Source organism: Gopherus evgoodei, chromosome 2 (genome assembly GCF_007399415.2).
Source record: "Gopherus evgoodei ecotype Sinaloan lineage chromosome 2, rGopEvg1_v1.p, whole genome shotgun sequence".
Taxonomy (NCBI): Eukaryota; Metazoa; Chordata; order Testudines; family Testudinidae; genus Gopherus; species Gopherus evgoodei.
In genome coordinates, this window is record NC_044323.1 from 82113649 (window position 1) to 82257194 (window position 143546).

The 143546-nt window shown below is 46.8% G+C and overlaps 2 protein-coding genes across 4 annotated transcripts; both read left to right on the top strand.

The window, feature by feature from the left end:
* Positions 1-3981: 3981 nt before the first annotated feature.
* Positions 3982-53334, top strand: ZDHHC3 (zinc finger DHHC-type containing 3). 3 transcript variants are annotated; one of them, XM_030551175.1, is made up of 8 exons: positions 3982-4278; positions 12325-12434; positions 20230-20671; positions 22263-22387; positions 28327-28423; positions 30657-30738; positions 34982-35112; positions 52398-53334. In XM_030551175.1, exons 3-8 carry the CDS (start codon positions 20366-20368, stop codon positions 52635-52637), a joined length of 981 nt encoding a protein of 326 aa, XP_030407035.1. In that variant the 5' UTR covers positions 3982-4278; positions 12325-12434; positions 20230-20365; the 3' UTR covers positions 52638-53334. The 3 variants fall into 3 exon arrangements, with proteins under 3 accessions (XP_030407035.1, XP_030407034.1, XP_030407036.1); XM_030551174.1 differs by lacking the exon at positions 12325-12434; XM_030551176.1 differs by lacking the exons at positions 12325-12434; positions 52398-53334 and adding an exon at positions 38330-39976 and having other exon boundaries at positions 3984-4278.
* A 16303-nt stretch (positions 53335-69637) lies between these two features.
* Positions 69638-84756, top strand: TMEM42 (transmembrane protein 42). Its single transcript, XM_030551177.1, has 3 exons — positions 69638-69804; positions 80916-81062; positions 82976-84756. Exons 1-3 carry the CDS (start codon positions 69646-69648, stop codon positions 83117-83119), a joined length of 450 nt encoding a protein of 149 aa, XP_030407037.1. The 5' UTR covers positions 69638-69645; the 3' UTR covers positions 83120-84756.
* Positions 84757-143546: the final 58790 nt, after the last annotated feature.

Consider the following 143546-nt stretch of genomic DNA (forward strand, 5'->3'; position numbering starts at 1 on the left):
ATCCATTTCTATAACAAACACCTAACCTATGTCTGAGTTATTGAAGTCCTCAAATTGTGGTTTGAAGACCTCAAGCTGCAGAGAATCCTCCAGCAAGTGACCCGTGCCCCGTGCTGCAGAGGAAGGCGAAAAACTTCCAGGGCCTCTGCCAGTCTGCCCTGGTGGAAAATTCCTTCCTGACCCCAAATATGGTGATCAGTTAAACCCTGAGCATGTGGGCAAGACTCACCAGCCAGCACCCAGGAAAGAATTCTTTGTAGTAACTCAGGCCTGGTCTACACTATGCATTTCAACCAAATTCAGCGTTAAACCGATTTAACCCTGCACCCGTCCACACAACAAGGCCCTTTATATCAATATAAAGGGCTCTTTAAACTGGTTTTTGTACTACTCTCCGATGAGAGGAGTAGCGCTGAAATCGGTATTGCCATGTCGGATTAGGGTTAGTGTGGCCGCAAATCGATGGTATTGGCCTCCGGGCAGTATCCCACAGTGCACCATTGTGACCGCTGTGGAAAGCAATCTGAACCCGGATGCACTGGCCAGGTAGACAGGAAAAGCCCTGCAAGCTTTTGAATTTCATTTCCTGTTTGCCCAGCGTGGAGCTCTGATCAGCACGGGTGGCCATTCAGTCCCAAATCCAAAAAGAGCTCCAATGTGGACTGTACGGGAGATACTGGATCTGACCGCTGTATGGGGAGACAAATCTGTTCTATCAGAGCTCGGTTACAGAAGACGAAATGAGAAAGCATTTGAAAAAATCTCCAGGCTATGATAGACAGAGGCCACAGCACAGTGCTGTGTAACAAGCGTAACGGAAAGCCAAAGAATCAAATGAACGCTCATGGAGGGAGGGAGGGGGTACTGAGGACTCCAGCTATCCCACAGCCCCCACAGTCTCCGAAAAGCATTTGCATTCTTGGCTGAACTCCCAATGCCTGTAGGGTCAAACATATTGTCTGGGGTGTCTCAGGGTATATCTCATCAATTTACCCCTCCTCCCTCCCGTGAAAGAAAAGGGAAAAAAATAGTTTCATTTGACTTTTTTCAATGTCACTGTATGTCTACTGCATGCTGCTGGTAGATGCGGTGCTGTGGCACTGAACAGCAGCCTCCTCTCCTCTCCCTGGTGGCAGACGGTACAGTACAAAATGACTGATAGCCGCCGTCATCATCCTGTGAGTGCTCCTGGCTGGCCTCAGGTGAGGTCGGCCGGGGGCACCTGAGTAAAAATAGGAATGACTCCCGGTCATTCCCGGCAGATGGTACAGAATGGCTGGTAACCATCTTCATCATAGCAACTGGGGGTTGAGCTCCATCAGCCCCCCCTCTTTCATGTCTAAAGAAAAGATTCTGTACTGCCTGGACTGTCATAGCAGCAGGATGCTGGGCTCCTCTTCCCCGCCCCCCGCCGTTTAATGTCCTGCCTGGACTATCATAGCAGCTGGAGGCTGCCTCCCCCTCATTTTATCTCACTAAAAAGTCAGTGTTTCTTATTCCTGCATTCTTTATTACTTCATCACACAAATGAGGGGACACTGCAATGGTAGCCCAGGAGGGTTGGGGGAGGAGGGAAGCAACAGGTGGGATTGTTGCAGGGGCACCCCCTAGAATGGCATGCAGCATCATTTCTGTGGGATCTGACACGGAGCGGCTGTGCTCTCTGTTACACTGGTTCTCTAGTACACTTGCCCCATATTCTAGGCAGGACTGATTCTATTTTTAGATAAAACATAAAGGAGGGATTGACTCGGGGAGTCATTCCCATTTTTGTCTTTGCGCCCCCGGCTGACCTCAGCAAAGGCCAGCCAGGAGCACCCATGACAGCAGCGGACGGTACAAAACGACTCATAACCATCATCTCATTGCTAATTTACAATGGCACGGCAGACGGTACAGAACAACTGATAACTGTCATCTCATCACCAATTTACAATGGCATGGCAGACGGTACAATAGGGATGGTAACTATCTCTGCTACCTTGCAAAGGCAAATGAATGCTGCTGTATAGCATTGCAGTACCGCCTCTTGTCAGCAGCATCCAGTACACATACGGTGACCGACAAAAGGCAAAATGGGCTCTATGGTTGCCATGCTATGGCGTCTGCCAGGGCAATCCAGGGGAAAAGGGCATGAAATGATTGTCTGCCATTGCTTTCATGGAGGAAGGAATGAGTGATGACTTTTACCCAGAATCACCCGCGACACTGTTTTTGCACTATCATGCATTGGGATCTCAACCTAGAATTCCAATGGGCGTGGGAGACTGCAGGAACTATGGGATAGCTACCCACAGTGCAACGCTCCAGAAATCGATGCTAGCCTCGGTACATGGACGCACACCGCCGAATTATTGTGCTTTGTGTGGCTGCATGCACTCGACTTTATACAATCTGTTTTACAAAACCGGTTTATGTAAAATCAGAATAATCCTGTAGTGTAGACGTACCCTCAGATCCCATCCCATCTAACATCCCATCAATGTTAACTGGCAAAGCACAGAGTGGTGGACTGAGTTCTGTGGTATGGCTTTCCTTGTTTTTTCCCCATGGTTACCCAGTGTCATGCTGCAAATTGCAAATCTTCAACAGATAGTGCGCATAAAAACTATGTTAAATTGCAAAGTCAGGCTGTCAAAAGTTAGAAAATGTCAGAGCTAAGGTTACCTGTGCAACTAGGGTTGCCAGCCCTCCAGGATTGTCCTAAAGTCTCTAGGAATTAAAGATTAATCTTTAATTAAAGATTATGTCATGTGATGAAATCTCCAGGAATACAACCAAAATTGGCAACCCTATGTGCAACGTTAATTTGTCCTCGCTTGTGTGTCTGCATTATGACAGTTTAATTACAGAAGATACCATTTTTCCCAACGGATGGACAGTCCTCAATGAGTGTTCTAGTATTTCGTTTTTTCCTTATAATTCAGTGTGTGGCCCCATGCCTTAGTTAATGCAGGCCAGTCAATTTTATGTCCCTGCTCCAAAACAAGGGGGTACCTAGCTGAGGTTCTCAAATAAGCTTGCCAGAATTTTTTAAAATTCTGCCCCAAACAGTTGAAGTTTGACAAAGTTACAAGCAACTGAAAACAGGGTCAAATAGTAGAAAGTGTCTGGCAGCCTTAATAATGGGGCGTGCTACCTACCCAAACGATAAGGAGTGAGTCAGTGGAAGTGATTATATTTCCAACTATATTCTGTCATGTTTTATACTAGAGCACTTTGGACACTCACAAGCCACTTGGTCTGGCTTAAGCTACAAAAACAAAAGTGCTGAGCACCTGCAACTCCCGTTGCATACTCATATATATATGTAGTGACTAGTGTGTCCCTGTTTACACACTCATCTCCAGTATGCGAATACACAAGGCAAATGTAGCACAAATCTTTATATGCATGTTATGAAAAATGTGTGTGAAACACATAGACCTGGCGAGGTAATATTTTTTATTGGACCAACTTCTGTTGGTGAGAGAAGCTTTTGAGCTTATATACACACATGCTATTCTATTTGTTATTGTTTTCCAGAATCACTGAAAGGCCCAAATCAGGGATCAGAGCCCCATTATGATCGGCACCAAAGAAACGCCATAGGCCCTCTCCAAACATCTTGCAGTTTAAATAAAACAGAAGAAGGTGGAAGAGATTGTAACATATAAGCAGAACAATCCAGGTATTGGGTGGGAAATGTCAGGTTATATATATATACCATAAATGTAATGTGTGCACATATAGACGCGTATGCATCCTGCACCAGTAAGCTCAGTGGCGGCAACAGCAGCAAGCCCTGTGTGTGTAGTGTGGATACAGCAGGTGCTTAGCGAGTGAACAGAAACAGTTGTACGAAGCCAATGCATTGCAGTTCATCGCGTGCCCGGGCTTCGCTCAACAGGGGTACCGTAGTACGTGCTTCGCTCAGTCAGTGTGGGAGGGACCAGGTCCGGAGGAGGAGATGACGCTATGTGGAGGAAGAGAAAGGAGAGGGCGTGACACTTCTCCGCGCTGCTCACTTCCTGGTCTCTCCCCCTCCCAGTAGGACTAGGGGGTAGCACGGGTAGCCACTGACGCCTCCTGCCGCAGTAGCAGCCCCGGGGCGTCGCGCGCTTGGCGTCCCTGGCTCGCGAGGCGAATGGAACGTTGCGTTGGGCGACGGAACGTTGACCCGGGTGGCTGCGAGGTTCTGCACTCGCTGAGCGGGGGTGGCGGCGGCGGCGGCAGCGGGCGGGCTGGACCAGCAGCAGCTGCGGGGACCGGCGGCGGCGGCGGCGGCTCTTTATGCGGGTAGGTTGAGCCCCGCGGCTCGCGGTGGGTAGCGGGGCAGCTGGCGGACCTGCAGCGGCCGCACACGCCTAGCCAGGGGCTGGCAGCAGCCGCACTCCCCTCTGCAGGGAGATGCGGGCGGGCGACAGGCGGGTCAGGAAACTCGAGGTGGAGCTTGGTATTGTCTCGTGCAAGGGTGAGCAGTGTGTTCCTGCAAGGTGAAGCCGGTGTCCCCAAGGGCAGGTGTGGCTCGCGCCGTGCAACGCCTGAGCTCCAGTGGGATCCTTGTCCGCTTGGCTTGGGAGATGTAGCTGGAAGGGGGTGGGGTTGAAGAAGTGAGCCAATGCACGGGCTGTTGGGGAGAGAGAAATCTTGGGGAGCATGTGGCTAATGAAAATGCAAAACAAACAAACAAGGTGTACCCCCCCAAGTGCTCCATAACCATCTGGAGTCCCTTTCCAACCGTAATGATAGTCTTTTTGGCGTATATTCAGAGCATATAAAGAACTCCTCCAGGCGGCCAGGAGCCCATTTCCACACTCTTTGGGGTCCTAAAACGTCTACTGAAGTCCTTGGAAATGTGCGGAAGTTGGGGTGTGTTCAGACAGCACAGATCAGGCCCCAGCATATCATTTACTAGAGCTGTTTCTGCCAAGGGAACATACATCAGGCATTTGGGTTCTGCACCAGTCAAATATTTTCACATTGGCACTGTTTACAAGGTAAATCCCATGCAGCAGCCTTGGAAGATGTGTCTTTTTAAATAGACTTTTAACTATTTTTAAAAAAGTTTATTTTACTACATTTAGGCCTTCAGCATCCCAGCACTGTTTGTATTACTGAACAATGCTGTTCACAACAATATATAAACACATCCTTTAATGAGGTGCCATGGGATTTAAATTCTGCAGCCTCCACAGTTGGACAGTGTCCTGGCAACCTAGGATTGAATTAAAATAAAGAAGTTTGAGTGCTGGTGAGATCTTTAACAAGTATTTGAACAGTTAAACATGTGCACTCATCTGAAAAGCATTTTGTACATCATTTGATGCTTAATTGGAGCTTATAACAGCATATTACTGTATAAAAGCTATGATTTCCAGTTTTATGTATAAGCCGTTCTAAAACTGTGATGCTATAAGACAGTGGCTCTCTACCTTTTCAGACTACTGTACCCCTTTTAGGGTGACCAGATGTCCCGATTTTATAGGGACCATCCCAATTTTTGGATTTTTTTCTTATATAGGCTCCTATTACCCTCCACCCCCATCCCGATTTTTCACATTTGTTGTCTGGTCACCCTAACTCCTTTCAGGAATCTGATTTGTCTTGCGTACCCCAAGTTTCACCTCACTTAAAAACGACTTGCTTACAAAATCAGACATAAAAATACAGAAGTGTCATAGCAGGCTATTGCTGAAAAATTGCTTACTTTCTCATGTTTACAATATAATCATAAAATAAATCAATTGGAATATAAATATTGTACTTACATTTCAGTGAAACATATATAGAGTAGTATAAACGAGCCATTGCATGAAATTTTAGTTTCTACTCACTTCACCAATGCTTTTTATGTAGTCTGTTGTAAAACTAGGTAAATATTTAGGTGAGTTGATGTACCCTTTGGAAGACCTCTGCATACCCCTAGGAATATATGTACCCCTAGTTGAGAGCCACTGCTATAAGGGGTCTGATAAATTAAAAAGGATAACAGATTTTTTGAATTAATGAAAAGTAATTCCTATGGATTTATTTGTAATACTTTTAAATATTTCTAGTGCTCTTTCAACATTATTATAGAATAATTTTTCCATAAATATATAAATTCAGTATTGTTCACTAGAACTCTTCAGCGTTTGAGATAACCTAGGAATAGAAATCACAAATACTCATCTTTCACCTGCGATCACTTTGAATCTGTTCCCAGAGTGCAGATCAGAATTCTGTTAGATTTTTCTTGACTCCCAGTCCAAATAAGGGCAAGTATCTTTTCAGACACACAAATGAGACTACTGTGCTGGACATTCAAGGTGATGAAGATGCAAATAAGCCAGGGAGAGAGAGGCTCTCACTCAAATTATGATGGCATATTGTTCTATTATGAGGGTACCATAGAAAGTGTGTTGATATTTTACAGCAAATGACTGCCGTCTATAATGGGTGGGCAAACTTTTTGGCCCGAGGGCCACATCAACTGTATGGAGGACCGGGTAGGGAAGGCTGTGCTTCCCCAAACAGCCTGGCCCCCGCCCCCTGACTGCCCCCCTCAGAACCTCAAAGCCATCCAACCCCCCTTGCTCCTTGTCCCCTGACTGCCCTCTCCCAGGACCCCCGCCCCATATCCAACCCCCCTATCCCCTGACTGCCCTGACCCCTATCCACACTCCCACCCCCTGACAGCAGCCCCGGGACTCCCACTACCTATCCAGCTGCCCTCTGCTCCTTGTCCCCTGACCACCCTGTCCTGGGACCCTCTGCCCCAACTTCTCCCCGGGATCCCTCCCCCTTATCCAACCCCCACCCCCGGCTCCCTGTCCAATGACTGCCCACCCAACCCCTATCCACACCCCCACCCATGACAGTCCCCCCAGGATTCCCACTCCCAACCCTCTCTGTTCTCCATTCCCTGACCGCGCCCCCCCCCAGAACCTCCGCCCCGTCCAACTGCCCCCTTCTCCCTGACTGCACCCCAGCACCCCTGCTCCCTTACCAACCTTCCTTCCCCCTTACCAGCAGCAGGAGCTCACAGCCGTGACACTCGGCCAGAGCCTGCTACGCTCCCCACTCTGTCCAGTGGGAGCGGCAGACCAGAGTGCGGCCCGCGCAACAGCGAGGCTAACGGAGAGGAGAGGCAGCGAGAGAGGGGCCGTGGACTAGGCTCCCCGGCTCGACCCCTAAGCTCCCGGCAGGACAGTCTCGCGGGCTTGATGTGGCCCACGGGCTGTAGTTTGCCCACTTCTGGTCTACAACAAAACAATAGGATCTTGAGGCAGTTTCAGTGAAATTTATGTTTTTCAGTGTTTAATGAAAGTAACAAAAAAGGCTTATTTAAAATAAGGTAATGACTGTCCATGTAGAAACTTTTATGTAAAAGTGAAGCTACATGTTTGTTTCTGTCATTGCCTTTAAAAGTACATTAAAGAGCGAGTCATACAAACACTACTGCTGTTTGACTGTAGAATGTACTACCATGAGTAGTTCTTATTTCATCTTATTATGAGACTGATCATAATAAGAAGCATTGCTTTTGGACAAAACGTTCACAGAAATTTAGAGACAAGGACCCCAGAAGTTTGATGCAATTGCAGAGCTTTTTTGTCATAAAAGAAACTTGATTTTTCCAAATAAATCAAAGATTTTCAGCATATTAATTCTTGAAATATTTTGCATCATTTTTCATAATAAAGGTTCTGTTTCAATTTACTTTTTATTTAAATGCTGCTGTTATAAATGAACTACACATACCTATTTAAAAACTTGCTCAATAAGGTAAGTCCCTCACAGAGAAGTTTTCATGACAATATTTGTTTTATTAATCCTTCTGTAGGAATAGGATTTAAGAGGGCAAATGCTTTTCACCAGGCATAATAGTGCAGTGAATACAGAATTATTATGCTGCTCTCTCTTGGGTAGGAAGTTGTCAGTTTCTGACTACAAATCTTAATAGGGTTCTGTACGAGACATGTGGGAACTTGTCTTGTGATGACATTTTTGTTCCCTCGTTTGCATTTTTAATGACTAGTTTTTCTTATCTTAGGGCAGGTCTACACTTAAAACATTGGATTGGTGTAGCTGTTCCGCTGTAGCGCTTAAGTGAAGACACTCTTGTGCCGATCAGCATAGTTAATCCACCTCTCCTAGAGGCAATAGCTATGTCGATGGGAGAAGCTCTCCCGTTGACGTAGCGCTGCCTTCACAGGAGGTTAAAATCGGTATAACTACATGCTCATTGGATTATACGACATAGTTATACCGACATAGGTTTGTAGTGTACACTTGGCCTTAGCGTAACAAGAATCTTAGTATATAATATCTTTGAATGCTACTTTCCTGCCCTTAGTTGTGAAAGAAGTATAGTAATACTATATCACATCTTACATGAACATTTTTTCTCTACAAGCTGACCAGGTAAAGTAATCTAGATGTGACTAACAGGAGCTAGTGGATCCTCTTTGTTCTATACTCTAGATCCGACTAATCTCAAATTTAAGGTCATTTCAGAGACGATTAGAAAATGTAACTATCCTAATTGTAGTTGAATATACTCCAGGATGCATGAACTCAAGGAACAGAAGGTTGCTTGCAGTCTCATTGATATTGCAGTTCAGTAAGTTTTATCAGCGACCTCTTATATATCATCCACTAGGTCTGTGGTTTTCAACTAGGGGGTACGCAGAGGTCTTCCAGTGGATACTCAACTCATCTAGATATTTGCCTAGTTTTACAACTGCTACATAAAAATCACTAGCAAAGTCAGTACAAACTAAAATTTCATACAATGACTTGTTTATACTGTTCATATACTATACACTGAAATTTAAGTAAAATATTTATATTCCAGTTGGTTTATTGTATATGGTAAAAATGAGAATAAGCAATTTTTCAGTACTAGTATGCTGTGTCACTTTTGTATTTGTCTGATTTTTGTAAGTAAGTAGTTTTTAAGTGAGGTGAAAGTTGGGGCTACACAAGACAAATCGGACTCCTAAAAGGGGTACAGTTGTCTGGAAAGGTTGAGAACCACTGCAGTAGATAACTAGTCAAAATACTTGCTACCACAGGCTTTGGGATAGCCCAAGTCTCTGGAAAATCCTTAGCGTATAGCTATATCGAGGAGTACACTAGAGACACAAAATATTATGTTAATGTTCCATTCAGATGAATGGAGGAGTGTTGAATGGGGTGCTGTGGGGCACTTGTCAGTATTTTAATCAGTGACTGGGATGATGATGATATGCAGAGTATGATAGTCTTGCAGATAGTGCTAAACTGAGGGGATGAGGATTAAATGCAGTACAATCTTCAGAAATAAAACAAATAGGCTGAAATCAGTACACTGAGATTCTGTAAAAGTAAGATAAAGAACTGCACATAAAGAAGGGATATTCAAATGCACAAATACAGAATGAAGAAATATTGGGAAGGTAGTAGTAGAGTGCCAGAGAGAGGAAGATCAAGGTGTTATAATGAGTGATAAATCAAGAGAGCTAGCAATGTGACACTTTTGCAAAAAACCCCACCCCAGCTGTGATAGTCACGTTGCTAAAGCGTAATATAACATGCAGAGTAACTGCCCTCCTGTACTCCATATTGGTTAAACCTCAGTTGGAGTACTGTGTTCACGTTTGGGCACTATAAAGGATGATGTTCAGAGGATAGCAACAAAAATTATTAAGCTATACAGATATGTAAAAGAACATTAAAATGATCACAGGGATTAATTATTCTTGGGAGTTAGTTTCAGCAAACAGAAATACTAGGTTTAAACTGCAGTAAAGAAATTCTAGGTTAGAGATGGTGTTTTAAAATTAATTTGGGGGTTAATCTGTAGAATTTACCTTACAACTTCAAGGATAACAGATTTTTCTGTGCTTTCTAGTGGGAAAGTAGATTCTCACAGTCCAACTTGCAGTCCTGCTGCAAAATAATAATTGTCACAGCAGCTTCATTCTTTGAATATAAATGAAATACTGAAAGAGTATATCTAAAAGCTGTTTAGAGATTTATTTTTTTAAATGTGCATGATGTATCTATTTTAGGTACTTATATGGCTCCCATGACTTTAGTATATGAGTGTCTTTAATATATTTATCCTCACAACATCCCTGTGAGGTAATTTTTATTCCCATTTTAAAGATGGGGAAATTGAGACCTGGAGACACTAAGTGACTTTTTCAACATCACACAGGAAGTTTGTGGTAGACTGGGGAATTGAGCCCAGGTCTTCCAAGTCCCAGGTTAGAGCCCTAACTGCTGTATAATTTTCTCTCTGTTCCAGTCTTTTAACTCAGAGTGCCCTTTCTGCCTTAACACACCTTGTCTTGGACACTATTGGAAATTATAGTTGTAAATTCCAGCTTCTTATTTACGATCAACACTAAACATTTACTATTGTGGTTCTCTGGGAAACACGCTCTTTACAGCAATATGTTTCCCAAAATGGAGACTGAAAACCTTATTCATCACATAAGCAGGCTTTTTCATGATGACTGTACCTTTGGCGACTGTGGCGAAGTTGAGGGATATTGTGAATTACACTTGTGTGAGGTCTGGAATTTACTATTTTAAGTCCTGGGCTAGCATCAAAATAGCAAAGCTGGTCTAAAAGACCAGTAATATTTATCCTGTCCAACACTTGTAAAGCTTTATAGTTAATAGCTGAAAGCATGATGTCCCCATTCACTGTTTTGGTCATCAGCTCCTTTGTGTTTATATTTCCAGGATTTATACTTCTCTCTTTATGCAGCTTGAGTAGCTGACATTTCTTTAGCCGTTTCTAAGCGCACAGGATCTTAAGAAACAAGAAAACTTCTGCCCTCCTTGTTCCGGTGGCGGTTAAAATGTGGTGTGTATAGGATTCTGTTTTCTTAAATGCTTCTGCATGTTCTGAAACTGCCATAGATCTGTTCAGGTGCTTAATCTAATGCCTATTGACATCAATGAGCTTTGGATCAGACCCTTAGTCTTTTTTTATGTCCAGTCTCCTGCTACTAGATGTGGTTCACCCTGATCCAATGCATCCTTACATTAGACAGGTAGCCCAGCACTGACTTCATCTTTCTTTGTTAGCTTCTTCCTGAACAAAGCAAGATAGAAATGCCCTTAACAGATGGTGATGTGGTTAGTGCTTTAAACAATGCCAAATGCCATCCATTGATTGCTTCTGCAAAATAACTTCTAATGCAAGGTAAACTCATACAGAAATTATATAGATTTCAGACAAAAACTGTTACCATCTGCTCTGAGAAATAGTGTACCTCAAACAAAGCTCTTTGTTACTTAGGACAGAAAATATTAGTATCTCTTCATTTGAGAAACCATGGGCTTCATTCTCCTTTCACTTATACTGATGTAACTCCATTGACTAGTGACTGCTTATTTACACTGTGTAAATGAGAGAATCGGGCTTTGTGTCTCTTAAACAGCCATATCTCCTCATTGTCTATTAGATACATGCCTGTCTGCTGCTGTCAGAACAGAGTCTCCAGACCTGATTTTCAGCCTCACAGCTAAACCAGGCCTGCCTTTGAAGCTGGCTAATTTCTACCTCCCCCTACTCCTCAGGGAAAAGTTCTCTTTACATATTCATATCCTTGCTCAACTGCTTCCTTCAGAAATATTCAACTCCAATTAAACCTCCACCCAAAACCAGACGCTTCAAATCAAAGAAATAAAACTCTGGTCTCTGATGTATTGGCTAAGAAAAGTTGATTTTTCATAAAGCTGTGAGCTATAGCCCCATATAAAATACAAAAATAACCACATGAACACAGTTTTGTGAACCATGGGTATGACCCAATGATGTGATGTTGACTCCCAAGAGCTGTAGCTGTAAGAAGAATATCATGTGACTCATGATAAAGTCATGGGAGTTTGCAGCACGGTTGTTTGAACCTTGATAGGCACCTAAGCTGAATTAGTGTTCCTTAACATGGTTATAATGTTTTTCTGCCCAGAAAAACTGTTTTTCTGCTAGACTTTTTAAGAGAACCTCAAACTGTTGTCCTACCACCGACCGGTGCAGCTCCGCTAGTGCTAGCAATGATGGGAATGCTAGTGTAGCCAGAACAACTTTTTCCTATGTGTCATCTGATCTTTCTTCCAGCAAGTTGAAATCAAAGTATTAAAAATACCTATATCCAGTCTATACTATTGCTTCCATGTTGGTAGCACTAGAGAAGCACCTAGGGACTAGACCAAACGTGGCTGAACTGCTAAAAATTCTCAGAGTAAATAAACTAGGGCAATGAGTTCCCCTCCTCTTGATCAACTAGAGCGCTTTAGTCTTAACAGAAGCAACTAGAAAACATTAAAATTTTCTGTCTCTTTATAATTATCCCACAGATCCTTTGGTAGAATTGATCTGGGCAAATTGTGGCAGGCACATCTTAGATACGAAGAAGATTTATGTTGCATAAAACTGGTGCAGCAAGCTCACCCTTTCACAGTTACAGGTACACAAATAAACCTCCTTACCAATTTCTGTCACGGTAGATACCCTTATTTGAAAAGATTCATTTAGTTTTCATAGGTATAATCACTGAAGCTTTCAGTTGAAATGGTAAATTCAGATTCCTAAATAGTTATTGTTTGCAGTATATTTAAACACATATATTGTTGCTCTTTTATGACATTTTTATTGAGACTAAGTTATTTAAAGCCGTATACTTCCTGTCTAGAACACCCTTCTTAGCTGCTGGGGATGTGAGATAAATTTAATCACTTTGGTTACTGAAAAAGTATTACTTCAATACCACAGGTGCCAATTCTTTAAATAGTGTCAATGAGTTGATATAGCGTCTATGAAACACGCACAACCACAGTGTCTCTTAAATATTTTTAATTAAAAAAAAATGAAGTGAAAGGAAATGATACAATTATACCTGAGATCATGTTTATATTTTTAAGTATAACCTAGATTTGCAGATCTTTCAAGAAGTCAGATTCTTTTTGTGTCTCTCTTTGTGTGAGATACTCTGGGTTATGTTATACATGAGGTCAGATTAAGTGACATAAATTCCAAGGCAAGATGGTAACATTAGGATTCTCTAATTTCAGAAAGTGTATATGTACTTCAGAAAGCTAAATGTTAGCAGATTTCAAATAGTGGCAGTGGTAATATTATCTAGCAGTTAAGGCCCTGACCTTGCAGAACATAGTCACGTGCTTAATATTATTTCTGTGAGTAGTCCCACTGAAATCAATGGGTTTAATACTTTGTAGTAAAGTTAAGCGTGGACGTATTTTGCAGAATCAGAGTCTAAGGCCATGTCTACATCTAAAGTTTTGCAGCGCTGGTTGTTACAGCTGTATTAGTACAGCTGTATAGGGCCAGCGCTGCAGAGTAGCCACACTTACAGCAACCAGCGCTGCAAGTGGTGTTAGATGTGGCCACACTGCAGCGCTGTTGGGCGGCTTCAAGGGGGGTTCCGGGAACGTGAGAGCAAACCGGTAAAGGAGACCCGCTTCGCCGCGGTTTGCTCTCTCGTTCCCGGAGCCACCCAGCAAACCGCAGAGAAGGAGACCTGCTTGCTCTGGGCTCCGGGAACGAGAGAGCAAACCGGGAAAGGAGACCCGCTTCGCCGCGGTTTGCTCTCGCGTTCCCGGAGCCACCCAGCAAACCGCAGGGAAGGAGACCTGCTTGCTCTGGGCTCCAGGAACGAGAGAGCAAACCGGGAAAGGAGACCCGCTTCGCCGCGGTTTGCTCTCGCGTTCCCGGAGCCACCCAGCAAACCGCAGGGAAGGAGACCTGCTTGCTCTGGGCTCCGGGAACGAGAGAGCAAACCGGGAAAGGAGACCCGCTTCGCCGCGGTTTGCTCTCGCGTTCCCGGAGCCACCCAGCAAACCGCAGGGAAGGAGACCTGCTTGCTCGGGGCTCCGGGAACGAGAGAGCAAACCGGGAAAGGAGACCCGCTTCGCCGCGGTTTGCTCTCGCGTTCCCGGAGCCACCCAGCAAACCGCAGGGAAGGAGACCTGCTTCCTCTGGGCTCGGGGAACGAGAGAGCAAACCGGGAAAGGAGACCCGCTTCGCCGCGGTTTGCTCTCGCGTTCCCGGAGCCACCCAGCAAACCGCAGGGAAGGAGACCTGCTTGCTCGGGGCTCCGGGAACGAGAGAGCAAACCGGGACAGGAGACCCGCTTCGCCGCGGTTTGCTCTCGCGTTCCCGGAGCCACCCAGCAAACCGCAGGGAAGGAGACCTGCTTGCTCGGGGCTCCGGGAACGAGAGAGCAAACCGGGAACGGAGACCCGCTTCGCCGCGGTTTGCTCTCGCGTTCCCGGAGCCACCCAGCAAACCGCAGGGAAGGAGACCTGCTTCCTCTGGGCTCGGGGAACGAGAGAGCAAACCGGGAAAGGAGACCCGCTTCGCCGCGGTTTGCTCTCGCGTTCCCGGAGCCACCCAGCAAACCGCAGGGAAGCAGACCTGCTTGCTCTGGGCTCCGGGAACGAGAGAGCAAACCGGGAAAGGAGACCCGCTTCGCCGCGGTTTGCTCTCGCGTTCCCGGAGCCACCCAGCAAACCGCAGGGAAGGAGACCTGCTTGCTCGGGGCTCCGGGAACGAGAGAGCAAACCGGGAAAGGAGACCCGCTTCGCCGCGGTTTGCTCTCGCGTTCCCGGAGCCACCCAGCAAACCGCAGGGAAGGAGACCTGCTTCCTCTGGGCTCGGGGAACGAGAGAGCAAACCGGGAAAGGAGACCCGCTTCGCCGCGGTTTGCTCTCGCGTTCCCGGAGCCACCCAGCAAACCGCAGGGAAGCAGACCTGCTTGCTCTGAGCTCCGGGAACGAGAGAGCAAACCGGGAAAGGAGACCCGCTTCGCCGCGGTTTGCTCTCGCGTTCCCGGAGCCACCCAGCAAACCGCAGGGAAGCAGACCTGCTTGCTCGGGGCTCCGGGAACGAGAGAGCAAACCGGGAAAGGAGACCCGCTTCGCCGCGGTTTGCTCTCGCGTTCCCGGAGCCACCCAGCAAACCGCAGGGAAGGAGACCTGCTTCCTCTGGGCTCGGGGAACGAGAGAGCAAACCGGGAAAGGAGACCCGCTTCGCCGCGGTTTGCTCTCGCGTTCCCGGAGCCACCCAGCAAACCGCAGGGAAGGAGACCTGCTTGCTCGGGGTTCCGGGAACGAGAGAGCAAATTGGGGAAGGAGACCAGCTTGATTACCAGAGGCTTCCTCCTTCCACGGAGGTCAAGAAAAGCGCTGGTAAGTGTCTACATTGGATTACCAGCGCTGGATCACCAGCGCTGGATCCTCTACACCCGAGACAAAACGGGAGTACGGCCAGCGCTGCAAACAGGGAGTTGCAGCGCTGGTGGTGCCCTGCAGATGTGTACACCTTCAAAGTTGCAGCGCTGTAACTCCCTCACCAGCGCTGCAACTTTCTGATGTAGACAAGCCCTAAGGGAGTTCACGGCTATTCATAGGATCATACTAAGTCAATGAGTTCCTTTTCGGTTAAAATGCACATCCTGTGTTATGCAGATTGATAGTGGGATCCAGCATTGAGATTTCAGATCAGCAGATGGATTAATTTCTCAACTAGACAATAAATGAAGTTTCTCTGACAACATGATTTGTTAAGTCCTAAATATTTCTGTATTTCTGACTACTTTTTCTTTAACACCCATCTGCAGTATCTGAGATGCTGGACTGGTTTTAACAATTAAACTGAAAACTAGGCCCAGCATACATTCTGTCTCTAGAAACTCAGCAATTTGACTTTTGATGAACACACAGTCCCTCTCTCTTCTGTATCAGGATGGAAAAATGCACTTTTCCATTAATTTTTTTTTTTGCAGTACCTTCCAGATAGACAAGTATTTAGAAGTAGATGCAGAAAGTTAACCACTTGTACAGGACTATTAAATGCAAGGTAGAAGGAGCTGTTAAAATCTCTTTGCTGAAAGGTGGATTTTTATATTGAAGGATGGCAATGGCTCTTTAGGAACACTTATGGTTTGTGTACATATGTATTTTGGCATAATGTAAAAATTTTTTTACTTGTCTCTGGATTTAAAAACATACCTGGCATGTTAGACTTTGAAAAGCAGCTACTGTACACATGCTATAACTTTTTGAAAATATTAAGTCATTAAAGCAAATTGATTGCTCCCTTGCCAAGATTTTCTTATCTCAATTTTTAGCTAATATTTAAAAAAAAAAAAAAACCTTGAGTCAATAAAGCTATTCTCTTATTTTTTTTTAAACCACTGAGTTTAAAAATCTTAAAATTAGGGCTGTCAAGCGATTAAAAAAATTAATCGCAATTAATCACACTGTTCACCAGTAATAGAATACCATTTATTTAAATATTTTTGGATGTTTTCTACATTTTCAAATATATTGATTTCAATTACAATACAGAATATAAAGTGTACAGTGCTCGCTTTATTTTTTATTACAAGTATTTGTACTGTAAAAAAAAGAGATTTTTTTCAATTAACTTAATACAAGTACTGTAGTGCAGTCTCTTTATCATGAAAGTTGAACTTACAAATGTAGAATTATGTACAAAAAACTGCATTCAAAAATAAAACAGTGTAAAATTTTAGAGTCTGCAAGTGCACCCAGTCCTAATTCTTGCTCAGCCAATCGCTCAGACAAACAAGTTTGTTTACATATGCAGGAGATAATGTTGCTTGCTTCTTGTTTACAATGTCATCTGAAAGTGAGAACAGGTATTCTCATGGCACTGTTATTGCCATCACAAGATGTTTAAGTGCCAGATGTGCTAAAGATTCATATATCTCTTTGTGCTTCAACCACCATTCCAAGGGATGTGTGTCGAGGCTGATGACTGGTTTTGCTCGATAACAGTCCACAACAATGCGGACCAATACATGTTCATTTTCATTATCTGAGTCATATGCCACCAGCAGAAGGTTGATTTTCTTTTTTGGTGGTTCAGGTTCTGCAGTTTCCGCATCGGAGTGTTACTCTTTAAAGACTTTTGAAAGCATACTCCACACCTCATCCCTCTCAGATTTTGCAAGGCACTTCAGATTCTTAAGCCCTGGGTCCAGTGCTGTGGCTGTCTTTAGAAATCTCTCACTGGTACCTTCTTTGCGTTTTGTGAAATCTGCTGTGTGTGTGCTCTTTATATGAACGTGTGCTGGATCATCATCCGAGACTGCTGTAACATGAAATATATGGCAGAATGTGGGTAAAACAGAGTAGGGGACATACAATTCTCCCCCAAGGAGTTCAGTCACAAATTTAATTAACGCATTATTTTTTTAATGAGCGTCATCAGCATGGAAGCATGTCTTCTGGAGTGGTGGCTGATCCTTTGCATATCTAGCACATAAATACCTTACAAATCCAGCTGCAAAAATGCCTATTCTCACTTTCTGGTGACATTGTAAATAAGAAGAGGACAGCATTATCTCCTATAAATGTAAACAAACTTGTTTGTCTTAGCGATTGGCCAAACAAGAAGTAGGACTGGGTGGACTTGTAGGCTCTGAAATTTTACATTGTTTTGGTTTTGAGTACAGTTATGTAACAAAACAAAAAAAAATCCACATTTGTAAATTGCACTTTCACGACAAAGAGATTGCACTACAGTACTTGTATGAAGTGGATTAAAAAATACTATTTCTATTGTTTATAATTTTACAGTGCAAATATTTATAATAAAAAATAATATACACTGATTTCAATTACAACACAGAATACAATGTATATGAAAATGTAGAAAAGCATCTGAAATATTTAATAAATTTCAATTTGTATTCTTTTGTTTAACAGCGCAATTAAAATTGCGATTAATCGTGATCCATTTTTTTGAGTTAACTGCAATTAATCGATAACCCTACTTAAATATATATTTCCAGACTAAGATATTGACTTCTGATGGGAAACAGATCCTTTTTAAAAGGGAGATAATATCCTAGAAATAGTGGTTTATAATGGAAGCCAGATAAACGTGCTATAGTTCAGAATCTACCAGATATCTTAGTAGTTGTTTTGATATTGTTTTATCTGCACTAGAATACATGTTCTTGATGAAAAAAAAGGAATCCATTCCATTGAGGAATTTATTCCTACTCAAGGGTTTGTTAGTGACAGTCATCCTCACCAGATGGTCCATGTTGTCAATATGCACCAAACATAGCAATCATGTATACAACGGACCTAACTAAATTTTGGCAAAAGTGATCCATTTCAACCAAGTGAGAAAAATCATTTTCTTCTGAATGTTAGAAATCTCCCAGTGTAGCTTTCTGTAGGAAGATTTTTCCAGTTTGATATTGAAGAAGAAGGTATAAATACAGAAAAGAAAAGATTAGGAAATTGCAACCAATGATCTAGGGAAAAAATTGCCTACCACATAGGATGTATTTGTGTTGCTATGGCTGAATGTAGTTTGCTTGTTAATACCATGTGTTCAGTAACACATAATTTATAGGGCAACGTATATGATCATCAGACTTTTGGATGAGATGTGAAACTGGGGAGCTGGGTAATTAAAAATCCCATGGCATTTTTATGCAAGTGGTGTTAAAGCTGTTAACATTGGAACATAGATTTCAGTTTGAGTGAGAAAGTTCTACAGAATTAAATTCACCTGCTGTTTCAGTTGGATATGATCCTCACTTCCTATTTTATTATTATTAATCATGTTCATTATGATAGTGCGTAAAGACCAACTGCATTGGGCCCCATTGTGCTAGGTACTATACAAACATGGAGTACTGTAGTACACAGCCCCTGCCCTGAAGAGCTTACAATCTAAATAGACAAGACAGGCACCATGTGAAGGAAATGGGTGATAACATGAAAGCAGAGTGAACAATGTGATGGTAGCTAACATCTTTGGGAAACGTTTTGATTTTTTTTTTTTGGTGGATTTAGTTAGGAGGGGATAACATAAATGGAGAGGAAAAAGGGGAGAGGGGACATCAAGGGGGTGAAGTGGATAAGAGGGGCAGGTGGTAGAGTAAAGCTTAAGGTGAAGAGACAGTGAAGGAGAGGGCTGGAGCTAACAGCCAATCAGCACAGGGCAGAGAAAATCCAGTCAGAACTAAACAGAGTTCTCTAAGGGTATGTCTAAATCTACAATTTTGCAGCGCTGGTTGTTACAGCTGTATTAGTACAGCTGTATAGGGCCAGCGCTGCAGAGTGGCCACACTTACAGCAACCAGCGCTGCAAGTGGTGTTAGATGTGGCCACACTGCAGCGCTGTTGGGCGGCTTCAAGGGGGGTTCGGGGAACGCGAGAGCAAACCGGGGAAGGAGACCAGCTTCGCCGCGGTTTGCTCTCGCGTTCCCCGAACCCCCCTGCAAACCGCAGGGAAGGAGACCTGCTTGCTCGGGGATTCGGGGAACGCGAGAGCAAACGGCAAGGAAGGAGACCTGCTTGCACGGGGGTTCGGGGAACGCGAGAGCAAACCGCAGGGAAGGAGACCTGCTTGCTCGGGGGTTCGGGGAACGCGAGAGCAAACCGCAGGGAAGGAGACCTGCTTGCTCGGGGATTCGGGGAACGCGAGAGCAAACCGGGGAAGGAGACCTGCTTGATTACCAGAGGCTTCCTCAGGTATGCTGGGATACCTGCTTATTCCACGGAGGTCAAGAAAAGCGCTGGTAAGTGTCTACACTTGATTACCAGCGCTGGATCACCAGCGCTGGATCCTCTACACCCGAGACAAAACGGGAGTACGGCCAGTGCTGCAAACAGGGAGTTGCAGCGCTGGTGATGCCCTGCAGATGTGTACACCTCCTAAGTTGCAGCGCTGTAGCCCCCTCACCAACGCTGCAACTTTGTGATGTAGACAAGCCCTAAATGCCCAAACATTTGGCTGCTGCTCCAGCTGGAGTCTCTGACTGCTTTTTCTCTGCAGGTTTTCCCCAAGACCAGATGTGGAGGGAAGGAACCACCTGGGCAGTAGTTTCCTCAGAGTGTGGCAGAATCTCACACTTGTGCATCTGAGGGGATGCCAGGGGGAGGAGCGGCCCTGGCTGGGCCCATTTTATCCACTTCTCTCCTAGTGCTGCAGTCCCTGGTTTGGCTGCTTCCGCAGCTGCTTCTACCAGTTCCTACCTAACTGCTGTGTTGTGTGTTGTTAAATAGTTGAAGCGTTTCTCCCCAGCAGTGTATGCGTTTCAGTGGTGGGTTAAGGGATTCCTATGTATAATTTATAAGTCTTCTGATAAAGTTTGAAAAGCACTTGGGCTCCTGGGCAGGAAGTTCCATATAAACGTTAGATTATTTCTAAAACACAGTTTTATATTTATTGACTTTCTTTTTGTATTTCAGCTCCCTTTCTGCAGCCTGGAATCTTCTACATGCTTCTCATACCGTTATGTAGAAGGAGCTTTCTGAGTTTCATTTGTAAAGCAGAAGACGATTATTTTTGATTCTTCTTCACATGCAAGTATGGACATTATAATCTATGATGATTACTCCAATCCACCGCTTCAGAGATATTGAGAGGAGACCTGAATACCTCCAGCCAGACAAGTGTGTTCCACCTCCTAGCCAGAGTTCCTTGGGAACAATGTGGTTTATTCGAGACGGCTGTGGTATTGCATGTGCTGTTGTTACCTGGATGCTTGTCTTCTATGCAGACTTTGTAGTCCTTCTTGTTATGTTAGTTCCATCAAGAGACTATATTTATAGCGTGATCAATGGGATATTGTTCAACATTTTGGCTTTCCTGGCTTTGGCTTCACATTTTCGAGCTATGCTATCAGATCCGGTAAGTATACTGTTCTGTTTTTCTTGCCTGCCAGATATAGGGTAACTTGGGCCCTTGGTGAATAGCAAATTTAAATTAACGTGTCTGTGTCGTCATGATGAGTAAGCTTGGTGTTGTGGTATGCTAATATAGCATTCCGTTGTGCCAGATTGACTTGCCAAATGTAAAGGACCAAATCTCAGATTCTCTTGCGCCTGGTATGAACAGCTTCCTATTAGTGTGAAAAGGGGAAGAGAGAGACTACCACCCTTTTACTCACCAGTACTAGATATAATGTTTGTGGATTGTCATGACCTGACAAGCCAGAAAGCTAGAAAAACTTGTTTCTATTGTCTGTCTCATCAAATGTCACTACAGTGGACTAGGGTAGGAAAAAAATTGCGATGATTTCTGTAATAAAAAAGTTATGATTCTTTTTCACATTAATGATTTAGCTGAAATTATTGGATTATACCTACTAATTTGTTTGTCTGTTTTAACATTAAATCCCCCATATAACATCAGCCCATATCTCTGTGGCTTCAAAAATGTATCAGACCCTTCGTGACTGGAAGGCTAAACATTCTAAGGTTAGATTTGAAATACAAGATGGATAGTGCAATATCCAGAGACTTTGACCTGGTCAGAAACACAGTCCTACTCTCCTTTCTCCTCGCATCTCTGAACTGTTGGGAAGGGGATTTTTATCAGAGTGCTATCCCGAAATCTTCTTTGATGGCCTTTTCTTTCATATCGGTCTAGTAGATTAAATTTAAAATTCTTGTTCTTCTAGCTGTTGGAAAGGAGAGTACCTTTTGTCTGTTCTGCCTTCAGAGTCTAGTGGCTGGTGTTGGGAATGTTGAAAGGGTCTCTGCCACTCTGATCCCTCCCCCAAGCTACACTTTGTAGGTGAAACTCTCCACCATGAAAACTCGAATGCCTGTATTTATTTCTTAGCTTGCATCTTATTCAGGAACATCAGCAGGGAACTGACCTAGCAGTGAAATTGTTAATATTAAGGTTAGATATCTTTAATTTCTTGTCTTTTGAGAGTTAAGGTTCCTTCAGCAACAATAACTCAGCAATATTAAAGATGCATATTAAAGGGGAGACTTCAAAAACTGCGCCATCGTAGTGAATGCAAGAATGTTACCTAGTCTTATTTTTTTTCTGGGCCTTTTATTTTTTTTAAAGTGGTATTTGTGTACTTAACATTTCTCTAAAAGTTCTCATTTAAAAAACCCAAAACAAATTGGATGTTTATGAACACACACAAAATATGTTTGTCCACAACATTTAATGTAAGCAAAAACATTTCAGTTGTGTAACTTTTATGAGGACACATGCATATGTACAGTTTGCTGTGACACAAGGTCAGATGACATGTCCAAGTAAACAGATAAGGATTACACTCTGCTTATTATTTATGTACTATAGTGTGGCCTTACAATAGTGTCCTTTCTGTATCTTTCTCTTGTTCAATCAAATTGTGAAATATTATGGTTGGTGTTAGGGAAACTTGCATCTGTCTTCCCTTCCAAGAGCTTGAACTGAGTCTCTTGATGTTATTGGTGAACGCTGTGAGTACTGAAATCTTTGTTTTCATTTCCAGGGTGCTGTGCCCAAAGGTAATGCCACAAAAGAATTCATTGAGAGTTTACAGCTGAAGCCGGGACAGGTCGTTTATAAGTGTCCAAAATGCTGTAGCATCAAACCAGACAGAGCACATCATTGCAGGTACAGTCACTTGTGTGGTGTGATTTAATGATGTGATGCTGTGGTTCAGGATTAAAAGAGAGTACTTATGTGGTGGACCAGCGTACTGTTGTAGGATGGGATTACCAAGGGGGCTTAAAGGATTTATCCACCTAACTCCCATTTAACGCTAATATGAGTTGGGTGCCTAACTCTCTTAAGTTCCTCTGAAAAGCCCAGTGCTCAACGAAGACCATCCAGTGTAGCATGTCCCAGAATGCTCTGATATTGTGCCTTTTGACATTGACGCTTTCTGACTGTGAACACTTTGCTACCTGCCTTTGTCTGTGGCTTGCTTGGGGTCAGCTTCTTGACCCTACTGGCAATACAAGCACTCCCCTCCAGATCTTCTGTTCTCTTTGCAGGTTAGCAATAGGGACACACCAACCCCTGAGTCCTGCGAGAATCCCCTTTAGTGTCCAGCCCCTGTTTCATTGGACACTCACAGAATTACCAGGCTTGCTGTTCCCAGAAGAACAGTACACCACAGCTTACTAATTATTACTAATACGTAGAACACAACTCCACTTCACACACAGCCAGAGTCAGGGGTGGGCCACGAGGGCAACTGCCCAGAGTGCCACGGGGAGGATGAGGCAGTGCAGAGTTGTGTGCTGCCAGCTGGCAGTGGAGCACTGCAAACTCACAGAGGCAACGCATGGGGGGTGCCCAGATTTCTCCTGGCAGCGAAACGTGGGGCGAGGGTGTGAGCGGTGATGCACAGATACTACTCGTCCCCTCCCCCCAACGTTCCTCTGCACTACCTTAGGAGGCTATGATCAGGGGAGTGAGGAGCAACACCAAGACTCCCTGCATCCAGGTCACTTTTCCCACCTGGACTGTGCTGTGAGGCAAGCATCAGAAGCTGATACTCTCCCGCCCTCCCCTTACACAGCCCAAGTAAGTTGTTAGAGGAGTTAGGTAACTTCATGGAGGATAGGTCCATTGATGGCTATTAGCTAATATGGTCATGGATGCAACCCTGTGCTCTGGGTGTCCCTAAAACTCTGGTGGCCAGAAGCTGGGACTGATGGTGGGATGGGTCCCTCGATAAATTGACCTGTTCTGTTAATTTCTTCTGAAGCATCTGGCAACAGTCAGATTTTAAGATGTCGTGGGAGAAGAGGAAAGGTCCTCTCATGGATTGGTAACTGGTTAAAAGATGGGAAACAAAGGATAGGAATAAATGGTCAGTTCTCAGAATGGAGAAAGGTAAACAGTGGTGCCCCCCCCCCAGGGGTCTGTACTGGGACCAGTCCTATTCAAGATATTCATAAATAATCTGGATAAAGGGATAAACAGTGAGGTGGCAAAATTTGCAGATGATACAAAACTACTCAAGGTAGTTAAGTCCCAGACAGACTGCGAAGAGCTGCAAAGGGATTTCTCAAAACTGGGTGATTGGGCAACAAAATGGCAGATTAAATTCAGTGTTGTTAAATGCAAAGTAATGCACATTGGAAAACATAATCCCAACTATATATATAAAAGGATGGGGTCTAAATTAGCTGTTACCACTCAAGCAAGAGATCTTGGAGTCATTGTGGATAGTTCTCTGAAAACATCCACTCAATGTGCATCAGCAGTCAAAAAAGCGAACAGAATGTTGGGAATCATTAAGAAGGGAGAGATAAGAAGACAGAAAATATCATATTGCCTCTATATAAATCCATGTTACGCCCACATCTTGAAAACTGCATACAGATGTGGTCACCCCATCTCAAAAAAGGTAGATTGGAATTGGAAAAGGTTCAGAAAAGGGCAACAAATATTATTAGGGGTAAGGAATGGCTTCCATATGAGGAGAGATTAATAAGACTGGGACTTTTCAGCTTGGAAAAGAGATGACTAAGGGGAGATATGATAGAGATCTGTAAAATCATGACTGGTGGTGTGGAGAAAGTAAATAAGGAAGTGTTATTTACTCCTTTTCATAACACAAGAACTTGAGGTCGCCAAATGAAATTAATAGGCACCAGGTTTAAAACAAACAAAAGGAAGTATTTCTTCACACAATGCACAGTCAACCTGTGGAAATCATTGCCAGGGGATTTTGTGAAGGCAGAGGATCCCTCTAACCCATATAAACCCCTGTCTGGTACAAAGAGATCTCTGGGTCACAGACACATTTGAACCAGAATTATTCACCAGTGGTTAAAAGCAATTGAAAATGACATGTGAGTCATGCACAGTACTTTCTTTGTCATGGTTTATTTGTGGACCAAATTTCTTCAAGCATGTCAGTCACTTGTCCATGACAAGTGTGACTTTTAAAAGGCATAAACATTTCTTAATTATTTTTAAATCACTTTTTCAGAGTTATGAAATATAATATTATTTAAAATAAAGTATTTTTTTCTGGGAAAGTGGTGTATAAATACAGGGGAGGCTGTTGCACACAGCTCAACGGTGAGCATGTGAAAGTTATAGTTGCAGTTATAAGCAGCAAGACTGCAGAAGGTTGATATAGCTCTGATTTGTATTAAATCTTACTTTGCTAGTCTGTCACTGGGTCCTCTGTTGTCAAGATAATCAGTGATATACAATATGGGTAAGTGGGAATGAAACAGGAAGAGAAATGGGTGAAAGAGTGAACTGAGAGGAAGAAGACCCAGAGAGGACATGTAAATAGAAAGTCATAGAAGTCAGAAATCAAAATGTGTGTAAGTCCATAAAAAGTGGCTTGTCTCAAAATACTAGTGTCTGCATTCACGGACCTGATGGCATTTGTGACTTTGGCTTTAATTAGCCCTTTTTATTACTACTAAATTAATTTAAAGCTTGCTTTAAATACAGGTAATTTAATTTCAGATTTCCATATTTTGATTTACAGAGGACAAACCAAAATTATGGGACCTAAATTATACCTGTGGTGGGGAGTTGGGGCTTCCCTTCCCCTCCTCCACTTTCCCTCTCTCTTTTTGATATGACAAACATCCTTGGGGAAGTTATTCACAATAAGCTTTTAGTATTAAAACAGTTATTTAGGTCACTAATTTCTGACGATACTTTTTTTTGTTTGTTTTTAGTATAAAATAGAAAAACTTTGTTTCAGTAAGTAGTTAAAGGATCTGTTTGAGCTTCATCATTCCCCTTCCCCCCAGTGTATTCCTAGAGGATTTGCATGAAGGGACTGCAGTTACTTTCACTCTGGGGGGTTAGGCTGCCTTGTGCAGCCATCTGTCTCTTTAGATTTGGTAGAGCTATAGCTACCACCACCAACAACCATTTTCTGCTAACTGGGGATGTAAAATGTTAATCAGGGGTTAATAGTTAAGGTGGGTTAACTGGTAAGACTAATGCTTACTGGTTAACATTTTACATCGCTAGTTCTCAGGCCATCTTCAATGCCTATTGAAGTCCATGGGAATCCTTTAAAACGAATTATTTCCCTGTTGTTTTGTTTGTGGGTGTCTCAGCAGTATCATATACATGCACAGCAGAGAGTGTTGGTTGCCCCGTGCTTGAGTGTTCCTGCTGTTCACATGATTGTATGAGGCAGTTGCACCCAACTAACTGCTCCTTCTGGCCATGAGCTTCTGGCCCTGCTCCTGGGAAGGAAGCAGGATGATCCTGTCTCTGCCATCTGGCCTGAAGCATCTGAGGGTGGAGGGTCTTTGCTGCTTCCCACTCCCTGCCTTACCCTAATCTCAGCTCCTGGAAGTTACTTCAGCCTCAGCTCTCACGCTGTCCCCCCATTGGCTCCTGCAGGTGATGTCATAGCTCCAGCCCCTTGTTGCCTCCCATCCCTACTCCTTAGGACTCCTGTGTGGACTACTGTCTCTCTCCCCTCTTGACCTGGGTGCTCCACGTCATCTCTCTGGAGGGTACTCCTTCTCTCGCCTCAACCCAACATCTCCTGGCTTCCCCACGAGTGTGGCAGAGAGTAGGTGGTAGATACCTACTTCCCAGCTAGTCGGCTTCTCTATTTCCAAGATCTTGTGGAGCAGCCTGGGGAATGAGCATCTGTTCCTCCTGTGGTCTGCCTTCTGGCTCATAAACTGATCCAAGGGGTAACGAAGAGGATGATTTGCTCCCTCACTGAGCCTCCCAGTACTCCCTAGCTGTGTGAATGAGTGTAGGGAAAGAAAGAGGTTTCCCTTACTCTCCTTGTGCTCTCCTGTACCCACATGGGAGTTCATTGATGAAGGTACTGCTGGGCATGCCCTGCTCCCTACCTCTTTCTGATAGCGCTCTCTTGCCCTCTGTAGAGGTTTGGGGAGTAAAAAATAGTCTTCCTTGGGCCGATAGCCAGAGGTCCAGGGAAGAGGAGAGCCTCTCTAGCCCCGGACTTATACGCAGAACAGGCTCTACTGCTGTGTCACTCTTGCAGAGATGGGAAGAATGTGCATGTGAGCTACCAGCAGAATAGTGCATGAGAGTAAAACTGATTATACCCAAAGGTGCACATGCACACATCTAATAAACTGATGGAAAAACTAATTTTGTCTATCTTAGTCACCATAGGTAGTGTGTGTCATCAATAGGACAATTTTGAAGCAACTAATTTTATTTTTAAATTAGGATGCCCTTTTAAATACGCATGTTTTTAAATCACAATAACTTTAATCTGCTTCCTGCAATACAAAGCTTCTTGTGTTAGTGATGACTATTGAATCTGGGGGCAAATGTTGACCTGAGTAACTTTGTTCGCTTGCGGAGAAAAAATCTTAAGGCCCAATCATGCAAAGCATGCTGGTCCTGAGCCTGCACAGTCTGACAGCCAAGATCAAGATTTTAGTTGCTTATTTGCATCATGGGAATTTTATTTCTTGCCTTTGGGGACTACTTCCTTCCAGGATCTGTAGTAAATACTTGACTATTTCAAAATAGGGATGTTAATATTTATTAACTTTTTCTTTGTTTTATTGTCAGTGCATTCTTGTAATTAGTTTCTTTAAGTGTTTGAGTTTTTTCTTTAAGGTCAAAACAGTTGAACTTTATAATAAGAAAAATATAATAAGCAGAACCCTCCATTTCTCTGTTTAAATCCTGTGAGGGTTGTTGTGAAACCACATATTCCTGATTTTCATAGTTGGTTTTCATACTTTTTTGTATATTTTAGCGCCAAGGGACTGGCTTTCTTCACTGCTGTATCACATGATAGAAGAGCAAAAAGGCTTTTATGATGTTAGTTGGAGATTTAAAATGCCAGTGAAGCAGCAGTGACTAGTAAACTAAGAGAAACTAATATGACAATGAATTAATCATCTTTGATTGTTTGACTCCTAAGCACAGTATGCATTTGCAGGACTTTTGTTTATTAAAATTCGTAATTAGAATTGTTACACTTTAGTGCTTCTGCCCACTTTTGCCAAGTGCTTAAAATCTAATTTGTAATTGTGGTAGTGGTGTCTCAGTGACTCCCGCTGGTAAATTAATCCAGTGCCTGATTGACTTCATTGTCAGGTATTTTTTCTGAAAAAATAATTAGAATTTTCCGTTATTATTTTTTTAAGTAAATCTCCTCTCAGAATAAATTTAATACATAGGAAAAATTTCAGTAATTTGTTACAAAGGTTATTCTGAGAAGTTTATCCATTGCTGTATCCTGTGATTTTATTTTTTATTCTACTACTTTGAAACTCTCACAGAGCCTGGAGGTCAAACCCAGACTAGATTAAATCTATTTCATTTCATTTGCTTAAGCTTAATATTCAATCTCTGTATATTAGTGGAACCATTAATCATAATGTTACTTTGTTGTGATTTGACGTTTACTTTTTGCATGACTGCAATTAGGGACAATAGGATGGTTGACAATTTTGAACAGAAGTAGCCAAATTTTTGTGTGTGTGTGTGTTTCAAATTGTATTTCAGGATTCTCTTCTTTATCTTTCCAAGTGCCCAATATTTTCTTTGTACTGTTGCTGTATTTTCTGAAAACCACACACTATAAAGGTTTTTGTTCTTTATTTCAGTGTTTGCAAGAGGTGTATTCGGAAGATGGATCATCACTGTCCATGGGTTAATAACTGTGTAGGAGAGAATAACCAGAAGTACTTTGTACTGTTTACAGTAAGTTGTCTGTCTCTGGTTGAACAGAAAAATTTACTCAATGAAATTCCAAGCATGACTGTTAAACGGCTTTGAAGATATTTTTTAAATTTTTTTTTAAGTAGAACTGGGAAATATTATTTAATTTTGCTAATTTGTAATATTAGGGAGCAAATGTAATAAAAGAACAGGAATAAGTCATCACAAAAGGTACTTTGCCATTTATTTTGTCAATTGTGTGGCATTGATTGGTATAATACATAGCGTAGCAGTAAATATACCTCACAAAATACTCCACAGTAATAATAGTAAAGTCTCAATCAGCTTTTTGGGGAAGGGGCTGACTTTTTGTTCTGTATTAATATTTTATTTATACAGTACTTTGCACAATGGAATTCAGGTCCATGACTAGGGTTCCAAAATGATACAATAATACAAATAATAATAAGATTGTGCCTAATTATTGTATCTGTTGTTACCTCTTTGCTGCAAGAGTGGAGAGAAACCTCATATTTTTGGCAGGGATTACAAGGGTTCTACTTGTAAGTAGTCAATGTTGGCACTCAAAAATCAGGCAGAAATGCTTCTGATTTTCTGACTGTATCTACTGTATATAGAGCAAAAGTATGGGACTGCAAACTTAATTACAATATTTTCCATGTAAACAGTGAAATCTGGGCTCCATTGAAGTCAATGACAAAAATCCCAGGATTTCACCCAAAAAATTCATGTCAGGAAAATATTACAGCTGCACAATTGACTTTTGGTGGTGGTCCATTTTATCAGTAGTCTTTTATGGTAAGTCTCTAGGTGGAAGATGGACTGTTACAATATTAAGAAATAGGTGCAAGTCTTCAGTCAGACTTGAAGTAAGAATTGAAAATAAATGTATGAACCCTTTAATTTGCTTTTCACTGTACGGTGTATTGTGCTATTGTCAGAGGCACAGCTGGTCAACTTTATTTTTGCCGCACAATACCTAGTTTAGTTGGGAAAACAGGAAAATATTTACACCAGGTACTTTTCCACTGGACTAGTCTCTTTTCCATCTGATTAAGCCTGTACTAGCTTAAGAGGGAGGAATGGGAAATATAAATATATCTCTCCTTTCAATATCCAGATTGGAATACTATTCCTAGCTGGCTCATCCTGAATGTGGGATGTTGGATTTCAGGTTCAGATAAATTTGACAAGTCTCTATTTCAAAGTGGACCGTATTAAACACCTAATCTGAGGAAAAGATGCAACAAGTTTTTCTATTAATCTCTTTTTAAGGGCTCAGGAGGAGGAAGGATGGTAGCACATACAAGCATCAAAAGAAAAATATTTTTCCATTATCTTTCACTTGCATCTCATTTGGAAGATATTATGTTCCCACATTTGTTAGTATTTGTTTCATTCTGTACCACTACAATGAAAACCTTCCTACGTGTATGTGTGTATGGTGCAAGTGGTGGGGGTAGCAATGCCTATAGGTAACAAATTAAAATTTTCCATGCTATGTGTCTGCCTCATGTTTAAATTTATTTATTTATAAATTTAAGGGAAAATGGTTTAGCTGTTTTTCAGAATGAGATCAAGGAAAATCACATTTTGCCAATAGTAAAAATAAAACCAGAAACTCAATAAAATCTTACAACTGTTAAAAAGCCCTAGCATCTCCATGCTTCGGAACACTGACTTGAAATTTGGCAGTGTTGTCCTGGTATCAGGGGTTGCCATTTGCTGTCGCCCTGAAAATACACCCAAATTTGGCCAAGTTATGAGCCTCTAAAAATCTCACTTTGCACATTATCAATAGAGACTATATTACGCAGTAGAGACTACAAATAGTATAGGATAGGCAACATGGCCTTGTGGATAGATAGCTGAACTGGAATGAAGGAAACCTGGGTTCTGTTCCCAGCTCTGCTGTTGTCCTGCTGGGTGACCTTGGGCAACTCACTGCATCTCTGCCTTGGTTTCCCTACCTGTGAAATAGGAATGATGATACTGACCTTCTTTGTATGACCATCCCTTAATTGATGAAAAGTGCTATATAAGGGCTAGGTGTTACCATCATATAACAAGTTTGCGTCAGAATGCATACGCACCAGGAGGCCAAATTAAGGCTGTCTACCTGAGTTTTGGCATTTCCTAATTTTTGAGTGCTCGACTTTGCAGCCTTAACAGTTTTAATGTAGTTTATTTGGACATATATGTATAAGCAGCTTTTACAGCTATGCTTAAATATTTTAAATACATTGTGTTTCAGATGTATATAGCACTAATTTCCATGCATGCCCTAATCATGGTGGGATTTCACTTCCTGTATTGCTTTGAAGAAGACTGGACAAGTGAGTATTGATGAAGTATTCCTTTCAAATACCAAATTAACCTGTAGAGAAAGCATTATGATATAGTTTAGGGGAAGGGCAGCTTTTTTTACTGCTAGTTGCCAGAGAATGCTGTTAATGTTATGAGCTACTTTTTATTTTTGTGACCATTCCTGGAGTTTTAAAATTCCACCTGTCCTGTTAGGTATCTGTTGTTACTGCTGCCCCTGGGCCCTATTGATGTGGTCTTCATCTTTTATATTGGCCTCTGGGTATTAGGTGTCTGGTAAAATTTAGAATCCTTGGTCAGGGCAATATCTGCAAGTGGCTTACTTGTGGGTAGAGAACTGTTTTTAAGCAGTTCTCATTATTGGATTTCACAGAACTTTGAGAATATATTAGAATTAATTCATAAGCTAGTAATTAAATTTTGTTGTATCATTTTCCTTTTTTTTTTAATTTCCCCCTCACTTTCCTAGACTCACAGAAATGCAGGGCTGGATGAGACCTCAAGAGGTCGTCAGGTCCAGCCCCCTGCACTGAGGCAGGACCAAATAAATCTAGACCATCCCTGACAGGTGTTTGTCCAACCTGTTCCAAAGCTTAATTACACTTATAATTAGAAGGTTTTCCCTAATATCTAATCTAAATCTCCTTGGCTGACTATTAAGCCCGTTTCTTCTTGTTCCACTTCAGTGGACATGGAGAACAATTGATCATATTCCTCTTTATAGTGGCCCTAGCATATTTGAAGATTATCTGGTCCCCTCTTTGTCGTCTTTTCTCAAGACTAAATATGCCCAGGATTTTAAATCTTTCCTCATAGATCAGGTTTTCTAAACCTTTTACCAATTTTGTTGCTTTTCTCTTGATTCTCTCCAGTTTATCAATATCTTTCCTACACTGTAATGCCCAGAATTGGATGCAGGGCCAGTGCAACCATTTAGGTGACTAGGATTTGGGGGGTGCCATTTTCTTCGGCAGCGACCGCGGCGGCCGGATCTTGGGCAGCCCTGGTCGCTGCTGGCATTTAGGCGGAGGCAGCTGGGGCAGGGGAGTGCGGGGAGGGCCGCCTACAGCAAGTAAGGGGAGGGGGGATGGCACGCAGGGAAACTCCCTGCCGCAGTTCACCCCTGCCCCGCCTCCTGCCCAAGCACACCGTGGCCACTTCACTTCTCCCACCTCCCAGGCTTGCGGCGCCAATCAGCTTAGGCGCCGCAAGCCTGGTAAGCGGGAGAAGTGAAGCAGCCACAGCGTGCTCGGGGTGCTCATGCTTGTGCGTGGAGCAGGGGTGAGCTGGGGCTGGGGGGTGCCTCAGGGCAGAGGGTGGGGAGTAGAGAGCTGCTGCAAGGGGAGCACCTCAGGGCAAAGGGGGGAAGCTGCCACGGGGGGGGAGCGCCTCAGAGTGGAGGGGGAGAACTGCCATGGGGGAGGGCGCAAGGTGGAAGTTTCGCCTAGGGCACGAAACATCCATGCACCGGCCCTGATTGGATGCACTACTCCAGCTGAGGGGCTCACCAGTGCCAAGTAGAGCAGGACAATGCTATTAGTCTTTTTTGCAACTGTGTCACATTATTGACTCATTCAGTTTGTGATCTACTGTCACACTCGGAGCCTTTTCAGCAGTGCTACCACCTACCAGTTATTCCTCATTTTGTAATTGAGCATTTGATTTTTCCTCTTTAAGTACTTTGCACTTCTCTTTATTATATTTCATCTTGTTCAATTCAGAGCAATTCTCCAGTTTGTGAAGGTTGTTTTGAATTCTAATCCAGTCCTACAAAGTACTTGCAACCACTCCCAGCGTGGTATCTTTTGCAAATGTTCTAAGCGTACATTTCTCCGTTATCAAAATACTGAATAATACCAGATCCAGGACTGACTCTGCGTGACACCACTAGATATGTCTTCCCAGTTTAGTTATCAGTGCTTTGATATCATTCTTTGAGTACAGTGCGCTCACCCACCTTTATAGTAGTTTACTCTAGACTGCATTTCCCTAGTTTGCCTATGAGAATGTCATGTGGGACTATGTCAAAGTTTTACTAAAATCAAGATATCATATCTGCAACTCCCCCTCATCCATTAGGCTAGTAACCCTGTCAAAGAAGGAAATTAGGTTAGTTTGGCATGACTTGTTCTTGACAAATCCGTGCTGACTATTCCTTATAACCCTGTTATCTTCCAGGTGTTCACAAATTGATTGTTTAATAATTTGTATCAGTATCTTTCCAGGTATTGAAGTTAGGTTGACTAGGCTATAATTCCCCCCTGGTCCTCATTGTTCCTTTTTTAAAGATAGGTGCTATGTTTGCCCTTTGCAGTTGCCTGGGACCTCACCCAACCCCCCATGAGTTCTCAAAGATAATTCCAATAGTCCCAAGATTGCTTCAGCTAGTTCCTTAAGTATGCTAGGATTAATTTCACCAGGCCCTGCTGACTTGAATACAACCAACTTATCTAAATCTTCTTTAACTTTTTCTTTCCCTACTCAGCTCACTTGTCTTCTCGTTGTTGTTAGTCTTACTTGTGTTCAGTATCTGCTCATCGTTACCCTTTGTAGTAGAGACTGAAGCAAAATAGACATTAAATGCCACTGCCTTCTTGGTCTCATCAGTTATTAGCTCTCCTTCCCTGCTAAATAGAGGACCTACACTTTCCTTTATTTTTAGTTTTGCTCCTAATGTATTTAAAGAACCTCTTCTTCTTTGCCTTTTACGTCCTGTGCTAGGTGTAACTCATTTTGTGCCCTAGACTTTCTGATTTTCTCTCTACATTCTTGTGCTGTTCTTTTGTTCTTCTCCTCCTTAGCAACTGGTTCATCTTTCCTCTTTTTGTAGGATTCCTTTTTGATTTCCAGGTCATTAAAGAACTCCTGATGAAGCCATATTGGCCTCTTACTAGTCTTCCTGTCTTTCCTTTGGATCAGGGTAGTTTGCACTTGCACCTTTAATAATGTCTCCTTGAGAAACTGCCAGCTCTCCTGAACTACTTTTTCCCCTTAGATTTTTTTTCCTAATGGGACCTTATATGCCACTTCTCTGAGTTTGTTAAAGTCTGCATTTTTGAAGTCCATTTTGAAGTCCATTTCCTTTTTTTGTTCTTCTGACTCCTTCCTTTCCTTAGAATCATAAAAATATCATTTCATGATCACTTTCACCCAAATTGCCTTCCACCTTCAGATTTGTTACCAATTCCTGTTAGTCAGAATCAATCTAAAATGCCCCCTTCTCTTCCGTCTCCCCCTCCCCCTCGGTTACTTCCTCCACTATCTGAAACAGAAAGTTGTCCCCAGTACACTCCAGAACTTTATAGGACATTTTGTGTTTTGTTGTATTAGTTTTCCAACAGGTGTCTGGGTAGTTGAAGTCCCCCATTACTACAAGCTCCTGTGTTTTTGATATTTCTGTTTGTTCAGGAAATGCCTCGTTGATATTTGTCTTCCTGATTTGGAAGTCTGTAGTAGACCCCCTACTGTGACATCACTCCTACTTTTTTACCCCTTTTATCTTTACCCAGAGACTTTCTGCTGCTCACCTCCTTGTGAACCTCAGAACAGGTTTATATAGTCTTGATATATAATACAACACCACCTCCCTGTTTCTCTTGCTGGTTCTTCCTGAACAAGCTATATTCCTCTATACCAATATTCCAGTCATAAGACTTTCACAGCTACCCTTTTAAACCCTGCTTAACCTTGCAGGGACATTGCAGTATAGATAAACCTCATGGGGGAAAAAAGGGATGGGTTTGAGAGAACCAAGAATATATAACCCTTCTCAGTCTTCAAAAGTCAGTTATGAAAGGAACATGCTATGCTTTTCATAATGGACGATTGGTGCTACAGAAGTAATCTTCTCTGGTTTCCTCTGTGTCCTTACCATTAACTTGAGGTGCCCCTTCCTAATGGACTTCATCATAGAGAAAATTAGTAAAAATTCCAGACATAGCATGCGCAAGTGGTAGCGTCCAGGTAAGAGAACTGGAGGGGGGCTTGCATGCCATACATATCACAGCACAAGTTGCTTTTTCTTCAGATTAACAGTACTAATTATTGTAGGCCTGTAATTATGGCGGTCATGTCAGTTTCTTATTTTGATAGAAAAATTTTGTTTGACGAACGGTTGAGAACTTGAGATAATCTGATACGTAATAGCAGTGGCAGAATATACTGCTTAGTAACACCTGTTTGTAGTTTTACGTGTGGGCTTTGTTCCTTAGTCTCTTATTTTTTAGTATTCATTGTTTTGTCATGTTTTCACAGAATGCAGCTCCTTCTCTCCACCAACTACAGTGATCCTTCTTATCCTCTTGTGTTTTGAGGCTCTCTTGTTTCTTATCTTCACATCTGTAATGTTTGGGACCCAGGTACACTCCATCTGCACTGATGAAACGGTGAGTTCTCCGTGGTCTTGCGTTTCCCTGTTGCTCACAGTTGTAAGATCTGTGAAATGGCATGTGGTTCTGCTTCACTGCTCTAGCATGCGTTGGATCCTTTGAGGCTGATCTAAAACAAACTAAGCCTGCACAGTGGCTGAGGTCACTCCTGGATGGCTAGCATAAGAAGTTTTGTAGTGTAGGGATGCTGCAACTACAGCAACAGTGAGGGATATTTTTATCTTAACAAGCACAAGTGACTGGGATTACTCTGCATTGAGTTTCATCCCAGTGGAATGGAGAATCTTAGACAACAGACTCCCTGTGGAGTGTTTGCTGCTAAGGAATCATTAAAGATTCCAGTGTGTAGTACCTAATGTTACTATTTACAGCTTCAAGTGCTGAAAAGCAAAGATGAGACCAGTGAGGTGGAAAAAAGAATTTTGTTCAATAAATTTCCAGTTTAGACTGTTCTATAATTTACTTAATCAGGAGCTCTCTGCAGCTACACAGAAATCCATCACCCTTGCTGTGCTCCACAGCCATGAAAGCTATCTAGGATGCTATGGCAACAATGTGGCACTTACACAGAGAGACTGGAGTCCCTTGTTCAGTACTGAATCCTGCCCTCTTCTTCAAAGGTGAAGTCCCTGACTTGTAATAGTACTTTTACCCTTGAGAATGGTATCAAACTTCACCAGTCATGCTCAGGGTATCTGTCATAGCTTAACAGAAGTCCAAGCTCTTCCCTAATTGGTTGGGGGAAGTGACGACCTTAAAAGGGCCACAGCTGAGTGTCTTAGTACAGGGATTTCCCAACTTTTTTCCCTGGGGCCCACCTGGGCAGCTGCAATGGGCACTGCAGCCCTCTGTTAACACGTGTCTGTCAGAGAGGGGCACCGCGGGGTCCCTCGCCTCAGCAGGGACCAGGGCCAGCAAGAGGGTGAAGGGGCCACTGCCAGCTCCTGCTGATGCCCTCCGCCTCAGCAGCCTGCTGAGTGCCTTGAGCTCATCACCTGGCAGCCCTGCCCCATCACCCATGCAACACCTTGGCGTGCCTCACAGGCACCCGGTGCCCGGGAACAAGGGAAGGGCACAGGGGCTGCCTGTGTTGGGCAGAGGCAAAAGCTCAGGCTGGGCCCAGCCATTACCTGATGGTCCCGATCACAGCATTGTCCAAGTGGGAACAGAGCAGCACTGCCAAGCCCCAGTTCCGGGGGCAGAGGGGAGGGTGAAGACCTGATTCTTCAAGGGGCCCGACAGTGACAGAACCATCCAGCCGCCTGGGGAGCCGGTGGCTTCTCAGAGCTGGCTCCTTCTGCTCACCCTCTGCCCATCGCCTGGTGGCTCTGCTTCGCCCTCTGCCATCCGTCAGTGGCACTGGGCTCTTCCACCACTCCACCAACGTATACAGTTTGCAAGGCAATGCCCTCCTAAACTCCACCCATGGCAGACCCCCCGGGGCTGTCAGTGGGCCACAGCCAACAGTATGGGAACCCCTGTGTTTAATGGGCAAGTCTAAGGAGAGTTTAAACAAAGTTAGAATCTGGCATTCAGGACCATGCGAGAGCAGTCTGCTTCTCTCAGCTCTTCATTTCTCAGCTAGCTTCATGACACTTGCATTCAGGTCTACTTTGTTCCAGGGAAAGTTGCAGATATTTTCTGCTGAGTAGCGTCCCAGGAGAGTATATTGCTGAACAACTAGCTCCTACCAAGATTAAAATTTATCAGCTTATATAAATTAATGGTGGTGTCTGTGAAGTCATTACTGAATTTTCAACAAATATAGGCAAAAATTTTCAAACTTGGGTCCCTAAAGCTAGGCACTTAAAGAAGTGCGCAGATTTTCATACATGCTGGGCATCTTTAGAAATAGTCACCTATATCGTTTTTGCACATATGGATATAGGTTCCTGAATATAGGGTCCTGAGTTTTTAAAGGTAGGGGGCGGGCTTTTTTTCTTTTACAACTTCCTTCCATGTTACACATCATTGTCAATTTGTTAGCATCAAGGCTGCGTCTATCTAGCATGTGAGTCTTATGTTGACGAACACTTAGAAATGAAGTACTATTAAATATGGTCTTTTTTGCTTCTTTCATCTTGCATCTTGTTGGGATGGAGTAGGTTTCCTCCAATGCAGACTCGAGCTCTGAGAATCTCCTCTCCTCACCCCCACCCTCTCATATATACCCCCAGTGGTGATTCTTCTCTGCTAGAAAAGGACTAGATCAGTTTCTGACAGAGCCTGAAATTTTGCTCCTGGTGTTATCACAAATGAGCAGTGCAAAGTGCTTATTCTCTCTTTGGAGCTGCCCCCACTCCTGCTTGCACATAACTTCCAGGACTTGGGGTTCAAGACACACACTTGTTCTGCGGTGCACTGAGTTACAATGCAGAGGATGCATGTATTGACCATGGACAGAAAGAAGATGATTTTGTGAAAACGTCCTAAATTAAAGACTGAAACAGTCTGCCCATTACAGATAGCCAGTAGAGGATTATCATTCTCTACTGAAATCAAAACCAAACAATGTATTTATAGCAACAGGAGCTGTATGTTTAAGACCTAATTTATTTTATGGATTGCAAATATTATAAGGATTTTTTTACCTGATTGATTAAGGACTGTTTCAACTGATTGCTTGAAAGCCTATTTTTGCTCTCCTTCTAATCTTTACTAAACCAATATCCATTTTTTCTCTCCATTCAGTATACTTATTTAACTCTTTCGCCCTGCTGCCTGCCCATGCATGTTTTGGCAGCAGTTTTAAGAGGCACTGGGTACGTTCAGCCATGCTGAACATAGGCCATTTCCTGAACTTGCATGGTGACTCTGGGAGCGTTATAGGGATTATCTTGGTTTTTTTTTTTGTCTGCAAACATATAAATGGGTTCATATAAAACTTTCCCTTATCCAGCTTAGGCATATGTAATGCTTTCATCCAAAAAAAGTACATATTGTATTTCTGTTTTTAAATTGACGTATGTGACAATTGCAGGGTATTTTTTTTTAAAGGTTTGAGCATATTTTGAAATGTGATTTAAAAAACTGCAATAATTTTGTTTTCCAAGGAATATTTCCTATCCTTTTTTTAAAGGAAAGGCTGTCTATAGGTAAATTGGTATTTTCTTACTCCATCCCTGTGATTAGGGGTAATTGAGAGATCCTTTTCCTGAAAGCAGAGCCACAGCAATTAAGTGCTTGACTGAAAGTGTGATATTTCTGTTTTCAGGGAATAGAACAATTGAAAAAGGAAGAGAGAAGATGGGCTAAAAAAACAAAATGGATGAACATGAAAGCAGTATTTGGCCATCCGTTCTCTATAGCATGGCTTAGCCCATTTGCTACTCCAGACCAAGGAAAGGCAGACCCATACCAGTATGTGGTCTGAAGAATTCTTGACCAGAATTTCCACTAAAATAAAACCACATTTCAGCACTACTGTTATATAATTTTTATATGAATGTTTAAAACAAAACGCAAAACAGAAACTCTTTTTATGTCTATTAAAGGCTGTTTGTTGCAGAGAAAAAAAAAAAAAAGCCCTGTATTCTGCAATTTTAGAAATACTATGTCTCTGGTGGCTGAAGTGTCTTCTTTTTTTCTGTTTTTTTTTTTTTTTTAAACTTGTTAACTTTATTGGCCTTTGTTTCTATCTGCTTTCTGTATGGCATAATTAATGTGAAAGAGACCCTCTTTCTCTGTTGTGCCTGTCTCTGCTAATCGAGTAGACTGTAATGCTGTCTCTAGACTGTGAGGGTATCTGTGTAAGTGCCAACAGTGTCATCTTCCTACACAGACATCTTTGGACCTACTAATGGTGTGTACAGCTGACTGGGCAGTGAGTTTCTTTCATAAAAGAGGACATTAGCTGAGAAATAGACACTTTGCTTACTGAACATTGAAAGGTGGAAGACGAGGATGTGATGCTGTGCGAGAGCCAATTAATAATGTGGTCACATGCAGTTAAAGTATTTAAAACAAATGTTGCCAATACAACCTTTTTTATTTCCAGAGACAGAATTGATTCCATCTTTCTGGCATGTTCTTGACTACTCCCTCCCTTGTAAGCAGGAAATGTTGCCGCTCTAGGGAAAATATGGCAGCTTTGATGGAAGACTTTCTCAATTAAATGCCTTACACTTAGAGGAAAAAAGAAATTTCATTTTAAAACTCTTAGGATCATCTTGTTTGTGTATGTCTGTCTTTGATAAATAAGCTGTTGAAGTGAACATGTAGAACATGACAACTTGCCATAAAAGCTTAGCACTGATGGTTTATGTAGGTCTACCTGATGAATTAATTTTCTGTTCTTAGGACTACCCATCTTTATAACTTTGTAAATCTCTTCTTATGTTTATACATATAAATATTTTCAATTGGGAAATGTCAGTGTTAAGGAGTATGCATGCCTACTGTCATGATTGTGTGGATAGTAAACTATGTGCAGTAAATGGTGGACAGAGGGAGGGACAGAGGGCATTCTGTCAAAAACAAATTCTCGTAAAACTAAATCTTATGTGACAGAAACTAATGTTTTTGTATCTGGGCAGGAATTTTATTATACTTTGAATCATTTTGAAAAGGGGCAGTTTGCATAGTACCAGTGGGACCCATCAATCAATCATAAACAAAGGAAAAGTGTAAATAAGCTGTAGCCATGGATTCCAGTGTAATCTTTTCATTTTTTTGAAAACACTTTTATTTTGGAAAATGACCTATGAGGCTGAATCAAAGCCATGGGGAAGGGGGAGGGAAATACAGGGAGGAAAAGGCTAGTGGATCTGTCTCACTTTGAAAGTAATGTGAATACTGCATCTTTTCAATTCTGTCAATGCTTCCATATGGAAAACAAATGCAATAAAACTTTTCCAAAAACTGTTTCTGCTCCTTTCTTACTCTAAATGTATGCACAGTTTGTAGTGCCTCTTTAAATTTTCATCTGCAGCCAAGCTGGGAGAAGCATGAAGGTTAAGTAACTTTGGTGCTCAGTTTTAAAGTTTAAAAATTAGTTAATCAGTAATGCACTGTTAGCTATTTAACTACTTGTAGGTGGTTAAATTGCTATCATTGACTGCATCCAGAGGTTAATCAGTCCCTATATTTTCCTCTTGCTTGCTGAGGAGTAAATCTACAGTAGTGTGTTCATATCATCTCAGTTAGTTGCTATAGGAATGCACACAGGATTATATGATCTCATTGTATGCTTCAATAGAAGACATTGGTGGAAGAAAGATGCCTTTAGCATGCACACAGTTCTTGTAAAGGACAGTTGCAGGAGCAGAAAGACTTTTTTTATTTTTCTTTATGATTAATCTCTACTGAGAAAGCCATTGTCATATGTGTGTTTGAAAACCCCAGAATATGTTTACTTTAATTCTAATTTGTGGTATGATGGGGGATTTAATTAGCGATGCTGTCTGGTTAAAAATTATGGGCCAGATCCTCAGCTGGTAGAAATTGGCTTTGCCAGTGGGAGCATGGAGCTATGCTGATTTACACCTGCTGAGACTCTGGCACTGTAACATTTTAAAAACAATCAACTATGTTAATCCAGATTATTAAAACTGAAAATTAAAAAACTTATTTTTGCTATATTAGTTTATCTTTTAACATTTCTCTGAGAAGCAAGTTCCAGTTTGAATTCATTTCTGCTTTTCTCATGCATTATAGAAATTATATTTACATGCCACAGGGTTGTTTACATGAGTAGCTAAAATGCCAAAACATTTTATTGGTCTTAAATTTGGTAAACTTTTTTTCTCCCAAATCCAAATGTTGTCAGATAATGGTTATTTTGAGGATAACTGTTGTAATTACATATAATAATTTAAATATTACATCGTATATTTTTTCTAATATAGTGCACTTTTCTTTTAAGTGAAATTTCAAAACAGCTTTGAGAAATACCCGTGGTTTTCTCTATTTCCAGAACTGTGTATATCTGACAGTGACCAGTGGTCTGTCAGGCCTGGTCTACACTACGCGTTTATACCGATTTTAGCAGAGTTAAACCGATTTAACACTGCACCCATCCACACAACGAGGCCCTTTATATCAATATAAAGGGCTCTTTAAACTGGTTTCTGTACTCCTCCCCGACGAGAGGAGTAGCGCTGAAATCGATATTACCATATCGGATTAGGGTTAGTGTGGCCGCAAATCGACGGTATTGGCCTCCGGGCGGTATCCCACAGTGCACCACTATGACCGCTCTGGACAGCAATCTGAACTCGGATGCACTGGCCAGGTAAACAGGAAAAGCCCCGCAAACTTTTGAATTTCATTTCCTGTTTGCCCAGCTTGGAGCGCTCACCAGCACAGGTGATCACGCATAGCTCATCAGCACAGGCAACAATGCAGTCTCCTGAGAATCAAAGAAGAGCTCCAGCATGGACTGCATGGGAGGTACTGGATTTGATTGCTATATGGGAAAGGATTCTGTGCTAACAGAACTCCGTTCCAAAAGACAAAATGAAAAAACATTTGAAAAAAATTTCCAAGGCTGTGATGGAGAGAGGCCACACCAGGGACTCAGTGCAATGCAGAGTGAAAGTTGAACTCAGACAAGCCTACCAGATAACCAAAGAAGCAAACGGAAGGTCCGGGGCAGGGCCGAAAACATGCCGCTTCTACGCTTAGCTGCATGCAATTCTAGGGGGGTTCGCTACCACTACCCAACCCCTGTCCGTGGATTCCGAGGTGGGGGTGGTAATCTCAGCTATGGCTGAGGATTCTGCGGACGGGGAAGATGAGGAGGAGGAAGAGGAGGACGAGCTTGCAGAGAGCACACAGCACTCCGTTCTCCCCAACAGCCAGGAGCTTTTTCTCACCCGGACGGAATTACACTCCCAGCCCTCCCAAGCCAGTAGCCCAGACAATGAAGCCATGGAAGCGACCTCTGGTGAGTGTACCTTTGTAAATATAAAACGTGGTTTAAAAGCAAGCGTTTTTTAATGATTGATTTGCCCTGAGGACTTGGGATGCATTCGCGGCCAGTTCAGTTATTGGAAAAGTTTGTTAATATGTCTGGGGATGGAGTGGAAATCCTCCAGGGACATAGTCATAGTTCATTAGGGTTGGAAGGGACCCCTCAAGAGATCATTTAAGTCCAACCTCCTGCTCAAAGCAGGACCAATCTCCAAATGACCCCCTCAAGGATTGAACTCACAACCCTGGGTTTAGTAGGCCAATGCTCAAACCACTGAGCTATCGCTCCATGAAGCTCTCCTGGAGGTACTCCAAAAGCCTTTGCAGAAGGTTTCTGGGCAAGGCAGCCTTATTCCATCCACCATGGTAGGACACTTGACCACACCATGCATGTAGCAAGTAATCTGGTATCATTGCATGACAAAGCCTAGCTGCGTATGGTCCTGGTGATTGCTGGCATTCAAGAAACATCCGTTCTTTATCTTGCTGTGTTATCCTCAGGAGAGTGATATCATTCATGGTAACCTGGTTGAAATTCAGGAATTTAATTAAGGGGACAGAGATGGCCATTCCTACTGGGCTGTTTGCCTGTTGCTTAAAAGAAATACCTCCTTGCAGGTAGCCAAGCAGGGGGAGGGGAGGGTGGGTAATGGCGCTGAGCTGTTTTGCATTTGGCTAGTAGGGATATTCCCTGCTACCAGCCACGTGGTGGAGGGGGCAGGGGGGTGATTAGCAGTGATCTTCCATGATACCAGCCACACGGTGGGGGGAGGGGTAAAGCGATCATCCCAGAGAATTGGATGGGGGCGTGGTTTCTGCTGCTGCATGTTAACAGGAAAGAAGCAGCACTGAATGGGCTTTGCTTGATATTTGGGAAAGGAGGGCACTGTGTATATGAAGGCTGCAGAAGCCGAAAGACAATGGCTTACCATGGATGCATGCAAGCTGAATTCTGCTGCCCGGACCTGTGTCTATGAGATCTCTAACACCAGGGCCGCAGGCACTCAAGATGCAAAATGCGACCTTGTAGTGAAATCACATGTGCTATGTAAGGAGAATAGTGTTGTTCACCATGAAAGAGTATAGCCATTGTTCTGTAAAACGTATCTTTTTAAATACTTCTCTCCCTTTTTTACCTCCCTCATGCAGCTGCAAATTTTTCAAGCCTCCCTACTCCATCCTGAAGGCTATCTCAGATAAGGCGGAGGAAGAAAAAGACACGAGACGAAATGTTCTCAGAAATCATGGAAGTAACCCGCAATGGAAGAGCTCATCTGAATGAGTGGAAGGACGTGGTATCAAATTACAGGAAAGATGCCAGTGAACGTGAGGACAGGAGGGACGCTCGAGATGAGAGGTGGCGGCAGGAAGATCAGCGGTGGTGGGATGCAATGCTGGGGCTGCTGCGTGATCAAACTGACATCCTCTGACGTCTGATGGAGCTTCAGGAACAGCAGCAGGGTCACAGTGCCGTTGCAGCCCCTGTGTAACCACCCTCACCACTCACCATGTTCCATATCTTCCTCACCCGGACGTGTAAGAACGCGTGGGGGGAAGGCTTCGTGCACCCGCCCACTCCACCCCCGTGGACAGCCCAACCAAAAGGCTGTCATTACTTTGAAATATTTTTAGTGGCCTTTTCCTTCCCTCCTATCCTCCTCCCAAACCACACCGGGGATACCTTGTCAGTTCTCTCCCTCTTTTTATAATGACTTTTTAATAAAGAATACATGATTTTTAAATGATAGTGACTTTATTTCCTTAAGCAAGCTGTAATTGAAGGGGGAGGGTGGGTTACTTACAGGGAATGAGTCAATCCATGGAGGGGGTTCATCAAGGGGAAACAAACACAACAGTCACACCATACCCTGGCCTGTGATGAAACTTGTTTTCAAAGCTTCTCTGATGCGTACCGCTTTGTGGTGTGCTCTTCTAATCGCCCTGGTGTCTGGCTGTGCGTAATCAGCGGCAAGGTGATTTGCCTCAGCCTCCCACCCCGCCATAAGGTCTCCCCCTTATTCTCACAGAGACTGTGGACCATAGAGCAAGCAGCAATAACAATGGGGATGTTGGTTTGGCTGAGGTCTGAGCGAGTCAGTAATGTGTGCCAGTGCGCCTTTAAACGACCAAATGCACATTCTACCACCATTCTGCACTTGCTCAGCCTGTAGTTGAACAGCTCCTGACTACTGTCCAGGCTGCCTGTGTATGGCTTCATGAGCCATGGCATCAAGGGGTAGGCTGGGTCACCCAGGATAACTACAGGCATTTCAACATCCCCAACTGTTATTTTCTGGTCTGGGAAGTAATTCCCTTGCTGCAGCCGTTTAAACAGAGTAGTGTTCCTGAAGACGCGAGCGTCATGAACCCTTCCTGGCCATCCCATGTGGATGTTGGTGAAACATCCCTTGTGATCCACCAGTGCTTGCAGCACCACTGAAAAGTACCCCTTGCGGTTTACATACTGGGTGCCCTGGTGCTCCGGTGCCAAGATAAGGATATGGGTTCCATCTATCGCCCTCCCACAGTTAGGGAATCCCATTGCAGCAAAGCCATCCTCTATGACCTGCACGTTTCCCAGAGTCACTACCTTTCGTAGCAGCAGCTTAATGATTGCTTTGGCTACTTGCATCACAGCAGCCCCCACAGCAGATTTTCCCACTCCAAATTGATTCCCGACTGACCGGTAGCTGTCTGGCGTTGCAAGCTTCCAGAGGGCTATTGCCACTCACTTCTCCACTGTGAGGGCTGTTCTCATCTTGGTATTCTGGCATTTCAGGGCAGGGGAAAGCAAGTCACAAAGTTCCATGAAAGTGCCCTTACGCATGCGAAAGTTTCGCAGCCGCTGGGAATCATCCCAAACCTGCAAAACTGTGCGGTCCCACCAGTCTGTGCTTGTTTCCCGGGTCCAAAATTGGCGTTCAATGACTAGAACCTGCCCCATTACCAGCAGGATCTCCAAAGCGCGGTTTGAGAGAATTCTGTGTCCATGTTCTCATCACTCTCGTCACTGCTCTGCCGTAGCCACTGCCTCCTTGCCTGGCTTTGCAGGTCCTGGTTCAGCATAGACTGCACGAGAATGTGAAAGGTATTTACAATGTCCATAATTGCGGTCTTGATCTGAGCAGGGTACATGCTTGCTGTGCTATGGCGTTGACACAGTTCACCCAGGAAAAAAGGCATGAAATGGTTGTCCGCTGCTTTCACGGAGGGAGGAGTGAGGCTGTACCCAGAACCACCCGCGACAATGTTTTTTGCCCCATCAGGCACTGAGATCTCAACCCAGAATTCCAAGAGGCGGAGGAGACTGCGGGAACTATGGGATAGCTACGGAATAGCTACCCACAGTGCAACGCTCCAGAAATCGATGCTAGCCTCGGACTATGGATGCACACCGCTGAATTAATGTGCTTAGTGTGGCTGCGTGCACATGACTTTATACAATCTGTTTTACAAAACCGGGTATGTAAAATCGGAATAATCCCGTAGTGTAGACATGCCCTCATTTTACTGATACTTCCCAGCAGGAGGTACAGTTTAATGCAGTTTACCCCATAGGAGATGCAGCTCAGTATCTGAATGTGTGAGAGGCAGACGTACCAAGTTGTTTCAAAGTCAGTCCTTTTTTTTTAATTCCCAGAAGTGATATGTTACTTGACTTTATTTTTGAAATTCTCCTGCCTTTCTCATGCATTCAAATCGTAAGCAGCATTTCCTGAGTTTTCATTTGAGAACTAACTTTACATGAGTACTCATGAATCAATTAATTTGGAATATTACTAAGTTTTGTGCAAGGTGCTGTCTTTTCCTAGTTTTGTATCACTATTTCTCTTCTTTCTAGAGTCTTTTAATGCAGCTTAGGCATTTTTCCTCTTTAGACCAATGGTTCCCAAACTTGTTCCACCACTTGTGCAGGAAAAGTCCCTGGTGGGCCGGGCCAGTTTGTTTACCTGCCAAGTCCACAAGTTCGGCCAATCGTGGCTCCCAGTGGCCGCGGTTCGCTGCTCCAGGCCAACGGAAGTTGCTGGAAGCGGCACGGCCCGCCGGGCTTTCTCTGCACAAGCGGTGGAACAAGTTTGGGAACCACTGCTTTAGACATCCTGACAGCAGCACAGGTGACACCATATTAGACCAGGACACAGAGTTTTAATCGTGATCTCCATGTCTTGAATGCACATGTTAAATGGATTGCTGTGCACTGCACAATATGATTATCTGATTAACTGCACTCTAATTAGCACAACCCCATGTTGACCTTGTGTACTGTATGACAGCCTAAATTACTAGATAATGCATGGGATCTAAAATTAGAAACTGTTTAAAAGGAATTAACACAATGCGAATCAGGCCTATAGGCTCTGCTGTTTGGGAATCAGTTTAAGCAGCAGAAAAAGAACTTAGTTTCCCATCTCTTCCCTTCCTGTTACACACACTTGCACTAGTTCTTAAAAATAAATGCTATAAACAGCAGTGAGGATAGGAATGGTTTGGTTCTAACTGTGCAGATAGCTTTTGGGTTTGTTAGCAAACTGCAGAGAACCTAAACCTGTTTCTGTGCTTTTAAACTGAAAAGTGCTTCAAGCTCGCCACCCCAATAATGCAATTGCAGGACTCTGAAGTAGACTTGCTTAGTTTCTCACAGGGCCATGAACAATAGTTTTAAATTGGGCTAGAAAGGCATTGCTTTTCTGGGTGAATATTGCCTGTCTCCAGTACTGCTTGACAGAAGAACAGAAGCTGAGCACCATACTCACCAAGCACCAATAATAGTAATGGTGCCTACATTTGCAAGGGCTTCCTGTTAGAATGTATAATATGTTGTCAAAGCCATACATTTCCTCATCCCTTGTGCAAGCTGTTTAGGCCATGGGCACTGTCAAAAGTCTTTTTTAAAATTCTGGCTCATGGACTTGTGTCAACTAATGGAAAACTTCTCTAAATGAACTCTGCAAAAGGTTCTAGTTTAATGCACAGAATTGCATGGTGCTCTTTCTCTCCTGCCTGCCTATACCAAATCTCTATTTTGAAACTACAACTGCCACTATCTGAAAATCTATACAGTAACTCCTCACTTAACATTATAGTTATGTTCCTAAAAAAATCTGACTTTTACCTGAAACGATATTAAGCAAATCCAGTTTTCCCCATAAGAATGAATTTAAATTGGGGGGGGGGGTGTTAGGTTCCAGGGATTTTTTTTTTGCCATACACTACAGTACTATAATTGGGAGGTGCCCCCGCCTCACCCCCCCCCCCCAGGCACAGCCCAATGGCACTGGAGACAATGAGGCAGGCAAGGAGGTGCTGTAGGCTAGGAGAAGTACATTGTGCAGCAGCGGCAGCTCCCCCTACTCTGAAGCACCAGGGGCAGAGGGCTCAACCCTCGGCCTGCTCATGCCACCTTTTCCCCCAAGCCTCCACCCGTAACCCACCTCTTCTTCCCCACCCCTTACTCCGCATGCTGCATCCTCACTCCTGCCTCCTGCCCATGGCAATCAACTGGCTTGCAATGTGCAGGAGGGAGGAGCGAGGACTTGGCATGCAGCCTCCCCCTCCCTCCCGCATATTGCAAGCCAGCTGATTGCCGGAGGGAGGGGGGAGGTGTGCCACATCCTCGCTCCTCCCCCATCCCTCTTGCCCATGGCAATCAGCTGGCTTGCAACGTTCAGGGGGCAGGAGGAGCGAGGATGCGGCACACCTTTCCCCTCCCTCCTGTCAGCAGCAATCAGCTGGTTTGTGGCAGTTGGGAGGGAGGAGGATTGTGCATGCTGAGTTCTTACTCCTCCCCCCTCTTTCCTGAACGCCGCAAGCCAGCTGACTGCCATGGGCAGGAGGCAGGGGGAGGCGGCGGAAGGCGCTGATCTGTGGGCTCTGCCAGCAGGAGGGAGGCACTAGGGTGTGTGTGTAGGGGAGCTGATGGGGGCTGCCAGCTGTGGACAAAGGCAGCTAAACGACATTATAGCAAAGCATTGCACAATTTTAAATGGAGCATGTTCTGTAATTGAGCAGGGACATAAGATCAAAATAAAGTAAGAGGACATTGTACTCCTACGTTCTCTTTTAGCCGACCTCGGTGAGGTTGGTCAGGGGCTCCTGGGCGGACATGAGAGTGACTCAGCCAGGTCATTCCCATCTTCTTGCAAGCACCTAGGAGATGACGATGACTAGCAGTCATACTGCACTATCTGCTGCTAGACTAAGATGTATAAGATAGATGGAGTGGCTCAAAACAAGAAATAGACCAGATTTATTTTGTATTCATTTGCTCCTCCCTCCCTCCATGCCTGCTAAACCCAGGGTTTTGAGTTCAATCCTTGAGGGGGCCATTCTGTGTAACAGTTGTTTGTGTTTCTTCTTGATGCAAAGCCACCTCCTTTGTTGATTTTAATTCCCTGTAAGCCATGTCATCAGTCGCCTTTCCCTCAGTCAGAGCAATGTCAGATAATCGTTTTGTGCCTTTTTTCAGCCCAGACGCCATAGCACTGGGATCATGGCGCCCACTCAGATCACCATGGCAATTATGAGCACTGTAAACACCATGCGCATTATCCTGCAGTATATGCAGAACCAGAACCTGCAAAAGTGAAATATGATGAGGACATACACATAGACATAGACTTCTCACAAAGTATGGGCCCCGGCAATGCACACATCATGGTGTTAATGGCAGGCTCATGCCGTGGAACGCCGATTCTGGGCTCGGGAAACAAGCACAGACTGGTGAGACTGCATAGTGTTACAGGTCTGGGACAATTCACAGTGACTGAGAAACTCACATGCATAAGGGCGCTTTCATGGAACTTTGTGACTTGGTTTCCCCTGCCCTGAAGCACCAGAATACCAAGATGAAAGCAGTCCTCACAGTTGAGAAGCGAGTGGCAATAGCCCTGTGGAAGCTTGCAGCACCAGACAGCTACTGGTCGGTTGGGCATCAATTTGGAGTGGGCAAATCTACTGTGGGGGCTGCTGTGATCCAAGTAACCAATGCAATCAAAGAGCTGCTGATATCAAGGGTAGTGACTCTGAGAAATGTATAGGCCATAGTGGATGGCTTTGCTACAATGAGATTCCCTAACTATGTGGGGCGATAGATGGAATCCATATCCCTATCTTGGTACCGGAGCACCAAGCCAGCGAGTACATAAAACGAAAGGGGTATATTTCAATGGTGATGCAAGCACTGGTGGATCACAAGGGACTTTCCACCAACATCAACATGGGATGGCTGGGAAAGGTACATGATGCTCGCACCTTCAAGAACTCCGGTCTGTTTCAAAAGCTGCAGGAAGGGACTTTCTTCCCAGACCAGAAAATAACCGTTGAGTATGTTGAAATGCCTATAGTTATACTTGGGGACCCAGCATACCCCTTAATGCCATGGCTCATGAAACCATACACAGGCAGCCTGGACAGTAGTCAGGAGCTGTTGAACTATAGGATGAGCAAGTGCAGAATGGTGGTAGAATGTGCCTTTGGATGTTTAAAAGCATGCTGGAGCAGTTTACTGACTCAGATAGACCTCAGCGAAACCAATATTCCCATTATTACTGCTTGCTGTGCACTCCACAATATCTGTGAGAGTAAGGGAGAGACATTTATGGTGGATGGGAGGTTGAGGCAAATTGCCTGGTTGCTGATTACACGCAGCCAGACATCAGGGCGGTTAGAAGAGTACAGGAAGGTGCTGTGCACATCAGAGAAGTTTTGAAAACCAGTTTCATGACTGGCCAGGCTACAGTGTGAAAGTTCTGTTTGTTTCTCCTTAATGAACCCCTCTCCCCCTTGGTTCACTCTACTTCCCTGTAAGCTAACCACCCACCCCTCCCCACTTCAATCACCACTTGCAGAGGCAATAAAGTCATTGTTGCTTCACGTTCATGCATTCTTTATTAATTCATCACACAACTAGGGGGATAACTGCCACGGTAGCCCTGGAGGGTGGGTAAGGAGGGAAGGACAAGGCCACACTGCACTTTAAAAGTTAAAAACTTTAAAACTTATTGAATGCCAGCCTTCTGTTGCTTGGGCAATCCTCTGGGGTGGAGTGGTTGGGGGGCCTGAGACCCCCGCACTGTGTTCTTGGGCATCTGGGTGAGAAGGCTATGGAACTTGGGGAGGAGGGCGGTTGGTTACACAGGGGCTGGAGCATATGAGTTTGATGCTCCAGCAGCCTGAGCATTGACTCCTGCCTTCTGTCAGCAACCTGACACCACCTATCATCTTCAGCCTGCCACCTCTCCTCACGTTCATATTGTGCTTTCCTGCACTCTGACATTGTCTGCCTCGACGCATTCTGCTGTGCCCTGTTAGTTTGGGAGGACAGCATGAGCTCAGAGAACATTTCATCCTGAGTGTGGTTTTTTTGCCTTCTATTCTTTGCTAGCCTCTGGGAAGGAGAAACATATGCAACTGGTGGAGGAAAAAAGGGAGAGTGGTATTTAAAAAGACACATTTTATAGAACAATGGGTGCACTCTTTCATGGTAAACCTTGCTGTTAACATTACATAGCACGTACTTTCGTTACAAGGTCGCATTTTGATGGCTTCACCCCTCCCGCCACCGCGTGGCTAACAGCAGGGAACATTTCTGTTTAGCCACAGGCAAACGGCCCAGCAGGAACAGGCACCTCTGAATGTCCCTTTAATAAAAGCACCCTATTTCAACCAAGTGACCATGAATGATATCACTCTCCTGAGGATAACACAGAGCGATGAACAGATGTTGTTTGAATGCCAGCAAACACTGGGACTATACATTGCAATGCTTTGTTCTGCGATGATTCCCGACTACATGCTCGTGGTCTAGTGTGGTAAATTGTCCTACCATGGAGGATGGAATAAGGCTGTCCTCCCCAGAAACCTTTTGCAAAGGCGTTGGGAGTACATCCAGGAGAGCTTTATGGAGATGTCTCTGGAGGATTTCCGCTCCATCCCCAGACTTTTCCAGTAGCTGTACTGGCCGTGAATGCCAGGGCAAATTAATCATTAAATGAGCTTGCTTTTAAACCATGTATAATATTTACAAAGATACACTCACCAGAGGACCTTTCTCTGCCTTCAGGGTACGGGAGCCCGCCTTGGGTGCGTTCGGGGGGTACTGGTTCCAGGTCCAGGCTGAGAAACAGATCCTGACTGTTGAGGAAACTGGTTTCTCTGCTTCCTTGCTGTGAGCTTTCACCTCCTCCTCCTCCTCCTCATCCCCAAAACCTGCTTCCATGCTGCATCCTACTCCATTGACATAGTCAAAGCACAGGGTTGGGGTACTGGTGGCTGCATCCCCTAGCCTGGCATGCAGCTCATCATAGAAGCGACATGTTTGGGGCTGTGATTCGAAGTGGCTGTTTGCCTCTCTGTTTTTTTGGTAGGCTTGCCTGAGCTCCTTAATTTTCATGCGGCACTGCTGCGAGTCCCTGTTATAGCCTCTGTCCTTCACACCCTTGGAGATTTTTTCAAATGCTTTGGCATTTTGTTTACTGGAACGGAGTTCGACTAGCACAGATTCGTCTCCCCATACAGCAATCAGATCCTCTACCTCCCTTTCAGTCCATGCGGGAGCTCTTTTGCGATTCTGGGACTCCATGGTCACCTCTGCTGATGAGCTCTGCACGGTCACCTATGCCAAACAGGAAATGACATTCAAAAGTTTGCGGGACTTTTCCTGTCTACCTGGCGAGTGCAGCTGAGTTGAGAGCACAGTCCCGAGCGGTTGCAATGGAGCACTCTGGGGTGGCTCCCGGAGACCAATACCATCGAATTGCATCCACACTACCCCAAATTCGACCAGGCAAGGCCGATTTCAGCACTAATCCTCTCATCAGAGGTGGAGTAAAGAAATTGATTTTAAGACCCCTTTAAGTAAAAAAAAAAAATGGCTTCGTCGTGTGGACAGGTGCAGGGTTAAATCAAGGTAACACTGCTAAATTCAACCTAAAATTGTAGTGTAGACCAGGCCTTAGTCAGACTCTGTTCCTATTTAACTTTAGCAGAGTTCTGCGAGAAGATCTTTAATAAAGACCCAATATCTTTAATTAAGGATGGGCGAAGTTCTTACTCTAGATTTATTATTTGTTTCAGTAAGCCGACGGGAGAGTGCTCAAAAAATTAAGAATCTTTTACTGCAAGAATTGCATAGAAAATTGTTCTTCTCTGAAAATTTGTGTGTGCGCGTGCCAAACTTGGAAACTGAATTCAATCAGTAAAATATATTTTTAAAAAACCATTTTGCCCTGCCTTCAATGGAAATTGCAACACAATCAGTACTATGGATATAGATATTATGTATGCATATGCATGCAACCCCCCCCCATAGTAATGGGTGCTGCATAACTGCCAGTAATAAATTATAAACATCTCTTTTTTTTTGTCAACAGGGTATTGAGCGCCTTAAGAATCAGACGCCTACTTGGGAAAAAGTCAGAAGCTGGGAAGGGATGAAACTGGCTTTTGGTGGTGATTTCTCCCTGAGCTGGTTCAATCCTTTTTCAGGCCTGAGTTGCAAAAAGGCTCCACCCTCTGGGGTGGCAGCAGTTCCTCTACCTGAAATAGTGACTGAAGAGGCTCTTGAGCAATTCTTGGAACAAGTCGCTGCTGTCCAAGTGGTAAATGAATAAGCAAAACGCTCTCCAAAATGTCAACAAGCTCTCCGTTTTAATGAAATGTTTGCAGCCCAGATTTAGCTTTAAGGGGCCATGGTGCAGAAAACATCTGGACATATTTGTCCAGAAGTCAGGTGCAGTCCTAGTAGAAGCAACGCAAATCTCTATTGAATGCCCACCCAATGATGTAACATATGACTCTATTTCCACCATTGGAATGGTTTTATTAAGCAACGACCAACTGTCCAGCTTTGCACAGTTCCCAAATGTTTGTTCAAGGAGTGAGTCCTTTTTTGGCTCACCAGGCACTGATGCTGCCTTTGACTCAGTTCAGGTTTCAGCTGTCTTAAAGTTCAGGGCAGATGCAACAGATGGGCAAATTCATCCTGGTGTAACTCCACTGACATCACTGGAATTGTGCTGGGGATAAATTTAGCTCAGTGTAACTCCAGCCACTGCCTGAGATTCTTCCATTTGAGGGCCTGATCCAATGCCCATTCAAGTAAACGGGGGCCATTCCACTGACTTCTATGGGCTTTGAATCAGGCCCTAAGTATGCGACTGTGGCAGACACAATAGGTGAATCCAGTGGTGAGCTGGAGACCGTTCGCACCGGTTCCTAAATTTAGAAGCCGGTTTAGAACTGGTTGTTAGGGTTACCATACAGTCATAAGCCGCGGCTCTGTGCAGCTAGAGCATCCTTTGCCCGAGCGCTACCTTCCCCTGGTTTGCCCCACAGCCCCCCCGAACCTCGTCACCCCCAATTCCTCTCCCCACCGAGCCTCGTCACCCCGGATTCCTCCCTTCCCCCATTCCTCCCCTCCTAGTCTCGTCTTACCCTGGGCTCAGGCAGGCTGATTGTAAGGTAAGACGAGACTCGGAATGGGGGAAGAGAGGAATCTGGGGGTGAGGAGGCTCGGGGGGGAGAGGAATTGGGGGTGACGAGGCTCGGGGGGGTGCGGGGCACCCCGGGGGGAAAGTAGCGCTGGGGCAAAGGACGCTCCAGCTGCACAGAGCCGAGGTGTCTTGTCTCCCAGCAGCAGTCGCTGCTGCGAGGGGAATCAGACTGCAGCTGGCAGCCTGCGAAGCCCAAGGTAAGACGGGGAGGGGAGGAATCAGAGTGCCTAGGCTGCGGGGGGGAGGAATCGGGGGATGAGGAGGCTCGTGGGGGGGGGAGGAATTGGGGGGTGACGAGGCTGGGGGGAGGAGAGGGATGGGATGGGGGGGGCAGTGAGTTTCCTGTCTGTATGTTCTAAATAATAGCAGCTGTTTCCCTAGCAAAATCCTCTCCTCTACATTTCCTTTCTATTTTTGCCTCATTTTCTCCAGTCTATAGTTCTGTTTTTAAAGTCTATATTATCTATTCATGTTAATCGGGTCTCTCTGTTTCAGACACGGTTAAATATGTAACTTGTTTTACAAAGAAAAATAGCTGGAGAGATAATAGTAAGACTATATCACCCAGCATTCTAAAGAGGATTTGTCCTTTACACTTTGTGACTAGGAAAAACAAAACTTGTCTTTGAATTTTATTAACCAATGTAATTGCTTTTAACACATCAGGAAGAAAGGCAATGACTTTAAGACCTGTTTGTACAATAATGGAATACTATAGTTTCTCACTGGCTACCTGTTAAAACATCATTTCTTTTGTTTACAGCCACTGGCAGTAGCTATATAATCCCCTACCCCACGATGGTGTTCTGTTACATTTGCCATGGCTACTGTCTAAATTCTTGCCAAGCTTTTCATCATATCTACAGAACAGAGATTAAATTAATGTAACTGCTAGCTTCAATTCATACGAGTGCTTGTAAAAACTGCTTCATCAAAGCACTTAGTTCAATTTTGCAATAAATATCAGAATCCAATAAAGACTATTAAATCTGACTTTTTGGCTACATACATATTATATTTGGAGATGCAGTCAGCTACTATTCAACAGTGAGTTTCGGGGGCGGCTGTCAGGGGGCAGGGGTGTGAAGGGGGTTGGGGCAGTCAGGGGACAGGGAGCGGGGTGAATTGGGTAGGGGGTGGGGACCTGGGGGGGTAGTTAGGGTGGGGGTGTCTTGGGAGTCGATGGTCAGGGGACAAGGAGCAGGGGTGGGGTTGATGGATTGCAGGTTCTGAGGGGGGCAGTTGGGGGCAGGACATGGGGCAGACAGCTGTTTTGGGAGGCACAGCCTTCCCTACCTGGCCCCTGATACAATTTTGCAACCCCAATGTGCGGGGCCAGCTTTAGGAAGTGTGGGGCCCGATTTGAACAGTTTTGACAGGGCCACGGCAGGGATGACTTAAAAAAAAACACGTAAAAAACCACTTGGGGCTTACTCGCTGGGCAGCGCTCCAAGTCTTCAGTGGCACTTTGGCGGCGGGTCATTCACTCGCTCCGAGTCTTCGGTGGCACTGAAGGATGCGCCGTCGAAGTGCTGCTGAAGATCCAGAGCGAATGAAGGACCTTCTGCCAAAGACTCGGTCGGGAACCGGTTGTTAAGATTTTGGCAGCTCATCACTGGGTGAATCTGGTATATTGGTAAATACAACAGATGAATATGTCAATCTTGTTAGCACGGTAAATCTGCCAGATCAAGTCTTTATCAGTGTGTCATGAAATTGTACTCTACTGTTAATAGCAGGATTGCTTTTAAGAAGGAAACCTGCTTAGTTACAATAGCTTCCATTAAAGAGTGTATCTGACATGCTGTAATATTGTCTTAAATGTCAATATCTTAAATATTCAGCTGTCAATTCTTGGTAGAAGTTGACTTTTTAAAGGTGACCACTATGGAATACTTTAGATAGTTACACATTTGCAGTTAGTAAATGTTTACATGAGAATACATGCCAGATATAAAAGTTTTATTACCGTGAGTTGAAATGATTAAACAGCTCATGAGTGGCAAAGTGATAAATGAGTTGTATGAGCCATCCTAAAAGGAGGCCAATAAAATCTTTTATATCAAATTACATTGTCCTACACAGATTCTATATTGCAAATGAATATGAATGAAGAAAAGTTTATTTTAGGAATATTTTAGCCTTTTTTTTTAAATGGTCTTTTTCTGTCATCTTTTCCTTGTAAAAACAGATACTTTAGTTACTGTCAATGTAATTCTATAGAACCTGGGGAAGCCATATTTTGGCCCAGCCACTGACCTGTCAGGTGACCTTGGGCAAGTTGCTTTCCCTCTCAGTGCCTCAGTTTTTCTCTCTAAAACAGGGATAATGAAACATACCACCTCTCTGAAGTGCATAGAAATCTATGGATGAAAGGAATTATGATGTAAGCGGTAGCTGATATGTGTATTTATTAAAGACACACCAGATGGAACCTGTACCGATGAACCTGATTTGAAAAATGTTCAGAATTTAAAATAAAACAAAACTCCACGGCCTTAATGTGTAATAACTTGACACACTAGGGAGTACTGAAAAGAGACTGTCTTTGTTCCAGTCCTCTGCCATGGGTGAGGGTCACAATAAGTTAATCCCCTTATTATCTGATATAGGTGAGTATGCCCAGACTCTGGCAGCTGCTACAAGCAGTTTGTTGAAAAACAGGAAAACTTTTTGAGCAAATATTTCAGAAAAGTCCCCCCCCCCGGCCTTTTTTTCTTTTTTTTCTTTTTTTTAAATTGAGAAAATCTGAAACTTTTCTAGGTGCTCTAGTCAACAGGAATTAAGAATCAGGTTTGTTCCTAAATCTATAGCTTAGTTTAAAAGAAAATCTGCCCTTCTGTATACTAAGCTGTTGTTTGTCATCAGAAACAAACAGAATGTCTCTTCTGTAAACTGATTAGGATGTAGTTGTATCTGACTATAGTAAAGTGAGCAACTGTCACTCTTCTGCATCCAAAGTGCACTTGTATCTAACAGGGCTTCAAAGCAAGAGGGCAAATAGGGACACTTAAGAAGCTACATACAGGAGTTAGTATTGGGGGGGAATATTTAAGGAAGAAAAATAAGGCTGGACCTTTTAACTCGTGTACTCTAGTTCTGGGTTGGTGTTTGGCCTGAGATAAGTCATTTAACCTCTCTGTCTTAGGTCATGTCCATACTTACAAGCTTACAGCTGCACAGCTGTCCCGATATAGCTGTGTGCTGTAAGAGTGCTCATGTAGCCGCTCTATGCTGTCGGAAGAGAGCTCCCATGTCAGCATAATAAACCCAGCTCCATGAGCAGCGATAGCAATGGTGATGGGAGAGTGTCTTCCGCTGACATAGCGCTCTTCATACCAGCACTTATGCTGGCAACATTTATGTCACTCAGGGGTGTTTCTTTTCACACTCCTTAGTGACAAAAGTTTTGCCGACATAAGTGCTCGTGTAGACATGGCCTTAGTTGCCCTAGCTGTAAAAAGGCAATAGCAACACTGGGTTATCTGAGGACTAATTAATGTTTGCAATGTAAATTACTTTGAAATGCTAAATCAGGGCTAATGAGGATTATTATAATGGGAAATAGTATCTGTTTTGCTTGGGGAAAAATAGGAACAACTGGCACACGTGTGTTACGTATTTGCTGAAATAAAATGATTGCAGGGACTGTACATTAATTATTTGTTAAAATAATTTTTTTTGGATACGCCTCTGTTCTGATACAAGCCATTCAGCTTTTTGAAGTCAGAGTGGCCATCATATAAAAACAGGCTTTAGTATGAGATTTCAGCTACTGTTTCTGACCTGCCTGAGAATACCGGGGAAAGTAAAACATCCATTGACTTCAATGGAGCGAGGACTTCACCATGTGAGACAAACTTATTTTTTGTTGCGTTCCGATGGTGCTGCTGCTTCTTAGACATGACCACAATCACAGTTTCTTTGGGAGTGGTGACCATTTGAAGGGGATCTATTTCTTCCTGTTTGTTTTTTTTAACCTGTTCCTGCTCAATATGAATACAGGACTCCTGTATTTAATTGCTGTCAAGCAATTAAAAAAATTGATATTAATTGCACAATCAAAAAAATCATGATTAATCACACTGTAAATAATATAATACCATTTATTTAAATATTTTTGATGTTTTCTACATTTTAAAATATTTATTTCAATTACAACAGAATACACCGCTCACTTTATATTTATTTTTATTAGAAATATGTGTTGTAAAAAACAAAAGAAATAGTATTTTTCAATTCACCTAATACAAGTACTGTAGTGCAATCTCTTTATTATGACAGTTGAACTTACAAATGTAGAATTATGTACAAAAAAATCCTGCATTCAAAAATTAAACAATGTAAATCTTTAGAGCCTACAAGTCCAATCAGTCCTACTACTTCTTCAGCCAATTGCTCAGACAAACAAATTTGTTTACATTTCATAGAATCATAGGGTTGGACAGGACCTCAGGAAGTCATCTAGTCCAATACCCGGCTCAAAGAAGGACCAAACCCCAGACAGATTTTTGCCCCAGATCCCTAAATGGCCCCCTCAAGGATTGAGCTCACAACCCTGGGTTTAGCAGGCCAATGCTCAAGCCACTGAGCTATCCCTCCCCAAAACAATAGCAGAGCCAGGAATAGAACCAAGGTTTCCAAACTCTGGTGCAATGCTTTAGCCATTAGACCATGCTGCATCAAGCCAAGGAGATAATGCTGCCAGCTTGTTATTTACAATATCACCTGTCAATGGCACTGTTGTAGCCAGTGTTGCAAGGTATTTGTGTGCTAGATGCGCTAAAGATTCCTATGTCCCTTCATCCTTCAGCCACAGTTCCAAGGGACATGCATCCATGCTGATGACGGGTTCTGCTCAATAACAATCTAAAGCAGTGCGGACCACTGACACATTAATTTTCATTATCTGAGTCAGATGCCACCAGCAGAAGGTTGATTTTCTTTTTTGGTGGTTCGGGTTCTGTAGTTTCCACATCGGAGTGTTGCTTTTTTAAGGCTTCTGAAAGCATGCTTCACACCTTGTCCCTCTCAGATTTTGGAAGGCACTTCAGATTCTTAAGCCTTGGGTCCAGTGCTGTGGCTCTCTTTAGAAATCTCACACTGGTACCTTCTTTGTGTTCTGTCAAATCTGCAGTGAAAGTGTTCTTCTTTGAGTGCTTGTTCATGTCGATTCCAATCAGGTGTGTGCGTGCGCACGTGCACAATGGCTGGAAGATTTTTCCCCTAGCAGCATCTGTTGGGTCGGCCTGGGTGCCCCCTGGAGTTGCACATGCATGGCGCCTAATATATAGCCCTGCCGACCCACCACCCCTTCAGTTCCTTCTTACCACCAGTGACGGTGGCTGGAACTTCCCTTGGCTCTTGCTCAGCAAGTTTTCTATTCCATGTATATAGTTAGTTAGTTCCTAGTAGTACTGCAGTTAATAGTTTAGTAGGTGGGGGGTTTTCCCCCACACTCTGGCCCCAGCGCCGAGGCATGTGGCGGTTCCCGGGCTTTAAGAACTGCGTGGCTTGCGCCAAGCGCATGCCAAACAGTGATCCATACTTGTCATGTCTCTGGTGCCTGGGGGAAATCCATCAGAAAGATCGTTGTAAGATCTGCCACAAGTTACACCCAAGAACACTTAAAGAAAGGGAACAGCGGCTGAAGGTGATCCTCATGGAGGCAGCCTTACACCCTCACTCCAACCTGGGTTCGAGAGACCTGACACCTATAGTGGTGTCCTCGAAGCGGAGCGCCCGGCACCAAGGAAGGCCTCCTCGAGGGACACGCGGCACCACCACGGCTTCTCATGGGGCCCATCTGATAGTAGGCACTGCTCCCACTCACCGGTGCCTCAAAAGAAGAAAAAGCCAGATGACCCTTCTCCTCTGGCTAAGCCTCAAGATATGCGACCCCAGGTGGATCACTCCTCAATGTCTCCTTCCAGGGCTGTGTCAACTCCTGTCCAGATGAGGCAGTTGAGTCTGGCCCCACCTCAATCACTGGCGCCTACGCAACAGCTCCAGCTCCCATCCACGCAGGAAGCGTACTAGGCTGCCAGAGATCTCCTCCACCTGACAGCACCATTCTTGCCTGCCAGGGAGGAACTCTCAGCGCCGACAGAGCCCCGTCCTCCAGTGCACTCTGAGGGAAAGCTGGCTGTGAAGTCGAGGCATTCCCCTTCGCCTTGTCCATTGGCACCTACATGCTCCGACAGAGAGCCTTCCCGCTCCCTGAGCTCTCGACATTTGAGGCACTGAGGATCAGCTCCTCCGTGGTCTTCAGTGTCTGAGACCTCTGAGTCAGAGCCCGATTCCTATCACTTGAGTAGGAGCAGAAGCCGTAGAGCAAGGTCAGGCAGAGACAGAAGGGAGCATCAGGCGTGACCTCCACAGTGGCAGAATCCGCCTCAGTGACCCTTCTGCATTCCCTGGGCTTATCACCAGGGCCAGGGAGGAACCCAGGACTCATGCTCAGCAACGTCTTCAGTTGCTTCTGCCACTTTCACGCAAACCTTCCGCTGTGAATCTGCCTCCGGCGCCTACAGTTCCAACGCCTTTGCCTCCGGGCCCCGTCATCGAATCCGGCACCGTGCTTGGTTCCAACTTCAGCACCAGCCTTCATGACATCGATGCACTCGTCTCCCATGCCTGCACCATTGTCAATGTTGACCTTGATACAGGCATCTATGGCCCGGATGCCAATGTCAGCACAGGGCCCCCCAACTCCTGCAGCTCCTGTGAGTGTGCTGATGCAGCTGCCTTTGGTGAGATTGATGCTGACACCCGATGTTTGCTACGACACCTACGGACCCAGCACCAGATGCGCTAAGAAACCTCCTCCAATGCTGCCCCAGAAGTCACGTGACCTCTCTGGGGCAGACAGTAGGGAGTTTCCACTATCAGCACACGCTTCCTCCTCCTTGTAGCCGGATGAAGCATTGGCAAGGATGTCCATACTCCTGCATTAAAGGATAACGGAGTCCTACAGCAGTTGCTCTGCAGGGTTGCCCAAGGTCTGGGCATCAAAGCCGAGGAGGTGGAAGAGAACACAGATCCCATGGTGGACATCCTAGCACCCTCGGGGCCTTCATAAAGATGGTGGTGGACACCACTAAGACCCTGTGGTAGACACTGGCATCCCTGCCACCCACTGCCAAATGCAGTGAGCGCCGGTATTTCGTCCCCTCCAGAGGCTTTGAGCATCTCTACTCCCATCCACCTCCAGACTCGCTAGTGTTCGATGCAGCTAACCAGTGGGAGAAACAAGGTTTCCAAGGTCCTTCCCCAAAGAATAGGGATGCTAAATGGCTGGACTTTGTGGGTAGAAAGGTCTACTCCACTGGCGGTTTGTAACTCCGTATTGCTAACCAGCAGGCCATTGTGAGCAGGTACTCTTCAAAGGCAAAGTTCACGGAGCTCATCCCTTCGGACTCTCAGCCAGAGTTAACCCCCTTGGTGGAAGAAAGGAAATTGGTCTCCTGCGCTTCATTGCAGGCAGCTTTAGACCCTGCAGATGCTGCTACAAGAGTCATGGCAACAGGAGTGACTATGCAGCAGGGCGCCTGGTTGCAAGTCTCAGGGTTACCCTATGAGGTCCAACAAACAATTCAGGACCTCCTGTTCGAGGGTGACACTCTGTTTTCAGAGAACACGGACAAATGGCTCCACAGACTAAAAATCTCCCAAGCCACCCTCAGATCCTTGGGCTTACATACCCCTGCCACACAGCGGAGACACTTCCCCCCAACCTCATCAAAGGTTCCAGTAGCAGAACCGCCAGGACAATACTAGGAGGAGGAACCAGAGCAGTAGGAGAAGGCAATGTCCCTCTGCTAATCAAGGCCAGCTCAAACCACCCTCTGGCCCTAAACCAGCCTTTTGAAGGTGTGGTCAAGGATGGCGCACCAGACCAGAGACCGGATTCACCTCACCTTATCTTTTCCTCCCGACTATCCCCTTTCTACCATGCATGACCCCATATAACTTCAGACTGCTGGATGCTTCACATGGTAGAGAGGGGATACTCCATCCAATTCTGTGCCCTCCTGCCCATTTCACTCCCCTTCTCCGTCCCTCTTCAGGGACCTTTCTCACGAGCAACTTCTCATTCAGGAGGTGCAGTCACTCCTAGCACTGGAGGCGGTGGAGGAGGTTCCACTGGAGCACAGAGGTAAGGATTTTTATTCCCGTTATTTCCTAATACCAAAGACGGCCTCAGGCTTGTCCTGGACCTGTGTGACCTCAACAAGTTTATGAGGAAACTCAGGTTCTGCATGGTCTCCCTGACTTCCATTATTCCTTCACTGGATCCAGCAGACTGATATGTCGCCCTCAACTTGAAGGTCACATATTTTCACATAGCAATTGCACACAATCACAAAAAGTTCCTCAGGTTTGTGGTCAATGGTTCCCATTACCAATTTACTGTCCTCCCTTTTGGCCTGTTAGCAGCAACTCGAGTCTTCACCAAGTGCATGGCAGTCGTCGCCGCCTTTCTGCAGACATCAGGTATAGGTGTTCCCATACCTCAATGACTGGCTGATCAAAGACTTTTCCTCACGGTTTTCTACCCCAAGCCTCATGCGAGTAGCAGGGAGCAGAGTCTCCACACTCTCGACTGGCCTTTTACATTGAAAGAACGAAACCGTTTAGGAAGTTGGTACAGCTCTTTATCGCAGTAGCGGACAGGATGAAGGGTTAGCCTGTTTCGACATGGCGCATTTCATCATGGATTGTGGCCTGCATTACCGAGTGCTACAATCTAGCAGGAATACCAGTGCCCTCGATAATGGTGCACTCTACAAGGGCACAAGCTTCATTAACAGCTTTCCTGGCTCAAGTCCCCACCCAGGAAATCTGCAGGGCGGTGACGTGACCCTCAATACACACTTTGGCCACACACTATGCAATTATTAGGCAGGCCAGAGATGATGCAGCCTTTGGTAGAGCAGTACTCCAGTCAGTGGACAGCTCTGACGTCACCTCCTAATTTTGCTTGGGAGTCATCTGATTGGAATCGACATGAACAAGCACTCGAAGAAGAAAAAATGGTTACTCACCTTCTCGTAACTGTTGTTCTTCAGCATATGTTGTTCATGTCCACTCTCCTTCCCCTCTGTAGGAGTAGCCGGCAAGAAGGAACTGAAGGGGTGGTAGGTTGGCAGGGCTACATATTAGGCACCATGAAGGCGCGAATTCAGGGGTACCCAGGCCAACCTGACGGATGCTGCTAAGGGAAAAATCTTCCAGCCATTGTGCACACACCTGATTGGAATGGACATGAACAACACATCTCCAAGAACAAAAGTTACGAGAAGGTGAGTAACTGTTTTTTCTTAAAACAAACAACATATGCTGGGTCATCATCCAAGACTGCTATTACTGAAATATATGGCAGAATGCAGGTAAAACCAAGCAGGAGACATACAGTTCTCCCCCCAAGTTTAGTCACAAATGTAATTAATGCATTATTTTTTTAAGGAGCATCATCAGTATGGAAGCATGTCCTCTGGAATGGTGGCTGAAGCATGAAGGGGCATATGAATGTTTAGCATATCTGGCACATAAATACCTTGCGGTGCCGGCTACAAAAGTGCCATGCAAAAGTCTGTTCTCACTTTCAGGTGACATTGTAAATAAGAAGTGGGAAGCATTACCTCCCAGTAAATGTAAACAAACTTGTCTGTCTTAGTCATTGGCTGAACAAAAAGTAGGACTGTGTGGGCTTGTAGGCACTAAAGTTTTACATTGTTTTGTTTTTGAGTGCAGTTATGTAACAAAAAATCTACATTTGTAAGTTGCACTTTCACGATAAAGAGATTGCACTACAGTACTTGTATGCGGTTAATTGAAAAATATTATTTCTTTTATCATTTTTACAGTGCAAATATTTGTAATAAAAATAATATAAAGGGTACACTTTGTATTCTGTGTTGTAATTGAAATCAATATATTTGAAAATGTAGAAAAACATCCAAAAATATTTAATAAATTTCAACTGGAATTTGTGATTAACACCACAATTAATTTTTTTAATTGCCTTAATTTTTTTAGTTAATTGCATAAGTTAACTGCGATTAATCGAAAGCCCTAATTTTTACTTCTGTGGCCTCCTCCCCTTACTATTTTTATGTGGTTGTGTATTTGCTTCTGGGCCTACCTGAAACTAAGAAGCAAAACGAAGAGGCACATGAAAGCAAATACAGTAATTCCTTATTTAAACTCATCCTGGTTAACGTTTTGTTGTTACATTGCTGATCAATTAGGGAACATGCTCGTTTAAAGTTGCGCAATGCTCCCTTATAACGTTATTTGGCCGCTGCCTGCTTTGTCCACTGCTTGCAGGAAGAGCAGCCTGTTGGAGCGAGTTGGTTGCGGCTTGGAACCAGGGTGGACTGGCAACCCCCCTATCAGCTCCCCGCTCCTCTAAATTCCCTGTGCAGCATCTGCCCAGCAGGCTACCAATTGCCGGCAGTTCAGCTGTTCCTCCCCACCACTGCCTGTGCTGCTCCTGCCCTCTGCCTTGGAGCTGCTCCCAGGAGCCTCCTGCTTGCTGTGCAGGGAGAGGGGTGGTGGGGGGCTAATGTCTGGGTGTCCTCCTCCCCCCTACTCCTGTCCCCCACTTACCCGTTCTCCATATAGAGCAGAGTGGGGATATGATAGGGCTCAGGACAGAGAGAGCTTGCTAGCCGCAGCTGCTTTCTCAACTTCCTGATCTTTTTAAAGGCCATGTACTTAGAGTGGGGTCAGCATACGTAAAGAGGCAATGCGCATCTCTCTCTCCCACATACACAGGGTGTGTGTCTCTGTCTGCCATGCTGTCTCCCCTCCCTCCATTCGTACTGCCATGTACAGTGTGAGGCTACGTTAACAACAATGTGTTAACCCTTGAGGGCTCAGCCGAATGCTAATTCATCATTTAGCAGTAAGGCATTCCCTGGGAAATATCCCTCCCTCTTCCACCCTCTAACTTCACCATCTCAACCAAGCTTCACAGCCATCATTGCTGTGTACAGTATTAAATTGTTTGTTTAAAACTTATACTGTCTGTGTGTGTGTGTGTGTGTGTGTGTGTGTGTATATATATATATAATTTTTTGTCTGGTGAAAAATTTTTTCTTGGAACCTAACCCCCCCTTTACATTAATTCTTATGGGAAATTGGATTCGCTTATATCATTTTGCTTAAAGTCACATTTTTCAGGAACATAACTACAACATTAAGCGAGGAGTCACTGTAACCCAAATGGAAGGCGATGTAAGTGTTTTCAAAGCTAGCTGAGATTCTGTTGAAGAAGACAGCTAGTGATAGAATATCTTCACAGAATCAGTCTCCTACAATGAATAGGAAAGTCTTGTTTTGCCTCAGCCTGTACTTTCATTATTATCTGGCAATCTGAGACAATTTTTTTTGTTGTTTTTACCAAATTGTCCAGACACACTCACGGTTAACCAAAAAAACCACAGGCTGTTATCATTGTAACCCTTTTCTCCTTCCACTTCCAATGTGTATTACCATCCCTTGTCAAGTTGTGTCTTAACTTGGTGCCTGATCCTTCAAACCCTACTGAGCGTATTGACTGCTACTGAGAGTAGGCCCCTTATAATCAACAGGTCTACTCTCCTCAAGAAAGCACTATGCCTAATGGTAAGCATGTGCAGGATCTGTCCCTTAAATTGTAAGGTCTTTGGAGTAGAGATGTCTTTTTTCTGAAAAGCCCTACTGTATGTTTACAGTGTTATAAAAATACTGATTAGCCTATGGTAGTGAGCTCTTCCACTAACAATGTGTTTTTAAATGAATGAGTTATACAGCTTTCTGGGTACATGATACAGTGAAAAATGTTAGATCTTTCAGCACAAATGTTTAATATATCAGGGATAGGGATAAGACAGCTGGGTAAAGTACTCCTATATTTTATACACATCTGTAGGTCTTGTTAGGCAGCTGTTCTATGCAATTAAGGAATTTATGCATTGCAAAATGTTCTGTTTTGCTATTTGTAACTCCATTTTGTGCCTTCAATAGATGTTATACTTATTAAAGAATTAAATATTTCCATCCACCTCAGATTTGTGTTTGCAAATATTCAAAACCATTCAGATGCTGCCTAGATAGCCTACCTGCTCTCCGTGTCTGGGGAGGCACCTCCTAGGCAATAATTTGGATTGCAGGAGTGGAAGTGATCTTTCAACTAGAGCTCTCAGTTCACAGTATAGAACTGGTTTGCAAAAAAAAAATTTTTTTTTCTTTTCAAAATTGACAATTTTTTCCATGGAAACTACTCAGCATTTTTTACTCATTTCTATACACAATTTAGATTCAGTGTATCATTACTTCAGCAAGGCTGAACAGACAAACAGAGATGCCAACCTTGCTCAGAGACTTCTAGGGACAGGGGCGTGTGCAGGAATTTAAATTTTACTGCTTTTCAGGGAGCACATTAAATACACACATTACACCGTCAACACATGCACATACATCATATGCAAAGAAATAAACAGCAGTATATTCACCATTTCAAGGAACTGTACCTTTAATGCACCTGGAATACAGGTTCCTTAACCTTATGGGGAGAACATATGCAAACCAAGTAGGCACACGTGTATCTGTAACCTCATGTTACGGGGTTACATGTATGACCTCATTGAGTTTGCGCACTGCATGTTAGGAGAAAAAAACATAGTAGAAAATGGGGCGGGGCAGAGAGCTCCTCCAGACACAGAGCCCATGTGCAGAGCCCAGAACGCCTCCCACCCTGGGGCTGTAGGGGGGAGACTGAGCTCGGCACCAGGGCCTGGTGGAGAACCCAGAAATTCTCCACCCCCAAGGCCCCGGCTAGGGATGCAGAACTCCAGCCCCAGGGCTGCGGTGGGCAGAGCTCTCTCGCTCTCCCCACCACAGCCCTGGGCAGGAAGAATTCTGCGTCCACTGCTGATTATTGGTGGGGCCGTGCCCCTGCTTGCCTTCCCCTTGCGCATGCCCCTGTCTAGGGATGTTTATGAAGAAAATGAAGTTGCATGGACCTCTCTCAACCCATCTCCCCTCCTGCTGGAGAAACGGGGACCTCTTGCTCCTCCCCTCCCCATCTGTGGCATCCTCAAACAGGGACACGGAGATGAGCAGCCCTGGGAAAGCTGCCCTTCTATGCCACTGAGGGCCCTTAATTACCATGGCCGGGCCTGGGCCCTCCTTCCTGGGATGATCCATCTCTTCTCCCTCCTTTGTTTTGTTCCCGCTCTTCGCTGCCACCGCCACTCCTCTTGCCCCTCCAACTTCTTCTCCTCCTCTGCAGTTTGTGCAGTGTGAGCTGAGCCAGAGGCAAACTGGTGAGTGTCAGCAGGAGTTGGGGCATTTGGTACCTACAGCATGTTAACATAGTCCAGCAGGGTCCACATGGGGCAGTTAGAGCACAACACACAGCCTGTGACTTGGGTGGTGAATCCAGCGGTGCCCCAACCCATTCAAGATTGCCATGGCTTGCCTCCTATCAGACCCTCCCTGTGCAGTCTTTGCATGTACCACAGGGGCAGTGGAGAAGGCGGCCTCCTGTGGCACTATGCTGTTGGGGTGACGACTGACACACATTTTATTTATATATATTTTATGTATACAAAATGTGTGTGCCCTTGCAAAATTAATAGATCTAAGACTCAATTAGTAATTTCATAACTACATGTAGAAACTGGGAGAATTATGGGACATTAGGAAGGGCTGGCATCTCTGTTACAGAATCTTCTCCTGGAGGTTCCCCCAAACTATGTCTCCAACTCATTCTGGGGGTGGCCAGGTTTACCTACCTGTGCTCCTCAGCTGAATCAGTTGTGGTTCCACTGCAGAACTCAGCAGACCCTCTGGAGTCTGCAGGAAGCGAGGAGCAGCTGGGTGAAGACCTTCTGCACCCATACATCTTCCAACAGCTCCTGTCCTCCACTCCTTGACAGTCCAGCCTCATTGGAACTGCTCTACCAGACCCATGTTTGACTGTAGTTCTCCTTGGATGCCCCTTTAAAGGAAGTGTTCTGCAGTGCAGAGGGTTGCTACAGCAAAAGCAAAGAGCCCTACTGCTTTTATTGGGTAATCCTCACAGAGCTGATGTGGGAACAATGCCCCTTCTCCCCTTTCAGCCTCAGAATGGAAAGCGGATAGCTGAGCTCCGTTTCAATGGAAGAGCCGTTACATCTGCACACAGGGGAGAATTTCTGTTTTGACAGGTACGGGAATGAGGTGGGGCTACGTTTTTGTTTTAAGACCTCCACACCTTGACTGTGGTTATTCTGGCCAGTAAACCTACCACCTCAGGTTGCGATCCTCTCATTTTGCAAACTAAACAGAGTTGGATTGTGTCAGTAGTTCTCCAGGAAAAATTCAGTGCTGTAGGTAAGTAGGTAGGTGGTGCTCTTTGCTTGCCTCGTGCTGTTGAAGTTGTCACTTTTTGCACTAGCTGTTAAACCAATATCGTAATGACTTGTGGTTAGTAAAGACTTCCTTGTGCTTTTCATAAGGGTATAATCTTACCTTCAGTGTCCTGGGATGGCCCAGGAAGGTAGATGGGCTAGATGAGCTTAACTGGTCTTTCCTATGTCTAATGTCAATGCATGGCTGAAAGGTCTCCATATATATAAAAAGACAAAAAAAATGATAGCAACATGCAAACAAGCCACACACAAAAAAGCATCAGAGTGTATTAAACGTGGCCTATGAGTGAGTACTATTAGGCCATTACCACTGCCTTCCAAGCATAACTTGATGCACTGGGAAACAATTCTGGAATGTGTGTGACAGTCCTTATTTACAACAGCAACACTATGTTCAACAGTGCCAATGGAAGCTCACAAAGGGAGCGTGACCAAGACTGATCATTGGCCACCAGGCCGCAGCAGCCACTGAACACAGATTTGTCACATCAGCAGAGTCTTCATAAAGCAAACTAGATTGGAAGTGGTCTGGAACCAGATTGTCTCATTATGACTCAAGCTGAAAAGCCACCAATACTTTTTCCTATAACCTTCCCTAGAAAGGTCCAGTCTAGAATTAGTGAGCATAGTGTCAGTCACGGTAGGTTTCATGAGCACATGGACTGCTCTTCTCAAGTGAGGTATTTATTTTCCTCATCAGTAGGGCTCCATGACTTCTGCAGGGGCCAGTGTGGCTGACCCCAGAACTGCCTTAGCAGCTGGCTCTAGGGCTAGCCACATTTGCTGCTGCTGGAGTGGCTCTGCAGCCAGATGCTCTGGCAGCCCTGCAGCTAGCCACATCAGCCACTGCTCAGGCAGCACCCAGGGCTAGCTGCCAGGAGCCGCCTGAGCAGTGACCAGTGCGGCTGGCCCCAGGGACTGCCTGAGCAGCATCCCCGGGCCACTGGTGCAGCCGCTGTGGCAGCCCTCAGCAGCCGGTGCCATGGCTGGGCTCCCCTGCAGCAACCCCCTTAAGATTTAGTCAAGGATATTTTTAGTAAAAGTCATGGACGGGTCACAGCACCTGAATTTTTGTGTATTGCCCATGACCTGTCTATGACTTTTACTAAAAATATCCCGACTAAATTATAGCCTTACTCACCAGTAATGAAATGATCCAGCTCCTCTGGGACCTATACAGGCCCTGATCAGAAAGGACTGAGGACACATCTTTCAATAGCTCGGTCCCCCCCAGCGTGCTGTCCTACTTGATAAAAACTGGTTGGAACTATCTCAGATCAGACACAGGTACAGACCCTGCATCAGCAGTAGGTAGCAAGCCCCCATGCCTCTGATAGGATTAACCGGAGCCACTCGTGTGAGCCCAGAAGAGCTCTTGCCGGAGAAGGGCAGAGCTCCCCCGCGCCTGGTCAGGCAGACAGGCGGGGCCAGCAGCCTCCCACTGGAGCAGGGCTTTAGCGCGTGGGCCCCACAGGCAGCCCCGAGTACTACGGGGCGGGTGCAGGTGACGCCCCCCAACATGAAGCGTAGGTTCGGGGGGCGGGAGCTCTATGCAGCCAGCTCCTCCCGCTAGCCCTGGCTTCCGCCAGCACCGACCCCGCGAGGGGAGCTCGTCCCCGGGGCGAGCCGTCACGTGAGCTCGCCAGAGATCCGGAAGAGCAGCCGGCGGCATCACCGCGTGGCTTCGGCTCGTGCGGGGCCGGCGGGCTCGGCTTGCTGCGATGCGGGCCGGCTGGGGCGCCGCGTACTCGGCCGTGGCCGGCCTGCTGGGGGCGCTGGCCGCCTGCTCCGCTAAACTGGCTCTGGGCGCTGATTACTTGCGGGAGGCGTGTGCAGCTGCGGCCGGAGGGGAGGAGGCGGCCGCTGGCGCCTGTGTTTGGGTAAGAGCTGGGCAGCTGCTCCTTGCCTTGGCTGGCCACTGAGCGCCACTTCCGCCATCCGGGGAGGGGGAGAAACCAGCACCTGTGTGATCGGCCTTGGAAGAGACACACATAGGGTGACCAGACAGCAAGTGTGAAATCAGACCGGGGGCTGGGGGAGTAATAGGTGCCTATATGAGAAAAAGACCCAACAATCTTGACTGTCTATATAACATCGGGACATCTGGTCACTAGAGACACACAGTCAGAGCCTGCAACCCCCCTCCCCCAGCTGATCTCACTCCCAGGTAGGGTGACCAGAAAGCAAGTGTGAAAAATCGGAAAAGGGGGTGGGGGGTAATAGGAGCCTATATAAGAAAAAGACCCCAAAATCGGGACATCTGGTCACCCTACTCCCAGGGCCCCAGCACAGCGGTAGTTGCTCTCCCAGCAACACAGAGCCACGTGGTGTGCACCCATCCCTGCACAATCAACCCCACAGTCAGAGCCACTCACCCTTCCTTGTGCCTCTGGGGAGTGCAGGCAAAGTCCTAATAAAACGTTAGCATACTACACCAACCCTTGGGTATGGCTTTGTCAGGAGCAGGTTAGTATCCAAAGATCTTGGCTGGGAGTACGTACACTAAGAAGGGTGTCTAAATTTCTAAATACCGGTCCCCTCTCCTGTGTATGTGCTTAGGGGGAAAGTTTTTCCTTACAAGGACAGGCCATATTTTGGATGAAGCCATGAGCCATCCTTTCAAAGAGAAAAGAAGGACACTGGAAGACCCTGCAGTGTGCACCTTGTGTCCTGTATTGCTGCCCCTTGTAGTTTTAGTCTGCATCCCTCTTCCCTTGTGAAAATGAAACTGACAAGAATTTAAGGTTTACAACATATATCTCAGTGGCTGCTGTCCCTGGAGAGCAGGTAGTGGAGATCCAGGTCAAGATTTGATGTTGACTGATGTGAAATAATCATGTGCATTTTTAAAATGACTATTTTAAAGAATTGGAAAAGAACAAACTGTTCCTGCATTAAGTATCAAAGGGTAGCTGTGTTAGTCTGTATCCACAAAAACAACGAGTCCGGTGGCACCTTAAAGACTAACAGATTTATTAGGCATAAACCTTTTAGGTGGCACCGGACTCCTTGTTGTTTTTGTTCCTGCATTAAGTCATCCAGAGGTGTCAGTGGGAGACTGGGTAGAGTCTATATTACATACTGTTTGATGCGCAGGGGAAGGTTTGGAAGAAATGTTGGCTTAGTGTTACTTAGAACATGTAACATACTTTCCAGAGACGTAGAAGACATTTCACCAGGTGATGATTCTTAGTTTTTGTCACAGAGCCGTCATCAATGGCTGCATGGTACATGTCCTGTTTTGTGAGAGCAGACAGTTAACAAAAAAGCACTGCTGTGGCTCCTCATTACCTCTGTGGCTGATTTGACACAACAGCTTACTAGCTCTGTACTGCATTGTATTATTATGTATTATACTGTATCGTAGATTCATAGATTGCAAGACCAGAAGGGACCATTGTGATCATCTAGTCTGACCTCCTGTATAACACAGGCCATAGAATTACCCCAAAATAATTATTAGAACAGGTCCTTTTAGAAAAACATCCAAGCTTTATTAAAAAGTTACCAATTTACCCTTGGTAAATTATTCCAATGGTTAATTGTCCTCACTGTCAAAAATGTACACCTTATTTCCAGTCTGAATTTGTCTAGCTTCAATGTCCAGCCATTGGATCATGTTATACCTTTCTCTGCTACATTGTTGAGCCCATTATTAAATATTTATTCCTCCAGTGTAGATACTTATAGACTGTATTCAAGTGACCCTTTAACCTTCTCTTTGTTAAGCTAAATGGATTGAGCTCTTGGAAGTTACAAGAGCACATTTGCAAGCCATTCATCATTTCCGTGCTTGAGTCCAGACTGTGGCATCAGTCCTAATTAGAATTAAAAGTCAACATTTCAAACTGATTTAGTCGTACAGTTACCAAAAAAAAAATGAGTGGGAGTTCCAAATTAGTTATGCACAATATATTTTCACCACAGTAGTAGCTAGGAGCCCTAGTCATGGCCCAGGTGCTCACTGTGCTAGGCACTAAACAAACAGAACAAAGAGACAATACCTTGCCCCAAGAAGCTGATGAGAAAAGACAACAAATGGATCCAGATGGGGTGAGAGCAAGAAGAGTACAACTAAACAATGAGACAATAGTTGTTGGCATAATGGCTGTGACCACACCAGTTGTCAGGTTTTTTGTAGGCGTCATGGCAAAGGAGAGTTTGAAGGAGGGATTTCAAGGAGAACGACAAAGGGGTTTTGCAGACGCTTAGAGGGATCTCCTCCCCAGTGTGAGAGGCAGTATGGGAGAAAGCAGGAAAGTGGTGGTTTGAATATTTAACGAGTAGGCAATGGAGTCTGATGTCATTGGCCTGTCAGAGGTGGGAGTCGACATCTCGATAGCAGATGAGAAATGATAGATAGAGGAGGGATAGGTCATGAGAGGCCTTGAAAATGAAGACATTATAAAGTAGTAGTGCCCTGTTGTGTGCAGTGTTTTGCACAATAGTATTTCCAGAGGGTGGTGTCAGGGATACCAGAATTGGCTCCTATATGTTCCTGATGTTGAGCCATCAAGGGACTGGGCCTAATGCCAGGGCCGGCTCCAGGCACCAGCTTATCAAGCAGGTGCTTGGGGTGATAACTCTGGAGCGGGGCGGCACTTTCAGGTATTTGGCGGCAATTCGGCGGAGGGTCCCTGACTCCTGCTCGGAGCGAAGGACCTCCCGCTGAATTGCCGTGGATCGTGATCATGGCTTTTTTATTTATTTATTTTTTGGCTGCTTGGGGCAGCAAAACCCCTGGAGCCAGCCCTGCCTAATGCAAAAAAAAATTAAGTGTTTTCACCAGATATGAAGTGTATACACCCACACTAGTGGGAGTGAAAACTATAGACAAAGGCTACGGCCTACAGCAAGAGAGATGGATAACCCTGGGATAATTGCTGTAATCACTGTGTTTCTAGATAATGTGGGTACCCCTCTCTTTACTAAAGCTTTGTAATACATTCAAATAGTTATCGTAAGTTCCTGGGGTTCCTTAGTGTATCCACTCTGGAACCACTGGCTGTGGAGTTGTTCCTTCAGCTATTATGGCTTTTCTTCTCATGGGTCATACCTTTGTGACAGAAAATAAATTGCTTATTTGATTCTTTGCATCAAATATCTCCAGTGGCCGGTGATGGGACACTAGATGAGGAGGGCTCTGAGTTACTGCAGAGAGTTCTTTCCCACATGGCTGGCTGGTGGATCTTGCCCACAAGCTCAGGATCTAACTGATCGCCATATTTGGGGTCAAGAAGGAACTTTCCCCTGAGTCTGATTGGCAGAGACCCAGACTGGATGGGGAGCTGGGCAGTTTGCCTTCCTTTGAAGCAAGGGGCATGGGTCACTGGCAAGTCTAAATGGTGGATCCTCTGTAACTTGAAGTTTTGAAATCATGATTTGTGGAGTTCAGTAACTCAGCCAGAGGTTAGGGGTCTATGACAGGAGTGAGTGGGTGAGATTCTGTGGCCTACGATGTGCAGGTCAGACTAGATGATCATGGTGGTCCCTTCTGACCTTAAAGTCTCTGAGGTCTCTCTTAGATGTAGCATCCTTACACCGTTTCCTCAGTAATGCAAGGGTGATTTTGCTCTTAGATTAATGCCAAAATCATTCCTTATCATGCTGTACTGTAACTCAGCTATTCATAGCGCAATGTCGTTGTAGTTAACACAAGACTGACAAATGCACAGCAGTAACTGTGAATATAAAGCCTATAAATAGGATCAAAAGTTTCTGGTGCCATTTTGATAAAACTGCACAAGGGAGGAAGCTAGCATGATATGGGAAATGGCCACAGTCCAACCAGAATGTCCTTATTTGTAGCCTTTTTCCATAATTCTTTGTGTAATTGGTGGATATTATTGCATTTTAAAATAAACAGGAAATATTTGTTCTGGTTCCTTTCTCTTGCTAACAGCTTTCTCTTCTCCTTCCAGTTGTTTTTCCCCTTCCTTTTCCTTTCGTTGAAAGAAAAACTAGATGCAGTTATTGATTTCCATCGTGCCTCACCTCAGATGCTGTGTTCAACTTTGTTCAATGGTCTTGGGAATGCTTCTCTGCATTTTGATCATTTCTTTTGTAGTTACCACAGTATTTAAAAACACAGAAGTGTGTATCATTTCTGGTTTGGATTTGCATACACAGACAGTAAAAGATTATTTCTGTTTTAAATCAAGAGGTGAGGCTGCAGGTGTAGGTAATATGAAAAACCACATGGGGAGAATTGTTTAGTCATGTAGTAAACATTATTGACAGATCCAAAATTGTACTTGTTGGATTACCAGTGCCAAGAGACCACAATTATTTTGCATCGTGTAAATAATAAATAATGAACAACTACGTATTATGAGGTTAGTGAGGATTTTAAAGCACATATCGAAAAGTATGTCAGAGAGTCTAGACACTTACACAGGATAGAGCAATTTGATCCAAAGGAAAAAACCACAAAAAACTAGACTGGACATATCAGGCCCTAACTCAGGAAATGGGAAATTCGCCCTTTCTAATTATTGGAGCTGGTTAATTTTTTATTTTTTTTTTTGCATATCCTCTCCCACCCTTTTTTATTTAAAAAAATATTCAAAATATGTCCAAATAAATCTGTTAGTCTTTAAGGTGCCACCGGACTCCTTGTTGTTTTTGTGGATACAGACTAACACGGCTACCCCCCGATACAAAAAATGTTGATCCTCTGCATAATGATGGGGGGGAACATAAAAAATGTTGACCAGCTTTGCTAATTATTTGAAGCAGGGGTGATCAACATGTCTGTTTTGTGCAGTGGATGCTAAACGCTAGGTCAGGGGTGGCCAACCTGTGGCTCTGGAGCAACTGCTGCTCTTCAGAAGTTAATATGCGGGGGTGGGGTGGTGCTCACTGCCTCTGCCACAGGTCCTGCCCCCATTCCACCCCTTCCCATCCCCTCCCCTGAGCCTTCCGTGCCCTCGCTCCTCTCCTTCCCCCCCAGAGTCTCCTGCACACCATGAAATAGCTGATCAGGAGGTGTGGGGAGGAAGGGGGAGGCGCAGATTGGCTGGGCTACTGGTGGGTGGGAGGCGCTGGGAGTGGGACGGGGGTTGGGGCTGGAGCAGATTGGGGGGCTGATGATGTATTACTGTGGCTCTTTGGCGATGTACATTGGTAAATTCTGGCTCTTTCTCAGGCTCAGATTGGCCAACCATGCGCTAGTGTACTGGTCAGTGCTAAGTGCCACTCTGTAAAATACCTTATTTAAGCTAATCTTAGCCATACCTGGCAGAGCATTAAAGGATCTTCTGATGAACACATCTGGTGTGTATAAGCAAGCTCTGTTGCCAATCCATATCTGGTACAGAAGTGCGTGACAGTTTTTCTTTTTTAATAACAAGTTGTTTCTCCCAATTGCCTGTTTCTAACTCCATCTTGAACAAGAATTCTGAACCCAATTAATCTTTTTAGTTGTAACAATAACAAGTGGACCCATGAACTGTCTTGCCAGTGACTGGAATTGAGCAGTAGGACAGTTCTTAGCCTTATATATTTCAGAATCTCAGGGCATAGGTGCTGACTCCATGGGTGCTCCAGGGCTGGAGCACCCACGGGGAAAAATTAGTGGGTGCAGAGCATCCACGAGCAGCCAACCTCCCCTCCCCCACCTCACTTCCCCCTCCCCCTGAGCACGCCGCATCCTTGCTCCACCTCCTACTTCCCAGCAGCGGGGAAAGGTTCCAGCTGCTGGCCGAAGCCTTTCCCCTCTGCCTCCCCCTTCTAGAGTTTTGCCTGCTGCCAGAGTCTTTCACTGGTGGGGAAAGGCTCTGGCAGCTTCCTGCAGTGGGGACAGGCTCTGGCAGCAGTGAGGCTGGGGGACGCTATACTGCTAAAAATAGCGGTGTAGACAGGGCGAGGCACTGCTTGGGCAAGTAGAGAGACATATACATATTCACAGGGTTCAGGCATGTCACCTAAGCAGTGCCTCACCCTGTTTGCTGCCATTTATACCCGTGCAGGAGGAGCATGCAGTGTATGGACTCTACATGGCATCGTATGGAGTGTGCATTGTAGACGTACCCTTAGAATCAATTTTAGTTCTGCATTCTCACTCCAACAGCATCTGTACCACAGCTATAGGCATGGGCGGCGGTTGGAACCCCGCTCTGGGGAGGCTACCCCCAAGCTCTGCCCCTTCTGCCCACACCCTCCCCACGGCCGAAGCCACAAGACTCCCGGTGCCCCCCACACCCCCTCAGCTATTGGAGCCCCAGACCAGCTGCAGCCCCGAGTGCCCCCACACACACACGGAGGAGCTCCAGCCGGGCTGGCCAAAGCCCCGAGCCAAGCCTTTCCCCCGCCCAGAGGAGCCCCGTCTGGGCTGGCCAAAGCCCTGAGCTGACCTTCCCTCTGCCTGGAGGAGCCTGGGGCTGGCTGCAGCTGCACCGTGCCGCTCTTTCCCAGACCCAACCCACCCAGTGCCCAGGGGAAAAGTTCCTATAGAAGATGCTTTTTGATATGCCCCATGCAGGTTCTGGGGCAGCGGAGGAGGCACATACTGCCTCCTCAGCCGCCCTGGAACCTGCATGGGGCATAACAAAGCAAAAAACTTTGCCGCCAAACCCCACAACCAGGGGTCCTCACCAAAGGCAGAGCCTCTCCTGGCCTGTTATACCTGATGCGCATGGCCATAGGCAAGTGGTATAGTTCTTGCTGACTTCAGGGGGCTGTGTGATAAGCAAAATCTACAGGAACTGAGGATGAATGTTAAATGTCAACCATTACTTACGGTATCTGGAAAGTTGTACCTAATGCTAAACATAGATTAGTGCTTTTAAGGGGTTGTGGTTTGAATTTAATGTGAGGCAAGAAGAGATTGTAAATAGCCCCTCTACCTCATTTTCATTGTATTTTACCTCTCTTGGGACAGGAGAGAGATCCTGGAATATTTAAAGTATAAATTCAGATGAGGTCCAGCTCTTAAAAACTTTCTATCCAGTAACCAGGGGTGGCTCTAGGCATTTTGCCGCCCCAAGCACAGAAGGCAGGCTGCCTTTGACGGCTTGCCTGTGGGAGGTCCCCGGTCCCACAGATTCAGTGGCAGCCTGCGGGAGGTCCACGCAAGCTGCGGGACCGGCGGACCCTCCGCAGGCATGCCACAGAAGGCAGCCTGTCTGCCGCCCTCGCGGCAACCGGCAGAACGCCCCCTGCAGCTTGCCGCCCCAAGCACACGCTTGGCGTGCTGGTGCCTGGAGTCGCCCCTGCCAGTAACTTTTGATTTATTAGGCTGAATATTCAAAACAGTTCTTAGAAACAAGATAAGATTGCTCAATTTTTAGAAACAAGGAAATGCCTTGGTCCTTTCCTGTGAAAATAAGTGGTAATAACAATGAAACAATTATTTCTATAGCAGCACAGGCGTACATGGCATTTTAGAGACTTATTACAGTAGTGGGTGGGTGAGATTCTGTGACCTGTGTTGTGCAGGAGGTCAGACTAGACGACGATAATGGTCCCTTCTGACCTTAAAGTCAGTGACTCTAAAGTCTATGGCTTCAGTGCACCTGATTCTGCAAAGAGTCATTTCCATAAGACCAAAAGGGGACCATTATGATCCCCTATCCTGGTAATGAGAAGTACTTTTGTTATAGGCGCATCTTGTTGGGCCCTTTTAAAATATAATATGTTGAATTTAATTAAAATGTAAAGGTTGGGTTTTTATTTCTAAATCCCCACATCCGCCCACCCAACAGTAACACTATACAGAAATGTAACACCATCCTGAGAAAGCGGAGACTGTCCGATACAAAGGGGCAGAGGGCCAGGCTATGAAGAAGGGGTTAGCACAAAGGGAAGCAAATACGGCACTGTCAGGCCCACCCCAGCACTCACTCACCCAGGACCGAGCAGAGAAGCCCCAAGAGGCCGGTGGTGTCTGAGCACAATGCCCACTCGGGACAAGGTTCACCAAAGAAGTGGTGAGTATGGAGTGGGAGGGCTCAACCCATTAAGGACTTTAAGGGAAGTAATTTCAAAAGTGCTCAGCCTTAGCCTAACTCAGCTTCTGTTGAAGTCAACAGAGCTTTACCACTAACTTCAGTGGGAACAGAGTTAGGCCAGTGCTGAGTCTTTTCAAAATCTCACCCTAATCATCTACAGTCAGCTCACTGGAGGACAGTGTAAATAATGGAGCAGAGGTGTAAACTGGCTCACTGGGGTTGAGTAGAGGTGAAGTTCCATTCCCAACAAGCTGTATTCAAAGACCTGCTATAAAGGTCAAATCAGGGCCCTAATAAGAAAAACTTAAAGAATTAAGAGTCTCTGAATTTACTATGTGGGCCTTTGTCTTTAATCTTGACCACTAAGTATTGTGTCACAAAATCCAATTGCCTCCCCAGGCTGGCAGTAAACAGTTTGTCCCTATCATGAACAAAGGCACCTTTTGCTATTAAGGCACTTGAGGGTGAGGCAAAGCATAGTTAATCCCCGTGGAGAAGGCAACTCCTTCAGGTGTGTTTGTTCAAAGGCTCATTCACTGATATCAATTGAAGATTGATCTCTTTTAAGTATTTAGTTGGATCTAGCATAAAGGTATGTACGATAAAGGCTTGGCCATTAATCTAATGCACAGGGAAAAAATGTTTTTTCCTGCTCTCAGGCACTCAGATGTTTGCAGGGCTTTTTTGCCATTTCGGTTTCCTCCCTCACCTCTCCATATCCTTACTTCAAGGACATAACATAGAGCAGATCATGGCATGAAACCCAGGTATATTAATGGGGGAAGTGGGAGATTTGCAAATAATGTACAGTTCTTAAACAAAAGTAAACAGCAGCCTTTTTCCAGACTGAGGTCCTGATCCTACAACGAGCTGTACACAGACAGAAGGGCCTGTTCACTCAGAGCTTATGTCAGGATCACACCCTGGGTTCTGTTTCTAATCAGACCTGCAGGTTCATTTTGTCTTAGAAACTTGCTAGTGTTGGAAGATGCTTGAATCCAGCAGCTGCCGGATTGCACTTGGCTATTTGCCTGCAGCGCAGAGCTCTCCCTGGAGTGTGCAGAACCATTTACAATAGAACTTAGTTCTCTCAAATGCCTCTCAGCAGAAACATGATTTGCCCCTGCTCTAACGTCTCCCTACAAACGCTGTGTCAGAATAGCTAGCAAGAGGGTAGTAGGGAGCATTGGTTTCTATATGATTTTCATATCATGCTTTGGACAGATTCTGGATCAAATTTAGCCTTTCCTTAAACAAGCACAACTGAAGGGTTCAGTGCGCTCTCTTATGCCAGGACTGAATGTGGTCCATTGTGTGCCGCAGGAAATAAGTGGTTTAGATGCATTGAAGCTTGAATCAGAGGGCCTTCTAGATGGTTTTGTCTTCCTTACCAGTATAGGACCGTTCGCGTATGTTTTCCATACAGTTTGTAGTCTGAGATAGCCAGACAGGCAGGATTTTATTGCATAATCTATCAGTGAGTCATCCTCCATCTGTGATTGTTACATCCACATTCCAGTTGTTTCCTTCTATGGTGGCGTTGGTTGTCCTCTGCAATTTAGTATGCCAGTTTAGTATGTTCTTTTACTCATTTGTTTAGTTTAAGACACACAGTTGTATGCGGCTCATTTCCCTTTTCTATTTTAATGTAACATAAAGTGGGGAGATATTCAGTGGTCATGTAAAATGTTGATTGACATTCACAAAGGTAGAAGTCCTTGTGTACTACAGCACTACAGGTAGCAGCAGTATAAGCTCCCCTACAACCACGCCTCCTCAGTATTGTTCTGCAGGATCCACTGCTAGCAAGGCAGAAGTTCTCTCTGCGGGACCATTCAATCTTTTTGGCTGTTCTGCTGAGGATTCAGGTTGTGGGGGAGATTTGGTGGAGCAGCTTTCTGTTCTCTAGGAATTGTGGAAGACCAGCTCATTTCAGATTGGTAACTGAGCAAATGGTCAGAAGGTAATAACTTATACTCACTATAGGCCTGAACTGAAATGATGTCCTGAACAGCTGCTGAATACTGCTGATTCCCATGAACAATGAACTATCTAGTCTCCTTACAGCTTCCTTCATTATCACTTGTGCAACAGCAATAAAGAACGAGCATCTCCATATGCCAATATTCCTCTGTCTCTGCTCCAGTGACACCCCTCACACCCACATACAGCAGCAGCAGCAACCGGTAGATGGGCACAGGCACTCGGTTTCCTTTCTTCTCCTCACAGCCCAGAACAGTCAATCTGGGGACTGAGATTTTGCAGAACTTTGGTCTCTGGCTCTTCTTTGGTAGCCTAAAGTTCAAAGGCTGAGAGCAGATCTCTCAGATAATGCATTTTTAAGGATGTTCCAGCGAGGATGGATCCATTTCTTAGGGAATTTTCCTCCATAATGCAGTCTCCAGTCTGTCCCCCCCAACTCCCACCCCAGGAACTAGAGTCTGACCACAAGATAAAGAACATGTGGAGCTTGGATGCAGTTGGAGGGTAGGCGATTTTACTTCTCCGGGAATGTAGGCCAAGGCAATTGATAAACTGACATTCTCTGAAGCCCCAAGTCTGTTCAGAAGCTCAACATCTCCTGTAGGGTTATGTGCTCCATCAAATGATTTTGAAGCTAATAGGAGTGGAGGGTGCTTGGTATCTTGTAGGATCAAGCACTTTCTGAGGGATTCTCCTTCATTCAGTGGTAGGTGGTAAAGAGAAGAGCAACCGTTCTGTTTTCCTATGTGTCCTTTTTTTTTTCCTCCCTCCAGATTTTCTCTCTTCAGTGGTGAGGGAAAAACAGGGCATCGGTTCCTCTAATGTATCATCCGTTTAAAATGTCAGAACAGTCTTCATAATTTGCCTCCTTTTTATACGGCATATTAGTAAATGTAGAAACACAAGAGTTGAGATTTCACAAAATAATGTTTGTAATTCAGGTCCAGGCCAGTTCACAGCTTGTGACATTTTATTTTGCATAACGTGTTTGCAAAATAATTGGGAGAGTCAACTGTCAGTGAAAAAACATCTATATTTCTACCACCCCCCTTCTGCAGTTACACGTGGTGCTCAGAGTAGGATGCGTCGGTCTGGTGTTTGCATGCAATGCTGTCATGTGGACCTTCTTTGCAAAAGCCCTCCACTACGCCTCTTCCTCAGCGACCGCCACGGTGACAACAACAGCCTCCAACTTCATCTCTTCGGTGAGTAGAACTGAGTTCATAGATTTGAAGGCCAGAAGGGACCTCTGTGACGCTGGAATTGCCAGACTGGATCAGACCCCCTGGGGTCCATCTAGCCTAGTATTCTGTCTAACTGTGGCCAGCACCAGATACTCCAGAGGAAAATGTAAGAATGCCAGATTAGGCAGATGTGGGATAATCACACCAAAGATCATCTTGTCTGATCTACATGAAACAGGCTGTAGAATTTCTCCTAGTAAATTACTGTAGGGGAATTATTCTTCCCTAACTACATAAGCGAATGCTATCTTTCTCAGTGGCTTGTGATTGGTTTAGTGTTTATCATAATTTTCTGATAGGTTGAAACAGCCTGGCCTTGTCTTTGTGCATGTTTAAGAACTGGAGAGGAGACACACTGTCAGGGTTTTGCTTTTACTTTGCACCACTCTTTAGCAAGCCCCAAGCCAAAACCATCATGCCTTTAGGAATATGAGGTGTTTTACGCTTGCCCCTGCTTACCTGTAACTCTTCAACTGACATATTGATCTCTTTTCCCCTACTTTAGATCACTCTTGTCCAGTTTTTAGCACTATGGGCTTGATCCAAAGTCCAGTGAAGTCTTTCCATTGACTTTAGTGAACTTTAGATCAGTCCCCTTGTTTCCAGGAAGATATTGACTGTAGAAGATATTCAGAGATGACCAGCAAAAAAGATCAGGGTCTGCAGCACTGATTTGCAAGGAAGATTTAAAACAGCTTGTTTGGCCAAGAGATAACTTAAATCAGGAATCGGCCAATGGGGGCTTCAGGAAACAACGTGGGCCGAGGGATGTGCTGGCCATCGCTTCCTGCAGCCCCCATTGGCCTGGAGCGGCGAACCATGGCCAGTGAGAGCCGCGATCGGCCAAACCGCGGCAAGTAAACAAACCAACCCAGCCCGCCAGGGTGCTTACCCTGGTGAGCCGCGTGCCAGAGATTGCCCATCCCTGACTTAAATATTAGAGGTAACATTCTGGGCCCACTGAACAAAATGGGTATTTTGCCAAGGATAGAGAGGAATTTAGGGACTATAAGTAAGAGTAATGGGATAAAATTAAGAAAGAGAAAATTAAAATCAAATATGAACAAGACATTCCCATCATAACCTGCAGAATAGTGTTTCAGGGTAGTCCCATCACTTGGGACACTTAAGAGAAGGCTTGGAAGGATTCGATTTTTATCAGTAAATGTCGGTAAACGTCAATTTCACCATACACACACAAACCACTGAAATGTATTTCCATCAGGGATCATTAAAATTTACAACTAGGCAAAGTAAGAAGAATGCTGCTTGAGAACATATTAGAGTTTGATGGAAAGATATTTATTTTGTATATTTTGACATGTGATATTGACAGTTGTGTGTTTTAATAATTATAAAATTTTAACTGTTTGAATCTCAATATCTGTTTTCATTAAATAATTGTCTGATGCCCCTTAATTTCCCTCAGCTCTGAATATTCAAATTGGAAAAAATGCTTAAAAGTCAACATTATCATCTGTCAAAATTATAAAAAAACCAAAAATCAGCATCTGCCAAGTCTCTTTTTTACTGGGCTGGACAGAGCAACAGGGACTAATCCAGGGACCATGGATTGGATGACCTGGTAGGTCTTTTCCAACTTTAACTCCGGTGATTCTAAGTAACAGTACATGTTCCTGTTGGTGATGGTTGCAGTAGTTTCGTTAGGCAGGCTTTATACTAGGAATCACAGGTCAGATCATCTAGTGGTGTAATTCAGCGTAGCTCCACTGACTTCAGTGGAACTAGGCCATTGTACACGCCAGCTGAGGATCTGCCCCTGGTTTTGTACTGGAGAAGTGGTTTTTTTTTTGTTTTTTTTTTGTTTTTTTGCAACTTTGCCTTGTGAATGTATTTCTCTTTCCTTCCCTCAGGCTTTCCTGGGCAAGCTGCTCTTTGGAGAGACTCGTTCACTCTTGTGGTGGGTAGGGATCAGCATGACACTCTGTGGACTCCTGCTGCTGCACACAGCTTCACCTCACACAGAACAGCAGCATTCTGAGAAGAAGGACAAATAGAAACTAAACCCACTGGATTAGTTTGTGCAACAATCTAATGACAAAATCAGCCTTCAGGCCTTTCTGCTGTAAGTGGGTGATGCTCCTGCAGACTTGCTCCTTGGATGATTCTCCCTCGTATGTTGCTGTCATGGTTACAGGGCGAACTGTGCTTTGACTTTGTTTTTTTAACTCTGTCCCCTTAAGTGATAGGCTTGACTGCCTGCTCCTCACTCCGGGCGGAACTATGCAGTCCAACCACTCTGGCTCTGGGTCTCAGACTCCTTGTTTCTCAACCATGTGATCTGAGGCCCAGTTGAGTTAGGCATCTGTAAGCCTTTTTGCTCTGGGGACCAGCAATCAGCAAAGTGGTTAAAAGTGACTCAAAACAGCTTCTTCAAAACAATGTATCATATATTCCTTCCCACAGAGCAAAGGGTACAAACATTAAAGGGCTACATGCAGATTTCCCTTAGCCTAAGCCTTAATCTTTCCTTGCCAGCTTTCATGTGTCTCAGCCAAGCCTGTCATCTCTGTCTACATTGGGAAAAGCTGACTGCCCCTGCTCCAGTTGCTGTGACTCTGTGTCCCCTTGCCAGCCTGTCAGCTCTCACTGACACTCCTGCAGCCCTCACCGTTTTTTAGGCTTAGGGTCCTCTAATGTTTAGTATCCTCCTCTTGATCCTAGGCTTAGCCTTAGGAAGAGCAATCTAGCCTGGCTGGAGTCTTCTAGGAGTTATTCCCCCAATAAACAGCTTTTCTGTTGCTTCCTCAGAACCCTCATCTATGTTATTGTGTTACCTTTCCTGCTTGGGTCCTCTAACAACCCTTTTGCTCTATCTCCATGGTAAGCGACCCGTCATAAACACACACAGCCGTGCACTATATTTACAGAAAATAGTACAGCTATTTCCTGGTTGCATTGTCTGTTTAGGACCTCAGAGACTGTGACAACAGGGCTGCATTAAGGTGAACTAAAGCACTTGTACTGTACCATGAAGTAGAACAGCACAGAAACTGTTTCATTTCTGTACGCTGTGAGGCACCTAGCACTCTGTTCTTGGTAAATAGTACGTGCCACAGTGATGGCAGGTGGCTATTCAAGGAGTCACGTGGGAACTCTTGTCTCTCCAAGCCAGTGGTACAATTCTTGAAGCAATTCCTGTTTTACATTTCAGCAGGCGAAGGTATGATACTGTGTATTGAATCACTGGCCCAAACTCTGCTCCTGTTTATTCCTAAAACTCTTGGATGTCACTAGGGTTGTGTGGATGTACTTGAAAGCAAGATTTGGTTAAGAGTCTGTAGAGATGAAAGAGACCTGTTAATTCATCTGCTGCAGTCTATTCACTGACCAGGCTGGGATTGTTCCCTTCTCTAGTTCTAAATGTTCCAAACAATGTGTATTCCACCACTTCCCTTAGAAGCTCAGCACAGGATACCTCACTGCTAGGAAGATTTTTCTGTATCTTTCGCCTAAATATTCCTTGCATTCTACGAGCCCCAGTCATATCTCTGTCCTATTCAACACACTAAAAAAAAATTCCTCCCCCTCCAGGGTGTTTACATTCTTCACTTATTTATAGCCTGTTCTTTCTCATTCATTTTGTCACTGCGTTACCAAGTTATATGCATATAAATATTTCTTTGTAAACCAATCCCACTAGACTCCAGATCAGTTTTGTTGTTGAACTTCCTCAAATATGTCAATATTGTATCTGTCACATAAGATGCCCTGGTCTGAGAATGATATTCCAGGCATAGTGACATCAGAGCCTTATGGACTGTGACTGTTTTTCCTTTCTCTGACAATAAAGCTGTTTTGGGTTTTGGAAATAATGTTAAATGTTAACAGTGGTGTCCAGGTCCATTTTCTATGGGTCAATAAGTTTACTTTGCCACTGGAGTGAATTGCATACAGGTCAGAAACAAAAGCAAAAAATGGAAAACAAAAGGGATGAAATGGACAAACTTGGATTCCTTAGTATTTCAATAAATATTCATAGACTCGTAAGAGTCTATGGTCCCTGTAAGGGCAGGCCATATTCCTTCAGAAAGGAAGGAGTCAATGGAAAGTCAGAGGAGTCACTGGAGCCAGTGCTTACGGGATATGAAACTGATACAGCATCTGCCTTTTGGCATAGTCTCTGGACCAAAATTCTGCACTCAGTTATACCAGTGTAAATATAAAGTAACTTCACTGACCTCCATAGTTTGGATTCATGCCAGTATTGCTGAGTATGGACTTTGGTCCTCTAAGTTTCTGAATGTGTATAGGTTCAGTACATTACATACTGGAGAAAGTGTGACTTATAAGGTAGGTAGATTCTTTTTTACCACATCTTTTATAAAGGCAATTTTTAACAACAATCCTAATTCAGAGAAACAAAGGTACATAAGGATTTGCACCTCTGTGCTGGATATTTCACCAGTTTGTTCTGGGATCACCAGTATCTTGTAACTGTGGGAACTGAGGCCTTTAGCCATAATTTTAGCATTCTGCATGTTCATAAGAGATAGGAGGCTCCATTTTGGCCAAACATTAGGGTTACCGAGTTTATCTGGTCTTAAAGATCTGTAACATATATTCTAAACATATATTCTGCTGGTCTTGAGAGGCCTGTCTCTAACTAACATTTTAAATGATTTTGGTAGTTGTTCACAAATTCAGAGAGCCAGTTCTCATCTAGGGCCCATCTAAAGTCACCTGCATTATCAGAACCCTGGCCAGTGAGTATCCTTGGCTTGTCACCACTCGCAAATCTGCTCAGTATCTGCCAGACATCTAAAGGAAACCTGCAAAGGAGGGGTCGGGGTGGAGGTTATGCTTGCACCATTTTTCTCTTCTTGCTGGTGTATAAAATAGGCCTGATTTGTTTTGTTTTCTTTTTCTTTTAAATGGTTTTTGGGTGTGTGTGGTTTATTTCAGTGTGTTTTTCACACTGGAAATTCAAGTCATTTGTGGAATCTGAAGACTCTCTTGATAACTGCAGAGCTAGCAGGATTCTGACGCACACAGATCTAGACTGAGAGGAAAATGTTTCTTGTTTGCTTACACTGGTTAAAAACTATTGAATAGACTAGGTCCAACCTATTGATTTCAGACATGTGGAGAACTTAGGAATTGCTGGGTTGGACTAGACCAATGCTGGCTCTAAAAAGGGCCAGCACCAACTGCTTCAGAAGAAGTTGTAAGAACTGAGCAGTAGACAGGAACGCTAACTCTAGCTCCAAGTGCCCTACCCTTAGGAAACCTAATCCTAGGGCAGAAAGCCCTACTCATAGGAACCTTAACCCTAGGGCGGGGTGCCCTCCCCATGGGAACCATACCCATATCTCCAAGTGCCCTACCCTAAGGAACCCTAACCCTAGGGCGGGAAGCTCTAGGCATAGCAACCCTAACCCTAGCTCCAAATGGCCTACCCTTAGGAACCCTAGCCCTAGGCGAGAAGCCCTACCCTTAGGGCTGGGAAGCCCTACTCATATGAATCCTAACCCTAGCCCCAAAGTACCCTACCCATAGGAACCATAACCCAGGCTGCAAATGCTCTGCCATTAGGAACCATAACCCTAGGACGGGAAGCCCTACCCATAGGAACCCTAACCCTAGCTCCCAGTACCCTACCCGTGGGAACCCTAAGCCTAGCTCCAAGTGCCCTACCCGTAGGAACCCTAACCCTAGCTCCAAGTGCCCTACCCGTAGGAACCCTAACCCTAAGCCAGGGTACCCTACTCATAGAAACCCTAACCCTAGCACCAAGTGCCCTACTCATAGGAACCCTAACACTAGGGTGGGAAATATAAATATATGAAGTCTATCCCTAGGGCGGAGAGCCCTACCCATAGGAACACTAACCCTAGCACCAAGTGACCTACCCTTAGGAACCCTAACCATAAGGTGGGAAGGCCTACTTATAGGAACTCTAATCTTAGCTACAAGTGCATGACCCATAGGAACCCTAACCTTAGTCTCAAGTGCCCTACCCTTAGGAACCCTAAGCTTCGGACAAGGCGCCCTAGCCCTAGGAACTCTAACCATAGCTCCAAGTGTCCTACCATAGAAACCCTAACCTTAGACTCAAGTGCCCTATATTTAGGAACCCTAACCCTAGTGCGGACATACCTACCCATAGGAACCCTAACCCTAGCTCCAAGTGACCTACACTTAGTAACCATAGCTCTAGGGCAGGAAACCGTACCCATAGGAATCCTAACCCTACTCCAAATGCCCTACCCATAGGAACCCTAACCCTAGCTTCAAGAGCCCTACCCAAAGGAACCCTAACCCTTGCACCAAGTCCCCTAACCTTCGGAACCCTACTCTTAGGACAGGAAGCCCTACATATAGGAACCCTAACCCTAGTTCCAAGTGCCCCACCCTTAGGAGCCCTTACCCTAGGGCTGAAAGCACTACCCAAAGGAACCCTAGCCCTAGCTCGAAGTGCCCTACCTATACAAACCTTAAACCTAGGCTTGGAAGTTCTACCCACAGGAAACCTAACCCTAGCTCCAAGTGCCTTAAACTTAGGAACCCTAACCCTAGCTCAAAGCGCCCTACCCATAGGAACCCTAAACCTATGGTTGGAAGCCCTTCCCAAAGGAACCCTAGCCCGAGCTCAAAGTGCCCTACTTATACGAACCTTAACCTTAGAGTTCTAAGTCCTACCGATAGGAACCCTAACCCTAGCTCCAAATGCCCTACCCATAGGAACCTTAACTCTAGGGCTGGAAGCACAACCCATAGGAAACCTAACCCTAGCTCCAAGTGCCCTAAACTAAGGAACCCTAACCCTAGCTCAAAGTGCCCTACCCATAGGAACTATAACCCTAGAGCTGGAAGCCCTACCCATAGGAACCATGAGCCTAGCTCCAAGTGCCCTACCCAAAGGAACCCAAACCCTAACACCAAGTCCCGTACCCTTAGGAATCCTAATCCTAGGACAGGAAACCCTGCATATAGGAATCCTAACCCTAGCTCCAACTGCCATACCCTTAGGATCCTTAACCCTAGCTCCAAGTACCCTACCCTTAGGAACCCTAACCCTAGGGCTGGAAGCACTACCCATAGGAAACCTAACCCTAGCTCCACATACCCTACCCAAAGGAACCCTAACCCTAGCTCAAAGTTCCCTACCCATAGGAACCTTAACTCTAGCTCCAAGCGCCCTACACATAAGAACCCTAACCCTAGGGCTGGAAGCCCTACCTGTAGGAACCAAAAGAATAGCTCAAAGTGCCCTACCCTTAGGAACCATAACCCTAGCTCCAAGCATCCTGCCCATAGGAACCCTAACACTAGGGCAGGGTGCCCTACTCATAGAAACCCTAACCCTAGCATCAAGTGCCCTACCCATAGGAACCCTAACCATAGCTCCAAGTGCTGTACCCTCAGGAACCCTAACACTAGGACGGGAAACCCTAAATATAGGAAGCTTGACTCTAGGGTGGGGAGCTCTACCTGTAGGAAACTTAACCCTAGCACCAAGTGACCTACTTTTAGGAACCCTAACCATAGGGCGGAAAGCCCCGAATATAGAAACCCCAAACCGAGGTCCAAGAGCCCAACCCTTAGGAACCCTAACCCTAGGGCGGGAAGCCCTACTCATAAGAACTCTAACCTTAGCTCAAAGTGTGTGACCCATAGGAACTCTAACCATAGCTCCAAGTGAACTAACCTTAGGAACACTAAACCTAGGGTGGAAAACCCTAAATGTAGACACCCCAAACCAAGATCCAAGAGCCCTGCCCTCAGGAACCCTAACCCTAGGGTGGGAAGCCCTAAATATAGGAACCCAAACCCTAAGTCCAAGTACCCTACCCTTAGGAACTCTAACCCTAGCTCCCAGTGCCCTACCAATAGGAACCCAAATCTTAGCTCAAAGTGCCCATGCCCTTAGGAACCCTAATCCTAGCTCCAAGTGCCCTATCCATAGGAAGCCTGACCCTACCCCCTAGTGCACTCCCCTCAGGTACCTTAACCCTAGGGCGGGAAGCTCTACCCATAGGAACCCTAACCCTAGCTCCAATTGCCCTACCCATAGGAACCCTAAACCTACAGCAGGGTGCCCTACTCATAGAAACCCTAACCCTAGCATCAAGTGCCCAACCCATAGGAACCCTAACCCTAGCTCCAAGTGCCCTACCTATAGGAACTCTAACCATAGCTCCAAGTGCCCTACTCTTAGGAACCGTAAAACTAGGGCGGGAAACCCTAAATATAGGAAGCCTACCCTAGGGTGGGGAGCCCTACCCATAGGAACCCCAACCCTAGCACCAAGTGACCTACCCTTTGGAACCCTAACCATCGGGTGAGAAGTCCTACTCATAGGAACTCTAACCTTATCTCCAAGTGCGCAACCCATACGAACCCTAACTGTAGCTCCAAGTGCCCTACTCTTTGGAACCCTAACACTAGGGCAGGGCGCCCTACCCCTAAAAACTCTCACCGTAGCTCCAAGTGCCCTAACCTTAGGAACACTAACCCTAGGACGGGGAGCACTACCCATCGAAACCCTAGCCCTAGCTCCAACTGCCCTACCCTTAGAAACCCTAACCCTAGGACGGGGAGCCCTACCCATAGAAAGTCTAACCCTAGCTCCAAGTGCCCTACTTATAGGAACCTGAACCCTAGGGCAGGGTACACTACCCATAGGAACCCTAACCCTAGATCCAAGTGCCCTATCTTTAGGAACCCTAACCCTATGGCGGGGAGACCTGCTCATAGGAACCCTAACCATAGCTCCAAGTGCCCTACCCAAGGGAATCTTATCACTAGCTAGAAGTTCCCTACCCATAGGAACCCTAACCCTAGGAGGGAAAGCCCTAAATATAGGAACTCTAAACCTAGCTCAAAGTGCCCTACCCTTACGAATCCTAATTTTAGGGTGGAAAGCCCTACCCATAGGAACCATAACCTTAGTTCCAAGAGTCCTACCCATAGAAACCCTAACCCTAGGGCAGGAAGTTCTACCTATATGAACCCTAACCCTAGCTCCAAGTGCCCTACCATAGAAACCCTAACCTTAGTCTCAAGTGCCCTATATTTAGGAATCCTAACCCTAGGGCGAACATTCCTACCCATAGGTACCATAACCCTAGCTCCAAGTGCCCTACCCATAGGAACCTTAACCATAGGGCAGGATGCCCTACCCATAGAACCCTAACTCTAGCTCCAAGTAACCTACACTTAGTAACCATAACTCCAGGGCAGAAAACCGTACCCATAGGAACCCTAACCCTAGCTTCAAAAGCCCTACCCAAAGGAACCCTAACCCTTGCACCAAGTGCCCTACCCTTCGGAACCCTAATCTTAGGACAGGAAGCCCTACATATAGGAACCCTAACCCTAGTTCCAAGTGCCCTACCCTTAGGAGCCCTTACCCTAGAGCTGAAAGCACTACCCAAAGGAATCCTAGCCCTAGCTCGAAGTGCCCTACCTATACGAACCTTAAACCTAGGCTTTGAAGTTCTACCCATAGGAACCCTAACCCTAGCTCCAAGTGCCTTAAACTTAGGAACCCTAACCCTAGCTCAAAGCACCCTACCCATAGGAACCCTAAGCCTATGATTGGAAGCCCTTCCCAAAGGAACCCTAGCTCGAAGTGCCCTACTTATACGAACCTTAACCTTAGAGTTGTAAGCCCTACCGATAGGAACCCTAACCCTAGCTCCAAGTGCCCTACCCATAGGAACCCTAACCCTAGGGCTGGAAGCACTACCCATAGGAAACCTAACCCTAGCTCCAAGTGCCCTAAGCTAAGGAACCCTAACCCTAGCTCAAAATGCCCTACCCACAGGAACCATAACCCTAGAGCTGGAAGCCCTACCCATAGGAACCATAAGCCTAGCTCCAAGTTCCCTACCTATAGGAACCGTAACCCTGTCTCCAAGTGCCCTACCTATAAGAACCCTTACGTTACTCCAAGTGCCCTACCCAAAGGAACCCAAATCCTAACACCAAGTCCCCTACCCTTAGGAACCATAATCCCAGGACAGGAAGCCTGCATATAGGAACCCTAACCCTAGCTCCAAGTGCCCTACCCTTAGGAATCCTAACCCTGGGGCTGGAAGTACTACCCATAGGAAACCTAACCCTAGCTCCACATGCCCTACCCAAAGGAAACCTAACCCTAGCTCAAAGTTCCCTACCCATAGGAACCCTAACCCTAGCTCCAAGCGCCCTACACATAAGAACCCTAACCCTAGGGCTGGAAGCCCTACCCGTGGGAACCCTAACCCTTGCTCTAAGAGCCCTACCCATAGGCACCAAAAGAATAGCTCAAAGTACCCTACCCTTAGGAACCCTAACCCTAGCTCCAATTGCCCTACCCATAGGAACCCTAACACTAGGGCAGGGTGCCCTACTCGAGGAACCCTAACCCTAGCATCAAGTGCCCTACCCATAGGAACCCTAACCATAGCTCCAAGTGCCGTACCCTTAGGAACCCTAACACTAGGACGGGAAACCCTAAATATAGGAAGCCTGACTCTAGGGTGGGGAGCTCTACCTGTAGGAATCTTAACCCTAGCACCAAGTGACCTACTCTTAGGAACCCTAACCATAGGGTGGGAAGCCCTACTCATAGGAACTCTAACCTTAGCTCAAAGTGTGTGACCCATAGGAACTCTAACTGTAGCTCCAAGTGAACTAACCTTAGGAACACTAAACCTAGGGCGGAAAACCCTAAATGTAGAAACCCCAAACCAAGATCCAAGAGCCCTACCCTTAGGAACCTAACCCTAGGGTGGGAAGCCCTAAATATAGGAACCCAAACCCTAACTCCAAGTACCCTACCTATAGGAACTCTAACCATAGCTCCAAGTGCCCTACTTTTAGGAACCGTAAAACTAGGGCGGGAAACCCTAAATATAGGAAGCCTACCCTAGGGTGGGGAGCCCTACCCATAGGATCCCCAATCCTAGCACCAAGTGACCTACCCTTTGGAACCCTAACTATCGGGCGGGAAACCCTACTGATAGGAACTCTAAGCTTATCTCCAAGGGCGCGACCCATAGGAACCCTAATGTAGATCCAAATGTGTCACGGAGTCACTGGGTGATGCTCTGGAACTGCTCCCCACCAAGCCAGGCAGGACTTTGGGGAGCCTCCTCTCCCTTGGAGCAGACTTGTTCAGGGCAAGAAGCTCACACGTCTTCACCTCCTGGGTCTCTCCTTGGAGCATTCAGCATCCTCTGCCCCTCCGTGCGCTTCCCACAGCGAGCCCGCCTCAGTGGGGTCCTGGGGAAGCCACCGGGTCCTGCACCCCCACTTCGCAGTCAGACATGACTCTTAGCCGGCCAGTAAAACAGAAGTTTATTCGATGACAGGAACAGGGTCTAAAACAGAGCTTGTAGGTACAGAGAACCGGACCCCTCGGCCGGGTCCATTCTGGGGGTCAGTGAGCCAGACCCCCACGTCTGCCCTCAGCCAGCTCCAGACTAACAGCCCCTCCCCAGCCCCTCCTCTCTGCTCAGCCCCTTTCCTGGGCCAGGAGCTCACCTGATCTCTTTGTTTCCAAAACCTTCAGTTGGCACCTTTAGAGAGGAGGGGCCCAATCCATCAGTTGCTAGGAGACAGAGTGCCAGGCATTTAGGTGCACTGGCCCTTTGCTCTGCCAGATACTTAAGAACTGCCATGGGGACACTGAGGCACCAACACAGTATTCAGAGAAAACATTAAGAACATTCCCAGTTCGTCACATCTCTCCCTCCTTCGAGACCGAACTGAGCGAGGTCACTCCAGCCAGTGACCTGGGGAAGTTTGAACCCACCAACTTTCCCATGGATGCCCCAGCATCTCTCCCATTCTTTGGTCTGAGTTACACCAGGACAGTTCAGTCTCACGCCCTCCCTTAGGTCGGGTGTGCTTGATGGCACTTGCAGGCCGCATGTGGGAAGGTTTATGCAGCCCACACCCTTTGCCACCCCAATACCCCTGGGGTTCAAGCTGGGATTGGGTCTTTTCCCAGCCCTCTTGTCTGTGATTCGGGCTCCCTTGGTTAAGAGCCCTCAGCTTGGCCTTGGCCAGCTCTGGGCTTGGGCAGCCACTTCCCACTTTGTGGCCAAGACACAACACCTCTGCCGTCCCCACCTTACACTTTCCAGCTTTTACCGTCAGTCCCACCTCCTTGAGGCAGCCCAGCCCCTCTTCACCTGGGACACCTGTTCCTCCCAGGTCTGGCTAAAGATGCACATGTTATCAGTGTCTGCCAGGGCTAAGTTCTCCATCGCCCTCTGCTTGTCTAGAATCTCCCCAGGCCTAGGCACGGGGTCGGCATCGGACACTGTGATGGCTTTAAGCTTCTGATAGCCCCCATAAAAGCAGATCATCCCGTCTCCCTTGGGGATCAGCCCCACGGGTGAGGCCCATGGGCTGTAAAACGGCTGGATCCCATCTAAAGCCAGCATGTCCCTGACCTCTCTCTCCAGGTTCTGGGCTGCTTTCCCAGTGACTCTGAACGGGGAACATCTGATGGGGAGATTGTCTCCCACCTCAGGGAAGAGATCCCCCAAGGGGTCTTCCCCCCTCTCCATCCAATCCTCCCCCTTCAGGTCCAGGGGTCCCCTCACTCTCCTCCCATCCAGCAGCTCAAATGGGAAGAACCCTGTGGATTCCTGGGGCACCACCAGCTGCCTTCCGATTCCCCCCAGTTCTACTTCCCCTTGGGGAGCCCATTCCCGGTACAGGAATCCCTCCTCCTGCAGGACTCTGTCCCTGCAGCCTTCCCCAAGGCGGTTTACAGCGCTGTGGCCAGCAAGTTCCCTCAGCTTCTCCAAGGAGGGATCCTTCTGCAGCTCAGTCTGGGATTCAGCAGCTGGGGCAGGGAGTGGGACCTGTTCCCTCTCGCTGGCTGCGCCTGGGGTCACAGCATCAGAGCCAGCGTGAGCCCCCTCTCCGGTGTGCAGGGGGACAGGGAGCATCTCTCCCTTCCACTCAGCCCCAGGGGGCTGGTTACAGGTAGGCAGGTATCCTGAGCCCAGCAGCCCCTCCCCCCTGCCAGCCAGGTCATTTGCATTTTCAATGACCATTTCCATCCTAGCCAATTGGTTCCCTGGATTTGAATTCAAACCCTCGGCCGTTACAGGAGCGGGGCCTGGATCCTGTCCCATGGGGAGACAGTCACCCCCCAACAGGGCCTCCAAGCCGATATCCTGGAGAACCCCAACTACCAGCCAGCCGAACCCCTCCTGGGTCTGCATAGGGATCTGGGCCATAGGCAGGGCGAGGGGCTTCACCCCAGGGAACTTCACCCAGGTCCCATAGTCCCTCAGCATCTGGGGCTGCACCACCACAGTTCTCTCTGTCCCAGGGTCTCGCCCCTGCAGGCGTGTTTCCCCACTGACCCCTGGGCAGCCCCCTATGTCTCTCTGCTCCACCATCACCAGTCCACGCTGCTGCTGCTTCTCCTGCAACTTTTCCTCGGGCTCTTGCTTTCTCTCACAGTCCTCTCGCTCTCTCGGGCTCTGCTCCCATCCCATCCGTCTCCAATCTCCTGATGGGGAACCCAATCATGAAGACCCTCGTCTGATTGGGGACCAGACTCCCGGGGATGCCTGGCTGATGCTCCAGCTGCTCTCAGATTCTCTTGTAGCCCCATCTGGGTCAGGAATCTGCTCCTCAGAGCGGTCCTCCTCCTCCAACTGCATGATTAACTGTGTCTTGGTGAATGTCCCCATGCGTAACCCTCTCTTTGTGCACAGGATCACAATGTCCTTCTTTAGGAGATGGTGACAGGCCATCACTTCACCGTTCCCAAGTGGCTCTGGACTCACAGGCCTGTGTGCTCTTTGCTCCCCCATGGTTTCCAGGAAGAACCCCTGGTGTGCCAACCCTTCTTGTGATCACCATCTTTTTGCCAGGGTCGAGCTGCAGACTCCTCCGCCCCTGGGACCACTCCTGCAATCTCCAGGGGAACCCTGCTACTGCAAAAATCCTTCTCTCTTCCAGGGTCGAGCAGCAAGCTCCTCCGCCCCTGAGATTGCTCGCTGCAATCCTCAGGGGGACCCCGTTACTCTAACAGTCCTTCTCGCTGGTCACACATTCCCAGAGGTTAACTGCCCCCTGAAACCATCCCTCTCTGAGCCTTCAGCACGCCTGGTCCTCGTTATCCCTCCTTTGTTTTACTGCTCCCCAGTCACTTACTGCAAGCAGCGCCATTCACCGGGTGCAATACATCCCGCCGCTACCACCAGTTGTCACGGAGTCACCGGGCGATGCTCTGGAACTGCTCCCCACCAAGCCAGGCAGGACTTTGGGGAGCCTCCTCTCCCATGGAGCAGACTTGTTCAGGGCAAGAAGCTCACACGTCTTCACCTCCTGGGTCTCTCCTTGGAGCATTCAGCATCCTCTGCCCCTCTGTGCGCTTCCCACAGCGAGCCCGCCTCAGTGGGGTCCTGGGAAAGCCACCGGGTCCTGCACCCCCACTTCGCAGTCAGACATGACTCTTAGCCGGCCAGTAAAACAGAAGTTTATTCGATGACAGGAACAGGGTCTAAAACAGAGCTTGTAGGTACAGAGAACCGGACCCCTCGGCCGGGTCCATTCTGAGGGTCAGTGAGCCAGACCCCCACGTCTGCCCTCAGCCAGCTCCAGACTAACAGCCCCTCCCCAGCCCCTCCTCTCTGCTCAGCCCCTTTCCTGGGCCAGGAGGTCACCTAATCTCTTTGTCTCCAAAACCTTCAGTTGGCACCTTTAGAGAGGAGGGGCCCAGTCCATCAGTTGCTAGGAGACAGAGTGCCAGGCATTTAGGTGCACTGGCCCTTTGCTCTGCCAGATACTTAAGAACTGCCATGGGGACACTGAGGCACCAACACAGTATTCAGAGAAAACATTAAGAACATTCCCAGTTCGTCACAAAATGCCCTACACTTTGGAACCCTAACACTAGGGCAGGGCGCCCTACCCCTAAGAACTCTAACAGTAGCTCCAAGTGCCCTAACCTTAGGAACACTAACCCTAGGACGGGAAGCTCTACCCATCGAAACCCTAACCCTAGCTCCAACTGCCTTACCCTTAGAAACCCTACCCTAGGGCAGGGTGCCCTACCCATAGAAAGTCTAACCCTAGCTCCAAGTGTCCTACCCTTATGAACCCTAACCCTAGGGGAGGAAGCTCCACCCATATGAACCCTAACCCTAGCTCCAAGTGCCCTACCATAGAAACCCTAACCTTAGTCTCAAGTGCCCTATATTAGGAACCCTAACCCTAGGGTGGGCAGCCCCTACCAATAGGAAACATACCCTAGCTCCAAGTGCCCTACCCATAGGACCTTAACCATTAGGCAGGTTGCTCTACCCATAAAACTCTAACCCTAGCTCCAAGTGACCTACCCTTAGGAACCATAACCCTAGGGTGGGAAAACCCTACCCATAGGAACCCTAACCCTAGTTTCAAGTTCTCTACCCAATAGGAACCCTTACCTAGCTTCAAGTGCCCTACCCATAAGAACCCTAACCCTAGGGCTGGAAGCTCTACCCGTGGGAACCCTAACCCTAGCTCCAAGTGCCCCACCCATAGGAACCGTAACCCTAACTCCAAGTGCATTACCATAGGAATCCTAACCTTTGGGCGGAAATCTCTAACCTTAGGAACCCTTACCCTAGCTCCAAGTGACCTACGCATAGGTACCCTAACCCTAGTGCTAGAAGCCCATCCCACAGGAACCCTAACTCTAGCTCTAGGTGCCCTACCCATAGGAGCCCTAACCCTGGGGCGGGAAGACCTACCCATAGGAACCCTCACTCAAGCTCCAACTGCCCTACCCTTAGGAACCTTAACCCTAGCTCCAAGTGCCCTACCCATCGGAACACTAAACCTAGCTCAAAGTGCCCTAGCCATAGGAACCCTAACCCTAGGACGGAAAGGCCTATCCATAGGAATTCTAACCCTAGCACCAAGTGACCTACCCTTAGGAACCCTAACACTAGGACGGAAAGCCCTACCCAAAGAAACCCTAAACCTAGCTTCAAGTGCCCTATCTTTAGAACCCTAACCCTAGGGTGGGATGCCCTACCCACAGGAACCCTAACCCCTAGCACAACGTGCCCTACCGGTAGGAACCCTAATCATAGATTGGGAAGCCCTTCTCTAGGAATTCTAACTCTAGCTAGAATGCCAGACCCACAGGAACCCCTACTCTAGATCCAAGTGCCCTACCCTTAGTAACCCTAATCCTAGGGAGGAAAGCCCTTTTCAATAGTAACTGTAACCCTACCTCCAAGTGCCGTACCTATAGGAACCTAACTCTAGGGCGTGAAGCCCAGCTATAAGAACCCTACCCCTACACCTCCAAGTGCCCTACCATTAGGAATCCTAACCCTAGGACAGGAAGCCCTACCCATCGTTACCATAACCCTAGTTTAGAGTGCCCTAGCTATAGGAACCCTAACCATAGCTCAAAGAGCCCTACCCATAGGAACCCTAACTCTAGCTGCAAGTGTCTTACACATAGGAACCCTAACCCTAGGGCGGGAAGCCCTACCCATGGGAACCCTGACCCTAGCTCAAAGTGCCCTACCCATAGGAATTCTGACCCTAGGGCAGGAAGCTCCACCCATAGGAACCCTAAACCTAGGGCGGGAAACCCTACGCATAGGAACCCTAACCCTAGCTCCAAGTTTCCTACACATAGGAATCCTAACCCTAGCTCCAAGTGCCTTACCCTAGGAATCCTAACCCTTGGACGGGAATCCCAAACCGTAGAACCCTACCTCTAGTTCCAAGTGCCCTCCCCATAGGAATTCTAAGCCTGGGATGAGAAGCCCTACCAATAGGAACCCTAACCCTAGTTCCAAGTTGTCATGGTATAATTCCCCACTCTGAACCTTAGCGTCCAAAAGATGGGGTACCAGCATGAATTCCTTTAAGCTCAATTACCAGCCTAGAACCTGTAGCGCTGCCATCAACCAGGAATTCCAATGCCTGGTACACTCTGGTCCCCCCAAAATCTTGCCCATGGACCCCCAAGACCCAGACCCTTTGGATCTTAACACAAGGAAAGTAAACCCTTTCCCTCACCATTGCCTCTCCCAGGCTTCCCCTCCCTGGGTTACCCTGGAAGATCACTGTGATTCAAACTCCTTGAATCTTAAAACAGGAAAATGCACTTTCCCCCCTCCTTCTCTGTTCCCCTCCCAGATTCTCCCTGAGAGTGACGGTAATCCTAACACGAGGAAATGCCTCCTCTCCCCCTTCCCTCCTTTCTCCCCAATTCCCTGGTTGAATCCACACCCGTCCCCTGGGGCTCACCACCAGAAAAGAAAAATCAGGTTCTTACAAAAACTATTTAATTAAGAAAGAAAAAACAGTAAAATATCTTTGTAAATTAAGATGGAATATTACAGGGTCTTTGAGCTATAGACACTTGGAATACCCTCCCAAGCCTAGTATCAAGTACAAATTAAAATCCTTTCAGCAAAATATAAATTTGAACTCCTTCCAGCCAAATACACATTGCAAATAAAGAAAACAACCATAAGCCTAACTCGCTTTATCTACCTATACTCACTATTCTGAACTTATAAGAGCCTGTATTGGAGAGATTGGAGAGAAACCTGGTTGCATGTCTGTCCCTTTGAGCCCCAGAGAGAACAACAACCAAAAACTAACAGCCACCAAACAAACTTCCACTCATCTCAAGATTTGAAAGTATCCTGTCCTCTGATTGGTCCTCTGGTCAAGTGACAGCCAGGCTCACTGTTCTTGTTAACAGCTTTCCAGGCAAAAAGAGATAGGGAGAACTTTTGTTCTATTAACTCTTACTTATCTGTTTATGACACCTACCCATAGGTCGAGAAGACTAGCCATAGGAACCCAGCCCGAGCTCCTAGTGCCCTAACCCATAGTTACCCTAGCCCTAGTTCCAATTGCCCTACTATAGGACCCAACCATAGCTCCAAGTTCCCTATCTTTAGGAATCCTAACCCTAGGGCAGGATGCCCTACCCAGAGAAACTCGAACCCTAGCACCAAGTGCCCAACTCATGGAATCCTAACCATAGAATGGAAAACTCTCCTCATAGGAACTCTAACATAGCTCCAAGTTCCCTACACATAGGAACCCTAACCCTAGCCCAAGTGCCCTACCCATAGGAACCCTAACCCTATGTCAGGAAGCCAACTCATAGAAACCCTAACCCTAGATGGGAAGCCCTACCCATAGGAATGCTAACCATAGATCCAAGGCCCTACCCATAGGAAACCTAACCCTAGCTCCAGTGCCCGACTTGTAGGAATCCTGCCCTAGCTCAAAGTGCCCTACTCATAGGAATCCTAACCATATCTCCAAGTACGCTACCATAGGAACCCTAACCCTACTCTCTAAGTGCCCTACCAGTAGGAACCCTAACCCTATCTCCAAATGCCCTACCGATAAGAACCCTGACCCTAGAGTGGAAAGCCCTAGCCATAGGAACCCTTACCCTGGCTCCAAGTGCCCTACCCATAGGATCCCTAACTCTAGCTCCAAGTGCCTATCCATAGGAACCCGAACCCTAGCACAGGAAGCCCTATCCATAGCAACCCTAAACTTAGCTCGAAGTGACCTACCCAGGAATCCTAAACCTTAGCCAACTTGCCTATCCATAGGAAACTAACCGTAGGGCGGAAAGCCGGACCCATAGTAACCCTAACCACTAGGGCATAAAGCCCTACCAAAAGGATCCCTAAACCTAGGTCATGAATTCCTACCCACAGGAAGCCTAACCCTAGGGCCGAAGCCCTACCATAGGAATGCTAACCGTTTCTCCAGGTGCCCTATCCATGGGAACCCTAACCCTAGTTCCAATGCTCTATCTTTAGGAACTCTAACACTAGGGTGGGAAGCCATACCCATAGGAAACCTTAGCTTAGCTTCAAGTACCCTACCAATAGGAACCCTAACGCTAGGGTGGGAAGCCCTACCCATAGGAACCCTGACCCACGCTCCAAGTGCTGTTCCCGTAGGAACCCTAACCCTAGCTCCAAGTACCCCCTCCATAAGAAATCTAACCCTAGTGTTGAAAGCTCAACCCATAGGAACACTAACTCTAGCTCCAAATGCCCTACACATTGGAACCCTAAACTAGGGTGGGAAGACCTACCCATAAGATCCCTAACCCTAGCTCAGAGTGCCCTACCCATAGGAACCTTAACCCTAGGGCCGGAAGCCTGACCATTGGAACCCTTAACCTGGTGCTGGAAACTCTACCCATAGGAACCCTAACCGTAGCTCCAACTGCCCTATCCTTAGAAATCCTAACCCTAGCTGCAAGTTGCCTAGCCATAGGAAATCCTAACCCTTGGATGGAAAGCCCTACCCTAGTGAACTCTAACCCTAGCACCAAGTGGCCTACCCTTAGGAACCCTAACTCTAGGACATGAAGCCCTACCCATAGAAACCCTAACCCTTGTTCCAAGTGCCCTACCCATAGGAACCCTAACCGTAGCTCCAAGTTCCCTACCTTTAGGAAACCTAAACCTAGGGTGGGATGCCCTACCCATAGGAACTCTACCCCTAGCACCAAGTGCCCTACCGTTAGGAACTCTAACCATAGAGTGGGAAGCCCTACTCATAGGAACTGTAATCTTAGTTCTAAGTGGCCTACCCATCAGAAACCTAACCTTAGCTCGCAAGTACCCTACCCTTAGTAACCCCAACCCTAGAGAGGGAAACCCTTCCAATAGGAACCCTAACCCTATCTCCAAGTGCCCTACTCTTAGGAACTGTAACCCTAGGGCTGGTAATCCTACCCATAGGAACCTTAACCCTAGCTCCAAGTGTACTACCCTTAGGAACCCTAACCCTAGGGTGGGAAGCCCTACCCATAGGAACCCTAACCTTAGCTCCAGGTGACCTAGACATAGGAACCCTAACCCTAGGGCAGGAAGAGAGCTAGGGTTAGGGTTCCTTTGTGAATTGGTTCTCCCGTAAGGTTAGGGTTCCAATGGGTAGGTCACATGTAGCTAGGGTTAGGGTTCCTTTGGGGAGGTCTTCCTGCCCTAACGTTAGGGTTCCTAGGGTAGGGCTTTCCGCCCCAGGGTTAGGGTTCCTAAGTGTGGGGCACTTGGAGTAAGAATTAGGGTTCCTATTGGCAGGGCACTTCGAGCTAGGGTTAGGGGTTCTTACTGGGAGGGCTTCCTGCCCTAGGGTTAGGGTACCTATGGATAGGGCACTTGGAGCTAGGGTTAGGGTTCATACGAGTAGGGTACGTGAAGCTAGGGTTTAGGTTCCTATAGGTAGAGAAATTGGAGCTAGGGTTATGATTCCTATGGGTAGGACACTTGGAGCTAGGGTTAGGATTCCCATAGGTATGGCTTCCTGCCCAATTGTTTGGTTTCCTATGTGTAGGGCACTTGGAGCTAGGGTTAGGGTTCCTATGGGTAGAGCACTTGGAGCTAGGTTTATGGTTCCTATGCGTAGAACTTCACTTCCTGGGGTTAGGGTTCCTATCGGTATGTCAGGTTGAGCTAGGGTTAGGGTTCCTATGGGTATGGCTTCCCACCCTAGGGTTAGGGTTACTAAGCGTAGGGCACTTGGTGCTAGGGGTAGGGTTCCTTTGAGTAGGGCTTTGCACCCTAAGGTTAGGGTTCCTATGGGTAGGGGACTTGGAGCTAGGGTTAGGGCTCGTATGTGTAGGGCTTCCATCCCTCAGGTTAGGGTTCCTAAGGGTAGGGCTCTTTGAGTTTTGGTTAGGGTTCCTATAGTAGGGCACTTGGAACTAGGGCTAGGGTGACTATGGGTAGGGCACTTTTAGCTAGGTTTGGGTTCCTATAAATTGGGTTTCCCTCCCTAAGGTAAGGGTTTCAAAAGATAGGCCACTTGAATCTACGGTTAGGGTTCCTATGGGTAGAGCACTTGGAGCTAGAGTTAGGGGTTCCAATGGGGAAGGGCTACTTTCCCTCAGGTTAGAATTCCTTTGAGTAAGGCATTTGGAGCTGGGGATAGGGTTTCTATGGGTAGGGCTCTCCGCCCTGGAGTTACAGTTCCTAAAATAGGGCACTTGGAGCTAGGGTTTTGGTTCCTATAGGTAGGGCTTCCAGCCCTAGGATTGGGTGTCCTATGGGTAGGGCAGTTGGAGCTGGGTCAGGGTTCCTAAGGGTAAAGTTCTTGGAGCTAGGGTAAGGGTTCCTATGGGATGGGCTTCCCACCTAGGGTTAGGGTTCCTATGGGTAGGGCACATGGAGCTAGTGTTAGAGTTCTGATGGGAAGGGCTTATCGCCCTAGGGTAAGGATTCCTATGGGTAGGGCAATTGGAGCTAGGGTTAGGGTTCCTATGGGTAGGGTTTCCCACCCTAGGTTTAAGGTTCCTATGGGTCAGACTTCCTGCCCTGGGATTAGGGTTCCTATGTGTAGGGCACTTGGAGCTAGTGTTAGGGTTCCAATGGCTAGGTTTTCCCACACTAGGGTTAGGTTTCCTATGGGTAGGGCACTTGGAACTAGGGTTAGGTTTCCTATGGGAAGGGCACTTGGAGCTAGGGTCAGGATTACTATGGGTAGGACTTCCCAACCCAGGGTTAGGATTCCTATGGGTAGGGCACTTGGAACTAGGGTTATGGTTCCTATTGGTAGGGCTTCCCCCCCTAGAGTTAGAATTCCTCTGGGGAGGACACTTGGAACTAGGGTTAGGATTTCTCTGTGTAGGGATTCCAGCCCTTGGGTTAGGGTTCCTAAGGATAGGTGTATTTGAGCTATGACTAAGGTTTCTATAGGTAGGGCACTTTGAGCTAGAGTTAGGGTAACTATGGGTAGGGTTTCCTGTCTTAGGACTAGGGTTCCTAAGGGTAGGGCAGTTGGAGCAAGTTTTATGGTTCCTGTAGGTTGAGCTTCCCACCCTAGGATTAGGTTTCATATGGGTAGGGCACCTGGAGGTAGGGTTAGGATTGTTGAAGCTGGTCCTAAGCCAGTTTTTGCTGAGGAGATTGAAAAAGTGCAGAGTTTGCTAACCACCCATCAAATGCTAACACAACCAAATCCTGTGTGTAAGTGTGTATAAAAAAATCTTGGTTTTTGTATGAAGTAGAGTTTTTTTGTACCAAAGTACAAAACTCTCCTTTTTTCTGCAGAATAATGCAACCTTTCCTTATCCTTGTCTGGCTGTCATTGGCTCTCAGCTAGTTGGACCCAACATTTCGGTAACAAAAAGTTGCTTTATTTTGCAGAAGAAAGGAGAATTGTGTACCTTGGTACAAAAAACCTCTACTCCATACAAAAACCAAGAATTTTTTATACACACTTACACAGAGGCTTTGGTTGTGTTAGCATTTGATTGGTGGCTAACAAACCCTGCACTTCTGCAATCTGCTCAGCAAAAACCAGCTTAGGACCAGCTTCAATTGCCTCAAGACTGTTAAGGGAAGACAGTTTAAGAGCTCAGGCTACTGTGTCCATGAGATATCCAATTTCCCCTAATGGTTGCCAGCTATTATAAAACTACTAGCTGTTAGCTGGTTGCTGCTAACTGTCAAACTTTCCTTATCCCTGTCTGGCTGTCATTGGCTCTCAGCTAGGCGGATTCGACATTTCGGTAACATATTCTGGCAACCCCAGATGGGACCTTCCTAGCTCGGACATCGGAATCCGGATGGCTGCGGCGAACTAGGAGTGGCGCCACCGAGGTATTTAGCCCCTCTTCCTCACTTCACCGCGGCCCCTGGGGTTTGTGCTCCGATAAGGTGAGCCCTAATAGGATAAGGAAACACTTCCTGGTTCTGGTTATATTCTGGTTACTCGGTTTCTGTATTTCTGTCTTATACCTTTGGGTGTTAGGTGTGTGGGCAAAACTGAGCTTCTTGTTCGTAATTGCTCAGGGTGCAAGCCATAGCGTGCACGGAAGCCCTAAGGTCGTATTAAGATCCTTCTGTTCCGTCTCCTGTAGCAGTCAGTGTAAGCAAAGACTGCTGGCTTGGATTTTTTGAATTAAAGCATTATTCCCTCCTTCTTTCTGTTTAATTCTCTATTTAAGTGCCAGAAAAGGGGATGGGCGGGTCTCAGCAAAAACCCTCTAAAAAAAGCCATTTAACTGTTCTGTATTGCAAAAGACTATTGTGGAAATTTCTGGTGTTTCAGCCTCCCACGCCTTTTTGCTAGCTCCAAATTCCCCAGTTAACATCTTGGGCAAAAACTTGTTGTGTAAATTGCATGTTCAGATCTTTTATTCAAATAACAAAATCGTCCTCCGGTTATCTCAAAAACCAACTTCCCCAGCTGTGTGCTGTTCTGACCCAAGCTTCAGAGGACTTGATCCTGCCTGCAAACCCAATCCTACCCAAGCAACTCAAACAAAAGGTAAAAGCCTCCATATCGGGCACTTTAAAAACAAACTTGGGCACTCTCCAAACAAAACCAGTGAGTATAAATTTAAAGCCAGGCATTGTAATTCCTCAAATTCATCAATACCCCATCCCCCAAAAAGCTCTGGTAGGCCTCCGAAACCTTATCACCACATTCCTGCGGTTGAAAGTGCTAATTCGCACCAAGTCTCCTTTTAACACCCCCATTCTGCCAGTCAAAAAACCTAACACAAATCCAAAAAAAAAACCTGGTATACCAATTTGTCCAAAACTTGCATGCAGTAAATAAAGTCATCCAGGCTAAACACAACGTGGTACCTAGTCCTCACACTATCCTAACTGACATTCCAGCAGGTACTGCTTGCTATTCAGTAATAAACTTGCGTAATGCCTTTTTCAGTATTCCCCTAAGTCAAGACAGCTGGGATATCTTTGCATTTACATAAACAAATCCAAAACCCAAAAGGGTAAAACAGCTAACCTAAACTCAGCTACCACAAAAATATGTTAAATCGCTAACCATTTTCTCCTCTATCCTAACACGCAATTTAGCTAATATTAAGCTAACTGGTGGGTCCACTTATCTCTTGTATGTAAATAATGTCCTGGTTTGTTCTCCTAATCAGGTATACAGCCCAATTTCAGTCCTTACCCGCTAATGTACCTGCTCACCGAATCCAGCCAAAAAATTGGGTCTATGTAAAAAAGTCAAAAATCAAGCCTCTCCAACCCCGGTGGGCTGGCCCTTTTCAAGTCCTTTTTACCTCCCACACTGCAATTCAAGTAAAAAAACAAAATACCTAAATCCACCACACCCAAATCAAGCTAGCCCCTAAGCTGGGGCCAGAAGCAAACAACATCAAACTTTGAGGGAGCACCGCCAGCTCTTCCCACCGCAACCCAAAAAAGCCAAAAGCAAACAATACCTAAAAAACTAAACCTCTCAAAAAACTAAAGCTTTTGTTCCAACGAACAAAATCCTAAAACTTTGTAACTATGGGTTCTCAAACGGTGCTGCGGTGGCTATTATTTCTAAGCCTGCCCCTTCTACAAGCTAACCCACACCCAGCGGCTAAACCTCTTCAGCAACTGGCCACATTAAAATACTTGTCTAACTGTTGGTTGTGTCACCAAACTCATTCTAAAAAAAAAAATAAAACTGTGGGCTGTACCTTTAAACCTCTCTAAAACTTTCTCCCTACAAGTGGTGCAAAAAGCTAAGTGATGGTAAAAAAAAACCAAAAAAACAGTCTAATAAGTTTGAAAAAATGCCTGAGGTTTGGCATCATAGTTAAAAGGCCCAAGAGGTCCCTCTCTTCAATATCCTTGGGTTTGGGTATAAGCTGGCCCTATGTTTTAAGGCTGTTAACGGGACCGGGAAGAAACTTGGTTACATCCCCTTAAAAGCCTACAATCAAACCCTTAGGTTTAGTGTTAAAAATAAAACCTTTTACCCCTTAAAAATTGGTATAAACACCCAAAAACCTCCCTGCCAGTTTCAAAAGGCCTATATTGCAAAATTAACAAGCAAACATTATCAAGGAAAATGGTTTCCTTCATTCCTTCCCTTGGGTCCCACAAATGAGACCCATGCATATTATATAAACGTCTCCTCTGACATTTTATTACCTCACTCATCCCTTATAAAAATCTTTAAATGCTAGGGGGTGCTAGTAAGCTTTATATCACACTTGTTTGCTGTTACATACTGTGGGGGTATCTTAAACAACGCCCATGCCATGAAACATTTAAATGCATCCCATTGGCGGTACCAGGGCCGGGTATTTGGCAACTCCAAACTTCAAGATGTTAGGGTAAATTGGCGCCACCAAGTAGCAAAAAGCTCCCTCACCCTTTATTTACAAAGCCCCGGTCTGTATTTTATTTGTGGCCATAATGCTTATAAAGGTCTCCCGCCAGGTTGGCATGGCCGGTGTGGTGTGGCCAAAATATTATCAAACGTTCAAGTAAACATCACACTAAACTCACGCCAAATCCTCAACCTAAAAACTTATCTCACAAGCTCTTCACACCCTGTCAAGATTTCTTTCCCCACTCTGAACTTTAGGGTACAAATGTGGGGACCTGCATGGACACTTCTAAGCCTAATTACTAGCTTAGATCTGGTATACATTGCCACCACCCAGAATTTCAGTGTCCTCCCAAACTTCCCCCCCCCCCCGGGTTGCCTTGAGGGACTTCACCAATTTTCTGGTACACACAGATCCAGACCCCTTGGATCTTACAACAAGGATAAATTAATCATCCCCCTCCTTTCCCCCCACTAATCCCTGGTGAGTCCAGATCCAATCCCCTTGGATCTTAACACAAGGAAAAATCAACCAGGTTTTTAAAAAGAAAGCTTTTAATTAAAGAAAGAAAAGGTAAAGATTATCTCTGTAAAATCAGGATGGAAAATGCTTTACGGGGTAATCAGATTCCTATAGACCAGAGGGACCCCCCCCCCAGTCTTAGATTCAAAGTTACAGCAAACAGAGGTAAAATCCTTCCTGCAAAAAGAAACATTTACAAGTTGAGAAAACAAACATAAGACTAACACACCTTGCCTGGCTAATTACTTACAAGTTTGAAACATGAGAGACTGATTCAGAAAGATTTGGAGAGCCTGGATTGATGTCCCGTCCCTCTGAGTCCTGAGAGCAAACAACGAACAAAAAAACACAAACAAACAAAGACTTCCCTCCACCAAGATTTGAAAGTATTTTGTCCTCCTATTGGTCCTCTGGTCAGGTGTCAGCCAGGTTTACTGAGCTTCTTAACCCTTTACAGGTAAAAGAGACATTACCCCTTAACTATCTGTTTATGACACACCCTTGAAAGGGGCTCGGGTTAAACATGCCAAAAAACCCCTAGTAATCAGGCAAACAGAATTTCATTCCTTTATATGTAAACTAATTTCTAAACTGGGGGTGGCAAAGCTAAAAAGGGCAGTGGTAAACATTTCTGCAAAACTTAAAAAAGCAGCTAATGCTTCCTTAAACGCATCCCAAAAGTTACAACAAAAAATAAATAACATAGCAAAAATAACACTGCAAAATAGGTGTGTGCTAAATGCCATAAATGCTAAAGTGGGGGGGGGGGGCCTGTGCTCGCATTGGGGAAAGATGCTGTTTTTATATTAATCGCTCTGGTTTAATTAAAAAAAAAATTGCAGGCTATCAAAAATGCAGTTGTTTTCCACACAGTATCTCTTAATCATATCCTTAATTTTAAAAACCTCCTCTCAAACCTTGGGTCATGGTTTATTGGCATTTTCCGTAAAATTGTCAAATAATTTTTTGTCTTTCTTTTCTTTCTGTGTGTCGTTTGGATAATGTTGCAATGTGCAAAATGTTTGTGTAGTGCTGTTACTAAGGGATCTACTGTCCATAAAAAAACAGAATATCTCTCACACCAGCTTAACCACAAATTGCGTAACGGCCTAACAATTTAAATTATCAGGCCCGAAGGGGGGACTGTAACAATTAGCAGCAACGCCCTAACAGCTAATAGTTTTATCATACCTGGCAACCATTAGAGGAAATAGGACATCTCACAGACACAGTAGCCTGAAATTTTGAACTGTCTTCCCTTAACAGTCTTAAGGCAGTTGAAGTTGGTCCTAAGCCGCTTTTAGCTGAGCAGATTGCAAAAGTGCAAGGTTTGCTAACCACCAATCAAATGCTAACACAACCAAAGCCTGTTTGTAAGTGTGTATAAAAAATTCTTGGTTTTTGTATAAAGTAGAGTTTTTTTTGTACCAAGCTACAAAACTCTGCTTTCTTCTGCAAAAGAAAGCAAACTTTCCTTATCCCTGTCTGGCTGTCATTGGCTTTCAGCTAGGCAAACCCAACTTTTCGGCAACACTAGGGTTAGGGTTCCTGTGGGTAGAGCACTTAGAGCTATGTTTAGGGTTCCTAGGGGTAAGGCACATGGAGATAGGATTAGGGTTCCTATGGGTAGGGATTCCCACCCTAGGGTTAGGGTTTCTATGGGTAGGGATTCCCGCCCTAGGGTTAGGGTTCTTAAGGGTAGGGCACTTGGAGCTAGGGTTAGGGTGCATGTGGGTAAGGCGTCACGCACTAGAGTTAGGATTCCCATGGGCAGGGCACTTGGATATAGGTCAAGGGTTCCTATGTGTAGGGCATTAGTAGGTAGGGTTAGGGTTCCTATGGGTAGGGCACTTGGAGATACGATTAGGATTCCTATTTGTAGGGATTCCCGCCCTAGGTATAGGGTTCCTATGGTTAGGGTTTCCTGCCCTAGGGATTGGGTTTCTATGGTAGGGCACTTGGAACTAGGGTTAGCATTCCTATGGGTAGGGCAGTTGGAGTTAGGGTTAGAATTCATATCGGTAGGGCACTTGGAGCTAGGGTTAGGGTTCCTAAGGGTAGGACACTTGAAGCTAGGGTTAAGTTTCTTGTGGGGAGGGCTTCCCGCCCTAGGGTTAGGGTTCCTATGGGTGGGGGACTTGGAGCTAGGGATAGGGTTCCTATGGGTAGGGCACTTGGAGCTAAGGTTAGAGTTCCTATGGGAAGGGCACTTGGAGACAGGGTAAGGGATTCTATGGCTAAGGCTTCCTACCCTAGGGTTAGAGTTCCTATGGGTAGGGCCCTTGGAGCTAGGGTTAGGGTTGGTATGGGTAGGGCACTTGGAGATAGGGTTACGATTCCTATGGGTAGGGTTTCCCGCAGATGGGTTAGGGTTCCTATGCATAGGGCACTTAAAGCTAGAGTTAGGATTCCGAGGGGTAGGGCACTTGGAGATAGGGTTAGAGTTCATATGGGTACAGTTTCCCACCCTAGGGATAGGGTTCCTATGGATAGGGCACTTGGAGCTAGGGTTAGGATTCCTATTGGAAGGGCAGTTGGGGTTAGGGGTCCTATGAGAAAGGTTTCCTGCCCTAGGGATAGGTTTCCCATGGGTCAGGAACTTGGACCTAGGGTTGGGGTTCCTATGGGTAGGGCATTTTCTAGCTAGGCTTACGGATCCTATGGGTAGGGCTTCACTCTCTAGGGTTAAGGTTCCTATGGGAAGGGCACTTGGATCTAGAGTTAGGGTTCCCAAGGGTAGGGCACTTGGAGCTAGAGTTAGGGTTGCTATGTGTAAGGCACTTGGAGCTAGGGTTAGAGTTCTTATGAGTAGAGCTTCTCGCTATAGGGTTACGGTTCGCTAAGAGTAGGGCACTTGGAGATAGCGTTAGGGTTCATATGGATACGGCACTTGGAGGTAGGGTTAGGGTTCATATTTATAGGGCACTTGGAGCTAGGCTTAAGGTTCCTATGGGTAAGGCTTCCCACCTTAGGGTTACTGTTCTTAAGGGTAGGGCACATGAAGCTAAGGTTAGGGTTCCTATGGGTAGAGATCCCTGCCCTAAAGTTAGGGTTCCTATTGGTAGGGCTTCCCGCCCTAAGGTTAGGGTTCTTATGGATAGGGGACTTGGAGCTAGGGTTAGGGATCCTATGGGTAGAGCTTCTTGCTCTATGGTTAGGGTTCTATGGGTAGGAGACTTGGAGTTAGGGTTAGGGTTACTATGGGTAGGGCACTTGGAGCTACGGATAGGGTTCCTATGGGAAGGGCAGTTTAAGATAGGATGAAGGTTCCTATGGGTAGGGTTTCCTACCCTAGGGTTAGGGTTCCAATGGGTAAAGCACTTAGAGTTGGGTTAGAGTTCCTACGGGTAGGGCACTTGGAGCTAGGGATAAAGTTTCTATTTGTAGGGCTTCCCGCTCTAGGGTTAGAGTTCCTAAGAGTAGGGCACTTGAAACTAGGGTTAGGGTTCTTATGGGTAGGGCTTTCCCCCACAGGGTTAGGGTTCCTATGGGTAGGGCACTTGGAGCAAGGGCTAGGGTTCCTATGGGTAGGGCATTTGTAGCTAGGGTTAGGATTTCTATGGGTTGGGCTTCATGCCCAAGTGTTAGGGTTCCCAGGGATAGGGCACTTGGAGATAGGGTTAGGATTTCTATTGGTAGGGCTTTTCCGTCCTAGGGTTAGAGTTACTATAGGAAGGACTTACCGTCCTATGGTTAGGTTTCAGATTGGTAGGGCACTTGGACCTAGGGTTAGGTTTCCTATGGGTAGGGCACTTACAGCTAGGGTTAGGGTTCCGATGGATAGGGAACTTGGAGTGAAAGTTAGAGTTCCGATGGGTAGAGCTTCTCGCCCTAGGGATAGGGTTCTTATGGGTCGGGCATTGGAGCTAGAGCTAGGGTTCCTATGGGTAGGGTATGAGTAGGGTGTCCCCACCTAAGGTTAGGCTTCCTAGGGGTAGGGAACTTGGATATAGGTTAAGGATTTCTATGGGTAGGGCTTCCCGCCATACAGTTAGGGTTATTATGGGTAGGTCTTACCGCCTTAGGCTTACTGTTCCTAGGGGTAAAGCTTTCCGCCCCAGGGTTAGGGTTCCTTTAGTAGGGGACTTGCAGCTAGGGTTGGGGTTCCTATGGGTAGGAATTTCTGCCCTAGGTTTAGAGTTCCTATTGGCAGGACTTCCGGCCCTAAGGTTAGAGTTCCTATGTGTAGGACACTTGTAACTAGGGTCAGGGTAGGGCACTTGGACCTAGGGTTAGGGTTCCTACGGGTAGGTCACTTGGAGCTAGGGTAGGGTTTCTATGAGAAAGGCTTCCCGCTCTACGGTTAGGGTTCCTAAGTTTATTACACTTGGAGCTAGGGTTAGGGTTGCTATGGGTTGCTATAGGTAGGGTACTTGGAGCTAGGGTTAGGGTGCCTATGGGTAGGGATTTCCATCATAGGGATAGGTTTCCTATGGGTAGGGCACTTGAACTAGGGTTAGGGTTCCTATGGATAGGGCAATTGGAGCTAGGGTTAGGGTTCCTATGGGTAGGACTTCCCGCCCTAGGATTCAGGTTCCTAAGGGTAGGGCATTTGGAGCTAGGTTTAAGGTTCCTATGGGTGTGTCTTCCCGCACTATGGTTAGGGTTCCTAATAATAGTGCACTTGGAGCTAGGGTTAGGGTTCTTATGGGTTGGGCACTTGGAGCTAGGATTAGGGTTCCTATGGGTAGGTCACTTGGAGCTAGGGATAGTGTTCCTATGGGTAGAGCTTCCCGTACTAGGATTAGGGTTCCTAAGGGTATGGTACTTGGAGCTAGGGTTAGGGTTCTTATGAGTAGGGCACTTGGAGATAGGGTTAGGGTTACTATGGGTAAGACATTTGGAGCTAGGGTTAGGGTTCTGGGGTAGGGCATTTGTAGCTGAGGTTAGGATTCCTATGGATAGGGCTTCCTGCCATAGGGCTAGGCTTCCTAGGGGTAGGGAACTTGGAGATAGGTTTAGGATTCCTATGGGTAGGGCTTTCCAGCCTACGGTTATGGTTACTATGGGTAGGGCTTCCCATCCTAGGGTTAGGGTTCCTATGGGTAGGGCACTTGGAGCTAGGGTTCGGATTCCAATGGATAGGAGACTTGGACCTAGAATTAAGTTTCCTATGGGTAGGGAATTTAGAGCAAGGGTTAGGATTCCTATGGGTAGGGCTTCCCACCCTAAGCTTAGGGATCCTATGGGTAGGGCACTTGGAGCTAGGGCTAGGGTTCCTATGGGTAGGAATTTCCACCCTAGGATTAAGATTCCTATTGGTAGGGCTTCCCGCCCAAAGGTTAGAGTTCCTATGGGTAGTGCACCTATAACTAGGGTTAGGATTCCTATGGGTTGGTCACTTGGAGCTAGAGTTAGGGTTCCTATGGATAGGTCACTTGGAACTAGGATTAGGGTTCCTATGGGTAGGGCTTCCCACTCTAAGATTCGGGTTCCTAGGCATAGGGCACTTGGAGCTAAGGTTAAGGTTTCCATGGTATGGCTTCCCACCCTAGGGTTAGGGTATCTAATGGTAGTGCACTTAGAGCTAGGGTTAGTGTTCCTATGGGTAGGTCACTTGGAGCAAAGGTTAGGGTTCCTATAGGCAGGGCACTTGAAGCTAGTGTTAGGGTTCCTATGGATAGAGGTTCCCACAATAGGTTTCCAGTTCCTAAGCCTAGGAAACTTAGAGCTACGGTTAGGGTTCCTATGGATAGGGCTTCCACCCTAGGATTACGGTTCCTATGGGTAGGGCTTCCCACCCTAAGGTTAGGGTTCCTGTGAGTAGGGCACTTGGAGGTAAAGTCAGGGTTCAAACTAATAGGGCTTCCCGCCCTAGGGTTAGAGTTCCTATAGGTAGGGCTTCCCACCTGAAGGTTAAGGTTCTTACGGGTAGGGCACTTGAAATAGGGTTAGGGTTTCTAAGGGTAGTGCAGTTGGAACTAGGGTTAGAGTTCCTATGGGTACGACACTTGCAGCTAGACCTAGCGTTCCCATGGAAAGGGCTTCTCACCCTAGGATTACTGTTCTTATGGGTAGGGCTTTCCGACCCCAGAGGTAGGGTTCCTTTGGTTAGGGCACTTGGAGCTAGGGTTAGGGTTCCTATGGGTAGGAATTCCCGACCTAGGGTTGGGGTTCCTATTGGTAGGGCTTCCCTCCCTAGGGTTAGGGTTCCTATGGGTAGGGCACTTGGAGCTAGATTCAGGGTTCCAACTAGTAGGGCTTCCCGCTGTAGGGTTAGGGTTCCTAGAGGTAGGGCTTCCCGCCCTAAGGTTAGGGTTCCTATGGGTAGGGCACTTGGAGCTAGATTCAGGGTTCCAACTAGTAGGGCTTCCCGCCGTAGGGTTAGGGTTCCTAGAGGTAGGGCTTCCCGCCCTAAGGTTAGGGTTCCTATGGGTAGGGCACTTGGAGCTAGATTCAGGGTTCCAACTAGTAGGGCTTCCCGCCGTAGGGTTAGGGTTCCTAGAGGTAGGGCTTCCCGCCCTAGGGTTAGGGTTCCTATGGGTAGGGCACTTGGAGCTAGATTCAGGGTTCCAACTAGTAGGGCTTCCCGCCGTAGGGTTAGGGTTCCTAGAGGTAGGGCTTCCCGCCCTAAGGTTAAGGTTCTTATGGGTAGGGCACTTGGAGCTAGGGTTAGGGTTCCTATGGGACGGGCTTCCAGCCCTAGGGTTAAGTTTCCTAAGGGTATGGCACTTGGAGCTAAGTTAGGGTTCCTATGGGTAGGGATTCCCACCCTAGGGTTAGGGTTCCTATGGGTAGGGCACTTGGAGCTAAGGTTAGAGTTCATATGGTTAGAGCTTCCGGCACTAGGGTTGCAGTTCCTAAGGATTGGGCACTTGGAGCTAGGGTGAGAGTTCCTATGGATACAGCTCTTGGAATGAGGGTTAGAGTTCCTATGAACAGGACTACCTGCTCTAGGATTATGGTTGCAAGGGGTTGAGCTTCCCGCCCTAGGGTTAAGGTTCCTGATGGTAGTGCGCTAGGAGGTAGGGTTAGGGTTCCTATTGGTAGGGCTTCCCGCCTTAGGGTTGGGGTTCCTATTGGTAGGTCTTCTGGCCCTAAGGTTAGTGTTCTTATGGGTAGGGCACTTGGAGCTAGGGTTAGGGTTCCTATGGGTAGGGCTTTCCGCCCTGGAGTTAGGACACTTGGAGCTAGTTTAGGGTTTGTATAGGTAGGGTATTTGGAGCTAGAGTTAGGGTTCCTATGGGTAGGGCATTTGGAGCTAAGGTTAGGGTTCCTATGGTTAGGGCTCTAGGAGCTAGTGTTGGGGTTCCTATGCCTACAACTTCCCGCCCAAGGGTTACGGTTCCTATGGGTTGGGCACTTAGATCTAGGGTTAGGATTCCTATGAGTAGGGAATGTATAGTTAGGGTTAGGGGTCCAGTGGGTATGGCACTTGGAGCTAGGGTTAGGTTTCCTATGGTAAGGCTTCTCCTCTTACGGTTAGGGTTCCTATGGATAGGACACTTAGTATTAATATGGTTAGGGCTTCCAGTCCTAGGGTTAGGGTTTCTATGGTAGGGATTCCCTCCCTAGGGATAGGGTTCCTATGGGTAGCACACTTGCTACTAGGATTATAGTTCTTATTGTTAGGGCTTCCTGCCCTAGGGTTAGAGTTCCTATGGGTAGAGCACTTGGAACTAGGGTTAGGTATCCTAAATGTAGGGCTTTCCGCCCTAGCGTTAGGGATACTATGAGTAGGGCACTTGGAGCTAGGGTTAGGGTGGCTATGGGTAGGACACTTGGCGCTAGGGTGAGGGTTCCTATGGGGAGGGCACTTGGAGCTAGAGTTAGTGTTCCTATAGGTAGGGCTTCCCGCCCTAGGGATGGGGTAACTATGGGTAGGGTAGTTGGAGCTAGAGTTAGGGTTCTTATGGGTAGAGCTTCCTGCCATAGGGTTAGAGTTCCTAGGGTAGTACACTTGGAGCTAGGTTTAGGGTTCCGATTGGTGGGGCTTCTGCCTTGGGGTTATAGCTCCTATGCGTAGGTTTCCTATCGGTAGTGTACTTGGAGCTAGGGTTAGGATTCCTATGGGTAGGGATTCTCGCTGTAGGGTTAGAGTTCTTATAGGTAGGGCACTAGGAGCTAGGGTTAGGGTTCCTATGAGTAGGGCACAGGGATCTAGGGATAGGGTTCCTTAAGGTAGGGCACTTGTAGACAGGGATAGGGTTCCTATGGGTATGGTTTCCCACTCTAGGGTTAGAGTTCCTATGGATAGGGCACTTGGAGCTAGGGTTAGGCTTGCTATAGGTAAAACTTCTCACCCTAGGTTTACAGTTCCTTTTGGTCGGACACTTGGAGCTAGGGTTAGGGTTCCAATGGGTAGAGATTCCCGAACTAGGCTTTAGGATCCTATGCGCCATGCCATTGGAGCTAGTATTGGGGTTTCTATGTGTAGGGCATTTGGAGCTTGGGTTAGGGTTCCTATGGGTAGGGCAACTGAAGCTAGGGTTAGGGTTCCTATGGATACAGCACTGGGAACGATGGTTAGAGTTCCTATGGATAGGGCTACCCGCCCTAGGATTACGGTTCCTATGGGTAGGGTTTCCCACCCTAGGGTTAGGTTTCCTGTTGGTTGGGGACTTGGAGGTAGGGTCATGGTTCTTTTAGGTAGGATTTCCCACCCTAGGGTTAGGATTCCTATTGGTCGGGCTTCTTGCCCTTAAGTTAGGATTCTTATGGGTAGGGCACTTGTAGCTAGGGTTAGGGTTCCTATGGGAAGGGCTTTCCACCCTGGAGTTAGGGTTCCAAAGTCTAGGGCACTTGGAATTAAGTAGGGTTCCTATGGGTAGTGCTTCCCACCGTAAGGATAGTATTCCCAAGGGTAGGTCACTTGGAGCTAGGGTTAGGATTCCTATGGGTTTGGCAGTTTAATCTAGGAATAAGGTTCCTATGGGTAGAGCACTTGGAGCTAAGGTTAGGGTGCCTCTTGGTAGGGCTTCTCACCGTAGATTTATTGTTCTTAAAGATAGGGCACTTGGAGCTAGGTTTAAGGTTTCTATGGGTAGGGTTTTCAGCCCTATGGCTAGGGTTCCTACGGGTCAGGCATCCCTCCGTAACGTTAGCATTGGTTTGGGTAGAGCACTTGTAGCTATGCTTAGGATTCCTATGGGTAGAGCACTTGTAGCTAGGGTTCGGGTTGCTATGGGTACGGCTTCCCACCCTAGGGTTACAATTCCTATCGATAGGACAGTTGGAGCTAGAGTTAGGGTTCCAATGGGTAGGTCTTCCCGCCCTAGGGGTTGGGATCCTATCGGTAGTGCACTTGGAGCTAGGGTTAGAGTTCCTATGGGAAGGGCTTCCCCCCTTAGGGTTAGGGTTCCTAAGGGTAGTGCATTTGCAGCTAAATTGAGGGTTCCGATGGGTAGGGCTTCCCGCTATTAGGATAGAATTCCCAAGGGTAGGACACTTGGAGCTAGGGTTTGGGTAACTATGGGTAGGGCACTTGAAGCTAGAGTTAGGGTTCCTATGGATAGAGCACTTGGAGCTAGGGTCAGGGTTCTTTTAGGTAGGGTTTCTCACCCTAGGGTTAGGGTTCCTAAAGGTAGGGCACTTGGAGCTAGGGTTAGGCTTCCTACGGGTATGGCACTTGGAGATAGAGTTAGGGGTCCCATGGGTAGAGCTTTCAACACTAGAGTTCCGGTTCCTAAGGGTAGTGCACTTGGAGGTAGGGTTAGGGTTCGTATGGGTAGGACATCCCTCCCTGGAGTTAAGATTCCTAAGGTTAGGGCTCTTGAAGCTAGGTTAGGTTTCGTATGGATAGGGCTTCCCGCCCTAGCGTTAGGGTTCCTATGGGTAGGGCACTTGTAACTAGGGTTAGTGATCCTATGGGTAGGCCACTTGGATCTAGGGTTAGGGTTCCTATTGGTAGGGCCCTTGGAGCTAGGGTTAGGGTTCCTATGGTAAGGGATTCCCTCCCTAGGGTTAGGGTTCCAAGTGTCTTACACTTGGAACTAGGGTTAGGGTTGCTTTGCGTAGGGCACTTGGAGTTAGGATTAGGGTTCCTATGGGTAGGGCACTTGTAACTAGGGTTAGGGATCCTATAGGTAGGGCCCTTGAATCTAGGGTTAGGGATCGTATGGGTAGAGCACTTGAAATAGGGTTAGAGTTCCTATGGATAGGGCAATTGGAGCTAGGGTTAGGGTTCCTATGAGTAGGGCTTCCCGCCCTAGGATTAGGGTTCCCAAGGGAAGGCCCTTGGAGCTTAGGTAAAGGTTCCTATAGGTATGGCTTCCCTCCCTATGCTTATGGTTCCCAATGGTAGTGCACTTGGAGCTAGAGTTAGTGTTCTTATGGGTAGGTCACTTGGAGCTAGGGTTAGGGTTCCTAAGGGTAGGGCTTCCTGCCCTAGGGTTACAGTTCCTAAGGGTATGGCACTTGGAGCTAGCTTCGGGTTCCTATGGGTAGGGCTTCCCATTCTAGAGTTAGGATTACTATGGGTAGGGCACTTGGAGGTAGGGTAAAGGTTCGTATGAGTAGGGCATTTGGAGCTAAGGTTAGAGTTCCTATGGGGAGGGCACTTGGATCTAGGGTTAGGGTTCCTATGAGTAGGGCAAATGGATCTAGGATTAGGGTTCCTATGGGTAGGGCATTTGGAGCTAGGGTTAGAGTTCCTTAGAGTAGGGCACTTGTAGATAGGAGTAGGGTTCCTATGGATAGAGCTTCCCACCCTAGGTTTACAGTTCCTTTTGGTAGGACATTTGGAGCTAGGGTTAGGGTTCCAATGGTTAGGGATTCCTGCACTAGGGTTTAGGATCCTATGGGTCGTGCACTTGGAGCTAGTATTAGGGTTCCTATGTGTAGGGCATCTGGAGCTTGGATTGGGGTTCCTATGGGTAGGACAGTTGGAGCTAGGGTTATGGTTCCTATGCGTAGGGCTTCCCGCCCTAGGGTTAATGATCCTAAGGGTAGTGCACTTGGAGCTCAATTTAGGGTTCCTATGGGTAGGGCTTCCTGCCGTAAGGATAGTATTCCCAAGGGTAGGTCACTTGGAGTTAGTATTAGGGTTCCTATGAGTTTGGCAGTTCAATCTAGAATTAAGGTTCCTATAGGTAGAGCACTTGGAACTAGTGTTAAGGTTCCTCTTGGTAGGGCTTCTCACCCTAGGTTTAGGGTTCCTAAAGATAGAGCACTTGGAGCTAGGTTTAAGGTTCCTACGGGTAGGGCTTTCAGCCCTATGGTTAGGGTTCCTATGGGAAGGTCATCTCACCGTAGTGTTAGCGTTACTTTGGGTAGAGCACTTGTAGCTAGGCTTAGGCTTACTGCCCTAGGGTTAGAGTTCCTATGGTTTGGGCCCTGGAGCTAGGGTTAGCTCTTGGAGCTATGGTTAAGGTTCCTATGGATAGGGCTTCCCACCCTATGGTTAGGGATCCAATGTGTAGGGCACTTGGAGCAAGCGTTAGGGTTCCTATGGTTAGGGAATTTGGAGCAAGGATTAGGATTCTTATGGATAGGGCTTCCCGTCCTAGGATTAGGGTTCCTGTGGGTAGGGCACTTAGCACGTGGGTTAGGGTCTCTATGGTTAGGGATTCCCACCCCAAGGTTAGGAAACATAAGGGTAGGGCAATTGGAGCTAGGGTTAGGGTTGCCTTCGGTAGGGCACTTGGAACTAGATTTAGGGTTTCTCTGGGTAGGGCTTCCAGCCCAAGGTTAGGGTTCCTATGGGTAGGGCACTTGGAGCTAGGGTTTGGGTTCTGACAGGTATGGCATTTGGAGCTAGGGTTAGGGTTCCTATGGGTAGAGCTTCCCCCCATAGGGTTACGGTTCCTAAGTGTAGGGCACTTGGAACTAGAGTTAGGGTTCCTATGGGTTGGGCACTTGGAGCTAGGGTTAGGGTTCCTATGAATACGGCCCTTAGAGCTAGGTTTAGGTTTCCTATGCGTTGGGCATTTGGATCTATCGTTAGGATTCCTATGGGAATTGCATTAGTAGCTCGGGTTAGGGTTCCTATGGGTAGGGCAGTTGGAGATAAGATTATAATTCCTAGGGGAAGGGCTTCCCTCCCTAGGGTTACGGCTCCTATTGGTAGGGCTTCCTTCCCTAGCGTTAGGTTTCCTAAGGGTAGGGCACTTGGAGCTAGGTTAATGTTGGTATGGGTAGGTCTTCCTGCCCTAGGGCTAGGGTTCCTATGTGTAGGGCACTTGGAGCTAGGGTTAGAGTTCCAATGTTAGGGCATTCCACCCTAAGGTTAGGGTTCCTGTGGGTAGGGCACTTGGAGCTAGGCTTGTGGTTGCAAGGGGTTTGGCACTTGAAGCTCAGGTTAGGGATCCTGTGGGTAGTTCTTCCCGCCCTAGGGTTAGAGTTCCTATGGGTAGGGCACTTGGAGCTAGGTTAGGGTTCCTATACATAGGGCTTCCTGCCCTAGGGTTACAGTTCCAATGGGTAGGGTCCGTGGAGCTAGGGTTAAGGTTCCTATAGTTAGGGCTTTCCACCGTAGGGTTAGAGATCCTATGGTTTTGGCACTTGGAGGTAGGGTTAGGGTTCCTTTGGGTATGGCATTTGGAGCTAGGTTTAGGATTCGTATGGGTAGGGCACTTCAAGCTAGGATTAGGGTTTCTGTGGGTACGGTTTCCGCCCTAGTATAAGGGTTCCTAAGGATTGTGCACTTGGAGCTAGGGTTAGGGTTCCTATACTTAGAGCTTCCCACCATAGGGTTACAGTTCCTAAGAGTAGGGCTCTTGAAGCTAGGGTTAGGGTTACTGTGAGTAGGGCACTTGGAGATATACTGAGGGTTCCTATAGGTAGGGCTTCCTTCCCTAGGGTTAGAGTTCCTAAGGTTAGTGCACTTGTAGCTATGGTCAGGATTCATATGGGTAGGTCTTCCCCGCCTAGAGTTAGGGTTCCTATGGGTAGGGCACTTGGAGCTAGAGATAGCATTCATATGGGTAGGGCATTTGTAGCTAATGTTAGGGTTCCTATGGGCATGGTTTCCCTCCCTAGGGTTAGGGTTTCTAAGTTTAGGGCACTTGTAGCTATGGTTAGGATTCCTATGGATAGAGCTTCTCGGCCTAGGGATAGAGTTCCTATGGGTAGGGCTTCCCACCATAGGGTTAGGATTCCTATGGGTAGGGCTTCCCCTTCAGGTTTAGGGTTCCTATGGCTAGGGCTTCCCACCCTCAGGTTAGGGTTCCTATGGGTAGGGCACTTGTAGCTAGGATTAGGGATCCTATGAGTAGGGCACTAGGAGCTAAGTTTAGGGTTCGTATGGGTAGGGCATTTGTAGCTAAGTTTAGGGTTCCTATGGGTAGGGCTTCCCTCCCTAGTGTAGGAATGCCATGGGTAGTGCACTTGGAGCTAGGGATAGGGTTCGTATGGGTAGGGCATTTGTAGCTAAGTTTAGGGTTCCTATGGGTAGGGCTTCCCTCCCTAGGGTTAGGGTTCCTATGGGTAGGGAACTTGGAGCAAGCTTTAGAATTCCTTTGGGTAGGGGACTTGGAGCTAGGGTTAGGGTTCTTATGGGTAGGGATTTTCGCCCTAGGTTTAGGGTTCCTAAGGGCAGTGTACTTCGATCTAGGGTTAGGGTTCTTATGGGTAGGGATTTGAGCCATAGGGTTCCTATGGGTAGGGCACTTGGTGCTAGGTAAGAGTTCCTATTGGTACGGCTCTCTGCACGAGGGTTAGTGTTCCCATCTGTGGGACACTTAGATGTAGTGTTAGAGTTCCTATGGGTAGGTCACTTGAATCTAGGGCTAGGGTTCCTATAGGTAGGGCATTTTTAGCTAGGGTTAGTGTTCCCATGGGTAGGGCACTTCGAGCTATGGATAGGGTTTGTATGGGTAGGGCTTCCCGCAATAGGGTTATGGTTCCTAAGGGTAGAGCTCTTGGAGCTATGGTTAGGGTTCCTATGGGTAGGGCACTTGGAGCTTGGTTTAGCATTCCTATGGGTAGGGCTTCCTGCCCTAGGGTTAGGATTTCTATGGGTAGGGCTTCCCGCCATAGGGTTACAGTTCCTAAGGGTAGGCACTTGAAACTAGGGTTAGGGTTGCTATGGGTAGGGAACTTGGAGCTAGGTTTAGGGTTTCTAAGGGTAGTGCTTCCCATCCTAGGGATAGGGTTCCTGGTAGTATGGCACTTGGAGCTACGGTTAGGGTTCCTATGGGTATGGCTTCCTATTCTAGGGTTAGGATTCCTATTATTAGGGCTTCCCGCCCTAAGATTAAGGTTCCTATGGGTATAGCACTTGTAGCTAGGCTTAAGGATCCTATGCGTAGGGCTTCAAGTCCGTAGGGTTAGGGTTCCTATGAGTAGCGGATATGGTGCTAGGTTTAGGGTTCCTATGTGTAGTGCTTCCCACCCTAGGATTAGGGTTGCTATGGGTAGAGAACTTATAGCTAGGGTTAGGGTTCCTAGGTGTAAGGTCCTTGGTGCTAGGGTTAGGGTTCGAGTTCCTATTGGTAGGACTTTCCACTCTAGGGTTAGGATTCCTAAGGGTAGCGAGCCCTGCCCTAGGGTAAGGATTCCTAGGTGTAGGGCACTTGGAGCTAGAGTTAAGGTTCTTATGGATAGGGCTTCCTGCCCTATGGTTAGAGTTCTTAGGGGTAAGACTTCCCACCCTAGGGTTAGGGTTCCTATGGCGGGACACTTGAAGCTAGGGTTAGTGTTCCTATGGGTAGGGCTTCCTGCCCTAGCATTAGTGTTCGTAAGGTTAGGGCACTTGGGGCTAGCGTTAGGGTTTCTGTGGTTAGGGCACTTGGAGCCAGGGTTAGGGTTCCTATGGGTAGATGTTCCCACCCTAGGGTTAGGCTTCCTAAGATTAGAGCACTTGGTGCTGGGGTTAGAATTCCTCTGGGTTGGGCACTTGGCGCTAGGGTTAGGGTTCCTACGGGTAGGACTTCCCGACCTAAAATTAGGGTTCATAAGGGTTGGGCATGTGGTGCTATGGTTAGGATTCCTATGGGTAGGACTTCCCTCGCTAGGGTAAGGGCCTTAGGAACCCTAACCCTAGGGCGGGGTGCCCTCCCCATAGGAACCCTAACCCTAGCTCCACTTCCCTTACCCTTCGGAACCATGACCCTAGAGTGTGGCCCCTTACCATTGGAACCCTAACTCTTGCTCCACGTGCCCTACCCATAGGCCATGGTGAGCCGGATCTGTTTCCCACCGGTTCGCATGAACCAGTTGTTAAATTTAGAAGTCCTTTTAGAACCGGTTGTCCCACGAGGAACAACTCGTTCAAAAAAGGCCTTTAAATTTAACAAAATCCCCAGCAGTTCCCTGCCATTCCCCTAGCCCCAGCTCACCTCACTCCAGCTCTGCCTCCTCCCTTGAATGCTCCCGTAGCTTCCCCTCCCCTTCCCGCGAATCAGCTGTTCATGCTGGAGGCCTGGGATTGCTGAGAAGGAAGCAGCGGCTTCCCGCAAGTGAGCTGTGGCAGGGGGCGGGGGTGCAAGAAGAGCTCCAGGCGCTGCACAGCTTAGGCCCATCTCCTGGCTCCGGCAAGGCCGGGCAGCCTAGCCCGGCGCCCCCCATCTCCAGGCAGTGCGGTAAGGGGTCAGGGAGAATGGAGGGAGTGTTGTATAGAGGGCAGGAGAGCGACTTAGTGTCGGGGTGGTCAGAGGGCAGGGAACAGGGGGATTGTATGGGGGCAAGGGTCCTGGGGAGGGCAGTCAGGAAGGAGCAGGGGTTGGATGGGCCGGCAGGGGGCAGTCAGGGAACAGGGCAGGGGGTGGATGGGGCAGGTTCAGAGGAGAGTGCTGTCAAGGAATGTGGGTGGTTGAATGGGGCAGGAGTCCCGGGGGGGCATGACCCCCTCATAGGGTGAGGAGGAGGGAACCGGTTGTTAATATTTTGGCAGCTCATCACTGGACAGATGTAAAGAATGAGAAGATGGGAAAAGGCTGTTTGTCAGTTTCAGCACTTCTGTCCTTTCAGCTGAAATCAGAAATGTGGAGAGACAGCTTTTTTCAGAGCCATCCAAGGAGTTCTCCAGCTAGAACCAGGAAGTCAAGACTTGGCATTCCTCATATTTCTAAGAAAATCACAATTGTGGTAAAAGCTTGTTTAAAGAAAACAAATCCTCTTAGGCCTTCATACATCATAAAGAAGTAAAATAGTAACACACCCAAATTTATATCCCTTTGTGTGCCACCTTTACAGTATTATGCATTCTCAGTCAGCTGTACACTGTAGCCTCTTTATTAAAAAGTTTGGGAGAAGATCCCGAGTGTTAAAATTAGAGAGATGTTTATCTTTTCAAAGCCTTAAACCAGGGGTAGGCAATCTATGACACTTGTGCTGAAGGCAGCACAAGAGCTGATTTTCAGTGGCACTCGCACTGCCTGGGTCCTGGCAGCTCTGCATTTTAATTTAATTTTAAATGACGCTTCTTTAACACTTAAAAAACCTTATTTACTTTACATACAACAATAGTTTAATTATATATTATAGACTTATAGAAAGAGACCTTCTAAAAATGTTAAAATGTATTACTGGAACGTGAAACCCTAAATTAGGCCATGGCTACACTGGAGAGTTGCAGCGCTGGTGGTGAGTTTACAGCGCTGCAACTTAGTAACTGTCCACACCTGCAAGGCACATCCAGTGCTGCAACTCCCTGGCTGCAGCTCTGGCTGTACACCTGGTCTGACTGGGATATAACGATTGCAGCGCTGGTGATGCTGCACTGCTCGTCAAGTGTGGCCACCAAAAGCGCTGTAATTGGCCTCCAGGGTATTAGGAGGTATCCCAGAATGCCCGTTCACAACAAACCGGAAGAGTGGCTAAACTCCGGGCACCCCGGAGCTGCTTATCTAAAAAACAAACAGCTCCTGTTCGCTCGAGCGAGCGAGCGGAGGCAGGCAGGGGAATTGTTTTGGAAAGTTCACAGCTGTTTGCTTGAGGAGAGAAGCCACAAGGCGGAGGGGGAGGAGGGAGTCCGTGTTGAGCAGCTGCCTATGTGGTCTGAAGGCTATTTAGGAGTGCATAATTTGCATTTAGTGAATAAGAGAGGGGTGGGGGAAACATTTAAAATGATTGAAGGCAGGTGCTATGTATCTTACCAGTCCTTAGAACTTGCAAGGCAGGGAGCTGACAACAGTGTCAGCTCCAAAAATCCACTCTCTATGTCTCCCCCACGCTCCCTGTCACACTCCACCCCACCCACGTCTTTTGAAAAGCATATTGCAGCCTCTTGAATGCTGGGATAGCTGCCCACAATGCACCACTCCCAACAGCCCTGCAAATGCTGCAAATGTGGCCACGCTGCAGCCCTGGTAGCTGTCAGTGTGGCCACACTGCAGCGCTATCGCTACACAGCTGTACCAAGACAGCTGTAACTCCCAGCGCTGTACAGCTGTAAGTGTAGCCATACCCACAGAGTGAATAAATGAAGACTCAGCACACCACTTCTGAAAGGTTGACGACCCCTGCCTTAAACCCTCAGGTTACCAGAGGCGCTTGGCACCCTCTGTCCTATGGCATTCATGTGGCTGGCAGCCATCTCTTCCTCTCAGGAGAACTATGCAGCATTGTTCTTTGGTTCCTTTAGCACCAAGTGTTCATTTATTCAATAAGAAACAGAAAGTGTAGTTTCTGATACATCTAGACAAAGAAATCGAAAGCCAAGTCTGACACTCTGGGCCAGATCCTCACGGAGCCACGCTGATTTACACCAGTTGAGAATCTTAGCCTGTTCTCCTTAACTCACAACAGCCCTGCAGAAAAGGAAGGAGTTATTGTTCCCATTCCAGTTCACATTAAAATGATCCCTTTGTCTGTCCACTCACTGGTTGACAGAATTAGAAAACAAACAGGAGAAATAACTAGACTATTATCAAGATGGAAGGAGGTTTAGTATAACAGTTGCCCTTTAACCAGGGGTGCAGGTAAGCTGGTAATGGTATGGCATACCTGACCATTAGACATTTATTGCTGGTACGCTGGACCGGAAAGACATTTTCAATAATGAATTGTAGAGCCCTGTACAGATACAAATTTATACCAGGGGATGTGGATATCCACAGATAGAAATCTGTATCTGTTGAACTGCAGGGCTCTCCTGGGAACCACAGTGACCAAAGGAGCAGAACATGGGACTCCCAGGAGCCAGCGCCCCAGGACGGCAGCTCTTCCAGCACAGTTGTACTGCCCCAAGCCCTTCCACACAACTGCATCTCCTATCTGGAGTCTGTACAGCCCCACTGGAAGACAGGGCTGGTGGCAGGGCTGGTGGTGGTACAGCCACACTGGAGGAGCTGGCAGCATGGGGCACTGACTCCTGAGAACGGCGGCCCCATAGCCTTCTCCTTTCACCACTTCAGTTCCTGGGGGAGCCATGCAGTTCAGCAGATACTGATTTCTATCTGTGGATAACTGCATCCATGGGTATAAATTTATATCTATGTAGGGCTCTAGTCACAGAACATTTTTGTGAGCAGTGTTGGTACCGTACCAGGAAGAGTTAAATGTTACTTGCATCACTGCCTTTATTTATTAGTATGTGGTAAAGAGAGTGAATGGTGATGTGCTAAAATTTGGCAATAATGCTAAATTTTTTTAGGTTACTCAAGGCTAAAAGCAGGTATTAGGAGCTCCAGAAGGACCAAACAAAACTAGACAGTTGGGCAATGTGATGAGAAATGACATTCCATACAGATAAGTGCAAACTCAGAAGAAACAATCAGTTTTCCTTCACGTTGTGTTGGGTTCTAAATTAACTGTAACCACTCTGAAAAAAAATTGAGTCATTGTTTGTATAGAGCCTAGCACAGTGGAGTCTTGGTCCATGATGAGGGCTCCTAGGCATTATGATAACAAAAAATAAATGGTGATAATTGTGAGTAGATCATCAGTGCATCTGCAGAACTTCAGAACAAGCAAACAAAGGCCTGGTCTACATTTAAAAGTTTTATCAATATAGAATTATAACTTTAAAGTCAGAAGGGACCATTATGATCATCTAGTCTGACCTCCTGCACAATGCAGGCTACAGAATCTCACCCACCCACTCCTGTATCAAACCTGTGTCTGAGCCATTGAAGTCCTCCAATCATAGTTTAAAGACTTCAAGGTGCAGAGAATCTTCCAGCAAGTGACCCGTGCCCCACACTGCAGAGGAAAGCGAAAAATTCCCAGAGCCTCTGCCAATCTGCCCTGGTGGAAAATTCCGTCCCGACCCCCAATATGGCAATCAGCTAAACCCTGAGCATTTGGGTAAGACTCACCAGCCAGATGCCCAGGAAAGAATTCTCTGTAGTAACTCAGATCCCACCCCATCTAACATCCCATCGGGCATATTTACCACTAATAGAAAACAATCTCATTATACCATCCCCTCCATAAGCTTATCAAGCTTAGTTTTGAAGCCAGATATATCTTTGGCCCCCACTACTCCCCTTGGAAGGGTGTTCCAGAACTTCACTCCTCTGATAGTTAGAAACCTTTCTATAATTTCAAGTCTAAACTTCCTGATGGCCAGTTTATATCCATTTGTTCTCGTGTCCACATTGGTACTGAGCTTAGATAATTCCTTTCCCTCCCTGGTATTTATTCCTCTGATATATTTATAGAGAGCAATCATATCTCTTCTCAACCTTCTTTTGGTTAGGCTAAGCAAGCCAAGCTCTTTGAGTCTCCTTTCATAAGACAGGCTTTCCAGTTCCTCAGATCATCCTAGTAGCCCTTCTCTGCACCTGTTCCAGTTTGAATTCATCCTTCTTAAACATGGGAGACCGGAACTGCACACAGTATTCCAGATGAGGCAGAGGATAACTAGGATGGGATTTGTTTCAACAATAGTTATACCAGTAAAAGCCTGTGTAGACATAGATATACTAGTAGAAAGGTGCCTTATACTGTGTGACAAAGTTCCTCCTCTACCTTGGTGGGTCCTGCGCTTATTGGCAGATTTGCTCGCCTCACGGAATCACCATATGGGTCGGGAAACAGCCCAGAGACCTTCCCCTCTGGTAGAGGCCACAATCCAGGTCAATTCCTCTTGTGTCTGATCAGGAGTTGTGAGGAACCCGGGCCCACCCTCTGCTCCAGGTTCCAGCCCAGGGCGCTGTGGACTGCAGCTATCTAGAGTACCTCCTGGTACAACTGCGCAACAGCTACAACTCCCTGAGCTACTTCCCCATGGCCTCCTCTCAACACCTTCTTTATCCTCACCACAGGACCTTTCTCCTGGTGCCTGATAATGCTTGCACTCTTCAGTCTTCCAGCAGTATATCTTCTCACTCCCAGCACCTCTTACTCCCAGCTCCTCACATGCATGCCACAAACTGAAGTGAGGTCCTTTTTAAACTCAGGTGCCCTGATTAGCTAGCCTGTCCTAATTGATTCTAGCAGTTTCTTAATTTGCTCCAGGTGTCTTAATTATCCTGCCTGTCTTAATTGGTTCTAGCAGGTTCCTGATTACTCTAGTGCAGCCCCTGCTCTGGTCACTCAGGGAACAGAAACCTGCTTCTTCAGTGGCCAGTAGATCTCCCTTCTATTCCTCTGCTGTAGAGGGAAGGAGGGAGAGGGCTGCTGCTGCTGTTCCTGCTGAGCAATGGGCCCTCGCTGCTGCTGCTCCCTTGGCTGGGCCAGACACCACCACTTCCATCACCACCTCCCGCCTTCTTTGCTACCCTCTCGTTGGCTGGCTGCTGATCTCCTCACCCCCCCACCTTCACCCTCAACTGCTGCTGTTGCTCCACCTACCGCCCCGGAGGGGTGGGAGGGAGGCTGCTGGCCTGCTTCCCAGGGAAGATGGGGAGTGAGGGACCCCAGCTCTTGTTGCTGAGAACACCATCTGAGCGGGGTCCCTTTTGCCTGGACACCGGACCACCACCACCTGGAGTTGCTGGGACTGCTGTGGCTGTTGCTGGGGAGCTGTTGGAGCCCCGAGGAGAAGGAGGAGAAGAGGACCACCCGCTGCTGGAAGACCACATGAGGACCGCTGTGGAAGGGGTTTTACTGGACTGAGTCTTTTTCGAACTGTGCTCTTGTGGTGGGGGTTTGGACTGTGTCTGTTGAGACACCGGGGGTGTGGTGTGGAGCCTGCCCCCGGTCCATCTGTGTTCCCTTTCGCCCCCACCACCATTGTTGCCCCCTCCACCACCCCCGCTGGCTGTTTTCCTTCTGCTTTGGACTCCTGCCTCTGGGACTGAGCTGCTTGCCGGGCTCACCACGCCCGCTTCCATCGTTTGGGTCTGCAGCTGCAGCAGCAGCCAAGCATTGACTTTTGCACAAGTGCCCAAGGGCGCACCACCTCCCCCCGCCCCCTGAACTGATCCCTTTTCCTTTGCCACATTTGTCCACCCCACCTATTTCCCTCTGCCGCCTGATAGTTCTGCTCCAGCCCTGCAGCTGTCCCCGTGGTCCCTCTACCCCAATCCCAGCTCGCCCTTTCCCCCCACCCAGTGCTCCCTCAGCCCTGATTGGTCCCTCGCCTCGTGTGCGCCCATGCCCCCTCCCATGCGTTTGTGCCCTTCCCCATTTGGTCTCCCCTTGTTCACTGCACTCCCCCCTCTGCCGTTGTCCCCCCATATCCCCTAGTGCAACTGGAGGAGCCGGAATCCCCTCTGAATCGGTGACCTGACACCCTCCCCCCCAGGTCCTTGGTTGCTCCCTATGCCCCTTTAGCCTTCCCTTTTTGGTACCCTTCTCCCCTGCCTGCAGCCTAGCAGCAAGGGGTAGTCACCTCCTCTCCCTCCCCTCTCTTTTTGTCCCCCTCCCCGCTCTTGTTATGGCGGGGGATGTGGCGGGGGAGACCCCTCACGATGCTTCCACTGTCCTTCCTCCACCTGCCCCCGTGCCCATTCCCCAAGCCTCTACCTCGACCGCCACTGCCGGTCCACCTGCCACTGCCCCCGCTGAGGCACCGGTGAGTACTGGGGAGACCTCTGCTGCTGCCATGACCCTTGCCCCTTCCGATTCGGGGGGAGCCCCCCCAGTTGATGGGAAAGGTTGGGGTGGGAAGAAGGGTAAGAGCCCCGCTAGAAAGGCCAGGCCCTCCATGGCAGAGACTGGCCCCACTGCTGCAGCCCCACTACCGACCGCGGCATCCCTCCCCACTACTCCCTCCACCAGCTCTGCAGGTGTCCCTCCGCCGGCCCCCAAGGCATATGCCCATGTGGCGGCTGCCCCCCTGCCTGCCGCTGCTCCTCTGACTACCGCTTCTGCTACTATCTACAGAGGCTGGGGCCCCTTCCCCACCTTGACCAGGAAGCACGGCGTCCGTTGCCTCCTGGTGCCCTCCTCTCCCCATGTGGAGACCTACGTGCGGGCATTGGCAAGGGTGATGGTGCCCACGGCCATCGTGGAGGCCTCCAAAATGTACAGGAGGGTAGTCTTCCTGGCATAGGAGACCGCCGCCCAGGAGGCAGTAGAGATGGGCCTGGCGGTGGGGAGTGTGTTCATCCCCCTGGAGCCGTTAGAAGACCTGGGAGTCCACTTGATCCTGACCTCCGTCCCTCCCTTCCTGCCCAATGCTGCCCTGCTGCCTGCCCTTTCTGCCCTGGGGCGTCCCATCTCCGTCATGAGCCCTCTCCCGTTGGGCTGCAAGGACCCCGCCCTCCATCACGTCCTCTCATACCGCCTGCAAGTGCAGCTCCAACTGCCGCTTGCGGCGCATGGTGGAGAGGCGCTCGAGAGGACCTTTCTGGTCCCCTACCAGGGAGCCCACTACCGGGTGCATTACTCGATGGGGAGGCCCGGTGCTACCTCTGCCGGGTGATGGGGCACGTCCGGAGGGACTGTCCTTTGGCCCAGCACGGAGGAGCATCCGGGACCCCCGAACTCCTGCAAGGCGCTGGCCCTGTCACCACCTATACCCCTGGCTGCCCGGCACCTGAAGCTGACCCTCCTCTTTCTCGGTCCACCGCTGTGGAGGAGGGTGCGGCGGAGATGCCACCAGGCGTGGGAGAGGGCTCGCCCCAGAGGGATTCCTCCCTCATTCCTGCTGCCCCACCATTGCCTCCCCGAGTCCCCGAGCCATTGCCCTTGCCCCCCGATCCGACCCCTGTTAGCCAGCACCCAGATGATGCCATGGAGGGCTGGTCCTTAGTGCAGGGGAAGCGGGGCAAGTGGAAGGCTCGGGTCCCGTTACATCCTTTGGATTTGGAGACCCCTGGAAGAGCAAGAAGGGGAGCACCAATGACAAGCCTTCTGCCTTGCCCCCTGATGACTCCTGTTCTGTGGTGCCGGCTGGGGACCCCGTGGCAGCACCGGAAGGTGACACCGCCCCCTCCTCCAGGGTCCCTTCCCGGGGAAGCCCCCGAGGGAGCCCCTCTCGCCTCCTTACCATCTGAAGCCCCTGTGAGCCCCGAGGTGGGCGTCGCCTCAGGTGCTGGCGGGTAGGACCCTGGGGTGGCGGACAGTGCTCTCCCTTCCATCTACGAGGAGATCAAGGCCCTGGGTCCGACCCCGGTCACGCAGGGGGAGGACGACCCTCTGCCAGCGGGCCTTGATCTGAGCGACCTCACCCTGGTCCCCGTGTTCCCTTCCCCTGACCATTGCTTCTGCTCCCACTTCTGAGGGTCCCCTGGAATCTTCCCTCAGCCTGGCTGCGGGTGGCACCCTGCTGATGGCTGCCGAGCCCATTGGGGCGACGGCTGGTGCCCCGCTGCCAGAACCCGGTTCCCAGGGGGTGCCCCTCTTGGGTGTAGAGCACTCGACCTCCTTCCCGGGCAGGGACCCCTTTGACAAACATCTCTCTCTGGATGCTGGGGCTACCACCCAAACCATAGTGGCTGAGCCCAGCATCATTAGGGGTCTCCTTCCCACTCCCCAGATCCCTGAGCCTAACCAGGAGGGGCCGCCTTCCAGTGGCCCGACTATTGAGGCTCAGGATTCTACTTCTGCCCCTCTCCTCAATTCTCTTCCTGATCCCAGCCCTACTCCTGTCCTCTGCACTGTACCTGATGCCAACCCCGTCCTTGTCCCTTCCACCTCCCGTGATGCCATTGCCGCCCCTGGGGTTACCCCCACAGGGAGCGGCTTTAGACGTTTTTCCCTCTCCCGACCCATCAAGGGCTGCTGTTTTCCTTCCGCCACCCCCTGTTGAACCGGGGAACGGGGCGGGTCACATGGTGTCAGCCCTTCGGATGCCATGTCGGGAGCCCGCCCCCTGCCTGCCCACCTTAGTGGGCCACAGGGCTGTGATGGGGGCCCACCCCCTGCCTGCCCACCTTAGTGGGCCACAGGGCTCTGACGGGGGCCCACCTGGGGGATGGTCGTAGATCAGTGACCCCGGCCCCCATGCGCTGAGGGAGGAGCTGAATTATTTCCTTGAGGATGTCCGTGGCTCCCATAACAAAGTCCAACTTGCACTTCAGCGGTGGGGGGATTTCCATCAGATCCTCTGGGCTGCAAGGGCCCTCATGGGGGAGGGTAAGAGGACTGGGAAGCAGGCCACCACAGCCTACCAGTGGGTCCGCCTCTTCCAGGACTCTTTACTCACGTATGGGGTAGGTCACAGATTGCTGCGCAGCCCGACGGAGGCCATTGGCATGTCTGCCGGCGAGGATCCCCCCGAGCCCTCCTCATGGCACTGATCATCTTTGCCACATTAAACACTCGGAACTGTAGGTTAGGTCTCCGCAGGAGCCAGGTGCTCTCCTTCCTTCGGGAGGGGGGGTACTCTATAGTTTTCGTGCAGGAGACCCATACGGATCCGGCCGCTGAAGCTAGCTGGTGGCTGGAGTGGGGGGATGGGGGTCTACTTTAGCCACCTCTTGGTCTGCACGGCTGGAGTGGTGACCCTGTTCTACCCCGACCTACGGTCGGAAGTACTGGGGGTCGCCGAGGCTGTGCCGGGCAGCCTGCTGCTCCTCCAGGTCGGTATGGAGGGGCTAGTGGTTAATCTTGTCAACGTTTAGCCCCGACTTCGGGCCCGGGGAGGTTGTGTTTTTATCAGCAGGTGTCCACCTTCCTCGGCTTCCTGGATGCTCGTGAGTTCCTGGTCCTGGGCGGGGACTTAAACACCACCCTCGAGGAACGAGACCGCTCAGGGACCGAGCAGTGCCCAGCCGCCACAGACATCCTCTGGGAGATCGTCGATCGCCACTCTCTGGTGGACGTCTGGCGTGACCACCACCCAGACGACGTCTCAACGTTCACCTTCATCCAGGTGGAGGCCCATCAGTCACGCCACTCCTGGCTGAACTGCATTTACCTGTCGTGTTTCCACCTTTCACGGGCCCACTCCTCCAGCATTCGGCTGGTCCCCTTTTCAGATCACCACCTTGCCACTGTGACGGCCTCTCTCTGTGCGGAGAGGCTGGAGCTGGCCTACTGGCACTTTAATAGTTTGCAGGAGGATACGGGCTTCGTGGTGTCCTTCTGGGAGTTCTGGCTGGCCTGGCGAGGGCAGAAGCATGCCTTTCCCTCTGCGCGGCGGTGGTGCGCGCCCGGCTCTTCTGCCATGATTACACCCAGGGTGTCAGCCAACGGAGGGATGTGGTGATAGGGCAATTGGAACGGGAGGTCTTGGAGCTGGAGAGGCGTCTGGCCACCAGCCTCGAGGATCCATCCCTCTACGGAGCGTGCTGGGAGAAGCGGGAGGAGCTCCGGGCCCTCGAAGATCATCGAGCCCAGGATGCCTTTGTTCGATCCCGCATCCGCCTCCTTTGGGAGATGGATCGCAGCTCCCGCTTCTTCTATGCCCTGGAGAAAAGGAGGGGGGCCAAGAAGCACATCATCTGCCTCCTGGCAGAGGACGGCACCGCCCTCACAGATCCGGCGGAGATGTGCAAGAGGGCCAGGCCTTCTATGTGACTCTTTTCTCCCTGCATCTGACTGATCCTAATGCTTGCAGAGTCTCCCAAAGGTCAGCATGGGCAACCAGGACCAGCTAGAGCTGCCTCTCACTCTGGCCGAGTTCTCAGAAGCCCTCCGTCGCATGCCCACCAATAAATCTCCGGGCATGGATGGGCTGACTGTGGAGTTCTACCGAGTGTTCTGGGATGTTCTCGGCTCAAACCTGGTCACCGTCTGGGCCGAGTCTTTGCAGGGCAGGGTCCTCCCTCTCTCGTGCAACCGAGCCGTGTTCACCTTATTGCCGAAGATGGGGGACCTCCGCGACTTACGGAATTGGCGTCCCGTCTCGTTCCTCAGCACGGACTACAAAATCGTTGTGAAGGCCATCTCAATGCGGTTAGGGTCCGTGCTTGCAGACGTGATCCACCCAGACCAGACCAGACCTACACCATCTCGGGCCGCACGATCTTTGATAACCTGTATCTAGTCCGGGACCTTCTGGAATTAGGGTGTAGGGATGGTCTGTTTGCCCTCTTGTCCCTGGATCAGGAGAAGGCATTCGACAGGGTGGACCACGGGTATCTCCTGAGCACTCTGCGAGCGTTCGACTTCGGACCCCGGTTTGTGGGTTTTCACCAGGCGCTGCATGCTTCTGCAGAGTGTCTGGTCAGGCTCAACTGGACCCTGACCGAGCCAGTCAGCTTCAGGCAAGGACTGCGGCAGGGGTGTCCCCTCTCGGGTCAGCTGTATGCTCTGGCGATCGAGCCCTTCCTCCGTCTCCTCCGTTGGAGGCTGACGGAGTTGGTGCTTCGGGAGCTGGAGCTGCGGCTGGTCCTGTCAGCGTATGCTGACGATGTGCTCCTCGTGGTCCAGGACCCGGGCGACTTGGTGTGGGTGGAGGCTTGTCAGGCCATCTACTCGGCGGCCTCCTCTGCCTGGGTCAACTGGGTCAAGAGCTCTGGCCTGGTGGTCGGGGATGGGTGGCAGGCGAGCTCCCTCCCGCCTGTGCTTTAGGCCATCCAGTGGAGAGCGGGTCCGCTGCTCTATCTCAGCATTTACCTTTCTGCCACGCATCCGTCTCTACTGGAGAACTGGCACGGTTTAGAGGGCAGTGTGATGGAGCAGCTTCGGAAATGAACGGGACTACTCCGGTGCCTCTCCCTTCGAGGGAGGGCGCTGGTGCTCAATCAGCTAGTCCTGTCCATGCTCTGGTACCGGCTCAACACCCTGGTCCCGGCCCCGGGTTTCCTGGCCAACCTCTGGACGATGATTCTGGAGTTCTTTTGGCCAGGGATGCACTGGGTCTCTGCAGGGGTCCCCCACTGCCCCTGGAGGAGGTGGGGGGCAGGGCCTGAAGTGCCTATAAACTCAGGTTCATGTCTTCCACCTCCAGGCCCTGCAGAGGCTCCTGTACGGTGCAGGTAGTCCAGCACGGAGCATATTGGCGCATGCCTTCCTCTGCCGCTTCCGAGGGCTCCGATACGACCGGTAGCTCTTTTTCCTCCATCCAAGAGGTCTTCCACAAGACCTGTCCTGGTTACAGTCTTCTACCAAGACCTCCTCCGGACCTGGAAGCTCTTTTCAACGACTAGGTCCGTGGCGGCCACCGTGGGGGGCCGATCTCCTCACGGAGCCTCTGCTACACAAACCCCAGCTTCGTGTGCAGGTGGCGGAGTCCCCCACGATGTGCCAGAGGCTGGTCTTGGTGAGAGTCACCAGGGTCAGAGACCTCCTGGATTACAACCAGGGAGACTGGCTGGATCCCCTGACGCTCGCTCAGAGCATGGGGCTCTCCAGACCTCGTACTCCCCGGTGCGTACTTCAGGAGCTGAAGGCCACTTTATTGCCCGCGCTTGGGCCTACCTTGACCGGGTCCTGCAAGAGGGCACGCCCCTCCCACCCTCCACCCTAGGCCCCATGGACCTTTTTATCGGACCCCCACCCTGTGGACCCAATCGGCCTCCTCACCCTTTCACTGCGAGCTGGCTGCACGATCTGCAGCTGGTTCTGTTCCAGGCAGCACCAAGGAAACATCTGTACATGCTCGTGCTCCACACTCTCTCCACTATCTTACCCTCGGGTCCCGCCCCGATACCAAATGGCGGGACCTCCTGCAACCTCTCGAGGGTGAGAGGCCCTGCTGGACCAGCTTATACTCTGCCCTGGTCCCGAGGCCCACCGGGGATGTCAGTTGGCGGCTCCTTCATGGGGCCATGAGCACGGGCTCGTTCTTGGCGCAGTTTACCCCTGTCCCCAACACCTGCCCTTTTTGTGGCACGAAAGAGACCCTGGCGCACATTTATTTAGAGTGCGCCAGATTGCAGCCCCTGTTCTGGCTCCTCTTGAATCTTATGTTGCGTTTTTGATTGCACTTTTCCCCTCACCTGTTTATCTACACACTCCCCTTCTGTGGCCCCACCAAGTCGCGGGATCTCCTTGTCATCCTCCTCTTGGCCCTGGCCAAACTAGCCATCTACAAAACCAGGGAGATGAGGTTGGCCAACGGGATTTCCTGCGACTGTGGGGCCTATTTCTGCTCCTCCATCCATTCACGCATCCGGGCAGAATTCCTCTGGGCCACGTCCGCTGGTTCCCTTGATGCCTTCGAGAAGCAGTGGGCATTGTCAGGGATTCTCCGCTTGGTGTCCTCATCAGGTTTCCTTCATTTAGGCCTGTGACTTCACTCCTGATCCTGTTTTTTTCATTAGTTGTCCCACCGAATTAGTTGGTGTCACAGACCTGTGGATCTTCCCCTTAGGCTGGGGGGAGGTCCTTTAGAAGTGGGCGGGCTTCGCCCGCCCACCTCCTGGATACCAATAGAACCAGAATCCTGTACCCCACTGGTCTGGGTCTGTCACAACTGCTATAATTCTTCTTCTTCCCAGGGAATACCTGTACTTGTATAAAGGACCTTTATACCAAGATAGCAGGATCTATACTGCTGGGGTTGTACTGATTTAATTAGACTGAGAAACTGTTTAAAAGTGCAACTTTCTAGCGTGGACTAGCCCAAATGGTTCAGATGTTTTCTGAAAGAGAGGCTGTGGTGCAAGACCTGAGGGTTGCAAAGCTTAGGGTCAGCTTGATCTTTATCAGTTGCTGTTTCATAGCTGACCCACAGACACTGGGCTGCTCACCCATTTGAATCTAGCCTCCCTGGCCTTTACTGACCTTAGGGTACATCTACACTACAGGATTATTCCGATTTAACTCAAACCGGTTTTATAAAACAGATTGTATAAAGTCGAGTGCACGTGGCCACACTAAGCACATTAATTCGGCGGTGTGCGTCCATAGTCCGAGGCTAGCATCGATTTCCGGAGCGTTGCACTGTGGGTAGCTATTCCATAGCTATCCCATAGTTCCCGCAGTCTCCCCCGCCCCTTAGAATTCTGGGTTGAGAGCCCAGTGGCTGATGGGGCAAAAATCATTGTCGTGGGTGGTTCTGGGTGAATGTCATCAGTCAATCCTTCCTCCAGGAAAGCAACGGCAGACAATCATTTCATGCCCTTTTTCCCTGGATTGTCCTGGCAGACGCCATAGCACAGCAACCATGGAGCCCATTCAGCATTTTTTTTACAGTCACCGTATGTGTACTGGATGCCGCAGACAGAGGCGATACTCCAGGGCTACACAGCAGTATTCATTTGCTTTTGCATGATAGTAAAGATGATTACCAGTTGTTCTGTACTGTCTGCAGCCAGTGTAATTTGGCAATGAGATGATGGTTATCTGTTCTTCTGTGCTGTCTGCTGCTATCATGGGTGCCCCTGGCTGAGATTGGCCAGGGGTGTAAAAGCAAAATTAGGAATGACTCCCCAAGTCAATTCCTCCTTTATGGTTTCTAAAAATAGAGTCAGTCTTACCTAGAATATGGGGCAAATGTACTAGAGAAGCAGTGTATCAGAGAGTACAGCTGCTGTGTGTCAGATCCTGCAGAAATGATGAGCTACATGCCATTCACAGGGGGTGCCCCTGCAATAATCCCACCTGTTGCTTCCCTTCTCCCCCAACCTTCCCTGGGCTATTGTGGAAGTGTCCCCCCATTTGTGTCAAGAAGTAATAAAGAACACAGGAATAAGAAACACCGAGTTTTTAGCGACATAAAATGAGGGGGAGGCAGCCTCCCGGTGCTATGATAGTCCAGGCAGGACATTAAGCAGTGTAGGGGAGAGGAGCCCAGCATCCCACTGCTATGATAGTCCAGACAGTACAGAATCTTTTTTTTTCACATGAAAGGGAGGGGGCTGATTGAAGCTCAGCCCCCAGTTGCTATGATGAAGACGGTTACCAGCCGTTCTGTATCATCTGCTGAGAATGACCGGGAGTCATTCCTGTTTTCACCCAGGTTCCCCCGGCCGACCTCACCTGAAGCCAGCCAGGAGCACTCACGGGTTGATAAGAAGGACTGTTATCAATCCTACTGCACTGTCTGCCACCGGGGAGGGGAGAGAAGTGGATACTTCTCTTCACTGCTGCAGCATTGCATCTACCAGCAGCATTCAGTAGACATAGGGTGACATTGAAAGAAGTCAAGAAATGATTTCTTGCCCTTTTCTTTCACGTGGTGGGGGGGAGTAAATTGACAAGCTATTCCCTGAACCACGCCGGACAGTGTGTTTGAACTTACAGGCATTGGGAGCTCAGCCAAGAATGCAAATACTTTTCGGAGACTGCTGGGGACTGTGGGATAGCTGGAGTCCTCAGTACCCCCTCCCTCCCTCCATGAGCATCCATTTGAGTCTCTGGCTTCCCGTTACGCTTGTCACGCAGCACTATGTAGCCTGTAGATTTTTTTTTCAAACGCTTTGGCATTTCGTCTTCTGTAACGGAGCTTTGATAGAACAGATTTGTTTCCCCATACAGCGATCAGATTCAGTATCTCCTGTACGGTCCATGCTGGAGCTCTTTTTGGATTTGGGACTGCATTGTCACCCGTGCTGATCAGAGCACCATGCTGGGCAAACAGGAAATGAAAATCAAAATTTCATGGGGTTTTTCCTGTTTACCTAGCCACTGCATCCTAGCTGAGATTGCTGTCCAGAGCGGTCACAGTGGTGCACTGTGGGATACCCCCCGGAGGCCAATACCGTCGATTTGTGGCCACACTAACCCTAATCCGATATGGTAATACTGATTTTAGGGCTACTCCTCTCGTCGCGGAGGAGTACAGAAACTGATTTAAAGAGCCCTTTATATCAATATAAAGGGCCTCGTAGTGTGGACGGGTACAGCTTTAAATCGGTTTAACGCTGCTAAAATCGGTTTAAACGCGTAGTGTAGACCAGGCCTTAGTGTTGCTGTCAAGTGCAGCTGCTGAGAAGCAGGGAGGGGAGAGAGAGGTAATATTTGAGAACACAAGAGAACACTAATCTACAATGCTACTAATGCTTGGCATTTATAGAGTGCTTTCCTTTTGCTTTGCTGTGGTAACCAAGTAGTGCGCAGTCTATTATTTCTCTAAGAATTGAATCAATAATACAGTAATCAATTTATTTCAGATCCTGTAAAGGAATTTGTTCTGGTTTCCAAGTATGTTTAATAATCCTGATGTTTTTGTTCTCAAGGCACAATAATTAAGGAAGAGTGGTTGCTGAATAGTAGTAACAGGGCAGACTTGACTCAGAAGCACTGAAAATATTGTATCTTTTATACCAGGCATCAGAAATCTTCAGGAATCTGCTTCTGAGTGACAAGTTATTTGTTGGTATTGATATTGCATTAGTGCACAGAGCCCCCCTCTCTGGGATCAGCACTGTACACATTCATAATAAAAAAGATGTCAAAGCCCCAAAGAGCTTATAATTTAACAAGGCACAGAAGGTGGAAGTAACTAATGAGAAGGAGGACGAGGTAACAGTGAAACTATCATGATTGGTGTGGTAAGCAGCAGTCACAGCATGCCCACTGTCTAAACATTGTCACATTTTTCACCATAAATACTGCAAATCCATTATTGCAATGTCTAGATTATTTTCATTGAAAGCAAACAAAGAAATTTGCTGAGGACTGAATCAGCCCCTATATTTTCCATATTTCAATGTAGTACCCTGTTTTGTAGCTTCTGCTGGCTAGTGGCCATATGTTTCTCAATCTAGGAGTTAGGCTGGTTGAGTGACTTTTTTCTTTTTCACTACACTCCTACATCCAGAACTTGAGACCATTGCTAGCTCTCCACTCTGAGTTACTGGGCCAGATTCTGATCTGTTACTCCAGCCGGACTTTGGGTGGATTTTTTCCAGATTTTCCATGTTACTGAAATCACAGTTTGCTGTACTGCCAGTAGGTGCAAAGACTAACGCCTCAAGACCCTGAGCTTGCAGAGATGCATGAATGTGTGTAATTTTACATTCATGAGCAATCCAGTCAAATTCAATGGGACTATTCACCTACATAAAATCACACGTGCTAGTTTCTAGGATCAGGGCCAACAGACCTGAACCTGCAATATCACGGGCACCTAAGTAACTTTATGCCATGCTATGGGACTGCTCCCCTATCCAGAGATGCCCAGGCCTGCACGTCTGTGCAGGATCAGCTTCTTGTTTGCTTCTAACTATTAGTTTGAGTTTCAGTGCAAGTTGGCAGAGATGCAGTTTTGCTTACCTCACCTATATCTTCTTTTCCTGTAATAACTTTGTTTAATCCAGATACCAAAGAACTATAGCAAACATAAAAGATGGTTGTTTTTACTGTAGAAAAAAAAGAATGGAGGCCTGAAAAAGGAAATATATTTTTCTAGCACACTGATTTGGAAATTCCTGTTTCTCATGCACGCACACACATCTCTAGTCGTTTGCTGAAGGTGGAGAGGTATTTGATCAACTATTTTCCTGGTTCTCCACTGCTATAATTTTTGCACATGGATAAACCATTTTACCCCTGAATCAATATATGGTCTACTGATTTATTTAACTCTTATCAATGCCTTTTACAATTGTAAGAACATAATTGTTTGCTTTAGGTGTTGTCTGTGTTTTGAAAGAAATTTGTTGCTGCAAACTCTGAGGAGTTTTATGAAATTCAGAAATATATAATATAACTATATACATAGTGTAATACATTGAAAATTATAACATATTATATCCAAATGCTTTATTCTGGTGCAGCAAGAGTTGGGCCACAGTCAAGATTGAAGCTGGCATTCCCCTGGAAGCATAATTTTTGCTACCACACCTGAAAATAAATTGATCTTCCTAAAATTTTGCGTGTCACATTTCATTCCTGAGTAAAGCTTTTTTGGAAAGTTTGGTAGCAACCAGGAAAGAAGGTTTAAAGTTATGGCATATTGGAAAAGTACTTGTCATTTACTTGTTTCAAATATTTTTCTTTTTTTTTTTTTTCTTTTTTTTTTGCCTCATGAGATCTATGAGGTGGCTTGGCCTATAAATTTATTCATCTGTATTCATAGTAGGGCTTCTGTTTCAGTCCTTGTGCTGCCAAAATGCTGCAGGAAGTTTTGCCAGCACAAGGGTGGCAGAATTGGGGCCTGTATTTGGGACCTCTTATTTGTGTACCTAGAGATACAGATTTAGTTGCTGAACTTCAGGTATCTTAGTTTGAAATTTTGGATCTACATTTTATGTACATTTCATAGAATCATAGACATGTAGGACTGGAGGGGACCTCAGGAGGCCATATACAGTCCCCTGTGCTGAGGCAGGACCAAGTCAACCTAGACCATCCCTGATTGATGTTTGTCTAACCTGTTCCTAAAAACCTCCCATTACATCTTGAATGAATAACAAGTTATCACCAAGGGTCCAAGAGGAGCGGGTTCTGTAGACATCACTGGGAGCCATTGACTACAGTGGGCCTGGGATTAGATCCATGGTGAAGCATCTTGAATGAATAAAAATGTACATAGCAATGCAGATAATTTTTTTTCAAATGTCGGTGCCTGAAGTTAGGCACCTAAATTCCTATCGCTAGGTACATAAATATATGGCTTCATTTGGGGCCTGATTCAGCACAGAATTTAAGCCCCTTCCTAAGACCCATTGAAGTTAATAGGAGTTAAGTACATGATTAAAGTTAAGCAGGTACTTAAAAGTTTTTGCTATATTGGAGCCATTTAGCTTCCAATGGAGTCCAAATAATGGGCAGCCAGTTGGTACCTTGTGAAGTTAAATTATGGCACTATTAGGCTGAAAAAGGATTTATTCCCATGCAGTCCTCTGATGGAAGAATATGGGTTGTTACCGTTGGCCTTGTGGAGTGATATCAGTGGGCAAGGGAGGTCAGTGTTGCTTTGTGTGGCTGCAGAGCTTCTTTCCCAACAAAAAGACAAGAAACTGAAAAGGAAAATCCTTCCCCATTCACATAGAGAAAATCATAGGGGTTTATTCTGTGACAGACTCAGAGTTCTCCAGATTTGGAATCTCTCTCACTAGCTTGAGAAGGGTTTACCAGATATAACTAACTTTACTCCAATAGATGAAATTGACAATGTGTTTGCGTAAGCTCTTGGATTTTGATTACTTTTTATATTTAAATTGAAGGAAAAAAGGCTTTTTAAAAGCAAAACCTAGACACTTTGGAACCATTGCAGGCTTGGCAACCCTACATGAAACACTGACCTGCGGTTGCCCTTTGTGTTCAAGTTGACTCCTAAAATCAGAGGAGATTTGCATGGAATGTGTCAGGATAATATCTGATGCACTTCTGTCATAGCCCATAATTAAGATATGCAAGTCAGAGTGTTTGTGAACCAGCGTATATTCATCTGAGATATAATATTCATGAGCACTCAGATTGTATTATTTCTTTAGATTTATTATTATTATTACTATTTTAGTATGAAGTGCATCTTTACAGAAACAGAATCATACTTAAATGGAGAAGAAACAAAACAGAATCTCAGGTAAGATCCAGCTTGAAAACTATGGGCCAGATCATAAGGTGATAGTAAATCGGAGTAGCTCCAGCAATTTCAATGGAGATGCACTGACTTACCCCAGCTGAGGATCTGGCCTTACAACAAAATGTCAGTGTATATGTCTCATTTTATTCAATGAGATAATATGTTAGGCAAGCATTTGATAATGAAAATGTTTTAAGATAAATACGCATTTTACTATCCTATTGGTCCTATCTGTATTCGGGTCTCTTTAGTACAGCTGCACAAACCATTTACAGCAAACTATTGATATACCAAATTTAATATCTTTTACTGTGCACAAATTATCTTCAGACAGAATTTGATTTGTATACACTTGTTCAGTTACTCGGCATGCACCTAACTTTAAGCATGGGAGTAGGCCTACAGAAGCCAATGAAAGACTATTCGAGCTTAAAGTTAGGCATGGGCTTAAGTATCTTGTTGAATCAGGGTCTCAGTGGATGGCTTATGTGACTATATTTAAGTTTATGTATTGCTCACTCCTTGGCAAGTTACAACTTCTCTGCCTAAGTTTCTCTGTAAAATTGGAGCAACATTAACCTCACAGGGGTGTTGGGAGGATTAGTTTACATTTCAAAAGTGTTTGAAACATGACAACTGTGTATAGGTACAAAAGCTTAAATTCTCAGCAGGGACTGATGCTTTTGGGAGCCTCCCTATTTAGGTGCTCAGCTCAAGACAACTTTTAAAGAGCCTGAGTTTCGGAAAGTTGTGAGTACCCTGCCATAAAAGCCAGGCCCTTTTAAGGTGACTCAAATCAGGCACCCAAAAAAAATGGAGGCACCCAAATCATTAGTCACTTCTGAAAAATGTAACATTATATTTTACATAGGCGCTGACTTCCTCAGTTCCTGGGAGTGCTCAACCCCTGCCCACCCCAGGCTCCATCCCCACTCCACCCCTTCCCTGAAACCCCTGTCCCACTTTTTCCCACCCTCTTTCCCTGCCTCTTCCTTCACGAAGCTGATCACGATGGGGGGGAAGCGCTGGGGGCAAGGGGAGAAGAGCTGATTGGCAGGGCCACCAGTGGGTGGGAGGTGCTGGCAGGGAAGAAGAGGCACTGATCCACAGGCTGCCAGTGGGTGCTGAGCACCCACTATTTTTTTTCTGTGGGTGCTCCAGCCCCAAGCACCCTGGAGTCAGCGTCTGTGGTAGGCCTAACTGTTTATACAATAAAAGACAAAAACCTATAAGTAAATATGTGACAGAGCCTTTTGTTGTTTGCAAATTATATTTAATATAATGCTAATTGTTTTTCAAGCATGTAGTTTTCTAACATGAAATGAGTCTTTGTTGCCATACCCTGGGAGTTTTTCTTTCTCGTAATAATTTTTAACTACTCGGAGGCTAAAACTATGATGAGGCGTTAACTCTCAAATAAGGGAATTAAGTGCTGGTTGGTGATGCTGATTTCTCTGGTTTTGTTTTATTTTATCCTTGCAGACAGAAGAACAATGTGATTTCTAGCTCTGCCCAGTATACAATTTCAAGTTCTGGTGACTCACTGTGCAGTGATTTAATCAATAGATATTAGATAAAACTACCAAGAAAGTACTTGCTCTGTATCATACAGTTAATCTAATTGATCTAAAGCCACACCTCTGTGTGTTTAACCTTTGGGGGCTATGATCACACAAGGATACACGTTCAGACACAGCCATTTCAGATGCACTTGTAAGCAGGTTGTTGTATGTAAACGGGTGCACTAATGCCCAAATCCGCACCCCAGTGCCCGACCCAAGGAGCCACGCTGGCCATTGGACAGATGTGGGGGGGGATGGTGAAGGTGGTTCCACCACCACTTTGCATAGATTATTCCAGCACAGTCCCTTACACAGTGAGCCAGTGGGGAGTAAGAGAGAGGGATGCTCTGCCCTTGTCCACTCATATTTTCCCCACTTGGAAATCCTACACACTGCTGCACAGGGCAGGGAGCTCACGTCCAACAGAGCTCCATGTGTGGTTCCCCAGATCCATGCTGACTCCCACCCTCCAGGTGCTCCCCTGACCGCAAATGAGGATGCTGGATTTTCCTTCCACTGTTGAAATTAATGGCAAAACTCTCATTAACTTCCAAGGCAGCCAGGTCTGCCCCTGTGGAAAACGCTGTAACTTTCAGGGTTAAAGTTCTTTGGCTTCGCTTTAAAGGCAGCTCTGGAGGTGTGGTGCTGTTTTCGTGAATGCATCCACATCACTCATCGTCCATGCTTGTGTTGCCCTTGTTGATGAAAAAAGAAGTCTGTGGCACTATTATTGTCATTGATTGCAGCTAAGTCACCAGTCAGAT

Coding starts and splice junctions, on each gene's coding strand:
- ZDHHC3 (XM_030551175.1), top strand. CDS start 20,366: ATGATGATTACTCCAATCCACCGCTTCAGAGATATTGAGAGGAGACCT. Junction 22,388..28,326: donor GACAGAGCACATCATTGCAG/GTACAGTCACTT, acceptor TCTTTATTTCAG/TGTTTGCAAGAGGTGTATTC. Junction 28,424..30,656: donor AGTACTTTGTACTGTTTACA/GTAAGTTGTCTG, acceptor ATTGTGTTTCAG/ATGTATATAGCACTAATTTC.
- TMEM42 (XM_030551177.1), top strand. CDS start 69,646: ATGCGGGCCGGCTGGGGCGCCGCGTACTCGGCCGTGGCCGGCCTGCTG. Junction 69,805..80,915: donor CCGCTGGCGCCTGTGTTTGG/GTAAGAGCTGGG, acceptor CCCCTTCTGCAG/TTACACGTGGTGCTCAGAGT. Junction 81,063..82,975: donor CCTCCAACTTCATCTCTTCG/GTGAGTAGAACT, acceptor TCCTTCCCTCAG/GCTTTCCTGGGCAAGCTGCT.